At 37.7% G+C, this 144,179-nt stretch overlaps 1 protein-coding gene, 2 long non-coding RNA genes, 6 other non-coding genes and 2 pseudogenes across 20 annotated transcripts in view; 10 read left to right on the forward strand and 1 right to left on the reverse strand.

Annotated features, from left to right (window-relative positions):
• Positions 1-37,982, forward strand: part of LOC106022182 — a 55,113-nt gene extending 17,131 nt beyond the window's left edge. For 2 of the 11 annotated variants that reach the window (XR_005871971.1, XR_005871974.1), the window contains 16 exons: positions 1-51; positions 2,197-2,240; positions 3,952-3,994; positions 5,279-5,381; positions 5,715-5,758; positions 7,042-7,113; positions 7,479-7,522; positions 9,962-10,005; positions 19,822-19,866; positions 21,187-21,231; positions 23,046-23,196; positions 28,709-29,034; positions 33,534-33,649; positions 35,122-35,330; positions 36,182-36,226; positions 37,279-37,632. The exon at positions 1-51 is cut by the window's left edge and continues 21 nt beyond it. This is a non-coding gene — a long non-coding RNA (uncharacterized LOC106022182). Of the gene's footprint in view, positions 52-427; positions 464-2,196; positions 2,241-3,951; positions 3,995-5,278; positions 5,382-5,714; positions 5,759-7,041; positions 7,114-7,478; positions 7,523-9,961; positions 10,006-19,821; positions 19,867-21,186; positions 21,232-23,045; positions 23,197-28,708; positions 29,035-33,533; positions 33,650-35,121; positions 35,331-36,181; positions 36,227-37,278; positions 37,633-37,947 lie in introns of those variants that run through there. The other 9 variants (XR_005871970.1, XR_005871972.1, XR_005871975.1 and 6 more) reach the window with 9 other exon arrangements.
• LOC121134886 lies at positions 107-176 on the forward strand (annotated as a pseudogene).
• On the forward strand, positions 1,874-1,952 carry LOC121134885. The gene has a single exon (XR_005872093.1). It is a non-coding gene; the product is annotated as a small nucleolar RNA SNORD115 (small nucleolar RNA).
• LOC121134928 lies at positions 3,629-3,707 on the forward strand. The gene has a single exon (XR_005872134.1). It is a non-coding gene; the product is annotated as a small nucleolar RNA SNORD115 (small nucleolar RNA).
• LOC121134860 lies at positions 5,407-5,485 on the forward strand. Its single transcript, XR_005872069.1, has one exon. It is a non-coding gene; the product is annotated as a small nucleolar RNA SNORD115 (small nucleolar RNA).
• LOC121134906 lies at positions 7,171-7,249 on the forward strand. Its single transcript, XR_005872113.1, has one exon. It is a non-coding gene; the product is annotated as a small nucleolar RNA SNORD115 (small nucleolar RNA).
• On the forward strand, positions 9,639-9,717 carry LOC121134825. Its single transcript, XR_005872034.1, has one exon. It is a non-coding gene; the product is annotated as a small nucleolar RNA SNORD115 (small nucleolar RNA).
• Positions 10,788-10,866, forward strand: LOC121134834. Its single transcript, XR_005872043.1, has one exon. It is a non-coding gene; the product is annotated as a small nucleolar RNA SNORD115 (small nucleolar RNA).
• LOC121135049 lies at positions 37,346-37,423 on the forward strand (annotated as a pseudogene).
• Positions 37,983-44,039: 6,057 nt separating the features above from the next.
• Ube3a (ubiquitin protein ligase E3A) lies at positions 44,040-112,105 on the reverse strand. Of its 2 annotated transcripts, none has more exons than XM_040733311.1 (11): positions 112,054-112,105; positions 96,791-96,835; positions 75,530-75,828; positions 70,464-71,770; positions 63,192-63,336; positions 61,441-61,646; positions 60,438-60,602; positions 59,018-59,173; positions 58,853-58,926; positions 51,157-51,300; positions 44,040-49,562 (listed from the first exon to the last, which is right to left on the reverse strand). In XM_040733311.1, coding segments are annotated over exons 2-11 (2,619 nt in total). In that variant the 5' UTR covers positions 96,793-96,835; positions 112,054-112,105; the 3' UTR covers positions 44,040-49,441. The 2 variants fall into 2 exon arrangements, with proteins under 2 accessions (XP_040589245.1, XP_040589244.1); XM_040733310.1 differs by lacking the exon at positions 112,054-112,105 and adding an exon at positions 100,625-101,558.
• On the forward strand, positions 77,707-106,164 carry LOC121134747. The gene is made up of 2 exons (XR_005871950.1): positions 77,707-81,693; positions 105,121-106,164. It is a non-coding gene; the product is annotated as an uncharacterized LOC121134747 (long non-coding RNA).
• Positions 112,106-144,179: the final 32,074 nt, after the last annotated feature.

The following is a 144,179-nucleotide window of genomic DNA, read 5'->3' on the forward strand; positions in this document are numbered from 1 at the left end:
TTTGTCTGAAGCTCTCAGGGACATACCTGGTGGATAGTCTTTATCAGACTGGTAAGTAGCACTGTTTGTGTCCACTATCAGGTATAGCTACACATTCTGAGGACACAGGTCTATGATGACAAACCAATGTCAGGCAGAGAGGTGATGACATAAAAATCATGATTACACTGAGGCCCAGGCTAAGGGACAAGGTAGAAATGAAGGCCTAGTCTACTCAGGTCTTAATCATAAGCCAGTACACAGGCCCTCATTCACCCAGCAATGTTTCCCTCTCTGTGAAATCCTGTGAGGTACAGGTGCTCTTCTTTAGGAAAGGACTGAGCCTGCCTCAGAAGGCACTTGTTGGGGCAATCTATGTATGTCAATGGTGGCCGGCATCTGCATTCTGCTCATGTCCATCTCTTCTATCTGTATTTTCGTGATCAAGGATGCAAATTTGGTGCCCCAGTCATTTCAACTTCAGGTAAGTGGAATGATCAGGTTAAGTTCCTCAGTATCTTTTAGATCTCTGCCTTCAAATATTAGAAAGCATGACATTCTAGGAATCCAGTGACACTTAAGACACAAAACGTGTGCTCTCCCTTCCTTTTGGGAATCCCCTAGGCCTAAAATGATTAAAGGGTGCTATTTCAAACTACCTTGTCTTGTGGAATTCAAAGTAGTAGGTATTGGGAAACAGAGCAGTGACTGTTGGGGGAGGTGGGACACAAGGATTGTTTCAGGACATTCAGGCCCTGAACCTTGCACAGCTCAGTGATAGCTGAATGTGAACTTGAAATTCCTGCCTTGGGGTGTCTTTCTACCTCCCTTGCTGATTGCTACTGCAGGGGCAGGATCTTCATGTTCTTTCTGTGTCAGGAGGGTGACATGCTCCAAACTTGCAAAGGGGGGACTTGAGAATATCCACCTTGCAGGACATCAACTACAGGGAATTCAATTGGTTATTCCTCTGGGGCTCATAAAGCAGACCTGAGACTCACAAATTTCTAGTGCACTAATGAACATATCAGTTAGGCAAACTCAGATACCTTTTCCTTTTGTTAAGCTTAATGAAGTTGTTCTGCCATGCAGGCATCAGGACACATGAGAGAATTTGACAGGATGTATCTACCCTGTGATCCCCTTCTTTGCTTAGATGCATAGGCTCATCATCATGTGGAGACCCGTTCAAACACATGAGTGTCATGGAATTTCAACCACATAAATGGCATGCCAAGCAGCAAAGTCTTTCTTTGCTCATTTGATGAAGAATATGCCAAGAGAAAGTGTGTATGCATCCTAAGTCTGCTGTTTTTGGGAAATTAAGAACTTTGAGTGAATCCATCTTACTGTAGTTATTAGGCAATGATTTCAGAAGGAAATGGTATAGTGCTGTGCAAAGAACAGCAGATGACAGGTTGGACCTTATATGACACAGTGCATGATCAGATGCAAAAATGTTTCACCAGACCTAAAATATGCCTTCACAATGATCAGTCAGCTAATGCTATGAATTCAGGCAGTGTGGATGAAGTTGAAACAAGTGAAGGGTTAAACTTGTCTAGGGGTGACAAACAGGTAAACCAACATTTAAATTTTTCATTATCTCTTCCACGACTTTGATTACCAAATGCCCCCAATTATCATGCTCGATTGTTTGGACCTTCAGCAACTGGGAATTGCAATTCCTCTTACATGGATATGATATTTTGGCAATAGAAAATTATCTTTGAACAAGAGTACAGATTCTGCTTGATACCTTGCAGGAGCCTAATGCCACCTGACCATTTGTCTAAAGATCATGAAGACCTAAATCCTACATGGTATTTGTAATCCTAGTAAGCAGCACTATTTGTGTCCAACTATCAGGTATAGTTATGCCTTCTGAGGACCTGGGTCTTTAGTGGCAAAACAATGTTAAAAAGAGAAGTGATGATATAAAAACCATGATTTAAAGGATTATACTGAAGCCCAGGCTAAAGAACTGGGGAGAAATGGGGGCCTTGTCTGTGCAAGCAGTTCTCATAGGCCAGTACACAGACCCTCATTCAACAAGACATGTTTTCCTGTCTGGGGAAAACTGTGATGTCCAGGTGCTCTTCTTTATATGACCACTGAGCCTGCTTAAGAAGGCACTTGTTGGGGCGATCTATGTATGTCGATGCTGGCCTGCATCAGCCCTCTGCTCATGTCCATCTCTTCTCTTCTGCATTTCAGTGATCCAGGATGCAGACTTGGTGCCCCAATCATTTCACCTTCAGGTAAGTGGAAAGACCCGCTTAAGTGCCTCGGTCTCCTCTTTTGGATGTCTGCCTTCAAATATGACAAAGCATGACCTTCTAGGAATCAAGTGACACATGCAACACAAAACTTGTGATCTCTTTGCTTTTGGGAATCCTCTAGGCCTATTGCCATGAGAAAAGGATGGTATTTCAAACTGAATTTTCTTGTAGAATTCCAAATATTAGGTATTGGGAAACAGAGCAGTGACTGATCGGTGAAATGGGAGTCCAGGATTGGTTCAGGATGTACAGGTCCTGTCTCTTACACAGCGCAGTGATAGATAAATATGATCTTGAAATTCGTGGCTTGGGGTGTTTATCTATCTCCCATGCTGATGTTACTGCCACGGCAAAAACTTCATGTTCTTGCTTTGTCTGCAAAGGTGGCACTCATGAATTTCCACTATGCAGGCCGTAAACAGCAAGAGAACACTTGGTTACATTTCTTGGGCTCATAAAGCAAATGGAGACTCACAGTTTTCTAGTGCACAAACATAGATATCAGTTAGGAAAACTCAGATATCTTTTCATTTTGTTAGGATTAGTGAACTTGTCCTGCCATGCAGGTGTCAGGCCACATGAGGCAATTTGACAGGGTGCATCTGGCCAAGCATTCACCCCTTTGGCTAGATGCAGAGGCTCAGCATCATATGGAGACCCACTCACCACACATCAGTGGCATGGAATTTCAACCATATGCATGGCATCCCACGTTGCTATAGCTTCCATTGTATATGTGATAAGGAATGGACCAAGAGTACAAGTGTAGGTATCCTAAGCAAGCAGTGCTTGGGCAGTAAAGAACCTTGAGGATATGCATCTAACAATGGTGACTAGGCAGTGATTTCAGAGGGAAATGGGATAGTGCTGTGCAAAGAACAGCAAATGACAGGTTGTACCTTTTATGACACAGTGCATGATCAGAAGCTAAATTATTTTCACCAGACCTGTAATACGACTTCACAATGGTCTGTCAGCTAATGCTATGAATATGTGAAGTGAGGAAGAGGTTGAAACAAGTGAAGTGTTAAACTTCGCTATGGTTGGCAAACAGGAAAACACCATTAAATTTTCATTATCTCTTTCACGGCTTTGATTATCAAATGCCCCCAATTAGCATACTCGAGTATTTGGGTGTTCAGAAGAAGGGCATCACAATTCTGATGACACAGATATGACAATTTGGCACCCCAAAATTTTCCTTGACTTTGAGACCTGATCCTGCTTGATCCCATGCAGGAGCCAAATCCCAGGTGACCATTTGTCCAAAGGTTGCCGAGACTTACCTTCTAGATGGTCTTTGTCATCCTGGTAAGCAGCACTGTTTGTGACACACTATCAGGTATAGCTATGCCTTCTGTGTACCTGGGTCTATGATGGCAAGCCAATGTCATGAAGAGAGGTGATGACATAAAAATCATGCTCAATAGGATTACTCTGAGGCCCATGCTAAAGGACAGAGGAGAAATGGGTGCCTAGTCTAATCAGGCCATTCTCATAGGTGAGTACACAGGCCCTCATTCACGCATCAGTGTCTCCCTGTCTGGGGAATCCTGTGAGGTCCAGGTGCTCTTCTTTAGGAGGCCACTGAGCCTGCCTCAGAAGGCACTTGTTGGGAAAATATATGTATGTCAGTGCTGGCTGTCATCAGCATTCTGCTCATGTCTATCTCTTCTGTTCTGCATTTCAGTGATCCAGGATGCTTGGCTGGTCCCCAGACATTTCACCTTCAGGTAAGTGGAAAGACCAGCTTAAGTGCCTAAACCTCTTTTGGATATTTTCCTTCAAATATTAAAAAAGAATGACCTCTAGGAATCCAGTGACAGTTGCAGCACAGAACATGTGGTCATCCTTCATTTTAGGAATCCCCTAGGCCTATCCCCATGAGAAAAGGATGGCATCTTAAAATGCCTTTTCTTGTAGAATTCCAAACAGTAGGTATGGGGAAATAGAGCAATGACTGTTCAGGGAAATGGGACACCACATTTGGGTCAGGATATATAGGCCTTGTGCCTTTCACAGCTCAGATATAGTTAAATGTTATCTTGAAATTCCTGGCTTGGGGTGTCAATCTTGCTCCCATGCTGATTACTACAGCAGGGCAAAAAGACTTCTTGTTCTCACTGTGTCCTGATGGTGATATGCTCAAAATTGCAAAGATGGTGCGCAGGAATTTCCACTATGCAGGCTCTCAATGGCAGGGTGATCACAAGTTTGCTTTTCTCAGGCTCATAAAGCAAACGGATGCACACAGTATTCTAGTGCACAATATACATATCAGTTAGGCAAACTCACATAACTTTTCATTTGGTTAGGATTAGTGAACTTGACCTGCCTTGCAGGCATCAGGCTACATAAGGCAATTAGACAGGGTTCAACTGGCCTCGCATTCCACTTTTTGCCTAGAATCACAGGCTCATCATCATGTGGAGACCCACTCACAAATCAACAGTGGCATGGAATTTCAACCCCATGAATCACATCAAAATGTGCAAAGGCTTCCATTGCATATGTGATAAGGAACGGGCCAAGAGTACTGGTGTAGGTATCATAGGCAGGCAGTGCTTGTCAAATAAAGAACCTCGAGGTTACTCATCTTCAAATATTGATTGGGCAGTGATGTCAGAGGGAAATGGGATAGAGCTGTGCAAAGAACTGGAGATGAATGGTCTTGAACCTTGTAAGACACAGTGACTTCTCAGGAGCTAAAATATTTTCATCAGACCTATAATATTCCTTCCCAATGATCTGTCATCTAATGCTATGAATGCAGGCAGTGAAGATGAGGTTATAACATTAGAAGGGTTAAACTTGTATAGGGGTAGAAAACAGGTAACCACTATTAAAATTTTCATTAACTCTTTCACAGCTTTGATGAACAATTGCCCAAAACTATTGTGCTAGAGATTTTGGGTGTCCAAAGCTGGGCATTGCAGTTCGTCTGACAATCTCATGATTTTTTGGCACCGCATACGGTGCCTTGAATAAGGGAACTGATTCTGCTTGATTCCTTGCAGGAGCCTAATGTCGACTGAATATTTGTCCAAAGCTCGAGGAGAACTATCTTCTAGATGGGCTTTGTCGTCCTGGAAAGTAGCACTGTTTGTGACCCACGACCAGGTATAGCTATGCTTTCTGAGGACAAGGGTCTAGGAAGCCAAAACAATGTCAGGAAGAGAGGTGATGACATATAAATCATGCTCAATATAATTATTCTGATGTCCAGGCTAAAGGACAGAGGAGAAATGGGGTCCTAGTCTTCTCATAGGCCAGTACACAGGTCCTAATTTACCCAACAGTGTTTCCTTCTCTTGAGAATCCTGTGAAGTTGAGTTCCTCTTGTTTAGAGGAACACTGAGCCTGTATCAGAAGGGTCTTTTGGCACTGTACATGTGTCAAGATGCCAGGCATCAGCACTCTGCTCATGTCCATCTCTTCTCTTCTGTATTTCAGTGATCCCAGATGCCAACATGGTGCCCCATTCATGAGACCTTCAGGTAAGTGGAAAGATCAGCCTAAGTGCCTGGCTCTATCCTGGAGTTGTGCATTCAAAAATTGAAATGCATGACCATCCAGAAATACAGTGAAACTTGCAGCACTAAAACTGTGCTCTCCCTTCTTTTTGGTAATCACCTACCCATAAACCCATGAGACCAGGATGTTCATTTAAACTGCAATTCTTGTGCAATTCCAAATACTAGGTTTTGAGAAACAGAGCAGTGACTGGACTGGGAGGTGGGTCAAAATGCTTAGGTCAGTATGTTCAGGGCTTCTCACTTGCATAGCTCAGTGATAGGTTATTGTGATCTTGAAATAACAGACTTGGTGTGTCTGTCTAACTTCCATGCTGTATGTTACTGCGGGGGCCAGAGTTTCAAGTTCTTGCTGTGTCAGGAGTGTGACATGCTCCAAAATTGTGAACATGGCACTTAAGAATGTTTACCTTGTAGGCCCTCAAATGCAAGGAGATCATTTGGTTACTTCTCTGGGGCTCATAAGGCAGACAGACGTGCACAGTAATCTAGTGCACAGATGTACATATCAGTTAGACAAACACAGATACGTTTTCCTTTCCTTAGGGTTTATGAACTTGGCCTGCCATGCAAGCTTCAGCCTAATTGAGGCAATTAGATAGGGTTCATCTGGCCAGGCATTCCCTTCTTTGCCTAGATGAAAAGACGCATCACTATGTAGAGACACAATTACCACACATCACTGGCATGGAATTTCTAACACACGAATAACATCCTATGGTGCAAATGCTTCCATTGCAACTGTCATAAGAAATGGGCCAAGAGTACAGGTGTAGGTATCCTAGCAGGTGGTGATTGGCCAATAAAGAACCTTGAGGGTACGCATCTTACAATGGTGATTAGGCAGTGATGTCAGAGTGAAATGGGATAGATCTTTGCAAAGAACTGGACATGAATGGTTTTGGACTTTATAAGAAACATTGCCTGATCAGAATGTAAAATGTTTTCAGCAGACCTATTATATACCTTGTAAATGGTCTGTCAGCTAATGCTATGAATGCAGGCAGTGTGGATGAGGATGAAATATTTGAAGGGTTAAACTTGTCTACGGGTAGCAAACAGGTAAGAAGCATTGAAATATTTCATGATCTCTTCCATGACTTTAATTAACAATTACCTCCAACTTTCGTGTAGAGAGTTTGGGTGTTCAGAAGCTGGGCATTTCAATTCCTCTGACACTACATGACCTTTTGGTGATGCTAAATTTTCCTTGAATAAGAGAACTGATTCTGCTTGATCCAATGCAGGAGCCTAATGCCGGCTGACCATTTGTCCGAAGCTAGCCGAGACTTTCCTTCTAGATGGTCTTTGTCATCCTGGTAAGCAACACTGTTTGTGTCATACTATCAGGTATAGCTATGCCTTTCATAGGACTTGGGTCTATGATGACAAATAAATGTCATGAAGAGAGGTGGTGACATAAAAATCATGCTCAATATGATTACACTGAGGCCCAGGCTAAAGTACAGGGGGAGAATGGGGGCCTAGTCTACTCAGGCCATTCTCATAGGCCAGTGCACAGGCTCTCATTCACCCAGAAGTGGTTCCATGTCTGAGGAATCCTTTGAGGTCCACATGCTCTTCTATAGGAAAGCATGAGTCCTGCCTCAGAAAGCACTACTTGGGGCAATCCATGTATGTCAATGCTGGCTGCTCATGTCCATCTTTCTCTTTTGCATTTCAGTGATCCAATGTGCAGACTTGGTGCCCCAATAATTTCACCTTCAGGTAAGTGGAAAGATCAGCTTAAGTGCCAGGTCTGTTTTGGATAGCTGCCTTCAAACATTAGAAAGCATGACCTTCTAGGAATCCAGTGACATTTAAGCCATAGAACTTGGCCTCTCCCTTCCTTTTGGGAATCCCCTAGGCCTAAGACCATGATAAAAGGATAGTAATTCAAAGTTCCTTGTCTTTTAGAATTCCAAGTAGTAGGTATTGGGTAACTGAGCAGTGACTGTTCGAAGAGGTAGTTCACAAGGAATGGGTCATGACGTTCAGGCCATTTTCCTTGCACAGCTCATTGATAGGTGAATGTGTTCTTCAAATACCTTCCATACTGATTGTTACTGCTGGGACAAGAGCTTCATGTTCTCACTGTGTTAGGAAGTTTTCATGCTCCAAACTTGCATAGATGGTGCTCAGGAGTGTCCAGTGTGCAGGCCCGGGACTGCAGGGAGATCACTAGGTTACCTTTCTGGTGCTCAAAAGGGAGACAGAGACTCACAGTGTTCTAGTGGACTAATGTACATATCAGTTAGCCAAACTCAGATACCTTTTTTGGTTAGGATTAGTGAACTTGTCCTTCTATGCAGGCATTAGGTAACATGAGTAAATTTGACAGTGTGTATCTGGCCAGGCATTCCACTATTGCCTTGATGCACAGGCTCATCACCATGTGGAGACGCACTCACCACACATAAGTGGCATGAAATTTCAAAGACATGAATGACATCCCAAGCTATAAAGGCCTCCATCCTTCATGTGATAAGGAATTAGCCAAGAGAACAGGTGAAGGGATACAATGTATGCGGTGCTTGGGCAATTAAGAAACTAGAGGTTATGCATCCTACAATGGTGAGTAGTCAATGATGTCAGAGGGAAATGCAATAGTGCTGTGCAGAGCAGATGAGATGTCTTGAACCTTGAAAGACACAGTGCATTATCAGATGGTAAAATGTTTTCACCAGGCCTATAATATGCCTTTCCAATGGTCTGTTACCCAATGCAATGAAAGCCTGCAGTGAGGATGAGGGTGAAACATTTGAAGGGTTAAACTTGGCTAGGGGTGGCAAACAGGTAACCACAATTGAAAATTTATCATTATGTACCCCAAAGCACTGATTATCAATGCCCCTAATTATCATAATACAGAATTTGGGCATTAGAAACCTGGGCATTGAAATTCTGCTGACACTGACTTGCAACTTTAGGCACCCAAAATTTTCCTAGACTAAGACAACTCATTCTGCTTGATCCCTTGATGAAGTCTAATGCCAGCTTACCATTTGTTCAAAGCTCGCCAAGACCTACATGCTAGATGGTGTTTGTCATCCTGGGAATCTGCACTGCAAAGGCTTCCATTGCATATGAGATAAGGAATGGGCGAAGAGTACAGGTGTAGGTATCCTAAGCAGGCCATGAATGGGTAACAAAAAGCCTTGAGGTTATGCACCTTATAATGGTTATTAGGCAGTGATGTCAGAGGGAAATGGGATAGCGCTGTGCAAAGAACTGGAGATGAATGGTCTTGGACCTTGTAAGACACAGTGTATGATCAGATGCTATAATGTTTTCACCAGACCTAAAATATGCCTTCCCAATGGTCTGTCAGTTGCATGGAATTTCAAACACATGAATGACATCCCAAGCTGCAAAGGCATTTGATGCTCAGGTGATAAGGAATGTGCCAAGAAATCCTGTGTAGGGAATCTAGGCAGGTAGTGCTTGGGCAATTAAGAACATTGAGTGTAAGCATCATACTCTGCTTATTTGAAAGTGATTTCAGAGGGAGACTGTAAGGTGCTGTGCAAAGAACAGCAGATGACAACTCTTGAACCATGTATGACACAGTGCATGATCAGAAGCTAACATGTTTTCACAAGACCTATAATCTGTCTTGCCAATGGTCTGTCAGCTAATGCTATGAATGCAGGAAGTGAGGTTGAGGGTGAATCCACTGAAGGGTAAAACTTATGATTCTGCTTGATGCCATTCAGGAGCCTAATGCCTGCTGACCATTTGTCCAAAGCTTACCGAGACCTTCATGCTAGATGGTATTTGCCATTCTGTTAAGCATCACAGTTTGTGTCCCACTATCAAGTATAGCTCTGCCTTCTGAGGATCCAGGTCTATGATGGCAAACCAATGTCATGAAGAGAGGTAATGGCATATAAATCATGCTCAGTAGGGTTACGCTGAGGCCCAGGCTAAAGGTCAGGGAAGAAATGGGGCCCTAGTCTACTCAGACCATTCTCATAGGCCAGTGCACAGACCCTCATTCACCCAGCAGTGTTTCCCTCTCTGATGAATCCTGTGAGGTCCAGGTTCTCTTATTTAGGAGAGCATGAGTCCTGCCTCAGAAGACACTTGTTGTGTCACTTTACATGTGTCAAGTCTGCCAGGGTCCAGCACACTGCTCATGCTCTCCTCTTCTCTTCTGACTTTCAGTGATCCAGGATGCTGTCTTGGAATCCCATTCATGAGACCTTCAGGTAAGTGGAAATGTTAGTCCTAGAGCCTAGCTCTCTCTAGGTCCTTGGTCTTCACCTACTTAAATGAAACTCTCTTAGTGACCTCAGATCCATGGGCTCTTTATCATGTCAAGACTGGCTCACCACACATCTGTGGCATGGGATTTCATCTGTATGCATGCTATTCCAAGCTCAACAGATTTCCCTCACTACTGTGATAAGAAATACCCCCAGAGATCAGTGGCAGGCATCCAAAGCAGGCTGTACTTGTGTAAATAAGAACCTTGAGGGTATTCTTCCTATACTGATGATTTGTCATGGATTTTCAGAGGGAAATGTGATAGTGCCATGCAATGTGCAGCACATAACCAGTCTTGGTCCTTGTCAGGAGCAGTCAGGAGTCAGATGCTGAATTGTTTCAAGAGCCCTGTATCATGTCTTCCCAAGAGTCTGGCGTCTAATAATAGGAGGTTAAGCATATATCAACTGATGGCATGAAATCTTCTTGGGTCAGCAGACAAGGATCTACCACTTAAGGTTTTCATACCACCCATGTGCCACTGATTATCAAGTGCCCAAATTTTCCTGCTTGAGAGCATTGGGTGTTTAGACACTGCGCCTGTCGGGCTTCTTTGACCTTCACATGCCCTTTCTGTATCCCCAAATGTTGCCTTGATGAATTGAACTGATTCTGTTTCATCCCTTGCAGGAGGTTAAAGTGGGGTGACCTTTTATCTGCAGCTTGCTGAGGCCTACCCTCTAGGATGTGTTTTTGTCCCACTATCAGCTATAGCTGTGACCTCAGGTCTATGATGGCAAGCCAATGTCACAAAAAGAGGTGATGACATGAAATTCATGCTCAAGAGGATTATGCTGAGGCCCAGGCTAAAGGACAGGGTAGAAATTGGGGCCTAGTCTCCTCGGGCCTTTCTTCTAATTCAAAAAATCTCAATACCAAACCTCTGTGTCCTTATCTGGATTATGCTATGAGGTCCAGGTCAACATCTGTAGTAAAGCATAGATGCTCTATATCTCTACTCATGGTACCTTGTCTTATGGCCAACACACTGCTAATGTACCCATCTTCTCTGGGTCTTCCAGTGATCTACAATGATGAATTCAATTCCAAAACATCAGACCTTTCAAGAAAATGGAAACACCAGCCAAGGGCCTGGGTAAAAGTAAAGTTCCTGGTCCTTTACCTACTGAAATATCTGACAGTTTATGAATCTAATGATTTTTGCCCACAGCATCTGCTATGTGTTTCTTATTGGAATTCCCTAACCATTAGGGCTATATATCCACAATGGAAATCAAAATTGCCCTTCCTTGGAAAATTCCAGAGGACTTTGACATTAAAACCTGAGCAGTAACTGCATGTGAGGACCCAGGGAGTGGTGTCACAATCCTCAGTGTTTCGTGGTTCACAGCACAGGGATAGAGGAACTTTTTTCCATTTTTTTATTTTATTTAAATCAGAAACAAGCTTGACATATCAATCCCAGCTCTTTCATGCTCCCATCCTCCTCCCCCCCCACCAACGCACTAACCCCCGACATCATTCCCCCTCTGCTCCACAGGGAGGGTGAGGCCCTCCATGGGGAATATTCAAAGTCTGTCATATTATCCCAGGAAGGGTCTAGTCCCTCCACCATGAATCCATGCAGAGACAGCATCCCTCCATGTGGAGTGGGCTCCCAAAGTCCATTTGTATGCCAGGGTTAAATATTGGTCTACTATCCAAGGCCCCATAGATTGAGGAGGCCTCCTCACTAACACCCATGTTTAGGAGTTCTGGGTTGGCCCTATTCTGGGTCTCACAGCCACCAATCTAGGGTCCAAGGGTTGCCCCTTGTTCAGGTCAACTGCCTCTGTTGGTTTCACCAGTCAGGTCTTGACTTCTTTGCTCATCACTCCTCCCTCTTTGCAACTGGTTTCCAGGACCTCAGTTCAGTATTTAGCTGTGCGTGTCTGCTTCCATCAGCAACTGGATGGCAGCTCTAGGATGGCATATATGGTAGTCATCAATCTCATTATTGGGGAAGGGCATTTAAGTTAGCATCTCCATTATTGGTTAGTTTGCCAGTTGGTGTCATCCTTGTAGATCTCTGAAAATATCCATAGTGCCGGATTTCTTCTCAAACCTGTAGTAGCTCCTTGAGTCAAACTTCCTGCTCTCCAATATCCTACTCATCTCTCCTTTTCTCCCCCTCTCTTTCACCAAGTTTTCTCTCAGGAAATCCCATCCCATTCCTCTTCTCTGGGGTACCATGCATATCTCTCTTAGGGTCCTCCCTATTTCCCAGACCCTCTGGCTCTGGGGTTGTAGGCTGGCAATCACCTGCTCCATATCTAAAATCTATATATGAGTAAGTACATACCATGTTTCTCTTTTTGTGACTGGGTTACCTCACTCAGGATGGTTTTTTCTAGTACCATCCATTTACCTGCAAAGTTCAAGATTCCATTCTTTTTTTCTGCTGAATAGTACTCCATTGTGGAAATGTACCACATTTTCTCTATTTACTCTTCAGTTGAGGGGCATCTGGGTTGCTTCCAGGTTCTGGCTAATACAAATAATACTGCTATGAACATTGCTGAAAAAAAATGTCCTTATTCTATGAATGTGCATAGTTTAGGTATATGCCTAAGAATGGAATTGCTGGGTATTGTGGTAGGCTGAATTCCATTTTCCCAAAGAATCTCCATACTGATCTCCAAAGTGGCTGTATATGTTGGCACTCCCACCATCAGTGAAGTAGTGTGCCCCTTTCTCCATGTCCTCTCCAGCATAAACTGTCATTGGTGTTTTTTTATTTTAGTCATTCTGACAGGAGTGAGATGGTATCTCAAAGTTGTTTTGATTTGCATTTCCCTGATGTCTAAGGATTTTGAGCACTTTCTTAAGTGTCTCTCATCCATTTTAGACTCCTCTATTGAGAATTCTCTAGTTAGTTCTGTACCCCAACTTTTCAATTGGATCCTTTGGTATTTTGGAGACTTGCTCCTTGAGTTCTTTGCCAATTTTGGAGATAAGCCCTCTGTCAGTTTCTGGGGTGGTGAATATCTTTTCCCTTTCTGTGGGCTGTCATTGTGTCATGTTGACTATGTCCCTTTTGCCTTACAGAAGCTTCTCAGTCTCAGAAGGTCTCATTATTGTCTATTCAGTGTCTGTACTACTAGTGTTATGTTCATGAAGCAGTCTCCTGTACCAATTTGTTCAAGGGTACTTCCTTCTAAGTACCTTCTAAGGGTACTTTCTCTTCTAAGAGGTTTAGTGTGGCTGGATTTATGTTGAGGTCTTTGATCCATTTGGTCTTAAGTTTTGAGCATGATACAGATATGGATCTATCTGCAGTCTTCTACATGCCAGCATCCAGTTATGCCAACACCATTTGTTGAAGATTTTTTTATTTCCATTGCATAGTTTTAGCTTCTTTGTAAAAGATCAAGAGTATAGGTGTGTGGGTTAATATCAGGGTCTTCAATTCAATTCCATTGGTTTACTTGTTTATTTTTGTGCCAGTACCAAGCTGTTTTCATGACTATATCTCTATCGAAGTCAGGGATGGTGATGCCCCCTAAAGTTCCTTTATTGTATAGGGTTGTTTTAGCTATCCTGGGTCTTTTGTTTTTCCATATAAAGTTGAGAATTGTCCTTCCAAGTTCTGTAAAGAATTGTGCTGGAATTTTGATAGGGATTGCATTGAATCTGTAGATAGCTTTTGGTAAGATTGCCATTTTTACTATATTGATCCTGCCTATCCAAGAGCATGGGAGATCTTTCCATTTTCTGTTATCTACTTTAATTCCTTTCTTTAAAGATTCATACAGATCTTTCACCTGTTTGCTTAGAGTTACCCCAAGATATTTTATGTTGTTTGTGGCTATTGAAAAGTGTGATATTTCTCTGATTTCTTTCTCAGCACATTTATTGTCTATATTTAATAAGGCTACTGGTTTTTTAGTTAATCTTGTATCCTGCCACTTTGCTAAAGGTGTTTATCAGCTGTAGAAGTTCCCTGATAGAATTCTTTGGGTTAGTTACATAGACTGTCATATAATCAGCAAATAGTGAAAGTTTGACTTCTTCCTTTCCACTTTGAATCCTCTTGATCTCCTTTTGTTGTCTTATTGCTCTAGCAAGAACTTCAAGTACAATGTTGAAGAGGTACGGAGAGAGTGGACAGCCTTATCTTGTTCCTGATTTTAGAGGAATTGCCTTGAGTTTCTCTCCATTTACTTTGATGTTGGCTGTTGGTTTGTTGCATGTTGTCTTTATTATGTTTAGATAGATGGAGGAACTTGAACTTTACTTCCACGCCTGTTTTTACCTTCTGTTTTCTGTCCTCATTGGGAATTGCAGTAAAAGAGCTTCTATTTTGCTTTGGGGCTTTATGGTTAAATGCTACAATCTTGCCAAAATGGCCTTCAGAAGTGTCTGATGTGCAGGCACTAGACTCCATGGTGATCCACAGGACACTGCTAGTGTTAATTGGGCATAGAAACACCTTGAATGTTCTAGGGCTTAAGGGACACTGACGTCAAGGCATTCTTAACTGTATATTCTTCTGCTGTGATGTAGTAATCTTGTCTCCCCTCCCACAATCAAATAAAATGAGTCAATTTGGGAGGATGTGTCAGGCCTGGGAGCCATGAACTCAGCATTATTTCAAGATATTCTCAACAGATGGCAGTGGGATTTTACTTCAGCTCCATGTGTATGCTACAAAGTTTGAATGGATTTCCTTCACTAGTCTAATAAAGTGTGTTTCCAGAGACTGAGAGGATAAATTCAACACAGGTTGTGGATGTATAAGCAATATTCCCTCATTTCCCCAGGGAGGGTGATGCCCTCCACGGGGGTGTCCATAGTCTGTCATTTCATCCAGGGCAGGGCCTCGACCCTCCCCCAAGATTTCATGGTGAGAGTGCATCTCTCATTGTTGGATGGGAGTCCAAAGTCCATTTGTATACCCGGGATAAACACTGATCAACTACCCAAGGATCAATAGATTATCTAGTCCTCCTCCCTGACACCCACATTCAGGGGGTCTTGATCAGTCTCATGCTGGATTCCCAGGCATCAGACTGGGAATCAAGAGCTAACGCTTGTCAGGTCAGCTGTTTCTGGGGGTTAAACCAGCCCAGTCATAATGCCTTTGATCATCAGTCTCCCTCTCTGTCACTGGATTTCTTGAGTTCAGATCAGTGTTTAGCCATGGGAGTCTGCCTCTTCTTCCATCGGCCACTGAAAGAAGGATCTGTTTCCCAGACTCACTGGCCATGGGATTGTAGGCTGGCACTCCCCAGATCAATGTCTAAAATCCATATATGAGGGAGTACATGACTCTCTTTTTGAGACTGGGTTACCTAGTTCTTTGTAAATTTGGAGATCAGCCCTCTGTCAGATGTGGGGTTAATGAATATTTTTCCCATTCTGTGGGCTGCCTTTTTGTCTTGCTGACTGTGTCCTTTGCCTTACAGAAACTTCTCAGTTTCAGGAAATCCCATTTACTAATTGTTGATCTCAAAGTCTGTGGTACTGGTGTTATGTTCAGGAAGCTGTCTCCTGTACCAATTCATTCAAGAGTACCACCCACTTTCTCTTCTGAGAGGTTCAGTGTGTCTGGATTTAAGTTGAGGTCTTTGATCCATTTGGACTTAAGTTTTGTGCATAGCGATAGACATGGTTTGATACGCATTGTTCTACATGCCATCATCCAGTTATTTCAGCACCATTTGTTGAAGATGCTTTCTTTTTTCCATTGCATATTTTTAGCTTTTTTTCAAAGATCAGATGTTCATACATGTGTGGGTTAATATCAGGGTTTTCAATTTGATTCCATAGGTTTACCAGTCTATTTTTATGCCAACACCAAGCTGTTTTCAGGACTACAGCTCTACAATAGAGATGAGGTTGGGGATGGAGATTTCTCCAGATGTTGCATTGTTGAGTAAGGTTATTTTGCCTATCCTGGGTCTTTTGTTTTTCCATACAAAATTGATTATTGTTCTTTCCCAGTCTATGAAGAATTGTGCTGGTATTTTAATGGGGATGCATTGAATCCGTAGATTGCTTTTGGCAGGATTGCCATTTTTACTACATTGATCCTACCTATCCAAGAGCATGGGAGATCTTTCCATTTTCTGAGAGCTTCTTTAATTTCTTTCATTAAAGACTCAAAGTTCTTGTGATACATGTCTTTCACTTGTTTAGTTAGCGTTACCCCAAGGTATTTTATATTGTTTGTGGCAATTGTAAAGGGAGATGTTTCTCTGATTTCTTTCTCAGCCCTTTTATCATCTGTATATACTAGGGCAACTGATTGTCTTGAGTTGATCTTATAGCCTGCTACTTTGCTGAAGGTGTTAATCAGCTGTAAGAGTCCCCTAGTAGAGTTCTTTGGGTCATTTAGGTAAACTATCATATCATCTGCAAATAATAGAAGTTTGACCTCTTCCTTTCCAATTTATATCCCCTTGATATCCTTTTGTTGCAATATGGCTCTGGCTACAACTTCAAGTACAGTGTTGAAAAGGTATGGAGACAGTGCATAGCCTTATCTTGTTTCTGATTTTAGAGGAATTGCATTGGATTTCTGTCTGTTTAGTTTGAGGATGGCTGTTGGTTTGCTGTATATAGCTTTTACTATGTTTAAGTATGTTCCTGTTATCCCAGATCTCTCCAAGACCTTTATCATGAAGGGGTGTTGGAATTTGTCAAAGCTTTTTCAGCATCTAGTGACATAATCATGTGATTTTGGTTTTTCAGCTTGTTTATATGTTGGATTACATTGATGGATTTTCATATGTTGAACCATCCCTGCATCCATGGGATGAAACCTACTTGATCATGGTGAATGATTGTTTTGATGTGTTCTTGGATCTGATTTGCTAGTATTTATTAAGTATTTTTGCATCAATGTTCATGAACTTCCCCCGTAGCACTGCTTTCAGAGTGTCCCATAGGTTTGGGTATGTTGTGTCTTCATTCTCATTGAATTTTAGGAAGTCTTTCAATTCTTTTTTATTTCTTCTTTGACCCAGGAATGGTGCAGTTGTGCATTACTCAATTTCCATGATTTTGTAGGTTTTCTGCAATTTGTGTTGTTGTTGAATTCTAATTTTAACATATGGTAGTCTGAAAAGATGCATGGGGTTATTCCAATTCTTTGTAGCTGCTGAGGTTTGATATGTTGCCAAGTATGTGGTCGATTTTTGAAAAGGTTCCATATGGTGGTGAGAAGAATGTATATTCTTTTTCATGTGGATGAAATGTTCTATAGATGTCTGTTAATCCCAGTTCGGTCATTACTTCTATTAGACCCTTTGCTTCTTTGTTGAGTTTCTGTCTGGTATTCCTGTCTAGTGGTGAGAGTGGGGTGTTGAAATCTCCCACTGTTAGTATGTGGGGCTTTATATGTGATGTAAGTTTTAGTAATGTTTCTTTTTATGAATGTGGATGACTTTGTATTTGGGGCATAGATGTGGTGGATTTCTACTGTGATGAGTATGCAATGACCTCCTTCATCTCTTTTGATTGATTTTATTTTAAAGTCCAATTTGTTAGATATTAGGATTGCTACCCCTGCTTGTTTCTTGGGTCCCTTTGATTGGAAAATCTTTTCCCAACATTTAACTCTCAGGTAATGTCTGTCTTTGAGGGTGAGGTGTGTTTCTTGTATGCAGCAGAAAGATGGGTTCTGTCTTCAAATCCATTCTGTTAGCCTGTGTCTTTTTATGGGTGAGTTAAGGCCACTAATGTTGAGGGATATTAATGACGACCATTGATTGCTCATTCTTCTTTGATTTGGAATGGTTGGTGGTGGTGGAATTATGTGTGGAATTCCACCCCTTTGTTCTTTTGGCTGTTGGTAAAGTGGGATTATCTAATGCCTATATTTTTCTGGTTGTAGTTAACTTCCTTAGGTTGGAGTTTTTCTTCCAGAACTTACTGTAGAGCTGGGTTTGTGGATACATATTGCTTGAATCTAGTTTTGTCATGGAATATCTTGTTTTCTCCATCTATAGTGATTGAGAGCTTTGCCGGGTATAGTAGTCTTGGCTGGCATCCATGGTCTCTTAGTGTTGGTAGAATATCTATCCAGGACCTTGTGGCTTTCAGAGTTTCCATGGAGAAGTCCAGTGTAATTCTGATAGGTTTGCCTTTATATGTTACTTGGCCTTTTTCCTTAGCTGCTCTTAATATTCTATCTCTATTCTGTATTTTTGGGGTCTTGATTATTATGTGGCAAGTGTACTTTTTCTGTATTCCACTCTATTTGGTGTTCCGTAAACTTCTTGTACCTTTTATTTGCATGTCTTTCTTTAGGATGGGAAAGTTTTCTTCTATGATTTTGTTGAATATGTTTTCTGCCCCTTTGAGGTGGTTTTCTTCACCTTCTTCTATACCTAGGATTCTTAGGTTTAGTCTGTTCATGGTGTCCCATATTTTCTGGATTTTTTGTGTTAAGGATTTGTTGGACTTAAGGTTTTCTTTGGTTGATAAATCCATTTCTCCTAGTGTATCTTCAACACCTGAGATTCTCTCTTCCATCTCTTGTATTCTGTTGGTAATGCTTGTATTGGTAGTACCTGACTGTTTGCCCAGCTTTTCTATTTCCAGCCTCTCTTCAGATTGTGTTTTTTATTGTCTGTATTTTAGTTTTCAACCCTTGCACTTTTTGAATTGTTTCCTTGCAATTTTCGGTTTATCTTTTCATACATTTTTTTGCCTTTTATGAATTTTTTGGTTTGTTCTTTCTTCCATTTCTTGCATTTTTTTTGGTTTGCTTTTTCTTCCCTTTATTGTATTTTTTTTGGTTTGTTTTTTTTTCCATTTCTTTGAGGGATTTTCCTATATCCTCTTTTAGGGCCTCTATCATTTTCATGAAAGTGGTTTTAAGGTCATTCTCTTCTTCTTCATTTGCATTGTAATTGTGGGGTTTTGCTGGTTTGGAGTTTCTCGAATCTGGCGGTGTCATATTTGTTTTTCTGCTGCTGAGTGTGTTTTTGTATTGTCTCTTTTCCATATCTTCTTCTAGTGGGTGCAGAAAGAGCCCCTTCCTGGTCTGGTGGTTAGGGGACCAGAGTTTCCTTTCGGTGGGTGCTAGCAAGTCCAATAATCTGGTAGTTTTGCTATTCCTCGTCCTAGCCCTGGTCCTGTGGGTGGGGAAGAAGACCAGGAATCTGGGGTGCTTAGCCTCCCACATGGTCTCCTGTTCCCGTTGCTGGAAGAGAAGACTTGGGATCTAGGGTGCTCCCACAGGGATATGAAGCTCTACTGCCATCCCCAGTCACTGGAAGGCACACCGGGATGCAGGCATCCATTGGATATTTAAGTGCCTGACTTATTGTGCTCTAGGGCATTAGCCAATCAGCCATTGGTCACATCCCTCCTTGTGACTTTCTTTTGTGCCTATTAACAGAACCTCACCTTTGAGCCCTGTGTACCTTTCTATGGAATCTTATATAGTCAGATAATGCTGAAATATTAAGCTACCCAAAATAAGGATGTCCTATGGTATTTTATTGAGGGAGAAATCACTTACTCAATAAGCCAAGAAATCTGAGAACTGAAGATCTGCAAGCTGCTCTCCAGGCTGCAACCAGAACCCAATGAGGAAGCATCTCCTCCCCATAGCTCTTTTATCCCCTTTACATTCTACATACCTGTGACCACACTCAAATGGACAAGGTCAGCACTATGGGTACATAGAACTCTCCCTACACACATCTGTAGGAGAGCACTGAGTGCCTCCTCAGAAGACACCATACCATGTCTCTAGTGGTCAACACACTGCTCATGTCCCCATCTTCTGTGCTGTCTTTCAGTGATCTGGGATGCCCTCTTAGATCCAAGAGCATCAGACCTTTCAGGTAAGTGGAAAGATCAGTCCAAGAGCATTTGTATCTAAATGTCCTGGTCCTTCACCTAAAATAACTGACAGTCTGTGAACCTAATGAGGTTAGAAGCACAGCATCCATGCTCTAGGCTACTTATGGGACTCTGTTACCTCTTAGGACTGTTTCCCGAATGGCAATCCAAATGCTCTGCCTTGAAAAATTCCAAAGTATTTAGACATGAGAAACTGAGCAGGAACGGCATGGGAAGACCCAGGGAGTAGTGTCATCATGATCAATTCTTCAGTGGTTTACAACGCAGGGATAGAGGAAATTAAACTTTACCTTCTGCCTCCCATCCTGATTAGCATTGGCAGGGCAGGATCTTCCAATTTGCTCTTGGATATAGATTTTAAAGCTACAGCATTGCTAATATGACTTTCTGTAATGGCTATTTGTTGGCTCTAGACTCCATCAGTTCCCTAGTTATTTATAGGAATACCTCTAATGTTTGAATATTGGACAATGGCACCAAAGTTTTTCCTATTGTAATTCCTTCCCCTGGGACTTAATGATATTTATCTGTCTTCCAACCATCAGGCAACACAAGCCAATTCACTAGAGTATATCAGGGAAGGCATTGTCTATCTGGCCCCAGAGCCATGAACTCTGCATCATTTCAAGACCTTCTCTACAGACAGTAGTGGGATTGTATTTCAGCTCCATGTTATCCTACATAGCTGTGACAGAGTTCCTTGACTAATCTGATGAGGAATGTCCCTAGGAACATAGAGCAGGCATCCAACACAGGCTATGGAGGTACAAATACCAACCTTGAGAGAATGGATCCTTCCTTACCTATTTTGTCTCTGGTGCTCAGAAGCTAACCAGATAGTGATGGACCATGAATAGCTGATGACCTGTCTTCGACATTATCAAGGCCAGTGCTGGGATCACATTATGCAAAGAGTTCACAAGGCCCAATATTGTCTTGACAGCTGTCAGCAGTGCAGTGTAATGCTAACAGCCAAAGCAGTGAGGGCAAGTGTGGTTCTACTGAACCACAGAACTTATCATGAGCAGCTAGAAAAGCTACCTATCACTTATGGTGTTCTAGGCCTTTCTGTACTGAGGCCCAAACTACATGACAGGTGAAACAGGGGATGGTCTCTCCTTGTTGCTTTCTTGAGTTCCAGTTTACAGGATCTTATTCCCCAAGCCTTGCTTCCTCGTCTGGGGAATCCTATACTGCCCAGGTGCACATCTGTAAGAGAACCTTTTGTGATACTTTACTCTTGTGCAAGTCTCTAATGGCCAACACACTGCCCATGTCCCTGTCTTCTCTGTGTCTTTCAGTGATCTAAGATGCTGTTCTGGAACCCACACCCTCAGATCTTTAAGGTAAGTGGAAAAATCAGCCTGAATTTTGGATCTGTGACTTCATCATTTAGAAATTCTGACAGTCTATGAATATAACGACTTTAGAAGCACAGTATTTATATTCTTGGCTGTTTCTTGAAATCTTCTATCACTTAGTCCTATGTGTCCAGAATGGCAATCTAATTTGCCCTCTCTTGGAACCTTCTAGAAGACTTGGGCATGAGCCACTGATGAAGGACAGCATGGTAGGACTCATAGGTGGAGTCTCAATTTTAAGTCCTGCTCTTGTTCACACTATGGGGATAGAGGAACTTAAAATTTCCTTCCATGCCTGGTTTTTACCTTTTGTCTCCCATCCTCCTTGGGATTGACATGGCCAGAATTTCAAGTATTATTGCTCGGCATAAACTTACAGCTCATATCTACCTCAGATTATTGACTTGCCAGTGAGAACCTTGAGAGAAAGATTCCTTCTTAAGGGATTTCTGAGGCATTCAGAGGTTGGTAAGATCAGGCTGTGCCATTGAATGCTGATGATAAGTTTCTGTCCTTTTGAAGCCCATTCTGGGTTCATAAGGTGATATGGGCTCTCAAGTCACTGGGTAGGGTACATGCAAATGTCAGCAGGAAAAGGTTGACAGTGATAACAGCAAGGGGAAGGGTGATTTGACTGGCTCTTTGCATTTATTTTGCCCAGTCTAATAATCTAACCATCAATTACTGTATGTTTGTTCTTGTGCTATTTATTATTCAGATGACAGAGGTGTTATCCTACACTGAATTTTGCCTTTCGGCCACTGGTCAAATTTCTATGAGCTTTCCTTTTTATAAAAGTAAAGTCAAACTAGTGCCTTGACAACATGCTCATTTTTGTAGCCAAACTGCAGAACTACCAAATGAGAAAACTGGTTCTCCTTGGCACCTTGAAGGAGTTTTTTTCCCAGCTTATCTTTTTTCTTAAACATGTCAAGGTCTACCTGCAAGGCAGTGTTTGCAGGCCTAGTAAGAAATGCTGTTTGAGGATAAAAAGCAGGTGTAATTTTCTGTGTCCAGGCGTTTGTCACTGATGTCATACAAACATGGGAAGAGGTGATAATATAAAATTCATGATCACACTGGGGCCTTAACAACAGGAAAGGAAAGAACATGGTGTTGCCTTCTCGGGCCCTTTTAGCATTTGGTGAATCCTGTACTGTACAGGAACACATTTGTTGGCAGGCACTGGGATTTCCTTCAACAACCATCTTGTCTTTCTTTCTACGGTTGTGCATGCTTCAAATGTTCATCCCATGACCTTGTGTCCTTTCTTGTCTTTTCCTTTCTCTCATTTCTTTCCTTTTTTACATGAATCTTTGAATTTTAATTATATTTTTATCATTTACTTATATATATGTATTGGAAATGGATTCTTCTCTCATACAATCAATCCTGCCCACAGTTTTCCATCTCTCCTCTCTGCCATCTATACCCTACTTCCCATTTGCCTTGGATCCCTCAAAAAAGGATCAGCATTCAAGAGACAACATCCAAACAGCAAAGCAAAATTGAATAAGACAATGAAAAAAGCCTGCACAGAAGCTTGGCATGGCAACCCAACAGGATGAAAAGCATCAGTGATATGCCCACTTAGTCAGTTAGGAGTCCTACAAAACCCCCAAACTAACAGCCACAATATATAAGCAGAGGACTTTGTGCAGAAACATGCTATCCCCATGCTTGGAACCTCAGTCTCTGTAAGTCCATATGCACCCTGAATAGTTGATTCAGTCAGTAGTCTTCACCTGGTACCCTTATTCCCTCTGACTCCTAAAATCCTTCCACTTCCTCTTTCATAGGATTCCCTGAGCTGTGAGAAGAGAGGCCCAATGGAGACTTCCAATTTAGACTCTCTCTACATAACATCAGGCTGTGTGTCTCTGAATCTTCTCCCATCTGCTACTGGAGGAAGTCTCTCTGATGACAACTTGACATGGCTGTGATCTAAAAGTATAGCAGAATAACTAGAAATTATTTCATTGATTTTTTACACCAGTCATGTTTGGTTTGACCCTATGTCTCTGGGATATTCATTCACCTATTCTTGGTCACCTAAGAGGTGTTGGGCATAATCTACCCACTTCTACAAGTCATGCACCACATTTTCCCCAGCAAGTCAGGACAGATTGTAGGTCAGAGGTCTTGTGACTGTGTTGTGTCAATGTTTCTCTTCTAATATTGTGTGGAGATCTTTCCCACACCAAGGGAATAGACCACAGAGTGAAAGATCCATTCAGACACTGGATCAGCCTCTCAACATTCAGTGAGCTATCTGGAATTTGTTGTTAAAAATGGGGCCCTGCCATCAGTTTGCATAAAGCATCCTTCTGTCCTAACATCAGCTCAGGTTGTTTGGAAATCTCCACTGGACCCCCTCAGTCAAGAACTTAAATAAATGCAACCCAGTCCTATCACTGGGAGCCTTGCCTGACTACAAGAGATAGTCATATTAGACTCCTTATTCACCTTTACTAGGAGTTGTCATTAGGCTCACCCTCAATGATTTCAGAAAGTTCCACTGTACTAGATTTGCACACAGCTTCCCAATGCCCCTCAATCCATGCCCCAGTGCTCAGCCAGCTCCCCCACACTCTCTCCCTCCATCCCATCTCCCCACCACCACCTATCTCCCTATGATTCCCATTCCTTATCCCCATTTATCCTGAGTATATCCACAAAATCTATTCTATTTCCCCTTTCCAAGGTGATCCATGCATCCCCATAGACTGCCCCTCTATACCTAACCTTTCTAGGTCTATGGATTTTACCTTGGTTATCACTTACTTAATGGCTAATATCCATTTATAAGTGAATACATACCACTTTTGTCTTTCTGGGACTTGGTTGGTTACCTCACTCAGGAAGATTTTTTTCTAGTTCCATCCATTAGCCTGATGATGTCAGTTATTTAATAGCTGAGTAATACTCCACTTTATCTATCCATTCTTCAATTGAGGAACATTTAAGTTGTTCTCAGGTTTTGGCTAATCTGAATAATGCTGCAATGAACATAGTTAAGCAAGTGTCCTTATGGTAGCATGGAATGGCTGTTGTGTATATGCTCAAGAGTTAGATCAGTTCCCAATTTTGCGAAGAACTGCCATATTTATTTCCAGAGTGGCATGCCCACCAGCAATGAAGAAGTGTAATCCTTTACCTTCATCCTCACCATTATGAGCTGTCACTTGTGTTGTTGATCTTAGCCATTCTGACAGGGGTAATATAGGCATCAGATTTGCATTTCCTTTAATGGTAAAGATGTTTAAAGTTTAAAGTGTTTTTCAGCCATTTGAAAGTCCTCAATTGAGAATTCTCTGTTTAGAACTGTTTCCCATTTTTAATTGGAGCATTTGAGTTTTTGCTATTTAGTTCCTGGGTACTTTATATATTTTGGATATTAGCCATCTATCAGTTGCAGGTCAATAACAAGCTTTTCACATTGTGCAGGTCACTGCAACGTCAGAATAATGGTGTACTTTGCTGCTCTGTTTCATTAAGTCCTAAAAATTGACTGTTGATCTTAGTGTCTGTGCTATCAGTGTTTGGTTCAGAAAATCCTATCCTGTGCCAATGCTTTTGAGACTAATTCCCACTTTCTCTTCTATCAGGTTCAGTGCATCCAGTTTTATGTTGAGGTCCTTGATCCATTTTGACTTGAGTTTTGTACAGAGTGGTAAATGTGGATCTATTTGAATTCTTCTACAAGTCTACATTCAGTTTGGCAAGCACCATTTGTTGAAGATGCTTTCTTTTTCTAACTGTGTGTTTCTAACCTTTTCAAAAATGAAAAATCAGGTGTCTGTAGGCATGTGGACTTGTATCTGGGTTTTCAGTTTGATTCCATTGACCAACATGTCTGCTTTTTATGTAAATACTATGTAGTTTTGTTACTATAGCTTGATAGTACAACTTGCAATCAGGGATAGTGACACCTTGAGCAGTTTTTTATTACTTAGAATTACTTTAGTTATCTTGAGTTTCTTTTTTGTTTTTTATTTGTTTGTTTTTCCATGTGACATTGAGAATATAATCCTTTTGAGAGTTATCAACAAGATATTTTATATTATTTGGGGCTACGGTTAATGGTGTAGTTTTCTTGATATTCTTCATTCCATTTGACATCTGTACATAAGAGAGCTACTGATTTTTTTATTCTGCAGGGCTGACAGATGGGCCTCCTATTTCTTAATTAATTTATTTTTTATATTCCAATCCCAGTTCCCCATCCATCCTTTCCCCCATTCTCCCCACTCTCCCCGACCCCACCTCCCATCTTTTCCTTGAAGAGGGCAAGGCCTTCCCTAGGAAGTCTACTAACTGCTGTGGAAAACAGTATGGCAATTTCTCAGAAAATTAAGAATCAATCTACCTCAAGACCCTACAATAGCACTTTTGGGCATATACCCAATGAAGGCACATTCACACCAGAAGGACATTTGCTCAACTATATTCATAGCAAAATTACACATAATAGCCAAATCTTGGAAATACCTAGATGCCCCTCAACTAAATGATGGATAGAGAAACTCTAGTATATTTACCCAATGGAGTACTACTCAGTTATAAGAGACAACAATGTCCTAAAATTCACAGGCAAATGTACAAAACTAGAAGAAACATCATCCTGAGTGAGGGAACCCAAAATCAGAAAGACAACTGTAGTAGTAATCACCCATAAGACATCATGCAAAAGACACTCAGCCTATAATTCACAACTCCAGAGAAGCTAGAACCCTCTTTCAGAACCATATGGAAGCAGATGCTGAAATCCACAACTAACCATTAGACCAAACTCCTTAAGTACAATCAAAGTGAAGGAGCAGCAATAATATTAACAAAGTAGTTAAGACCATGATGGGGAAACTCATGGAGACAGCTGACCCGAGCTAGTGAGAGATCACTGACTTTGGTCTGACAAATGGGGAACCTGCATAAGACCTAACTAGACTCCCTTAATATAAGTAAAAATGGTGCAGCTGGAACAATATATAGTTATTTTTAATTAATCTTGCATCTAGCCAATTTGCTGAAAGTGTTTCTCAGCTGTAGGAGTTCCCTAGTAGAATTTTAAGTTTGCTTATATATTCTATTATATCATCTATGAAATAATGATATTTTGACTTCATTCTTTCCAATTCATATCCCCGTGGTCTCCTTCAGTTGTTTTTTCAGTCTAGCTACTACTGCAAGTACAATTTTGAATAGAGATGGTGAGAGTAGACAGCCTTGTCTTGTATTTGATTTTAATAAAATCTCTTTGAGTTTCTCTCCATTTAATTTGGTGTTGGCTATAGGCTTGCTGTAAATTGCCTTTATTATATTTAGGTATGTTTCTTGCATCCCTCATCTCTTCAAAACTTTTATCATGAAGGGCTGTTAGATTTTTGTCAAAGGCTCTTTCAGTATCTAATGAAATGATCACATGCTTTTTTCTTTCAGTTTATTTACATGGTAGATAAATATTAAATTTGGCTGTATACTGTAATTTCATGTCTTCAACAATGGCGATTGAAAGGTGCTGGATATAGTAACCTTTGCTGGAATCTGTGATATCTTAGAGTCTGCCACACAGCTACCCAGGCCTTTCTGTCTTTTAGCGTCTCCTTTGAGCAGGCAGGGGTAATTCTAATCCACCTGCCTTCATCTGTCACTTGGTCTTTTTCCCTTGCAGGTTCTAATATTACTTCTATGTTGTTTATGTCTAGTGTTTTGATTGTTATGTTGCAAGGGTAATTTCTTCTCTCATATAATCTGTTGTTCTATATGCTTCTTTATCTTCAGAGACATGTCCTACTTAATGTTAGGAAATTTTTCTTCTATGATATTGATAAAAACATTTTGCGGGGCATTGAGCTGGGTTTCTTTTCCTCCCTCCCTCTATGGTTATTATTCTTAGGTGTAGCCTCTTCATAGTGTCCAGAATTCCTGGAAGTTTGTATCATGAATTTTTTTTAGATTTAATATTTTGACTGATGTATCTATTTCTTCAATAGTGTCTTCAACACATGAGATTCTCTATTCCATCTTTTATATTCTCTTGGTGAAACTTACCTCTGTAGTTCCTGTTCAAATTCCTAAAGTTTTGTACAATTCCTTCAGTTTGTATTTTATTTATTACTTCTATTTCTATGTTCAGGTCTTGAACAGTTTTATTCATTTCCTTCAACTATTTGTGTATTCTTGGCTTTCTTTAGGGGATTTATTCATTTTCTCCAATTGTTTTTTTTTTCTGTTTTCCTGGGTTTCTTTGGGGAATTTATTCATTTCCACTTTAAGTACCTCTGTTGTCTTTATATTGTTGGTTTTAAGATCTTTTTCTCTAGATTCAGCTATGTTGGAATATTCAGGACCTGATGTGGTAGGATAGCTGGGCTTTAATGGCTGCCGTTAGATTTTTTTTTAATGCTGACATTAAAGCATCTAGGTTTGAAATTACTAAAGGTCTAGGTGCTGATTTTTGGATTTGTCTTTATTGAATGGTTTGTGTTTCCTCTCTGGATTTTCAGAGTCTTATGAATGTATTGCCTCTCTTCCTGGTCTATTCAGCTAATGTTGGAGTTAGAGTAACTGAGATGAGTTGGGAGAAGGAAGGTTGGGGGAGAAGGTATTTATGATTCATTGGGAATGATGTCAGAGAGGAAAGGGAGACCACAGCAGGTTTTTAGCTCCAGATATGGAAATAAGACCTCCTCATCTAGTAGCGCAGCCTATCCTTTCTCCATGGCCACTAGCCAAACATCATTTTATTCATTAACCAATAAGAGAAACATATATACAGAAGGACAACCCCATCAATCAGTTGCAGCACAAGGGATGAGGCTGGGGATTGGGTCTTTTTGAGCAGAGAGAGGGGGAGAAGGTCTGAAATCAGACTACCTCTTGTGTGTGTAGTGGCATCTATCCTTGCCAGTGTATTTGTGCTAGTGACCACACTCCATTGGACATGACTGTAGGTGCAGATGGAACCAGAAGAAGGGAAGAATGGGGCAGTCTCTCACTTGTACTTTCTCTCTTGGTTAATGGGTCAGATCAAAAGGGCAGAGTAAGGCTGCAGAGGTTCTTTATTATCTATCTGTGTAAGTTGTTCCCCCTCAAAACACCCATTTATCATTTATCATTTATCATTTATCATAGGCCTAGTGAATTAATTACATTCCCTGCCTTCAGTTGGCACCAACATGGCTGGATTCCCATGATGAGGCCCTGTTGCTAGCCGAGTGGAATTCTACAAGCCAGAGTCAAGCGCCACCTGTTTTACTGCATTCTGGTGGCCCATATGGCCTGCTGCTTCTGTACTTTATGCCAGCCACTAAATCTGCCACAGAGTTTCTGCAGCCTGGCCTGGGTAAAACCAGCACTTCCCTGAACTCTCTGCATGCTGCAGATTTGCCCATGAATGCATGTGGGAATTAGCCACAAAGCTCCCTGAGCCTTAACTGTTTCCTTTTTCTTTCTCTTGTAGATTTGCTCACAGCTGAAAGGTTCCCTGATCCACAGCAGTGGTAAGGAGCTTCTAGCTGCTGAAATGGCTACTCAACTCAGCTAGATAAGCACCACCAGTGGTTTCAACAGACTGAGTCCCCTCTCTTCTCTCTAACAGAAATTCATTTGGTTTGAGTTTCTTGACCGTTGCTTAGAAATTACAGGTTGTAATACATTAAAAACAAAATCAGACCAGAGTTTCTTTGCTCCTGCACTCAATTTGGTGGTACACCTGCAACACCTGCTGACCATCAACAAGTGAGCCAACGCTCACCCAGACCTCAGTCTTCCAGTATTTTCCTTAAGGTATAGTAACACATCTTTTGAAATTTAAAGCAATAAATAAATAAATAAAATTAACTACTCCACAACAATGGCAGATAATATTACTATACAGGAAGTAAAAAACATTTTTATATGGATAGGATTTTAGAAGAGATTTATGGGCTACTTGGAACATATTGACTATCAGCCACAGTTGCTATTAGCTTGATAATCAATATAATGTCCTTAATGAAATGTTTTGATAATAGAGCAAAGAATTAGGAACTTATAGAAATCATACAGACTTTACAGGCTGGTAATGTGAGCATAGTTGAAAGGATTCACACCATTGAAAACACTTTACAGACTGGTAATGAGAGCTTAGTAGAAAGGATTCATACCATTGAAAATAGCAATAATGATTCAACAAACAGAATGCAAAAATTGAAGCATAATATCGAATTGCTAGCAGGAAAAAATTCCTCCATATCTAATGATTTGACAAACAGAATGCAAAAAAATGGGGCATAATATTGAACTGCTAAAAGAAAAAAATTGTTCCATGTCTGAGATTAATGACAAGATACAACATTGTTTTTGGAAGGCAATCTACATGTCATTCAGATAATCTCTAAGGATGAGAATACTAAATCTCTAGAATCATGTATGAATGTAGAGAACAAGCAACTGACTGATTTAATGAAATTCTTGGAAGGTTATACTGTCTAGGAATTTCACTCTGAGAAACAGTGGTGAATAGATTACATACCATAGAAAACCTTAAAACTGATATCTTTTAGTGAATTTTTGCAAAGATTGACTAAAGTGGTACAAATAGGGCTAGCAGATCCAGAAGCTAGATGAACACTCATTGAATCTCTAGCTTTTGAAAATGCTAATTTAAAATACAAAAAGGTGTTTGGACCCTTAAATTTCAGATCAGCACCAATGGATAAATGGATACTGCACACAGCCAATATTGAATCTTTTGATTATAACACCAAAGTTTGGGTAGAAAAGCAATCTCCAAAGGTATGAAAAGACATCAAAATACCGAATGCTTTAATTGCTGTAGAAGAGAGCATCTGAGAAGTTGTAGACAAGATTTCCCTAGAAATAATGTTTCTTCTAGGAATAACTCAAACAGAAGGCGCCAATCTTCTGAATTATGTAAAAGATGTAGCATAGGCAAACACTGGACCAATGAGTGTAGATTGACTGGAGACAAGCAAGGAAATATTTTATCATTAGAACCCTCCTTGGGGGGGCCCTCTCAAAGGCTCCCATGTCAAACATGGTTTAGTCATGCCCAGTGATTGTGGAGGACGATCCTCCCCAGAACAATTAGAAAATCCAGTGCCTATTGTAGAAAATCATACTGCTGTTGATGGTAGATTAATTTAGGAGGATTAACCAAACATTCACAGAAGAAACAACAAAAATGTACATTTTGGCAGACTTCTAAAAATGACCAAAGACCAAAAATAATAGAACAGATAATGTTATACTTGAGGGTTTGCTGGACACTAAGACAGATGTTACCATTATAAGTCAAGTTGTCCTCTTCAGGAGGTCAACATTCAATTCTTAGGGATTAGAACTCTCTCTCGGGTAAAACAAAGAATAATATGGGTTGAATGTTTAGGGACAGAGGGACAAAGAGGAAGGCTGAGGGTATATGTGGCTAATATAGGAATAAATCTATGGGGTCATGATCTATTGAAGCAATGGAATACCCATATTAACATTCCTCTAGTATCAGATATGAACCATAAACAAATCCATGTTTGTGGAAAAAATATTGTAAGGTACCCTATAAAACAGACACCAACAATCAAGGCTATACAAAAACAGAATACAAGTGCCAAACTAAGAGATGAACCAAAAGCCCTAACATTAAAATAGATAACTAATGAACCTATATAGGTGGGACAATGACTTATGAATTCTGAGAAGCTAGAAACTGTATAAAATCTGGTTCAGGAACAGCTAAATGCTGGACATATTGAAGAATCTACCAGTTCTTGGAATCCTGTATTTAATATTAAATGTAATTCTCCTGTATTTGTTATTAAAAAGCAATCTGGAAAATGGATAATGCTTGCGGACCTGAGAGTCATCAATAAAGTAATTCAGCCAATGGGCTCTCCAAAGCCTAGAATGCCTTTGCATTCTCTGATACCTAATGAATGGCCTATTATAGTTACTGACTTAAAAGACTGTTTATTTTACAAGTGATAAGGAAAAAATTTGCTTTCACAGTGCCTACTTACAATAATTGTCAGGCAGTCAAGATATATCAATGGAAGGTCCTCCAACAGGGAATGTTAAACAGCCCAACCCTGTGTCAATATTTTATGCAAAAAATACTGGAAATAATACATAAACAGTTTCTACAATCTATAGATTACCATTATAGGAATGATATACTATTGGCTGATTCTAAGGTCTTAGAAAAAATGTTTGAGGTAGTAAATAAACTTCTGTCTCTCTGTGGAATTACAAATTGCCCCCAAAAAATACAAAGAGGAGATTCTACCAATTATTTAGGATGCAAAATAGGTATACAGAAAATTAGACCACAAAAATATTTCTGTTGAGTCCATTCCTGTCAGTTGACAAAGTTTTAATTTTCCTTTTAAAATCAAATCAGAAATCTTTTATATATATGCTTTTAATTTTTATTCTGTGTATGTGGTAGAAATATCCATTCTAATATGGTATCTTCTCTGTGCATCAAAATCCTTGAAGAGTATTCCCTAGATGTCGATATAACTAGAATGCATTCAAGTTTTGGATCCACTTGGCCCACATGTGCCTCTAGTATTCTCTTTTCTATCAATTCTAATTCTTTTTCAGTTTGAGCTGACAAAATTATTGGATGATTTAAGTCTTTGTCCCCTTTTAGGGTCTTTTTCAAATATTCTAGATCATGTCTTTCTACTCTAATAATAGTCTGTAGCTGGGAAATCCTAGTAAATTTTGAATTTTGCTAATAGTCTGATATCGATCTCTCCTGATCCCTCATTTTTGTGGTTTAATTCAGGCTTTAACTAATGAGGAGATTTCCTCCTTATGGAAAGAAAATGAATATTGACAAAGAGCTTGCAGTAATTTTGGGGGGGGGGAATGATTACCAACAAGTATCCCTAAAGTGAGAGAATAAAATTCATAAAGAAAACCATCTGAATACTTCCATGCATTGTAAGGAACACATCAATCTCTGGAGTACTACATTCTATACTGATGCAAACAAATCAGGATATCAATCAGGAAATATAAATAAAGTGGTTAAAAACCCTTATAACTCTGCACAAAAGGCAGAATTGTACGCCATTCTCATGGCACTTGGGAATTTTACAGAACCTCTCAATATAGTTACTGACTCTCAATATGCAGAGAGAGTCATATTACATATTGAAATGGCTGAATTTATTCCTGATGATGCAGAGTTAACTTCATTATTTATACAATTACAAGGAATACTCAGGAATATATATATATGTCACACTTCACAGTTCTACCTCTTGATAAGACATTTCAGTTCTACCTCTGAATATATATATATATATATACATATATATATTACATCAGATCCCATCATACAGGTCTGCCAGATCATATAGCACAAGACAATGATAAAATTGATTGATTATTAATAGGAATTGTGCTGGAGGCCCTAGAATTTAATTTAAAAATACCATATAAATAGAAAAGGTTTAAAAATAATTTTTCTGTTAGTTGACATCAAGCTAAGGAAATAGTAAAAAAAATTCTACTTGTTCCTTCTATACCCAAACTTCACCATAAAGGTATACATAGAAATAAAATTTGGCAAATGGATGTGTTTCACTTTGCAGAATTTTGGAAAATTAAAATATGTGCACCATACAATAGACACATTTTCAGGATTTCAATGGGCAACTGCTCTGAGCTCTAAATGGGCTGATTCTGTTATTACACACTATTAGCGGTAATGACTATTATAACTATACCTACAAAAATAAAACCTGACAATGCACCAGTGTATGTCTCCAGTAAATTGAAACACGTTTTCAAATAATATAACTTAAAGCAAATTACTGGCATACACACAAAACTACAGGACAAGCAGTTGTTGAGGGATCTAATCACACTTTAACGGAAATGGTCTATAAAGAGGCAGGGGAACCAAGACCCCCCCAAAACAGATTACATAATACTTTACTAACATTAAACGTTCTTAATGCTAATGAGAAAGGAACACAGCTTTGGAAAAGCACTGGACAATAGAACTTCTGAGTTAAATCAACAGGTATACTTCAAGGATGTATTGACCTCAGTATGGAAACCAAGACATTTGTTACATTGGGGAAGGAGTTTTGCCTTTGTTTTTATAGAAGAAGAAAAGTTGTGGATACCATCAAAGTTGATCAACATCTTACTTGAACAGGAGAAACCTCTTAATGAGGAGAAATGATAGGTCATCCACCAAGGTAAATCCCACAAGTTGTATGGACACCTCACAAAGGTAGGGGAGTATTCTATTTTTGTCTTTACAGGAAAACAGAAAACATCCATCTTCAAGAATCCAAAAGACACTGAACATGCAGATGCCTAAAGAAGAAAGAATAGCTATACAGAAAGAGCCATCAAACAAAGAATACTCTGACTTATGGTAACAATATCTATTTATAGTAAAATCTCTCTACCTGAACACCTGTATTGCCTTACTTTCCAGTACACTAGTAGTCTCAATTCATGTAATACCAATGCTGACTTTGGAGTTGGATTTGGCTCTCCTTCTCTAAATTCAAGCATGTTGCTAAAATAAAATTCAGAGTTTCTGTCTCATATCAAAAATCAATTGGTGTAAAACAAAAGAAAACAAAATCTAGGGACTATTATTGTCAAAAGTGTTATCTCTCAAAAATCCTAATATACTTATTTTCATCCTTATTGTTACCTTTCCCAGTATGCATACCTGTAAAAGTTAATCTTTCTGTGTTGATATTAATATTGAAGTCTTCCACAGTGAACAATAAAATTTCCTAACAGCAATCATTGAAGTCTTTGGAAAGAAGATGGGACCCCACTTTATCAATTCCCCTTGATTCACCTTGGTATCTTTGAACTAGTAAACAACACTCTAGGACCAGTTTGAGAGTTATACTGCTCTAGACAATTAAGATTACCCATCTGAGATGGTGCACCTTCTTATAACACTCTGGCCAGAGCTTCAGATAGAACTTCAGTCAAGCATCACCTGCCACTCAGAGACTAACTACAAATGTTACAGCTAGTCTTCTTGAGACTTAACCATTGCTTTAGATTTTTTCCCCTTACAGGATACCATAGTCACTGTCACCCCATTACTGCAGGAAGTAATTCTAAAAACACAATGCCCCCTTTCCCTACTGTTGGCTTAAAGGGTATTTTGGGGTTTTTATCTCTGTAAAATGGATAATTATCACCTGCTTAGGGTTAGTTTTAAGTTGTATAGGGTTGGGTATGGAAGATGATGGTCAGACTCAGGTATCTTTTTTAGAAAAGTTTAAGGGTATGGATGGGAAGTGTATGGTTGAGATAGGATATAGGTATATTAACATATCTTCTAGTGAACTATTTTTAGCAACTATTAGCTACAGATAACATAAACTTATGTGAAATTAACCTCATATTCCTGTCTTGGATAATTTGTATATTAAATTTGCCATATTGTGTAGGATCTTCTTACTGTTTACAATGTTTTGCACACACATATAAAACTATCTTCATCAAATTCTATGTATATATGATTCTGCTTATGTGTAAGATACTTTATATATACATACAATTTAGGATATTTCATTATGTCGCACTTCACAGTTCTACCTCTTGATAACACATTTCAGTTCTACCTCTGAATATATATATTGAATATACATATATATATATATATGCTTACATATCTATATGTCACTGTCCTTGCTAAATTATTTTGGTAAGCTTCAGCCACTGAGCAATTATATTTCTGAGAATTACAAATTAGTTACCCATGCTTCTTATACTTATGAGGTTAATCAGACATAGATATTTGATATTCAAACACTTCAAAGACCCGCAGAATATGACATTTAAATGTTTTAATAATTTAATACTCTTTGACAGGAGACACAATTGCTTCTGACAGCACTAACCAATTCCTGAAAATATGATGGACACCGATGACACTCCATGTGGAGTTTGTTCTCTCCTTGGTTAGTGTCCTTTCGGGCAAAGAACTGCCCCTACCTTGACCACTGACCTTGGACAAGCTGTCCTAACTGGCCTAGCAGGAGATAAACTTAAAGAATACTGCTGAAGCTCGCAAAGTCATGGTAAGACAGTTTTTCAATTTCCCTGCTTCTGAGATGGTCAGTCAGAAAAATTAGGCCTTCGCCAAAGTTGGTCACCCTCACATTGCTGTGAGACTTTGTGTGATTGTCCAGGGAGACTGCTATTTCTGTCTTCACTTGCACCTTTAGGCGTATGCACACTTATACTTCATGCCTATCCTAGTAATGTTATTTTCCTTCTCAGGCCTTTGATGACATTGAAGACTAGACAGCCAAAGCTATATCCTCTCTTATCTTAGATAGACAAGACTTAGACTTTCCAGATTAGGACTGCTATGGTAATAATCTCTGTCATGCCTTTACCCTGCTTGTAATAAGTTTTAATTTGAGTATGTTTACCTTTCCTTTTCCTGGAATATACTTGATGTTTGTTATCACTGTATACAATTTTGGCATTAGGCTTAAAACCTTCTTCTTTAGACTAAAAGGGGAATTGTAGTGGCATCTATCCTTACCAGTGTATTTGTGTTAGTGGCCACACCCCTTTGGGCATTGCTTCAGGTGCGACAGAATGAGAAGGAGTGAAGCATGGGAGTCTCTCTCTCTCTCTCTCTCTCTCTCTCTCTCTCTCTCTCTCTCTCTTCTCTCTCTCTTTTCTTTCAATAATCTCTTTCTTGGGTTGTGGTTCAGATTAGAAGGATAGAGAAAGGCTGTGGTGGTTCTTTATTATCATCTTTGTAAGTTCTTCCCCAATAAAACACCCATTTATCATTTATCTTGTGTCTAGTGAACTCATTACAATCCATGACTTCATGTGAGACTTTTACTCTTGTGTAAGCCTCAAATGACTAACTGATATTGCTTAGGTCCTTGTCTCCTCTTGTGTCTTTCAGTGATATGAGATGCCCTCTTCAATGCCACAGCATTGCACCTTTCAGGTAAATGGAAAGATAAAGTCTATGGCTTGCACTTAGAAAGGCCAAGGGTGCTTCCCCACATTTTAGAATCTCTGTATAGTTCTAATGACATTAGAATCATACCACCCATGCTAGGGGTGTTTTCTTCATGTCATCTATCACTTCTTAGACCTACATGTCAGGAATTGGAAATCCAAATTATCTTGCTTGCTATATTCCAAGAGACTTGGGCATAAACAACTGATCAGGTACAAAAGGAGATTATGCATAGCTGTAGTCAGGATGACCTTGAGGTGGCCATACTAAAGGGATATAGGACTTTATCATTAACTTTCATGCCTACTCTTTAACATATGTTCCCATCACCCTAGCCATGGAGGGGAACAGCACTTAAAATGCTTAATGTGATAATAGGCTTCTAAGCTACAAACCTGGGAGGATCCCTATAAGGAGTTGCCAAGTTAGCAGTTCTAGAGCACATCAGGGATGTCCATACACTTTTCAGGTTACTTGGACCTATTGATAACTAGAAAGTTCTGGCGCTAGGCTGTGGCTCTGGGTATCCTTGACTGAGTCCTTCAGTTGTGACTTCTTAGTGTTCAGTCTCCAGGCCTTCAGGAAGCATACATGCTGGTAGGAGAATTCATGGTGGCAGGCATTCTCTTTGGGAACTCAATGCCATGAAACAGAATAAAGTTAGAAGAACAAAATGCAAAGTCATTTAAAGACCTTCTTGTACATCAAGTACCAGCTATCTAGAGCCAACAGTGAAATAAGTAAGCATCAGGGTGGGTAGAGTGGTCATTTGTGCTGTCCTTGCCCTTGTTAATGTTTTACCCAAACATGTCAGAGTGTGCTGGGCTTTGTTCAATTCAGGATCCAGGTGCTGAATGTCTTTCTGGTCATTGGCATCCATCATGCATTGATGATTTGATGTATTGCTTACAAAAACCAATCTCAAACTGTCCAGAAATGTTCCTTCCTCCTGGAAATGATTCCCAATGCCAACAGGTACCTTATTCATACAGTAAACAAACTGTCTACTGCACAATCATGTTCTCTTTTCAAAACAGAGTACACAACCTTGCCCAGGTTTTGACTGGTTATTGAAACACTCATTTGTTAAAAGATGACTTGTCTGGATCAATGATGAAAACAACTCTCTGAAGATGGTGAATAACTCATATAAACGAAAATCAGAAGTTGAGAGATAAGTCCCTCAAATAAGGCAAATAAGATTCTCAGAGCCTGCCTTTTCCTAATGAACTTTTGGTGAAGTCCTCTAACCAGAATGTGTTGGTTTTGTCTCCTAACTTTTAAGGTAATATGCACAGTAATTTTTTCTAGTGACTCCAAATTTGTGTCATTTTTCTTTTTTTTATTTAATTTAAATTAGAAACAAGTTTGCTTCACATGTCAATCCCAGATCCCTCTCGCTCCCTTCCTCTCCCCGCTTTAACACTTCCCCAACCCCTCCCCCAATCCCCACTCCACTCTTCAAGTAGGATAAGGCCTTTCATGAGGGCCCTCTGTCATTTGTGGGATTAGAAAATATCTTTTCCCATTCTGTAGGATGCCTTTTTGTCTTACTGACTGTGTCCTTTGCCTTCCAGAAGCTTCTCAGTTTCAGGAGGTCCCATTTATTAATTGTCAATCTCAGTGTCTGTGCTACTGGTGTTACATTCAGGAAGTGGTCTTCTGTACAAATTTGTTCAAGGGTACCTCCCCCTTTCTCTTCTCAGAGGTTCAGTGTGGCTGGATTTATGTTGAGGACTTTGATCCATTTGAACTTAAGTTTTGTTCAAGGTGATCTATTTGCAATCTTCTGCATGCCAGTATCCAGTTGTGCCAGCACCATTCATTGAAGGTACTGTCTTTTTTCCAATGTACAATTTTACATTCTTTGTCAAAAATCAAGTGTTCGTAGGTGTATGGGTAAGTATCAGGGTATTTCATTTATTTCATTAGTCTATATGTCTGTTTTTGTGCCAATAACAAGCTGTTTTCAGAACTAAAACTCTATAATAGAGCTTGAAGTCAGGGATGGTGATGCCTCCAGAAGTTCCTTTATTGTATAGGGTTGTTTTGGCTATTCTGGGTATTTTGTTTTCCATATAAAGTTGAGTATTGTTCTTTCAAGATCTGTGAAATATTGTGATGGTATGTTGATGGGGATTTTGTTGAATCTGTTGTTTACTTTTGGCAAGATGGTCATTTTTACTACGTTGATCCTACCAATCCAAGAGCATGGGAGATCTTTCCATTTTCAGATATCTTCTTTAATTTCTTTCTTTAAAGACTGTACAGGTCTTTGACTTGTTTGGTTAGCATTATCCCCAAATATTTTATGTTGCTTGGAGCTATTGTAAAGGGTGATGCTTCTCTGATTTGGTTCTCAGCCCATTTATCATTTGTATATAATAGGGATACTGATATTTTTTAAAAAAATTAACCTTGTGACCTGCCACTTTGCTTTACCAGCTGTAGGAGCTCCCTTGTAGAGTTTTTTTGGGTCACTTATATGATATGATATAAACTATCATATTATCTGAAAATAGTGAAAGTTTAAATTCTTCCTTTCCAATTTTTATCCCCTTGATGTCCTTTTCTTGTGTTATTGCTCAGGCTAGAACTTCAAGGACAATTGTGAACTGATATGGAGCGAGAGGACAGTCTTGTCTTGTTCCTGATTTTAGAGGAACTGCATTGAGTTTCTCTCCATTTAGTTTGATGTTAGATGTTGGTTTACTACATGTTGCTTTTATCATGTTCAGGTATGTTCCTGTTATCCCTGATATCTCCAGGACCTTTATCATAAAAGGGTGTTGGATTTTGTCAAAGGCTTTTTCCGAATCAAGTGAGATGATCATGTGGTTTTTTCTTTTGCAGTTTATGTGGTGAATTACATTGATAGATTTTCATATGTTGAACCATCCCTGCATCCCTGGGATGAAGCCTACTTGATCACTTGATCATGGTGGATGATTTTTCTGATGTGTTCTTGGATCGATTTGTTAATATTTTATTGAGCATTTTTGCATCAATGTTCATAAGGGAGAACATAGTTCTCTCTCTTAGTTGTGTATTTGTGTGGCTTGGATATAAAGGTAATTGTAGCTTCGTAAAAAGAGTTTGGCAATGAACCTCCTGCTTTGATTGTGTTAAATACTTTGAGGAATATTGGAATTACCTCTTATTTGAATTTCTGGTAGAATTCTGCACTGAAGTCATCTGGGCTTGGGATGTTTTTTTGTTGTTGTTGACTTTTGATGACTACTTCTATTTCATTAGGAGTTTTAGGTCTGTTTAGATTGCCTATCTGCTCTTGATTTAATTTTGGTAAGTGATATCTATCCAGAAAATTGTCCATTTCCTTTAAATTTTTGAATTTTGTGGAGTACAGGTTTTCAAAGTATGACCTGAAGATTCTCTGAATTTCCTCAGTGTCCATTGTTATGTTCCCCTTTCCGTTCCTGATTTTGTTGATTTTTCATGTTCTCCCTGCCTTTTCATTAGTTTGGATAGAGTTTTGTCTATCTTGTTGATTTTCTTGAAGAACCAACTCTTTGTTACATTGATTCTTTGTATTATTTTCTTTTTTTCTACTTTATTGATTTCAGTCCTCAATTTGATTATTTCCTGGTGTCTACTTCTCCTGGGTGAGTTTGCTACTTTTTGTTCTAGAGCTTTCAGTTGTGCTGTTAATTCTCTAGTGTGACTATTCTCCAGGTTCTTCATATGAGCACTTAGTGCTATGAACTTTCCTCTTAGTACTGCCTTCAAAGTGTCCTGGGACATAATATATAGATTAATTCTATACATTTTTGTCCTGTTATAACACTTAGTGATGTTAATTTAACCCAGGGAATTGGGTAAGCAAAACAAATGTGCCAACTTCAAGCTCTTTAATAGTGTCCCACCAATCACACAAGCTTTTTCATTCTTTGTTCATTTTTCCCTTCTCTCTATATATTTTCAGATAATTAATCATCTAGGTAAGATTTTTGTTTTTGACCAACTTGTCATTTCATTGGTGTTATTTTCAGGTTCAATTGTGCTTGCTATTATTTCAATCTTTCATGATTTCAGTCATTTATTATTCCTCATTTTGAATTTCCAATCATTAAGCTTAAATGTCAGTTCAATTTGTAGTTTGGTGACCATCACATAATCTCTCTGATAGTTTACACATTTCCATCACTTCGTGATTAGTCATTTGTTGCTTGTTTTTCCCCATCTTATAATTCTGACATCAATTTTGATTCTTGTAATAAGGTCTTGGCATTTGTAAACTGCCGTAGATACTCATTCCAGGCTTTGCAGTCTTCCCTTTAAAAGTGCCTGTTCAAAGATCCTGGACAGACTGTTGTCACCTCAGGGTGCATACCACCAACACAGCCTTTGAAACACTAGGGAGTTATCTCATTACAACACTGCACTGGCTGGCACATGGAATCTGTGTCTATTGATTAAGACACAGATTTGAGAAAAGCTCAAAACGTACTAAGGCTTAAAAAGCACTAAATTTGTCTGAAGTTCATCACCACTAAGACCCCTGTAGTCAAGCAGTATTGTATAATATAAACAAATGCAGATCTGTTCCATCTGGCTGGCCCTACATGTTCCTGCCCTATTGAAATGAAGCTCAAATCACAGGCGTCTTCTTTCAGAGGCTACAACATTCCCTACAATAAAGAGTTCCATGGTTGGTCCTGGTGAGTATTGGGGTCCTTATTAAAACTCCCTGCTGATTTATCTAATTTTATTCACTGTAATGATGGAATACCATACTATATATATATATATATACATATATATATGTATATATACTGTTTTATTTATACAGTAGTTGATGAATATTTTGATTTTTCTCTACATATTGACTATTTTAAAGAGTGCTGCTTTGAAAATTGGTGGAAAGTTTTTGACTGAACACTTCAGTTCATTTGGTGATATGCTTGTATGTCAAATCAAGTCATATAATAATTCTCTTTAGTTTACTGAGGAACCATGAACTTCTTTCTACCATGTTAGCATAATTTCCCATTCTTATTAATAATAGGTGAAAAAAATCTAATTTCTCTACATACTTACCAATATTTAATTCTCCTCCTTGAAAAGGAAAAGCCATCTCATGGGTGTAATGTAGCATCTGATTTCAATGTAGTTTGCACTTGACTAAGGAAATGTAATGTTGCCACTGTTTTAGGTACATGTAAGTAAGAGTGTATATGATTTAGAAGCTGAAGTATAGATGCCTTTTACTCTGTCCATTATTTAACTTAGTCTACTTGGCTGCAGAATTACTGTATGCATAATTCCTACATATTTCAGAATTTTTCAGTTTGCTGTTACTGATTTATTGGTCCATTCCAATATAATCAAGAAATATGTTTATTTGATGGTTTAAAATTTTATTTTTGTTCTTGCTTTTTAGCTTTAGTTGTTTGAAACAGGGTTATGATACATAGCCCAGGCTTACCTCAGGAACATACACTAACCAACCCTAACTAATAAAGTATAAATTAAACAGAGCATATGCAAGTTACAGTAGACTCAGTACTCGGGGCATTACCAGAGTGACCCTTTCCCTTTATATTATTTATATTGAATATTGCATTAGTTTCCTTAAGACTGCTGTATTACCACACACTAAGTGACATAGTACAAGAGAAATACATTAGGTTAATTTTCGAGTCTAAACAAAAATAACATTCACCTTTAAAGAAAATCATAGTGCCATTAAAGCCATACTTTATCTGAAACCTGTATGGGAGAATTCTTGTCTCTTGTGGGTTTCAGATTATTTTTTATTTGTATTTTTTTTAGTAATCCTTGGCATTCCTTGTCTCACAAAAGCAATTCCTCAATCTCTTGTTCCTTAGTACATACTTATTTCTTCCTGTGTGTGTATGCCCTCCTTATCAAGTAAGGACATCAGTCATACTCAATCAGAACTCACTCTAGAACCATCATCTTCAGTTGACTACAGCTGAAAAGATGCTCTTTCCAAACAAGCTCTCCTAGTAAGAATATTATTAGGGCATCATGTTGGGTAAGGGGACAGCCTATAGTTTCTGTGATTGCATTTTAAATTTCCTGTGTTACCAACTTCAACTGTTTGATCTAGTGGGTGTCTTAGAGCTTACAGCATACATTTTTATCAGTCTACCTTTAGGTCACAACCTTTGTGAACAGCACAAGAAACTTAGAATGGTATTTTCTCATTTTGATATGTATTATTTGCATAATTTGAACTATTGTAGCTCTTAAGAACTGTCAGTTCTTGCAGACTTCATATGTGTGATATTTGTATATATGCATTCCTAATCTACCCTCCTTTGTGCATATGCATTCTGCATCATTTCCTGCTAGCTGAAGTTGTGTGTCAGAGACTTCTCAATACCATTTGGACAGTGGGCCTTGAAAACTGATATAATTTTCTTCATGCTTACCATATGCAGTACTTGTAAATCTGTATGTGTCATTCATTACATTTATATTTGATTGTCTTCAAATATTCCTCATTGCACCTACCTTTCCTCCTGTTATGGAGCTTTGACCTATAGATGTTAGGGCCAAGTTGTTGCTTCTCTTGTTACTGTTATGGTAGTTAGATGTCAGCCCTTGTAAACATTCCCTATGAAATAGGAACCTGCAGTCTAAGAGCAAAACCTAACCAAAAGTTAAATTGAGTTTTAACACCTGTACAGCTCAGCTTAGTTTAAAAAAATTAATGTACCTGCATTTTAGCAGGGAGACTAAATGCTTTTAGCGATTTGTTGACTTTAAGTAGAAGAGACTCTAAGGTTTTGATGGTTATATATTTTCAAAAGTACTATCAAGGATAATTTTAACACAATTGCAAAGATTTACAAGAAGCTATTACCTCAATAGGAAGTCTTCTAACATTCTGCCCTTAGATGCCCCTTTTGAGACCCAAATCCACACCTCTATTCCTATACTGTAACATAAAAGAGCAAAACCTCAGTCTGCAATGAGTCAAGTGAATTGTCTTCTGTCTTTTCACTTTCCCTTCTGATTTTCTAGGATGACATATTTAGAACTAATTAAAAGACAGGGCCAGTGAATGGTCTCAGCAGGTTTGAGTGTACCTGTTGCTAACCCTGGCAGCCTGTGTTTAACCCCCAGAACCCACACAATAGAAACAACTCAGAAAAAGTTTCCTTGTGCATGCACACCCGTAGAATACTGAGGGAAAAAAATGCAAGTCTTATCAAATTACATGCACACAAAATAATGTAATAATTAAAAAACAGACTTTGTCAAATTAAGAATATAATTGATCAGATAAAAGATGCAAGCATTTTTGAAACAACTTCTGAAATGCAGTTAGATAATAGGCTAGCTTCCATTACCCAAGTGTACACTTTCTAGTTACAAACTAGAATCCCTCTGGCACTATCTTATGTTAAAGCACTTCCTGCCACATTTCACTCTCAGTCAGAATCCTTCATTTGAATCAAAATGATGGCTTTTATAACGATGACATATAACTCATGAGAAACACCAACCTTGACCAAAGATTGGTGTTAAGTGCCCTTTATGCAGCTGCCAAAGGCCACTTCAGGCATGTCTTACCGTGGAATCCTTGCAAGAGTCATTTATCACTCCTGGGTAACCCAGTATCTAAATATCACAGATTAAGTCTTAAAGTATATTATTTCAAACGCACATCACTGTGTTTAACAACAGTTGGAAATCTGTGTATTTTGAGACCAGTATTATCAGACAAAGATAAGAAAAAAACTAGAGACCAATATTTTTATGAATATAGATACAAATATGCTAAACAAAATACTAGCAAACCAAATCCAGCAGCATAGAAAATGGTTTATGTAGCATAGACAAGTGGGGTTATTCCAGGAATGCAAGGTTTGTTCAATATACAAAGTCCATCAATGTAATACAACATATCAATAAAGGACAAAAACTACATGACAACCTTGATACAGAAGAAGCATTTGACAAAATTCAATACTTTTTTTGATAAAAACTATTCAATAAAGGAGGAATAGATGGAATTTCCTCAACTTACAGCATCTATGAAAAACCCACAGCTAACATCATATTTAATGGTGAAAGACCTAATACTTTCCCCCTAAAATCAGGAACAAGAAAAAGATGTCCACTCTTGCCACTCCTATTTAATATTATACTGGACATGCTAGCCAGGGTACTTAGGCAGGAAAATCAAATAAAAAGAATCCAGATTGGAAATGAAGCAAAAGTATTTCTATTAACACAAGCACAAACTTGTATACAGAAAAAATAAAATAAAAGCAAAATAAGCTCAGAATAGCTGTAGTATATAAGGTCAATACACAAAATTCAATTTTTTCTAGATGCTAGCAATGAATAATCCAAAAAAGAAAACAATTGTTTGTAATAGCATCAAGAAGAATACCTTTCAAAAACATTTAACCCCCCCAAAAAAATCAAGATGTATACACTAAAATCTATCAAACAGCATTGAAAGAAATTACAGACCTAAATAAATGGAAAGACACTCCATGTTTATGGATTAGAAAATTTAATACTGTTAAAATACCAACATACTTTAATCTGATGTATCGAATCAACACAAAAACTATCAAAATCACAGGTGCTTGTTACGAAGAAATTAACAAATCAAATCGATCCTAAAATCCATGTGTAATGCAAGGGATCCAGAACAGGTAAAATGATCCTGAAGTAGAACAAGGTTGGTGGATTCAAACATCCTAAATTCAAAACTTACTACACAGCTACAATTAAGACAATGTGGTACTAGCTTAATAACACATAGGACAATGGATTCAAGTTGAGGAGTACATTTTCACAGTCACTTGTATGGGGGTGGGGTGGGGATTTGTTTGGTTTTTCACAAGGATGCCAATCCCACTCATCAAGAAATAATTATTAGTCTATGTCACAATGAGTCATTTGTTCTACTAGATATTCACATATTAAAGAATGAAATTGGATCCCTATAGTGCACCACATGCAAAAATGGATCAAGGACTTAAATTTAGGAACTAAAACCATAAGATGCTTACAAGACACGAGAGAAATGAAAATTTAACTTGTACACAAAGTGTTCATAGTTGTAGTATTCATAATATGCAAAAAGCAGAAACAACACAAGTATCCACAACCAAATAGACAAGCAAAAAAATACATTATATCAATACAATGACAATATTCGGTCACAAAAGAAACAGTACCGATACATGCTACAACAAGGATGTACTTTGAACTCATTACTTTGGGGATGGTGGGGGAACAGACAAAAAAGGCCACATAGTATATGACTCTGTTAACATGAAATGTCCAAAATAGGCAAATTCATAGGCATATTTAGATGAGTAGTTGCCAGGGGCTGGGGGTTAAGAACAGGCAGTCACACCTAATGAGTACAGAAAACTTTTTACAGTGATGAAAATGCTCTGGAATTATATATAATGACAACTACACAACTCTGTGAATATACTATAACCACAAATTTTACACTTTTTAAAGGGATGAATTTTACATTATGTGAATTATGTCTCAAACAAATATGAGGGAGAGCACATCTCTTCCATTTAAAGGTGGATGAGAAAAGGTCAACTCTTTCAAAATCAATCTTTATTACAGATTCCAATCTCTTGATGTTTTTCTTTTAGTTAACAAGTAAATGTTGGGAGAATTCCTCTCGGGGTGTCTTTCAAGATGTTATCTAGCATCTGTATGGTAATTTCATTAAAACCACACAACCAGAGATAAGGTAGAATTAGGTATAATCTATGTCAAGGCAATGGCAGGGCCCAAAATAAACTCTGAAGTCCTTTGAGTGAAAGCTGCAATCTCAACCACCCTGTACTATTTTCCATCCACCTTCCACATCATTATCTATGGATTTATGGGGAATGAAAAATAATTAGGATAATGATCCTAAGTCCTATGCATGTCAGTCTAAGAATCTTAATTTGATGGTTGATTTTTTTTTTTTGCAAAAGGAATATGACAATTATTAGGTGGTCATGTGGGCCCACCCATAGCACTAGACATCCTTTTTTTCCTGGCTATATGACTTTTAGTAAGGTGTATAACCTCTCAAGTTACAGTGGCTGACCTAGTTTGTGCAAATGAAGAACCACATGCACAGGTAGGTACTTGACAGTCACTGAGAGTTCCCTTCAGAATTTACAGGAATTTGACTTACAAAGTATAAGAAATGTTAAATATGAATCACATACATCTACAGAGAACAGAATCAGGAGGAATCCTCTGTGAAAACGAGGGACTAGTAATAGCAGAATGATTCAAGGTGCCAGCTGCCATCTTTACTGGGATAAAGGAAAGTGTGTTTGTGGTATAAAGAAGGTAGAATGTAGAGAGTCACCAAAAATTAAAAAAAAAAAAGTCTTCCTTTCAAAGACCTAGTCTTTTCCAACTCTCTCCTTTTCCATGGGCTAATATGATTCAGTGAGTCCAGAATGTATGTGTGTGTGCACGTGTGGGTGAGTGAACGTGTGCGCACGCACACACACACACACACACACACACTCTCACACACACAGACAGACACAAAGAACTATGGTGTTCAATAGAATAAGAGGATAAGAGGAGGAAAGATAAGAGAAGCAGCAAGTGAAAGTTGCTCTTATTATCATATTTTACTCTGGCGGCCCTGGGAAGGGTAGAAAGGATAAAGATAGTCTAAGCAACTAAAGGGAAGAACATCACAAAATGTAGCCTCAGAAAAACACCTCTTTCTCTAGGAGGTTATGTGGATTCTTGAGAAACAATTCCTTAAAAGAGTTTCAGTATAGCCACCTCGTAGAAATAGGGAGTGATGCTGCCCAATTATAAGCACGTGCCACGTGTTAACATGAACAAGTTCTCTGAAGCCTCATTTATAGGCTTCTTTTGATAACATATCTTCCTATACAGGGATGTATCTCCAAATAAAGCTAAGGTAACTGCAACTGGATTTGATCACACAATTAACTATACACCACAATATATACAGACACTCAATTCATTTGCTGCAGCTGCCATGTTTCCAGAAAAGTTTTGCTGCAGGCTGTGCTTTTAAGCAGTAAGTTTGAAATGTTCTACAACACTAAAAGGTATTCTTTTACTCATAAGATACTGCTCCTTGACATTCTAAGAAAGCATAATGGAAAGGCAGCCATAATAACGTGGTAACATGCTAAGGAAAACTGATTATGAAGCAAATGAGAGTTTATTTTTTCTTCTTAAAACTTTTTAGGGTATTTTTTTCCACTTTCTATTAAATATATTGATGTTACTTCTGTCTGATAATCTATATTATCACTTGAAAACTTTCACACAGATATAGTATCACAGCTACTTCAATACTGTAGCAACAATAAAACTTGAGAACTGAAGAACACAAATTCCTTCACAAATTTATTGTATAGTGTACTCACTTGTCTTCTTATCACTTTCTGAATACATAAGAAGCACAGGGGATGAGAGACCCTTTAAGATGACTACAGTCACATTTACGGGTCCTATAATCAAGGTAGCACACATACCATAACAGTGTTCTAAAGGCTAGCCCAGAAAAAAAAAACGAAAAAACCCACATTACCTTATCACAGTACAGAAAGCACTGTGTTCTTTTTCTCCCATTAAGGTATAGTTTTCTTTTTTTAAGCCACTGTTTTATTTAGCATTACAGTAAATAGTTCTGTTTTGATTACTACCAGAATGAAAAAAAAATCCCCATTTCCAATGATTTGAAAGCTACATTTTTCCCCTGCTAATTTTAAAATAAGGTTGATTTGCACTAATTGTTAAAACAATCAAGTCACAAGCTCAACAAATTAGCTGTTGCTTGTAGTAAAATGATATACCAGTATGTCTCTCCTTAGTTAAAAATACATAATTCTTTTATTTTCTTATGCAACAAAAGAAATTAACATCACAGACATAGAAGACTACGAATGGGAGACTACATTAAATATCCAGTAATTTAAGCCTACTTGTACTTTTCTATAGCACATGAATATTTAACACTTTTTGATGTAAAATTCAATTTGGGGGATACAATGTAGTTCTCAGGAGTAATAGTTCCATTCATTTGCAGGCCTGCTTACTGTGTGACTAAGTAACACAAGGCACAGTAGCCATCCTTTCTGTCACGCTGCAACACTGATCGAGTGCCTTGGAAAATAGCTGATTAAAAAGATGATGCCAACAGAAGGGGAGACTTTGGATTGTCTATTTAAAATCAAGGTAATGATAAAGATTCATTTTAAGTGCACTTTTACATGCTTGTTTATACAACAAACTTTCTAATTTTGCTGCAATAGGCTTGACTACCCTATCATTTGGCCAAATGCACTTTCCCCAGTAAACTTAAAACAACAAAAACAAAAACAACAACAACAAAAAAATCCCTGTCCTTTCATATACTAAGAGGATTGGCTACTGAAACAGTTCATTGCAAGACACATGAAGACAACATACTGTGGCATGAGTTGTTTTAATTTGTTGTGCTGTTACTAAAGTAAAGTTCTGAGGGCTGTTGTTCAAACATTCCAAGTTCTCCCTTCCATCTTTATTGATTCTCAAAATTTTGTACAGAAAACTCTTTGGGGGCTAGAACAGCAGTACTTGCACCATACTGTTTCCAAGACTTCAAGTTGCAAAAGCAAACTGATAGGAAAAAAACAGGGGAAAAAAAAAAGAAAAAAGAAAAAAAAAGAAGGTCCTGATTTGAGCTAGATACAGGGACAAAAAAAAAAAAAAAAAAAGAGAAAAAAGAAAAAAGCACATACTTGAAGATTACATGGTCTACAAATGGTGGCAATGTTTTCCTTGCGAGAGTAGTTTTGTTGGTATATATATTTTAAATACTCAAAAAGGCTCAACCTCAAGCAGTAATAAACACAAGCAAAGTGATTTAACCCTTAAAATAAATATTCAGAAAAACCTCTCTGTACATACAAGTGAAAGAATATGTAACACTTTCACGCAAAAAAATAATTATAATAATAATAAAGGATTTGTTCATATATGTAGCTGAAATCTGCTGTTCAGCCCACAATGTCCCCAATGAAGAAGGGAGGCACAGACATAGATGACTACTGTGGTTCACTATCTTACAGCCTTTTTGTACTGGGACACTATCACCACCAAATTATCCCTCTTACTATATTTATTATGTTTTTTTAATGTTTTTCTTTTTTTTTTCTTTTTCCTTTTCTTTTTGTTTCTTTACAGCATGCCAAATCCTTTGGCATATGTGATGGCCTTCAACAATCTCTCTTTAAGTTTTTCTTTGCTTGAGTATTCCGGAAGTAAAAGGACATTAAAGCAAGTATGAGATGTAGGTAACCTAAATAGAGAGAAAAACAGGGAAATCATAAGTCATAACAAATATGCTCAGTGTGAAATGCTATTAGATGTTTACCTAGTTAAAACAGTTTGTAATGAGAAACTGCAGATTAGATGAATCATAAACAGTGTGCTGTATAGCTACAAAGATCAGTTGTCTTTATCCTATGAAATCATGCCAACATGATGATGGTGATGGCAGTAACATTTTTCATTTACTGAGTTTCTATCTATGTTAGCTATTGTTTTAGATACTTAACCCATGTAGTTCATTTACATCTTCACAAATCAAACACACCATGATTAATAAATGCACTTAAAAGCTGAAGTCACTAAATAACTTGAAGTAGAAAACTATACAAAATTATCATTAAAAATTTCAGAGTCTGTGCTCTTTAATACTGAATAGAAATACAATTAGCAGGGCAGAGTTTAGGAGGACAGGCTGCTCTTGCAGAGGTCCTGAGTTCAATTCCCAGCAACCACATGGTGACTCACAGCCATCTATAGTGAGATCTGGTGCCCTGTTCTGACTCTCATACATCCATGAAGGCAGGACACTATATACATAATAAACAAATAAATCTTAAAATACAATCAGCAACTTTGGACTCCCATAGAACAATGTGAGGTGCACTCTCACCCCGAACTCTTGGGGAAGGGTCTAGGCACTGCCCTATATGAAATGACAGACTATGCACACCCCCATGGAGGGCCTCACCCTCCCTGGGGAAATGAAGGGATAACGGGGGGGGAGGGGAGGGGAAGGGCTCGGGAGGAAGGGAGGGAATGGGAGAGACCTGGAACTGACTTGTGAAGCAACCTTGTTTCTTATCCAAATTTAAACTGGAAAATAAAATTAAAAACAAAAATTCAGAGGAAAGCAAAGTATCTGAGGACTGACAAGAACCTTTGAAAAGGAAACTGTCAGGGATTTTCCAAGATTTCCTGTGCATTCCCACAGATAAGAAATTAGAAAAATAAATCTAAGGAATCAACTTTGAAAAAAAAATACAATCAGCAAAATGACAGTGAAAATGATTCGATGGCAAATATAAATTAATTAAAATTAGATCCATAATACATTAAATCATGTAGACTAGACAGTAATGAAAATATATCTGTAGGTGTATACCAAAGTAAACATACTTCTAAGGATATATCATCCGGCCCCACCATAAAATAGTGAAGTATTTAATGGGGAAGGATATAATCATATGTCGAAACTATGTAATTCAGGATTCTAGAATAAACTTAAAGAACAGATAATCAGGAAAATGTCAGTGTAAGCATTCTAAATACACGGTTATATAAAACAGCTTTCTTAATAAACTGCAAAATATAGGGAAGGATAAATCATAACAATTTGACAAATTAATTGCACTCATGTAGCTCCACAATTAGTTTTTAAGTATGCCAATTTTACCACTGAATAACAAAGGCAAAATATTCCTCCACTAACGTTTTTTTTACTTGGAATATTTCTATGTAATATGAGAAGTGAGCACAGAGGCTAAATGTTGCCTCTGCTCACATGTGTGCAACATGAGGTTTAAAGGTTTACAGTAGAGATGGAGTTGCACTTCAATATTTACCTTTCTGAGTCTGGGCCATTTTTGGCTATAATCATCTTCAATTTTCCCAGTCCTCCGACAGGTGCTCTGTCTGTGCCAGTTGTAAATTGCAAGAAGAGTCTTTTCTGTTCATCTGTAAACGAATGAACAACTTCCCAGAACTCCCTAAAGACAAAAGATACAATACTGATTTTAATTTGACATTATTACAAACACAAGCTCATGGTACTACAACATCATTACAGACAGCTAATTAGTTAATATTAAGGATACCAATCACATCAGGAATATATTTTATTTACCATTCCTCCATTATTCTCCTTTTTATTCATCCCTTACTCAATTTTGTGAAGGCAAGGTGGTAATAGATTCAGATTATAAGAAAAACATGAAGTGACATGTTAAAAAAAATAATAGCAGAAATACAAATGTACTTTTCATGTAGTTATTCTGAAAAACTTATATTGATATTAAAGTTATAATATCTGGTTGACTAAAACCTATGAACTAAATTTAATAATGTAATAATCTTATGTTACCCAAAGTTCAAAAAACAACATACAAGCTCCATAATGAACAATTTTGGAATTACTTAAAGTGAATACAGCACTAACTCACAGCTAAGAAAATTAAGATTTTAGAAGAAATTCAAAAGTATTTTTAATTGGCAACAGGGTATATTTCATGTTTTAAATTTCTTTCCACAATAATCTTAGAGGAGGACTAGATGGATTACTCAGCGGGTAACAGCATTTGCCGTGAAATCTGTCAACTACTTAATAATATATATTCTGTTATCTCCACTAGCTCAAAGACACACACACACACACACACACACACACACAAATGAACTTAATAAAAATTATAATCTCAAAAGAGACATTATGCTTTCCAAGTCTTTTAATGAGATTCTATTCTTTGACATTCAGGTATACTATTTTTATTATCCAAATATTGGCATTTTTATTGCTGACATTAAAAACATTATTCCCCAAATTTCAATATCTGAAAGCTTTATCAGATTTCCTGGCTTTCTCCAATCTCTTGTCATGGCTCCTGTAAAACTAATGCGCAACCAGAGAAAATAACAGTACGCAAAGCCAATAGGAGACTGGACAAGAAATTCATGCAAGAATCCCCCAGTTAGAAGGAACGTCCATTTGTAGACTTCATTTTTGTGACTCTGCAGGAGAAAAGTAGACTGCAATCCCAAGACCTCTGCCAGGACTCAAAAGCTACACAGCTAAGCTGGAAGGGAAAAATCAGGTATTCTTTGAAGGTGTGTTCCTGGAGAGGCTGACCAGGCTCCAATGAATGGGTTCACATGCATGCATATTTGTTTTTCTAGGTCTGGACTCAGGGGTCTACTTTTTAAAAATAGGGCCTAGATTGGGGTGGGGGTGTGGGGAGTCAGGTGAATCTGGTAAGACATTGTAAAGGGTGTAAGGGTACACTGCATACATATATGGAATTTCAAAGAATGAATAATTTTAAAATGATTTTGCAAGATGGGTGGTTAAAATAAAAGACTTCTCACACTGTAGGAAGGCTCTGATATTTGACCTAACCAGTCATCTAAGGAGGCATGCCTCCAGCCATTCCTGCAGGTCATGGAGGAAGCGGATAAATCATGGTCACAGTGACCATGCTACTTAAAAGTCATGTTTGCAGTTGTTTTTAAAATAAGAAAAAACAAAACAAAACCCTCAGAGGTCCAGAAATTCTACTTAATGTTTTAATGCTGAAAAGGGTTTCCTTTTCCTGTCATATCTTACAATAAAATCTTTAACTAAAAAAAAATGTGTATTTAGAAAGCTTAGGAGAAGTTATCAAATAGATCATATCCTAGTCACATCTCCAAAATCCATTTAGATCAAATAGAAAAGAAAAAAAGTGTAATAAAAATAGGACATCAAGTAATAAATCCCCAAAGCCAAAAAAAAAAAACCACAACATAAACAGAGTTAAGGACCGTAATAGGACAAAAAGAGGGGGAGGCATAGAAGCTGTGAAGAAAGGGGTGGGAAAGCTCTTAAAAGGGATATACATGCCTACTGAAAGGGATTCTAACTGAAAGAAGATGCAGTTGAAAACCTAGAAGACACTGAATCACACAAAGCAGAACCAAACGTTAATGAAACATTGTACACTGGTAGAAGGAATACCTTTTAACAGGGAAACCTCTTAAAGTGACTGTCCGCTTTGCTTCCCCAAGACATTTATTAACAGCAGGTCCAGAAAAAACAAAAATGAAAGTAAATGAGAAATGAAAACAATGTAATTTTAGGTCCAAATAGAATTATGAAGAGTCTTGAAAAAAATAAACAAAGCTTTCTGGCATTGGAAAGTACATTAAAAAAAACTAAATCATGAATAATAGAAACTCTGACATGAAAAGTTCTGCCACAAATGCCATGGATTAGAAATAAGGAAATGAATAAATTCAGACAGAAATAAAAACACTTGAAAATTCTGAAGCACTATGCACAGGAACTCTGGAATGGATGATTTATGAATGAAGTGAGCAAAAGAGGAGAAAGAAATCATTTCTATTTAACAACCATCCCGCATTTATAGCTGACAACAGTCTAGAAACAAAAATCAAGAAGGGGGAAATTGAGGGGCGGGGGGGTCAAGCAGGGAAAGAGAGAGACAAAATAAGTGAAACCAAAGAAAGCACACCAAAGTATAATAGTGGGAAAAGTTATTAAACACATGTTCAAGATATGATTAAAAAAAAAGAAAGCCTCCTATCAATTACTATTCTCAGTACTGGAAGGTACTCTGTACACTACCAAAGGAGAAGAGGAAACATGAATCAGCTGCAAACCCTTTGGTATAAAGGAGTGAGCCGCCAGCAGGATACACTGGAGCACTGGTGGCAGAAAGCTTGTGAGAGTAACCACCCACTGTGTGATCTGGACTAAGGCAGCATGCACAGAGCCTGTACTGTATGCAGCAGATTCAGTCTCACAGCTCAAAGGAGAAGTGAAAGACACACCCATGCCTAACGTAGAAGCTACTGCCAACTAACTGACAGCCACTTGCAAATGAAAGAGAGACTCAATGGGGGAAACAAACAAACTACTCTTACAGGTGGGCCACATAACCATCAGAAGATGGTGAACACAAAACTAACTCAAGAGCATCTACAGAGGTTCTTCATCCCATAATGCAAAGTCAAGGGATTTCCCTACCTCCCTTAAAGATCCTTTGACTATGTATTATAGCTTTATGTTTTGGGTTTTTATAAGATTCTTGAGTATGCAAACATGTGTCTCTACATCTATATGTGTTCCTTGTGGCTTTTTCCTTTGGCTCTTTTTCTGGGATTTGCCATATTCCAATTTGTTTTCATTTTTCTTAATTGATTAAGAAAAACATGATATTCCAGCATCCAGTTATACCAGCACCATTTGTTGAAGATGCTTTCTTTTTTCCATTGTATACTTTTAGTCAAAAATGAGGTGTTCATAAGTGTGTGAACTAATATCAGGGTCTTCAATTGGATTCCATTGGTCTATCTATCTGTTTTTATGCCAATACCAAGCTGTTTTCATTGCCATTGCTCTATAATAGAACTTGAAGTCAGCAATGGTAATGCCTCCAGAAATTCCTTTATTGTACAGGGTTGTTTTGGCTATCCTGTTTTTTTTGTTGTTGTTGTTGTTTCTGTATAAAGTATTTTTTTTCAAGGTCTGTGAAGAATTATGGTGGGATTCTAATGGGGACTGCGTTGTATCTGTAGATTGCTTTTGGTAAGAAGGATCAAGGCCAAGGAAAAAGAAAGTGAGCAAGAAAAGAATAGAGGGAGCCATTATAGGTTTAAAGAGAAATCTGGCACTAGAGAAATGTCCAGGAATCCACAAGGATGATCTCAATTAAAGCAATAGTGCAGAGGCTACCTTAAATGTCCTTCCTCTATAATGAGATTGATGACTACCTTAAATGCCATCATATAGCCTTTACCCAGTAGCTGATGGAAGCAGAAGCAGAGATCCACAGCTAAACACTGAGCTGAACTCCTGGAATCCAGTTGCAGAGAGAGAGGAGTTAAGAGTAAAGGGGTCAAAACCATGCCAGTGAAACCCATAGAAACAGCTAACCAGAGCAAGTGGAAATGCATGGACACCAGTCTGACAGCTGGGGAACCAGTATAGGTCTGACACCCTGAAAGTAGGTATCAGTTGAGAGACCAGGGCAGTCAATGGGGCCTCTGGGAAAGGAACAAGTATTTATCCCTAGTGCAAGGACTTTGGGAGCCCATTCACTATGGAGGGATACTCTTTCAGCTTAGACACATGGGTGAGGGCCTAGACCTGCCCCAAATTACATGACAGACTTTGATGATCCCCCTTGGGATGATGCACCCTCCCTGGGAGTGAATGGTGGGTGAAATGGGGGGTTGGTGCAGGGCATGGGAGGTCAGGAGGGAGAGGGAACTGGGATCAATATATAAAATAAGATTGTTTTTAATTTAAATTTAAAAAAGTATTTTTTAAAAAAGAAAAGCATCATATTCAAATTTATTCCTTACTAAAGCATACAATATTTTAGCACTAAAATTATGAAATAATGCCGGAAGAAACTAATGTGTAATAAATGGATAGGTCTGTGTCATGCTTGAGGTTTACAGAATCCAAACTGTTAAAAATGACAATGCTCAGATTATTTATTCAAGCAAAGAAATCCATTATCAAAATCTCAAAGGAATGTTACCACATTCATGTAAAATTCAAAGCAGATTTTAATATTTATATGAAAGTAAGACAGTGGAAGCAACTGAAAAGAAGGAAAAAGTAAAGGTGCTCACACCTTCCAATATAAAGATTTGTTCAATATACATAAAGGAATCAACAAAGTGTGACTTTGACCAAAAAACAAATGAGTAGAATGAATTAGTAACTTATTTTCACCAAAAAATAAATTCAGTGGGGAAAAGAAAGAAGAACACATGTATAACATGTTAGTGATGATCTGCTATCAAGAATGTAGTTTAAAAGAAAAACTTCATAACCGATGACAAGAAAAGCAGAGAGGACAATTAACAAAGGGGGAAAAAAATGAAGCCAGCGCAACATCATAAGTAATCAGAGATAGGCAAATTTAAACTACAATGAGATTTTATTTCACATTCCTCCAAGAAGTCTATAGATCAACAAGACCAAAGACTTGAAAGAGATACAGAACTGACCTCTGGATGACTGCTGGTCATCCTAGAGTTCAATGGCACTACCATTTAGCAAAAAAACATTCTTGCAATGCTTCTTAAAGCTTAAAATGTATCTGTTACAAAACTATAAACTTCTACCTCCTATGTTTTACAAGAGAAATGAAAATGCTTTAACAGTAAGACTGGATAACATTACTTGTATTAGCTCTAATCAAGAAAATCCAACTGCCATCAATAGTAGGAAAATGGAAAAGCAAACATCATACATTCAGCTAAAAAATTACTTTTCCGTTAAAAACTACACTGTAAATTAAAAATAGATATCGAAAAGGCTTACTCTATGACTCCATTTATATTTAATTCAAGAGCACCCAAAAAAAGGAAACAAAAGATAAAAAACAAAGCAAAACAAAACCGCTGTTACAGAAATCTATACAGTGACTGCCCATAGGGACAGGAATCAACTGCAAGAACTTGGATAATAGTCTGTATCGTGATGTTATAAAGTGTAATTATCCAAATCTCCAAATTCCACAACACAGCTCTATGTATTTCATTGTACTTAAAAGATACCTCAGACATTGGTATCACAGTTGTCACCAACACCATATTTACAATGTTTAGGCAATGACTGTTTCAGAAGCAATTAAGCTATTATAAGATTTTGGTAAACATAAAAATTATTAATGAGAAAGACTCATTTATCATGAAAGACGTACAATATAATATTCATCCCTACTTCTGAAAAAGCAAAACTTGATGAGCCCTACAAATAATACTTATCAATACTACAGGTAATAAAATGTGAACTAAAAGTAACACTTTCTTCATCTGATAGCATTAATGAATTAAAATACTATATCTTTATCCAGAGCAAAAATTACTAAAAGGCAGAGATTATTAAGCTACAATACCTCTAGATGAAAGTACAAATAAATATTTATTAAGTAGGAAAGAAATCAAATACAAAGCTAAATCAAGTCTTGAAGTAGAAATTATGCATTAAAAGAAAAATTGATGGGGCTGAAGAAATGGCTAAGCAGTAAAGAACATTGACTGCTCTTGCAGAGGACCTGGGTTCAATTCCCAGCACCCACATGACAGCTCACAACCATCTTAACTCCAGGGTCTGACACCCTTGTACATGTATGCATGTAGGCAAAACACTGATATACATGAAACTAAAATTAATTAATCCAAAAATAGTCTCAAGAAGTAAGGGGACAGAGCATTTGAAAAAGTCTCTTAAGTAGAAAAAAAGGAATCAGGTACAACTTTTCCAAATGAAAAATACATGAATAAAACCTTACTTGTGCATTCTGGTTTTATAAATTCTGAATACATGGGATAATTATTAAAAAGATTCCTATATTGTAAGTTTTTCGGAGATGGGAGAATATCAGGTTTATTTTAGTGTTTAATTTCCTATTAACTAAAAATTCCAAAGAATGTTTTCACTGTGTTTATACTAACAAAAATAAAAAGTTGAAGTAATTTCACAAGATTTATGATATTATAAACTGTTAAGTTTGAAGCTTATATTACTGCTGTAATTTTTTTGCCATTAAACCCTGAATTTACAGTTAAACAAGGTATGAATGACAAAAGAATGGTATAGTTACAAAAACACAAAACTTTGATTTATTTCTAATGTAATTTATCCAAAAACAAAAGTTGAGGATACGTTTACTGTTCTAAAATGAAATGTATTGAAATCCTGTTTTGGATCAACATTATTAAGGAGATAATGTTATGATATTCCCATTAAGGCTTTCCTATTAGCATGTTATTTCAACCCTTTGAAACTGAGTATTTAGGAGCAATACAATGGTTGTCATTAATAAACACACTTATGATTGCTGTAGGAAAGGGCAAAGCAATAGTAATCTTCTGCCAATCTAGATAATTAATATAATTATTCTGTAATACAGAACTAACAAATGTATCTATGTATCATTACAAGACATAGTTAATATTCATTCTGCTCTTCACATACTTGAGTCTTACAGCTCTAGGGATCTTCCAAAGAGGTACCCGTTTAAATGTCTAAGACTTCACACAAACAGGGGATACCAACAGAGCCTGTCATTTTCACCAATTATATATACTAGGGGATCGGGAAACTGTCTTTCAGAATTGGATATGAGCATGGTACAGAAAAGTATGAACAATAACCAGGGCATCTGACTAGAGAAGGACAGTATTGGTAATACTGTTCTGAGAATTGTTCAGAAGCACCAGTACATATCATTCTTCCCAAATGTCGTAAAGACATTTGAATCTTAAATACTACAGTGAAGAATGTACCTTTTTATACATTACAAGAAATAAACCAAAAGGAGGAGAAAACATGAGATTAGATAACCATTTAATTAATGAAACAAATCATTAGATTGTATGAATACTGGTAATATTAATACAGGTCTACTTTTACAGATGAGAGCTTGTTAGGGAAGCAGTAACAGCAGATACAGGTCTCAAACACAATACACACAACCTTCTTTGATGAATGAAATCTTCCTTCTTAAGAATTAAACACCTCACCTAATCAAAACAGACTCTCTGGTATAGCCACCGTCATATTCCGTAGTTTCTTCTAGTGCTTGGAAATCAAGATTCTGAAAATTATAGAAAAAAACACACTTTAACATCTATATCATATCATTCGCAAAGTAAATCATGAGGTGTTTTTGCAGATGTCTTTCTTACCCTACTTCCACATATAAGCAATTCAATCTCTTCTGGTCTGAATAAGTACTTTAAGGGAGATTCATTAGTCACCATGTGAAAACCTCTGCGAAACGCCTTGAACTGTTTTTCTACTGATTTATTGAGAATGTAGTCTGAATAAAGACTGACAAATTCCTGTAAAATATTAAAAACAAGATTCACATGTTATACATTCACATACTATATATAGATTAACATGCTATACAAGTGAACACAACTAGCTATTAGGTTGCATAGCCACTTTTAGCCCAACCCAAAAGAAATCCTTCAGGAGTTTTTCTTTTTTTAATAAATTTAAAAAATTAATTTGAAGAGATGGTTCAGTGGTTAAGAACATTATCAACTCTCATAGAGGATGTAACATCAATTCCAGAACTAGCATGGCATCTAACAACCATCTGTAATTCCACTTCCAGGAAGCTAAATGTCCTCATGCCCCCATGGGCAATATATGCAAACAATCCACCAACATATATAGAGGCAAAACACTCATGCATATAAGATAAAAGTAAGTCTCTAAAAAATTAATTAGATGTTGTATGGACAAAGAAAAATACTTTCACAATTTCTCACTTCTAACAGATATTAATTTATAAATAGGTCATATATGAGTTATACATATAGATTATGATTATGAGAGTAAATTAAATAGGAATTAAAGTATAATTTTACAATAGTAAAGATTAATATAAAAACAGAGCCCCAAAACAACATTTCAAAGTCCTTTAAATAAGTATGCAAATATAAATATATAAATACGGACTTTGAGCAAACCAGAACGTCTCATCTTTTCTACTACAGATTTTGGTAAACTACCAAATCTGCAAAAACACTATTTGTTGGTAAGCTAAGTTACTGAATCAAATTACAAATGTGTATTCTGTGTCTTGACATATTTTACCAAAAATATAGTCATATAAGCTTACATATTTTATAAAAATTATACTACTTATTGTAATTTTCTTATTCTGTCCTTATTTCCTGTTCCCAAATGAATACATTTTTAATACAAACCAAACTTAATGAAAAGAATAACTTTCATATGTATAATTAGATTTTAAATGGGAAACATGTATGCACATTAAATAGGATCATAATCACTGGGCTCTGTTTACCTCTAAGGTTTAATAAGGTAATGCCCTGTTTCTGGTGTTACACTACAGTTACATTTATCTATTCATTTTGTGCTAATCTGTGTACTCTTTCCCTAAAGAGAGATTAGCAATTAATGCGTACACTCATATCAGCTCTTATCTAAGAGTTAGCAAAATATACCTTTACTATTTATATGAATTTGTAAACTGTTTCAAACTGTATTAAATAATTCTTTGAAAACTCTTAAGAATACTGCTTTGAAATTATATATTTACAAAAAACAATGGCAGAAGAATTTTATTACCTTCCTGTTTTCATTTGTAATTGGAATTTTATCACCATTTTCCTTTAGATCATACATCATTGGGTTACCAAAAAGATCTGTCTGTGATATCTGGAAAGTAATCATCATATCATCTTCCACATTCCCTTCATACTCCAATAAGTCCTTTAAACTCTGATATAAAACCTAAAACAAGAAAGAGAAGTGAGGTTATCAAATAACTTGTAAAACACATTTAAAAAGACAGGGGTGGAGGGGGGAAGGGAGCTGGTTTCATTCCTTTTAGAAGCAATTTGTCAATAAAAAAGTCAAAATTATTTCCCCATAGTTTAATAGGACATAAAAGACTGTCACTGAGCCAGGAAGTGGTGGCATGTGCCTTTAATCATAGCATCTCGGGGGCAGAGGCAGGCTGATCTCAGTGGGTGTGAGGCCAGCTTGGTCTACAGAGTGAGTTTTGGGACAGTCAGAGTGAACAGGGGAAAAAAAAAAAAAAAAAAAAAAAAAAAAAGGTCACTGACAATACATTAATCTTTGCTTAGAAATTCTTCAAATCATCAATTCAGCAACATATTTCATACTGTGCTCTAGAATATACACAGCATCTGCAGGATGGAGGTTGGATACAGGAATGAAACAAACAAACAAAAAAAAACAAATAACAAAAAAAAAAAAAACACACAAGGAGAAGGCAATGCTCATTCTACCAGGCAGACTTACAAGTTTACATTGAAAAGAAAATGTTTATAACATTTCACTGTATATAGTCAGTCAAAGGTTGCTTGATGCAATCTATAAAACACTACTTTAAAATTTTAAGTGTTCATTATACTTAAAAGAACTTTACCACACTAGGTAGCAGTGGGTACTGAAAAAGACTCCAAACAAAAAGGTATATATATATATATATATATATATATATATATATATATACACATATATGTGTGTGTACATGTGTGTGTGTGTGTATCTCTTTATTTAGATAGCATCTTAGAGACTATTTAAAGAATGACAAAGAACTTACTGGGTGAGAGTCTCCCAAGTCACGAAAAGTTCCTTTTTTCCCCATTAGCTTCCTGTAGACAACCATGGGAAAGTGGACATCCAGTATACAATTATTATAAATAGCCAAACCGAGGACTATGCCAATTAAAGTAAATTGACCCTCGGTTTCAAAAGAAGATGGATTAAACCAAAATAATTTTGTAGCTTCATCATATGTGAACATACCTATAAAAAATAAGTTTTAAAATAAATTTTATTTTTGAAAGTATAAAATTTTAAAAATACTCTTAAACAAAATAAGACAGAAGAATTTTAATATAGTAGATATGTTTTTGCTATTACATGCATGTGAGAAAACAATAACAGTACAAATATAATATCTAATTATCATAAGTGTATTAACTGGTAGTATACAATTCTAAGAAGCAAACAAAAGAAAATAATATGCAATTTAGGTGATATTTCTGGAAAGGTATTTTTTAAAAGTTTTATTAGATTATTCAAGTCTCATCAATTTTCATTGACTAATCTTAATTTACAGTCATATTTTAGCCACTCAGATAACTGAAAAGTACCTAAGAAGCAAACCCATGATCATGTACAAAAATTAGATAAAGATGGTTAACTTTCAGTTACTTAAGATACATAACTAATGTAAGCTAATAGTTTTAAAAAGATTTTGTAATATTTCATCTTTACATGCATGATCATCATTATTCAAAACCAAACTTGAGAGACATTTTTTTCATATCATTATTTCATCTATGGGAGCAGAAATAGAAATGTGTCTTCTCCTTTCACTGAACATTAAAGACAAAAATATTTTATATAAATGCATATCCTTTCAATTTTTCTAAGTTTATTTTCAGTTGTTTCTCAGGAAACACTTGTAAATTAAGATCTAATATGCTGGGGGAGAGGTGATTTCACAACTTAGCCTTTAGCAGAATGAGGCACGTGGGTCATGAGTTTAAGGACAGAAAGCACTAATACAATATATAAAGACTGTCCACAAAAATCACAACCAAGAGCAAAGTAAACAAACCAAAGAACGCTTGGGCAAAGAAACTTTTTTTCTAATGGAACATTATTCAAACCCAAATAAAGCAGCATTAAAATGTGCTTTTAAATTAACTTTGAAAAGATTTAAAAATTTTTATTTTCAATTTTAATGAAAAGAAAAATACAATTTTCTCTTTGACCTGTAGGAGTATAAATGAACTCTACACTTTTTTTGCAACTTAATATTTGTGAAATACTCTTAAAATTATCCAACTCATACTTGAGTTCTGTATTTTGAAATATATATATATATATATATATATATATGCATGGCTATTTATTTGCAAGCCAAGTTATAGATCCACAGAGTATCAAAAACTCTAGTAGGCAAGCAGTAAGTAGGATAGAATGCCACAAATGTATGATTTTGGTCACAAGAACAATAAGCTATAACTTAGCCAGTCTAAAATTTATAAGCCATTATTCTCATGCTTTCAGCAGCCTCCAATCCCCCATATTCCAAGGTTTTCCAAGTTAAATTTACCAAAAAGGTAATTGTCATCTATCAGAATATTTGGCTAAATAATCTAAGAAATAAGGTAAATACACAAGTAGACAGATCAGTTCCTGAAGCATACACATTTGCTATCTATTATTACAGGTAAGCCATATCCAATTCTTTTGCTGTTTATCATAGCTGAGAATCTTCATAAACCAAGTTCATTACTCAAAATACTAACATATCATCATCATATCACTAACACCTACCAATATCTGGATTAAAGATTTCCTCCACAACCAACTGAAAAAATTCTTTGGAAACACCTCCTTCATCCACTCCTTGCTCTCCTTCAAATTCCACATATAACTGCTTCTTCAAGTCTGCAGGATTTTCCATAGCAATCATCTCCAGCTGTTGAATGAAAACATAAAGAAGAGGACCAATGATAATAGGATAAAATATACAGGTATATATATATATATTGTTTAGGATCCTATTTTTTTTCTTAGTAGGGGATGCAGCCAAAAGTTTTTGGAAAAAAACAAATGGTTATCATTACTTCCTGAATATCTTCAACTATGGAAGTCTAGGAAATGTTTCTAAACATCTCTCTTGGTCGTGTTTAACTCATTTGTATGTCTTCATGGGTGTAGTTACACATGGGTGATTACACATCAGATTCTATTCCTCAGGACCTGTCTACCTTGCTTGTCAATGCAGAGTCTCCCATTGGACTGGAGGATTGAAGATCAGAAGAGGCTGCACTGTCAAGGTGCCAATACCTGACTACCAGCAGGATTGCAATGCCCACTCAATTTTCCTTTTCTTTAACAGGGTTTGGGATTCAACTCAGGTCTACTCGGAAGCACTCTACTAACTGATCTATCCTCGTAGCTCACAACACAATTTTCAGGTCAGTGTTTATTGAAAATTTATTTTTGAGGCCATATTTTGTTCCAGAACATCAAAGAAACCAAATATTCTTTTACAGGACCTAACCATCACTAAAGATTAACATTTAAGTTTTAGTAAATCAAGCTAATTTTCTAATGTACAAAGAAAAAAGGAGGTAATACTCTTCATACTGCAAGATGGTAAAAGCTTAGGAATATACAATTTCTGTAAAGCATGCAAAATTGGTAAGAACTAATATTACCCTCTAAAAATATAGTATTATTTCTTAAAATTTATAATTTTATGTCCTCAAAAGATCAAAAGGTAGACTAGTCCTGAAACTCTACAGTCAAAAAATATGTAGATTCGAAATTAACCTTCAGAATGAAAAAGAAACGCATACCAACAGCAGTGCTAATTGAAAACCTGTATCCAGACAGAGTAACTCTGAGTATCTGAATTTCAATGATTCCAAAACATTACTGTTATTACTGTGTAATACATTCTAGGGATTTCTCCCAGTTCTCTCAACTTGCAAAAAATCTAAGAGATTCAGTAAATTTTCATTTGCTTTTCCATCACTAGAGTAAAATTGCTTTGAACAAATATGACTAAATAGGAAAAAAAAAGCCTGATATTATTTATGTATTTGAGTGCAATTTCTATTAAAACATGAAAATTAGTGATTCAAAAGTTTGTTGGTATTCTTAGCCCATTATGATTCTAATAAGACAGCATATGTCTGTCCATTTCTATCAGTCTCTCCTCCTTTTCCCCAAGTACTGGTTAACACAACATTTAATACTGTATGTTTTATTATGATCACTGAAAACAAAATTTTCCATCTTTTTGCTTTGCCTTGAAATGTAAAATAACCATAATATAGAATCAAATAAATTAATATATGAAGTGCTCCAACATTAACTATAAGTTTGTAGTTACAGATCAGTGAGGGCTATATTTTCATTCTTTATCTAAAATAAGATTAACAAATAAATATTTCCAGTTTAGTCAGAATATTTAACCACAAAATTTTAAAGACAAAAATATTCCAGGAATAAGAGCAGTAGAATTACTATATAAAACTTACAAATCACTTTACAAATAAAACCCATCTAGCAAGTAGGCTGCTAAAACCACTTTACAGATGGGTCTTTGAAGTAACAAAATAATAAAAAGGCTGAATAATTTAAAAAATAGTAATTCAGATAAAGAGGGGTTCTAGTCCAGGCAGCAAGCTTTAGAATACAGTTCAACTACCTCTCCACAGAAACTAGAGCTAATGTTTGTTTTTAGATTTTGTGTGTTTTTTTACTTTCTTCTTTGGCTTTCCACATTTTTATTAAAACTCACATAATTGCAGAATCAGGATATATTTGAATGTTATAATTTAAAGGTAGTTGGCAACTTAATTCTGTAGGTGGAAGTGTCTGATTAGCTATTCTCAATGTGCTAAAGTGATTTTCTAGTTACCTATTTGAGGACATTGCACTAGCAGCCTATCTTTCTAAAAACTGTGGTAACAAAAACAAAACATAATATTTAATAACAGCCTTTTACATAAGACATTATCATAAGAAGTCACATTAAAATTTCTTTCTCTTAAAAATAATAATCCTTAAAACCTACCACACACATACCTTAAGCCATTATTTCATCAATCAAAAACTAGTTAGTGTAGGAATTAAAATTATACAGCTATATTACTTAATAGCTTTTATTTAAAACTAAATTAGTAAAACTCATGTTGTTTTATATGTAGCTGGATCTATGAAAATGAAAACTGTTGGAATAATACATCAGACAAGTGTGAAAAACATCTATATGCATCCTTGACCTCATTTATTATACATTAATGGATTTTATATGTATTAAGATTTCTTGAAACATAAAATATAATATTGCCTTAATAGATAGTACTAGAGAAAAATAAAATACACTGGTGTTATTATACTGTATTAAAATGTTGTGGTAACTACCACTTCCTAATTAGGCTTCTTTTTTTTTATTAAGAAATCCCACTCTTGTCGACTGTTAAAATAATTTTAAATTCCTTAACTTTTACTTGGCAAGCCAAAATTCTAAAGATATCATTTTTTACAAGCTGACTTGATATAAAATCATTTTCAGAACTAAGAAAGATGATATATTGACACAAAACATTCTATTTTCATATCTTCAAAGATCTAAACAATTCTTTCAAGTCCATCATTTAAAATATTTATATATCCCCAGGTACTACCTCAAATCCTACGTAGAAAAATAACTATGAATATAATTATTTAAGTAGAAACAGCACTCAGATTTGTTCAACAGTGCTAAGATTTTCCAAGAAAGGTGATTTACACAGCTTGGTAAATAACACTAAATTAATGATTACAAATGAAATTAACTTAATGAATTTAACTTTTTCATGTTATCTGTAAACAAATGAAGACCAGTCTACTGTGCCTTAAAGTTTAAGTGGGTTACAGTTGAGTCAGATGATTACATCTTAGGTTCTAAATGCAATTAAGGCATTCATTTCTGCAACTAAAAATATCTCTAAAGTTCATTTTCCTCACATGGAACACTAAGGAATTTGATAAATTTTATTATTTTAAATTGTTAGATGATGCTGAGCCATTATGATACTGACTACTACTTTATTTTTCATTTTTGTTCTAAGAAATTACTTTGAAGACAAAGTGAAGGTTCCATTCATTTCTATGAGAATAATTTTAAATAATACTAATTACACTAAGTACAATTTAATTAGTGAATGATTGGTAGAATTAAGTATACAGCAGAGAAAAACCCCATTATTAAAGCACTGTAGGCCAACTGATGAAAAAAAATTCAGGCTCATATAGCAATAGGTATTTATACAAACGGTAATTATGGAAGCAGGGTTAGACAATGCTTCTAGACCCCTAATAAAAATGGTTAGGAACTCTGAGAGGAGATTGGGCAGCAGTTCTCACAGGCTTCTCTCCCAGCCAATCTCCCTCATTAGCATAAGTCAGGTCCTGGTTTATGATCTTTTCTTCCCAGTTCTGCATCTTAGCCTTTCCTTCTAGGCTTCAGGTTAACTACGTAAAACTCCAGAACTTACTACATTTAATCAGGTCCCATAACACCATCCACTCCTATTTTAGTCACACTGACTTCATTATTCTTTTTAAATACTGGCAATATTCTAAACATGCAAATTAAAATAGTCAATAACCTAGACAGATAAACTGTACTAAAAACATTTCCCAAATATTGGTGTGCAACACAGATGTCCCAGAATATTTAAAATACAGATTCATATCAGAATTCCTAATCTGAAACCCTAAAAGGCAAGCCTTTGATTTTTTGTTGCTGTTCTTTTGTTTTGCATTTGGGCAACTCTCTAGGCTGTGAGGGCACTCTGAAGCATCTCACATACAACAATGCTGTCTCTTCCTTGATACATATAATCTTGATCTCCACTCTGTTATAAACAACTCTAAAGACTTTATATCTACATCCCTCAAATTGCTCTGTTCAGAAGGGAGAGAGAGCACATGTTACTTGTTTACTGGGGACTAGAGGGACACCTGAGGCACAGCACACATGTGGAGATCAGAGGAAGAGATTTGGGCTTCCATCCTTTCCTAACATGAGCATCTAGAGGATCAAACTCAGTCAATCAGGCCTGGTAGCAAGTAACTTTCCCCACTAACCCATTGCAGTAGCCTAAGAATATGTATATAGCCCAAGAACATACATATGTATGTATGCAAATTATTTATATGTGCATGTATGTACAAATTGTACAAATTCTTTATATATATATTAATATTTGTTAAAGCTTCCACACTAAAATTGTTATCATTCAAATGGAAGAAGGGTGCTCATTAGTATTTATTTCCGCATTATTTTCTAAGCAATAAAAGCCAAAAATAAGTGTTAAAAGAAGGCACAGGAGAAATACTGTGGGTTTTTTTTTCTTTTTAGTAGGAGTAAAATCGTATTTTTACAAAAAAAGCACATTATATTTAATAAAACATTTCAAACATGAGTATTCTCTTGTCAACTAACAGTTCCTCTAAAAGCACTAGTTGGGAAAGAGTTGTTGAAATATTTGAATTTAACAACAGATGAAAGCAATGGACATACTTTGGCTTAAAAATAATTGATCAGAGAGTGTGCACTCATAATTTTAGCACAGGAAGCAGAAATGAGAATCACAAGTGTAAAAAGAACCACAACTAATAATTCTAATTTACTGACCTCTCTACCTTTCAAAGTAACAAGTCTAATTAATTAATAACTGAAAATTAATATTCAGTAGAAAACTTACAAAAACCACATATGTAACCTTTTATAGGCAAAAAAAAAGTTAACTCCTTCTTAGCTCTTAAGTTTAGGGTACTGTAACTGTCATTATTTTACTAATGATGAATTCACAGCAGAACTTATCATTCTTTCTTCTCTATACAACCTTAATATGACTGGGTCATAAGCAAGTGTGATCAACAGGCATTACTGGCATGCTATTTTATAAAGGAAGCACAAGGTTTAAAAACAAAAGGACATGTGGAAAATAAGACACGGGAAAAAAAAAAAGAATGAATAAAGCTTACCCTATCAGTTCATCAGTGAGGATCTTTTTAAATACTGCTTGCTGTGAACCTCCTCCTTTCAGTTACTAAATCTAATGTGACTTGGTGTTAATACTGTTTATAGGGGTCAGCAACTTGATCTCTAAAGCCTGTGTCTTATAGTTACATTTCTAACCCTTTTATACTGGTATGTTAGGAAAAAAAAGAAAGAAATCTGGGGTTGGTAGTTAAAATGGTATAGAAAGATGAAGAAGAGAGCAGGAGGAAAAGTAGTGAAAGGAAATGCAAAAAAGGATAAAGGATAAAAGCAAGGTAGAACCCCTAAGAATCTTCTCAATGAGTACTCGCTCTTTGTAGCTGTGCTGCTTATCCCAGAGACAGGCACACAGAACTGCTGAAGGCAAGGGACTCTGTAAGCTGGCACTAATCACGTACAGATACTATCTAATGCATTATGATTTATAGCATGTCAAAGCATGTAACCAGCTGACATGAGCAAAATTCATGGCAACAATGTTAGCATAAGTACAAGGCTTACTGTAATTTCATTCCAACACCTCTTTAGGAAAAGAACTTTAAGTACAAAAATGGATAATTTTCTCCTAAAAGATAACTTTTAAAAATATATAAGTACTATCTAATTTTTTACTGGGTCTAACAATCACTTTATTATATGAAGAAAGGAGGAAACTAACAAAGAAATCAGGTAGGAAAGGTAGATAATTTTGGTTAAATCTGAATTTAGTTCAGTATTAATGGCATTTCACATTTAGACAGATCTATACTAAAAAAATACATTGTAAAGTAAATATTATTTTATCTGTTACAGGGTCTTATTATTTGTTGGTATTTAATTGTAACAGGTACTAAATTTTACATCACCTTCATAGAAAAAGAACTAGCACTGGCAGGAATAAATAACACCACAGAATAAAGCGCTGAACTTGTTAAATATAATTCTGTAAAAATATGGCCAGCAATTGGCAAAGCAATTTTCTGGCTTAATTGACAGGGACACTGCAATTCTTGTCATCTGTGGAAGAAAGGACCAGACAAGAAGTAGTGTCATCTGAAAAACAATTGGAGTTAGAAGTACCACACTCCCCAGTTAAATATTCTGTATGATTGAAATTTTGATATCATTAATTATCCAAATATGCAGAAGTCTCAAGACTTACATTATTACAGTTAAAAAAAAATCGGACAGTTTCAATATAAGACAGAGTAACTTAATGGCTTAAAACTCCAAAGTCTCACTGACAAAATGGATCAACCTATCCTGGTCATATCATCAAGTTCACAATAATGAGTTTTACGTAATGAAACTAGCCAGGCACCTCATATACATTTAAAATTCAGACTTACTGTATTATTTCTCCCAATTACACCTATATTCATTCTTAACACTGGGTATCACATTTGCCTCTGGCATGTGTTCCACCCTTCCAGTCTGAAAACAGACTTTTCTTCTAAGTGGAAACAGATGGGGCTGGCTTTCAATATTTAGAATATCCACGACATTTTAGTGTTTTCTAAGAGAGATAGAGAGAGTCAAAGAGAGACAGAGATAGAGACAGTAAAAGAGAGACAGACAGAGACAGAGATAGAGGGGAGAGAGAGAATGTTAAATGGAGAAAATGCATGGGCGGAGGTCAGAGCACAGGAAGTATCATTCCTTGCCTTCTACCTTCTAGTTGTTCCCACATAACAAAAGCTACCTGACCCACGAGCTTCTGAGGGTTCTGTCGGAACTTTCCACCTGGCTTTAGGATGTGGTCTTACAAATGGTGCTACCATATCAAGCTTTACACATGTTCAGGGAATCTAAGCTTAGGTCCTCATGTTTGCACAGCTACTTTTACCCACTGAAGTCATCTCCCCAGCAATTGAAAATCTACTCTTCTTCAAAGTGAGAATAATCGTTAGATTACACAAACAATATAACCAGTATTTTTGGTGAGTAGCAAGAAAGGTGTAGTAATATAGATCAGAAATGCCATAGGTAAAATGAATACACTGAAATATGTCACTTTGTAGCTTTTAATTCTGATTTTAAATAACAGTCAAACTTACCCGAACAAGTGCATCATCTATGATATGATCACGTCTGACTTTGAGTCTCAAATATGGATTCAACTGCTGCCCTTGAACTAGGCTGTAGAGAACAGTGATTCTACGTTCACTGTACATGCGAATTCTATTATCATAATACAATCCCAAATTCTTTGTGACCGCATTCAATATAAAGGGACATGTCATAAAAGAGAATTTGTTTTCTGTTTCAACTTTGAAAAAGGTATAATCCTTATCCATTTCTAGAACATCATTCAGTGGTTCATTAATGAATTCTTCAAAGGAGATAAGTGGTTTTCGACAATCTAGAGTCTTAACACCAAGTTCAGTTTCTATTGGGTCCACTCGAGGACCCTTCTTGTTTCTTCTTTCCTCTCCCAAAAGCTCCTGCAGTGTCAATTCACTGGACTCAGGTATGGGCTCTTCATCTTCTTCCTCATTGTGATTGGTGTCTACTTCCCCTCCCACTACATTTGCATAGTAAACCATTTTCAAACACTTTGAAGCAGCAACAATGGCATCATCATCATTCACTAGATTTCGGCTATTAAATTCATTGCTTATGACTTTGTAAGTAATAAGTTGCTGAAATGTTTCCATCATTCTCCGAATCTGGTCTGCACTGTATTTAGACCAAAGTCTGATCAGTTTTCCTTGAGCTGCAAGGGGTAGCTTACACATAGCTTTGCAAAATAATGGCAGGGCCATTTCCAGATATTCAGGACTGTGGAGGTTACTATTCTCCATTACAATAATGAACAAATTGAGATAATTGGGATCTCGGGCATACACACTGTGATATGTCAAGTCACATTCCACGTTAGGTGACAGATATACAAGTGCATTGAGAAAGGCAGTTTCTAACTGTTCGTTAGCGAGCAATCTGACGTAGACCCTTCTAATAGCATCAATATCCACAGTCACTTCATCAGGACCTAATTTTTGCACATTGTTGTCTCCCTGTGAGCTGTCACCCATCCTTGAAGAAGATGCTTCGGAGTCTTCTTCCATAGCGGCAGCAGTGGCAGCAGCGGCAGCAGCGGCGGCGGCAGCAGCGGCAGCAGCTGCAGCGGCAGCGGCAGAACACGCAGCCTTTTCCTTTTCATCTTCATCTTTGTCTTCATCCTTTTCTTGAAGAGATTTCAATTCCTCCTTCGTGTGTTGCTTGACTTTGCGAAAACTTAGAACCAGTGCCTCAGCACTAGAAAAAATTCTTCCAATTACTCGAATTAAAGGGGAGTAGTCATCACTCTCTGTACATACGTCAAGAATTTCATACACTATCTCTTCAGTCAGGTAATTCACATCTAGAAAATGGGAAGAAAAAGAATATTTATTGTTGCAACATGTGTTTATTTTGTCATAAGTCTTAGCAGAAAAAGCAAAATAGCTAAACATTCTGAGCTCGAAGAGTTAGAAATTTTCAAAAATAAATCTAATTTACCCATCAACACACAGCACTTAGCAATTCCTTTTTCATTTAAGTACTACCAATAAACTCAACCATTCTTTGGCATTCATTCAACAACATATAATTATTAAATATGTCATGCTTTGAAATCAAGACATGTATTAGTATGTTTTATAAGTATGAACTAATATATATTTGGTATTTTGTCACTATCCTTTATTACAACCTTCATGAAAAGCTACTACACTAAAATACTAGAAGCATTTTTCCCTTGCATTGTTCTCCAAAGAGTAAGGAGGGAAGATTTTATACGAAGTGTGCCTCAGTTCCATCATATACAAAGCAACTCTTTTTCTACTTCTGTATATATTAAAATATACATGCCTTAGCTCAGTACTTAGGAGGCAGAAGCAGGCAGATCTATGTGAGTTAAGAAGAAGAGTTCTAGGATAGCCAAGGCTGTCACACAGAGAAACCTTGTCAGGAAACCCGCCCCCAAATAAAACTACCAAAAACTGCTTCATTTTATGTATTCCTCATTTCTTCCAGAGTTTCTATTCTGTGACTGAAGAAAAGATACTACTATTCATGCAAACTCTTATGTTAAAACTGCTGCTACTGCTACTATTACCTGTTACCATGATTTAGGTCCTCATAACCCTTAAAAAAAGCAACTGCAAATTATTAGAGGCAAATAAAAACAAGTGGGTGAGAAGCTAATTCTTAGCAAAGACCAAAAGCACCAAACTTTCTGTCTATTTTCTCCCAGGCACATAACTGAGATCATAAACTTTCTAGCTTCCCTCACCTTTACAGTAAATGTCACTTTCACTAAAGGCTTTACCCCTTTTGGTTAACGAAACAAAAGACATTTTATCTTATTGGAAAAAAGTGAATTTTTTAGAAATTAAATATCAAATAATAATGCTGAAACCAAACTTAACCCTTTCATCGCAGAGCACCATACTATACTCATCAAATTAAATATTTAAGGGAGGATAATCTTATATTGACAATCCATCCCTACCTTCACTGTGCCAAGTATTTCCTTATATACATTCACCAAGTAAAAATCCTTTTTTTAAAAGAAATAATTTATTTATTTTACATCTTGGCTGTAGTTTCCCATCCCTCTCTTCTCCCATTCCCTCTCCCTCATTCCCCAACTGTTACTACCCCTGAATCCACTCCTCAGTTTGTTTAGGAAATGACAGGTCTCCCATCAGTATCAACAAAACAATATCATGTTGATACAATCTTTATGATAATTCCTACATATTATTCAAGGTAGCTAACTCAACAATAAGAGACAATATAAAATTCAAGTCATCATCGATGTAATGGTTTCCAAAAGATAAACCATGAAGCACTACACTTTATATTCTGCAAACCTGATCTGTGGCCTGTTTCAAGAAGACCAACACTTGTTTGTTTTTTGATCATGAATTCTTTCTTGAGAAAAATTGTTCTTATGTATATTTATTAGGGGCAAGGGGATGGTATCTATTTACTAGGGTAAGTAGTTGGCAGACGTGGTGGTAGGAGGATAACCGGAAGGAGTTGGTCTTCTCCTTCTACAATATGGGTCCTAGGCATCAAACTCAAGCATGAGGCTTGGCAGTAGGTGCATGTACCTGGACGAGACAGCATGTCTTCAAGAACTAATTCTTCAGCTTCTAAGAATAAGTAAGTATGAAAGCACTAACGTGGAGCTTATTTCTCATTATTCTAACTGAAAAATGTTATGGTATCTTCTTTGACCATTCAATTCTATCTAATTTCTCCGCAATGTTACCAAAACCATGAATAAACACCCTTTTAGGTGATAATATACTTGACCCACAACACACCAATACTTGTTCTAAGTAGTATTTGCTTCAAATGTTTAACTGACAACTCTCTCTCCCCCTCCCTCCGTTGTGTGTGTGTGTGTGTGTGTGTGTGTGTGTGTGTGTGTGTGTGTGTGTGTGTGTAAAAAGCATTGCAATCAGAAATACAAACAGTTATAATTTGGATATCAATGAACTCAAGATGTTCCTTCCTTAGCTTCCTGAGTACCTGGACTACAATGCCACTAGACTCAGCTTAAGAAACAGTCTTAAAACATAATATTTTATACTCTAAAAAGTACAAAACAGTTTCATGTAAGAAAAAAGCTGTTATACACTAATTGATACCTATATCTCTAATTAAACTAAATACAATTACCAAAAGGAAAGCACTAATATGATTATGCATGTATAATTCCTCATAAAAAATATTACAAAAATTGGAGTGATCCGCAAAACAAGAAGTTGCAAAAAAGAACACATGCGCAAAAACAAGACTAATACATCCATTATGTACTAGATTTTCCTACGGTTAGGTGCATGCAACCGTGGTAGCATATTGGACTTCATTTATTATTGTTACTCTGTGATGTCCCTCTATGGTACAAACACAAAATGGAGCCAACACAACTTCCATATTCAACATATTGATAACATTCATCTATTTATCCGTATGTGAGCAAATTTGTGAAAAAAAGACTGGCTATATATTTTGAGTAGCAAAGTTTCTGATTTTTCTATAGGTCTAATGTGGAAATAACAGTATAAAGATGTAACACAATTTTATTTCACTAATTCTTTTAAACATGTTTCAAATGACAGCGGGTCTAAGCTCTTGGCAATATGAAAAATTTAATTACCTCACTGTTAACACTAATTATACTAAGTGAAAGAACAATTGAACACTCATGAGGGAAAAGTGGAAAGTTTTAAGAAGTTTCAAAATATAGGACCATTTAAAAAAAAAAAAACAGCTTGGTTGGGAATATAGCTCAGTTGGTACTGCTTATCTTGAATTTAAGAAGATCTGGCTTCGCCGGGCGGTGGTGGAGCAAGCCTTTAATCCCAACACTCGGGAGGCAGAGGCAGGTGGATCTCTGTGAGTTCGAGACCAAGCCTGGGCTAACGAGCGAGTTACATGACAGGCTCCAAAACAATACAGAGAAGAGAAACCCTGTCTCGAAAAAAAAAAAAAAAAGGAAGACCTGGCTTCCTTCCTCAGTAACACATAAGCCGGGTGTGGTGGTATAATCCTTTATTCACTAAAAGCCCCAAGAGAGTCTCCAGTACCAAACAAAATAAAAAAATTCCAACAAGACCTGAGTCCTTTGTGAGGATATCAAAATACTGTGTTACAGAAGGCAGCATATGGAAAGGAAAAATTCATTTTTTAGATAACCATTGCAAACATTGCCTTGCTCTTTAAAACAGGAAAACAAACAAAGACTGCCTTACATTTTTTTTTAAGTATCTACTTCTTATACCACACTCTCCGGAGTTTCAGATTGAATTCAGGATTTAATGTAAATGCAAACTTTGTAGTAAACTTTGTGGCCTAATAAGCTAGTAGGTACAATGGAAATCATTACAACTTGAGATCAACTCATTAACCTATCAACTTTCAGAGTATATTCTGCTTTTGACTAACAACTACTATATGAATAAAATGTAATACAGTAACGAATCCAAGTGTAGCTGTCCTTCACCACACCTTACCAAGAGTGGCTTTTACTATAATGCAATGTCTTAGGGCACAAAAAGGCAACACTTTTAATCTCTGATACAGCTTTTGATTACTGTTTTCAACTGAAAATACAATCTCTTACCTTTAAAATCAGATTTCGCTCCTTTTCCATCCTTGTTCGTTTTTATCTCTGAATTATTAGTTGCACCTTTTGAGTTCTCAAGGTAGGCTGAACTTGCTCCTTTCTTGGAGGGATGAGGATCACAGAGTTTTGCATTAATTTTATAAAGCTCAAGGGCTTTAATAGCTGCTGCATTGTTATCCATACGAAGGAAAGTTGGACAGGAAGCACAAAACTCATTCGTACAGGCCTCATTTCCACAGCCCTCAGTCAACTGATGGTAGTAGCGTTCTATAAGATGCTTTGCAGCTGCTCGCTTCCTGTACCAGACATTCAAACAATAAGCCCAGTGATTAGTATTGCTCAAAAACAAAGCCCAACAGATAAAAGTTAGCTAAGCAATAAACTATTTAGATGCAGAAACTGGAAATCTACTATTACCCCCAAGTGTTAACTAGTGAAATAGTACTTTCTGTGAAACTGTGATAAAAATATGTCATCTTATACAAAGTACCAATTTAGTATAGTATGCTTTTCTTTGGTTTAAAAAAAGGTAAGATTAATTAGATGGTATATGATCCTTAAACTGTTTAGCACAACAACTAAAAACATAAAATCTTACATGCATCACTATGTTACACCTTGAAGTCAGTTTTCCTTTTCACTATATATAAAATTACTAATTCATTCTAATAACTCTCAAATACTTAATTTGCAGTTAACACCAAATTTCTAGAGTTTAAGAAGAAAAAAATTTCTCAATTAACAATCACGAGAGATTAATGTAAATCTTGTATACCAAGGGAAAGCAGGACCCTGAGCCCAGACTTGTCACTAACCCTCTTCATTAAATTCTTGTCATAGGAAAGACAGAGGTTTTAATTTCCATTAGTGCAAACCAATATTCATCTTACTTCATGAACTTTGAACATAAAGGTTAACATTCGATTATCATTTTTTTCAGGCAAAGTGATCAACAATATTTAAGGAATGAATTATATCACAACCAAGAAGTTGTTCTATATAACCTATCTCTGTACATTGACTAAAATTCTATTCTTTGAGATTACCACAATTTAAATACAATCAAAATCCACAATAATACAATCCAAATTACCCTTTGAATCTAAATTTACAAGCGTGGGAACTGCAAATAGGAAGAATCTACCTACTTCCCTTCTTAAAACTCCATGCCAATAGTTTACTAATGAGCAGAACTAGGTGACCAATGGCACTAGAAGTGAACAAGTAAATAGGGAACTGAGAAGTCTTAGATCTATGACTCCAAACCCAGGCAGATAGCTCAGAACTATAAAACTATCAACCCATTCAGGTGCTTATATTTTAGTAGTTGTTCCTATATATTTGCCACTCATAGTGTGCAAACAGAGAAAGGCCCACAGGCCAAGATGGATGACCTCAGCTTGATGCCTGGATCTCACTTGGTGAAAGGAGAGAACCAATTACCTTGAATTATCTTCTGATCGCTACGCACACAACATAGCATATGTCATATCACACACATCCACAAATATAAATAAATGTAATGAAGCTTACAGTGTATTACATGAGATAGAAATCCCACTTATTTCCCTGTAAACAGTGGAAAATCAGCAAGCCTAAGAACAGTGATCTGCTCCAATAAACTGAAAGCGTTCACCAAATAAAAGACTTGCAGACAGCCTTCCTGCTATATACTCCTAACATAACCAGTGACCAAATAGATGTAGGATGAGCCTGTTTGTATCAAACTATAAAATGATTTTCTGAATGACATGACTTCTTTCTTGCTTTTTATCCTAGCTATATTCTGTAAGTACGTACTTAAATAATAAAAATTACTAAATATGAATGAGGAAGCAGTTCTAAAACTCCATCTACATGATTTGAAGAGGCCCATAGTTAATTTATGTATCCATGATTTTTAATATTAAATTTTGAAGTTCAAAATACTAAAATACAATTTTTCTTAAGAATACTAGGTTTTGTCTAGAAAGAAGCCCAAACATCCCCATCCCTCCCCACCCCCTCGTGTGTGTGTGTGTGTGTGTGTGTGTGTGTGTGTGTGTGTGTGTGTGTGTGTGTGTTGCTTCTCTATGAGGTGAATAAAAACAGAACTGTTAATAGAGCTGGGTGGTGGTGGCACACACCTTTGATCCCAGCAATCAGGAGGCAAAGACAGGTGGGTCTCTGTGCTCAAGGCCAACCTAGTCTACAAAGCTAGTTCTACAGAGGACAGCTAGGCCTGTTACACAGAGAAACCTTGTCTTGAAAAAAGAAAAAAACTGGGAGGAGAAATCAGAATATCCAAGAGTCTATCTCCCATATAATCAATTGAGCTATCTTACGCAACTAATCGTCTAGGCCTCAATTTTAACATCTTGAGTTCTTTGTCTAGCACTCAACATCTAGTAATAAACACCGTGCACTGCCATGTACTCTGATTATCACACAAATTACCTAGAGTCTACAGCCAATAAGAACTGAAAAAGTCAAATCTTGTAATTGAGGCCTTACTCCTATGACCAGAAAAGGAGTCAGCAAGACTTCCACCTTCAGAATCTAACTTATTTCAAAGCACCATTTTACAGATGGTAATTTCAGAACAGTATGTAATTAGAACACAAAACCTTCTCCCCCACAAAAAAAAAAAAATAATCCAATCTTAACTCCACAATGATGAGTACTATCTGGGTATACTTCAGGAATTTCCTGAACAAATAATATCAATCTATTATGTAAGTTAATATATCTGAAATAGTGAAAATTCTCAAATAACTAATAAAATATTCTTTATTAAAAACAAAAATGTTACCTGCTATATACTGGGACATATTGTAAGGATCAGATGCTATTGCAATTGCTGAAATTGCTATCATTTGCACAAGTATATGACTTGGCTAAGAGAACTCTGCACTAAAACTCAGAGGAATGACACACGAAGCCACTCATCATTTGATAAAGGATTAAATAAAGCCTTGACTCCAAATTTTGAACTTTTAGTATTTCTAAGGAGAGATTGCAGAGTAACTGCTTGAACCTGACCTGCTTCTCTGAATACAACTGCGAACAGCAGCTCCATTAATAATAGTACAAATCAAGGTAAATTAAATAAAAAGAAGTCATGATAGAGCCTCCAAGATACTGGCAGAATCAACCATAGTAAGCACTATTCTTTGCTCTTCATCCCTAATGATACCTTAAATTACCTGAATGCCAAATTCAAGGCACATAAAAGACATAGATTTCACTCAGGACATATAAACAGCCTAGTCTAAACTGGAAAACATGCTTTTGATAAATTACCTGTACAATATTACTCTATATAGCTGAAGTCACTCTTGTGCCAAATCTAAATATCACTGCTTTTTTTTTTTCAGTTCAAGTTTAGAATATTTTGCATTTTCTTTTGTGGGGGGTAGGAGTGGTGGTATTCAAGATAGGGTTTCTGTGTGTCACAGAGCCCTGGCTGTCCTAGAACTGTAGACCAGGCTAGGCTGCCCTCCACAGATATCCACCTGCCTCTATTTCCTGAGTGCTGAGATTAATAAAGGTATGAGTCACCATTTTACATTCTTAAATTACTCAAAAGAAACACAGTATTTTGTTTCCCCATGTGAAAATTTGCATGAAATCTACATTTATATTTCCATATTTTCTAATATAACATAGCAAATTTTACTTATTTCTGTATTTTCTACATGGCCTCTATCACTTGGATCTAACCAAAATATAAGACATGTTGACGTAGAAACACTTCCCCCGTGCACTCCAGTGAAACTTTCATCTGTTTCATCTAATCATCTGGCCTCACTTTCTCTTTTTCCTCAGCAGATGAATGGAGTGGGCATCAAAAGAAACAAAGAAAGTGAAGAAGTCAGGAAATGAAGTGAAGCCTTTTCCTGACATTCATAATCAAAACTTGGCAAAGAGGAGCTGCCAATTACTTTTAGCTTCTTCACATTCCACTGACTTTTCTTGTGAATCAAAGAAAAACATGCATTCTTTAGTCCATAATGAGTTTCAAGTGAATCATGCCAGTGAGAGTATTCATTTAAAACAAATCATTCTTTCCACTTGTTTACAGCCTTCTAAAAAGCAACTGGCCATTACAGGAAAAATATTTTTCAATGTCTCGGTAGCACTAATAACATTATTTGCTAACTCCTATTAATTCCAGGTAATTCTGGAACAGTTGGATACTTAGCAATAGAAAATAAATTACAATAAAAATTCGTAAGTGGTAAGTATACACGGCAATGAGGCTATATACTAGGAGAATAAAGAACTACCATATAAGTAGTGAAGCATGGAAATCAAAACCACTGGACAGCTGCGACGAAAACAAGAGACAAAAGCTGAAAACCAAATGACTACGAAGAATGTGAATTAAGAAAATAATTTTTTTGTTTGTTTGTTTGTTTCTCTTTCGAGACAGGGTTTCTCTGTAGCTTTGAATCCTATCCTAGAACTTGCTCTGTAGACTAGACTGGCCTTGAACTCACAAAGTTCCACCTATCCCTGCCTCCCAAGTGCTCGGCCCAGCTAAAAAAAAAGACTTACTATATTTTTATTAGAGGTAAGTAGAATAAAAACATGAAGATTTGAGAAGACAGGAAGAAACACAATGGCCAAACACTTGATTAACCTGTGTATAAACTAGTAAGCACTGCTTAGTATCTTTCAAAGGGGAATGTCCCTTTACTTTTAGAATATGCCCTAGCTGGTCTTCCACAGGAAACATGAGTTTACTTCTCAGCATGCATGTCAAATGGCTCACAAAACTGCCTGTTACTGAATGTCTTCTTCTAGCCTGTCACAGGCACCCACACACATACATACATTACACACACACACACACACACACACACACACACACACACACAGAGCTGATTAAATCTAAATACAATCAAAGCTAATAAAGCTAATGCATAAAACACATTTGACAAAGCAGAATACATGTCCATGCCAAAAACATTAATAAAAGGAAACCAGGTGAAGAAACCAGCAGGCTTTCAGACTCCAGTTTGAGAACATGAATAACCACACCCAGGGATGAAGAGACGGCTCAGTGGTTAACAGATTGCTCTTCCAAAGGATCCAGGCTTGACTCTCAGCACCAACAAACCGGAACACAATCAACTTTAACACCCAGGGGAATCCAACACACTCCTTTGGCCTCTACGGGCACCAAGACATGCTGTAAGTGGTACGCAGACATACATTCAGACAGAACACACATAACTCTGATTTAAAAAATAAAAGGAAAAAGAACACCTACTTTCATCACATCTGAGTGACACAATATGGTCTCCAGACATAGCAATCAGGTAAGAAAAAGATAAAGGGACATCTGGGGAATTGGAAAGACTGGGGAGACGGCTCAATGGTTAAGAAGAGCATTGGTGGTTCTTTTGGAGCACACACATGGCAGCTCACAAGTGTCTGTAACTCCAATTCCGGGGGATCTGATACCTTCACACAGACATACACGCAGGGAAAACACAAACGGGCGAGAAATTAAGATAATTTTTCACACAAAGACACTTGGGGTAAGACGGGAGATAACAAGCTGCTGGCATGCGATAATGGAATAAAGAGAGCCAGGGTAGCAAGGAGTGAATCCAACTCCTTAGAGAGAAAGGGCATGCAATAATGGAATAAAGAGAGCCAGGGTAGCAAGGAGTGAATCCAATTCCTAAGAGAGAAAGGGCATGCGATAGTGGAATAAAGAGAGTCAGGGTAGCAAGGAGTGAATCCAATTCCTAAGAGAGAAAGGGCATGCAATAATGGAATAGAGAGAGCCAGGGTAGCAAGGAGTGAATCCAATTCCTAAGAGAGAAAGAACACTGGAAACCACAAGAGGCTTTACAACAGGCGAGAAACAAAGAAAAGGGCTGCCTGGCAAAACAGCAGCAAGTTGTTCTAGTCAAACAATGGGGTGCTGATAGGGGTCATCTAATCCACAATGGCGCTGATTAAAAAGACACTGTAGTGTTGGTCACAGGACAAGCAACTGTACTCAGAAAGCTTAATTCAACTTGGAGGTTCTGGAATGACACTGAATTATTCTAAGTCATTCTGGAACTGCATTCTGGAGAACTACAGTCAGGTTTCAGGAGAAGGAACCTACATCCGTTTGAGAATGACCTACTGTGGTGGCTGAAAACAAGGAACAATCACAGGTAAGGGGAATGGGGGATGTTCTGCCACACTCACAGCAGAGCAAGGCAGTTGTGGGGTAGAAAACTGAACAGAAAAAGGTGGAGATACTCAAGTAAAAAGACTAGGGTTGAAGGGCGCTGTGTCAATGAACCAGTGTTTCTGGGGCAAGGAACATACCCCATCGTAAGACATGGAGGATAAAGTGTCAAGACTGGACTCATGGGCTGCTCAGCCAGCAAAACTGAGTCACTGCCATGAGGTCTGCTGCCTACAGATGTTGACAACTCTGAAGGTAAGGTCCTATGTGATTACCCCTTGCAGTGTGCTGACTATAGGCAGGATATAAAAGCTCAGAAACAAGTTCTCTAGAATGAAGAGTGCTTTGTTTGTTGGCCTCCCTCATTTTTAAACACTTGGGAAAGGTTAGAATTAGCCAACTAAGAGACAAAAACTGGGATGTCCCTGAAGGAAAGAAAATCTCTAGGCCATGAGCAGCAAAAAGTGCAGCCTACGGAGGTCCTAGTATTCAGAAACACTGAAAATCTCAAAGCAAAGGCTGTTCTCCAAGATCAGATGATCTTTGACTGGTTCCAAATCAGCACCAAGCTGAATAAAACAGGAAATGGAAGACTCCAAAATCACCTGACAAAATGTTACATATAGCAGACTGTAATATTAGGGGATGTAGAAGAAATTACAACAATACATTTTCTTTTACTTGTTATTTCTTTAGAGTATGATTTTTGTTTTCTTTTGATAACCTTTTACGAACAATTTAGATTATTCTCAAAAGAATAGTATGCTCTTATTATTCAATTTGTTATTGTTGTTTGCTTCCTATATTTATTTACCATTTGTTGCTTTCTTCTGTTAACATTCTTTCTTTTCCTTTAAACCCGCTCCCACTTTTTCTTGCATCTTTGTTTTATGTCATTAAGTTACTATTTCTAATTTGACCCTGAATAATTTTAATTTCTTACTACTTTTTAATGGTCATTGGTGCTATTAATGCTGGCACCAATCAATTTAAAGTCTACTTCTGTATCTGGTTTGGCGTTATTATTTCCTGCTACAGAGATTCCTTTGCTCTTCTGAGTAGGATTGAAAACTCACAGTCAGGCCTATTACAAATAAATCTAGAAAACATATTCTTCCTGACAACTGTACAAATTACAAAACAGAAACGAACAAAACATTAAAAAGCAAGGCAACAAAACTATTTCAAAAGATCAGATTCAGTAATTAACACAAAGCTAACTCAACTGATTGGAATGCTGTTCAAAGAATTCCAAACATCAAAGTGCCAATGATCTCAGAAAACACAAAACAAAGAATAAACACAGAAGCAACTTCAATATCTAGATAAGAAAGTCAGCAAAATAATGGCTGAGAAATTCAGCAAAGAATTAAGATTGGGTTGAGAGAATGGTGGAAAAGAAAAACAAATAATCAAATAATTAAAATCACAGTGGAGACCATGAACAATAGACCAGATCAAGTACAAGACAGGACAGCAGGAATTGAAGATAAATACTCTATACAGACACCAATAAAATTAGCAAGTAAACGTAATCGTGATGTTAGGACATAATCAAGAAAAACGGAAGAATCCATGGAGGCAGAAGGAACTGAGATACAAAGTAAAGCATGGAAACCAAATCAATGAACTAACAGCAGAAGATGTCCAAAATCTAGGGGAAGAAATAGATATCTACACAGGAAGATACCTAGAAACTAAATTATCCATGATCAGAAAGAGCCCCATAGCACATTACAGGTCAAATTTTAACACAATAGAAAAAAAAAATTCTGAGCTGAAAAACAAGTATCAACAGAAAGAACTATGAAAGAAACAATAAAATTTAACCAACAGATCTATCTCAATATAAATAATCTTAGCATTCCAATTAGTAACAGATTAACAGGTTGGATTTAAAATAGGGTCAAATTATTTGTCGTCCACAAGAAATACATTTCACCAGAATACATACTAAAAGAGAAAAAAAGATTATGAAAAGTTAATGAAAGTCAAAAACAACTAGAATGGTGACACAAGCATATGGCTATGTACTGTGAAAGGAAACAATCCATGAGGAACATAAAATTATAGATATATTATAAATATAAGTGTTTATATTATTAATATTATAAACACTATAGCATGTGATATGTAGTATATAAAATATGTATTTTATATATACACAATGAGTGGTGGTACACCCAAGCTCATAAAACAAGTAGTAGTGGACAGAAAGCAGCAAATTGAGTTCAATTAAAATTATAATGGTAATTTTCAAAACTAATAGCTCATCTAAAAACAAAAGAAATATCTAAAAATCTAAACTGTACCAAACATCAAATGTACTACCTCAAGACATCTAAAGTACATTTAACCTGCTGTAGAATAAACCTCCTTGGCAGCCCATGGAATTCTCTAGAAGATAAACCACATTTTGGAACTTAGGGTAAATTAACAACAATAGCAACAAAATTACTTTCTTTCATTTATAATGGAATAAAATTAGAAATGCAGAAGCAACTATGTAAGCTATACAAATTCCTAGAGACTAAACAATACAATCTTGAACATCTAAGAGTCGCTGAAGAAATCAGGAAGGAAATCTTTTAAAAGGAGTACATAAAACGAGAAGAAAGCATACTATAACACAGCAAAAGTCATCCTGGGTGAGGAACCGCAAACCCAGAAAGATAAATACGGCATGCATTTCCTTAGCTGTTAAGTGAATGATAAGCAAGCTACAATCCGTAGACCCAGAGAGGTTAGGTTAAGAGGCAGGGTCTAGCAAGAACGCCTGGATCTCCCTGTAAGGGGAAAACAATATATTTCAGACTGACTGGGCATGAGTGGGGACATGAGTAGGGGAAGTATCTGGTATGGGAGGGAGAGATGGGGTGCAGGGAGATAAAGCAGGCAGAGATGGCTGGAATTGGGCGAGCGGGATATTGGGGTGAAACCTAGTGCAGTGGAATTTAGTGGAATCCATAAAAAGAAAAAAGAGAGACTATAGCAAGAATCGACAAATGAGACTGCATCGGTTCAAAGGCAAACAATCAGTAGAGGGGAGAGACAACACACATAATGAGAAAATCTTTGCCAAGTACACACCTAACAGGGAATTAGTGTCTAGAATGTGTAAGAAGCAAAATTTAAACACATACACACACAAAATACCTATCATCAAAATGTTAAAAAATGGATAAATGTACTGGGTAAACCTCTAAAACGGACATACAAGTGGCCAATAAATGCATTTAAAACTTCTACATCAGAAAAAATACAAATTAAAATATTAAGATGACTAACCCTAGTCAGAAGACTGTCAAGACAACATAAGTTTTTTGCAAGAATGCTAGGGGGATGGTCTACATATTCCTGGTAGAAATACAAATTGGCACAGCAAGTAGGAAAATTTAATGCAGAGGGTCCAAAAATAAGAAATAAAAAACCTATCATATAATCCAGGTATACTACTTTCAATTTAAGTAATCTATTCCATAGATTGGAAAGGTATTTAGTATATATCTACTGAGGCACTACTCACAATAGCCAAGGTGTAGAATCATCCTGTAGTCCTCAACAGAAGAATAAATTAACAAAATGTGGTGTATATTCATAAAGAAGTTTAATCCATCCATAAAGAACTAATTATTTCATTTGCAGGAGAACAGACAGGACCAGAGAGTACGTTAAGATAAGCATGCAGGATATCTGATATGTTACCCCTATGGCAGGCATGACCCACAGGCTGAGAACTACTAACCTGGGATCCTGAATGACTATAACTGTCAACACAAAACATTCTATCAGTAAAACTATCCACAAAAATTGTAGCACAGCACACACCTTTTTTTTTTTTCCCTTTCATTTCCTTTAATTTGTGTCTTTGGGGAGGGGATTGAGACAATTTATATTGAGTTATTGAAAGATGTGTATTGATTCCTGTTTTTATGATGAAAAGTTTGTATTCCAAAAAATAGAAAGAAGACATGGAACTTCTTTTCATGATGCCAACATCACCCTGAGACCAAAACGGGGGAGGGGGGAGGGATCTCAAATAAACATAGCCCAAGAAATTCTCAACAAAAATTTTAAAAGTGAATTCAGGAATACATCAGAAAGAATAGTCACTGTGACCAAGTGGAATTCGTCCAAGATGTAGGAACTTTTCAACATACACAAATAAATAAATGTAAGCCACCACACAAAGGTTCAGGAAAACAGGATCACCTAGTTTAGATGCAGAAAAATACACTGAAAAAAAAAAAAATCATTCATTCCTCCATGATGAATGTTCTAGAAAAACCTAGTGCTACAGAAGACACACCATAACAGAATAAACCCAATATATAAAGAGCCAACATCCAACAGCATATGAAGTAGAAAAACTCAAAGCATGTCAACTAGAATAAGAAACAAGATAATATGGTCCACTCTGTCCATTCTTGTTCAACATAACGCTTGAAGACTTATTTGGGGCAACATAGTAAGTGAATGGAAAGAAGGGAGAAAGATTAGAAAGCAAAAAGTCAACGTATTCTTATTTACAAATGAAGTTATTTTATACCTAAAAGATCCTAAAGACTCCATCAGAAAATTCCTAATAGCTGGTAAATATATTCAATAAAGTATAGGACACAAATTTCACACATACACACACCACACACAACACACACCAATAGCCTTCCTATACACCAATGACAAGCAGACATCAGGAAATCAATCCCATTAACAACATCCATGAAAATTTAACAAAACAAAAATAAAATTCCTTTAGAATTGAAGAAAATAATCTCAAATTTCATTTGGAAACACTACAAAAAATGGGATAGAATAAACAATAGTGAAAGATTAAAAAAAACTGCTGGAGAGATCAACATCCTAGTGATTACAAGTTATATGACAAGTACTTTATAGAACAAGACAAGGATGCTCACTCTTGCTATTCCCTTTCAATAATACTTGCAAGTCTTGGCTAAAGTATTAAAATACGGGATGTACATAAAGGGAATACCAACAGGTATTCAAGAAGTCAAATTATCTTTATTTACAATAATATTGTCCTGTTAAAAAAATAAATGGGCAAATATTAGATCATAAGACCACTAGAAAACTCCTACAGCTGATAAATACATTCACCAAAGTAGCAAGACCAAAAAAGGAAAAAAAAAGAAAATCACACAAAACTCAGCGGCCTTTCTATATACAAAAATAAAGAGACAGAAATCAGGGAAACAATCCTGGCTACAATAGTCTGAAAAAATACCTTGGAATAAATCTAACTAAGGAAGTAAGAAACTTATATAATTAAAACTTGAAGAAATTAAAGAAAAGACACTGAAGACACCAAACAAAGGAAGCACCATCCATGCTCAGGGTTGTTATGATAAATGTGAAAAATGGTCACACTACCTAAACCAATTTAGAGACAACAAAATCCACATTAAAATTACAGGTCAATTTTCCATAGGAATTGAAAAATACTAAATTTCATTTGATAATACACACAATAGAAAAACAATACTGAACAGTACAAGAACTGATGGACGAGTCATCACCTATGATTTTAAATTATACTACAAAGCTTTAGTTATAAAACAGCATGGTACTAGTCAAAATACAGAAAAGTAACTGAATGAAATACAAGTGAGGACCCAGATATAAGTCTACAAAGCCAGAGCTACCTGATTTTTGAAAGAAGCCAAAAATACATATTACAGAAGACACCATCTTCAACAAAATGGTGCCAGTCAAACTGGATCGCTCCATGTATAAAAATGAAAATAAATCCTTATCTCTCATCCAAATGAGTCAAGGACCCTGATATAGCCTGAATCTAACAGAGAACTTAGAAAATACACTCAAACTTGTAAGTAAAGAACTCCAATAGCAATGGCAATAAGAACAACAATTAATTACATGGAACTGTAATGAAACTAAAAACATTCCATACAGCAAACAATTCCTGTAAAGACACAGACTTCAAAATGGTTGCAGTTATACATTCAACACAGGGTTGCTTTCAACAAAAACAGAAAGAACTCAAAAAATTAAACATCAAGGAAAAAAAAAACCAATTTAAAAACAGGACATAAATCTAATTAGAATTCTCAAAAGATGAAATATAAAAGTCTGAGAAATATTTTTTGGAGGGCTGAACATCTTTAACCATCAGAAAACAAATTATAACACTGACATTTCTAGTCATTGGCTAAGTTCAAAAAAACAAGATATGTTGGAGTGAAATGTAGGAAAAGGTTCACTACTGGTTGGAGTGCAAATTGATACAGCCACTATAGAAATTATTAAAGGAATTATTAAAGGAGCCAAGAACCTGTGGTTAGATAAGGTCCTAAGATAGAACCCAATACCATTGCCCTGCTAAAAAGGTAGTATTAAAATAACTCTTATGGCTTGTTGCTATATCCATTGACAAAGAGTATCTCTCTCAGCCCTCCATCAGAGAAGTTTTGCTCTGCAAGAAATGGCAACTAGCAGATTCCCCCCAACCCCTAAACACGCAAGCATGGCAAGAAAAGAAAAATTGCAGACTGTTCAATCCCAAATCAAGCATTCATCTCACCTAAAAGCTCAGGGATCTTTTGGAAGAAGGACTGGAAAGATGGTCAGAGTACCAGGTAGTAGACAACCTCGAGAAACTATTTTTCCAAGACACAACAGAGTAGATATACACAATGGCTTACAGTCATTATGACATTATGAGAGCATGCCTAAGCTCCAGGCAGCCAAAATCGCAGCAGAGGGCAGTTAGAGATGTCATTCCACCACTAGCTTACACCCCCAGTAATCTGCCTACAAACTAGAGAAGACCCCAATCCGAAGATTAGGTAGACAATACAAGACTGGATTCAATGGGGAATGAAGGAGAAAACAAAGTACTCTTAAAGACAATTGAAAAGGAATGGGAGGCTTCATAAAGTTGTAAGGAGAGGAGTTGAGGAGGTGATTATTTTCAATTATACACCAGAAACAAGCAAGTTATAAAGCAAAACAAGTTTAAATGAAGTTTAATTAAGTTTAAATAAAGATCCCAGTAAGAGGGGTGGGTCACATCCTTGTAACTAGCCAGTGAGATCCCACAGATTACCATTTTCCAACATTACAAGCTATTTATTGTCATAACTCGATGGTAAGACACTACCGTCGAAAACACATACTTTAGTCAGAAAATGGAAAAATCAAGCTAAACTCACTTGGAAGCTTAATCCCCACTGACCAGCATCTGTAGTACTTGACAGTCTTATGGAGGCTACCAAAGGAGAAGGGGAAGGGGAGTCATCAATCATACCCAGTCCTGAATGCTGAAAGCTACAATAACAACTAGCTTGTCAAGACACAAGCCCCCTGTTGAAACGGTGGCAAAAATGTCATGAGAATAATCAACCACTTTCTGATTGCCTTCAAGGTCTTCAACAAAAAGTGAAGCACATACCTAGTCTACCTAGTACCAGGGTTAAGAATCTGTGGCTATATAGGGCATATGTCCTGGGTCAGAATCTACTGTTATTCTGCTAAATGGCTAAAGAACTAAACTAACTCCTAATAACTTATCACTATCACTCCATCTCTCAACCCTCATAGGAACAGTTTTGTTCTTCATTAAATGATGATTAACACAACTGTGGAGAAATAAGCTGAGGAAAGCCCAGCCCTATGGACTATCTACATCCCATATGTATATATATATATATATATATATATAACCACTCCCATGGCATTTCAAAAGAGGCGGTGGAAAGACTGCAAGAGTTCAAAGTGGTAAATGACTAAAAGGAGTATGTTTGTCAAAGACAGCTGGCCAGGTATAGATTTGAACTCACAGCAGTTGTGACCGCATGCACAAGACCTTTGAGAGCTCAAACCACACAAAATCACCTGGAAGAGGTGAGCATGAAGCCTCACCCCTAGCTGAGGTGCTATTGGCAATTGATAACTGGTGGAAACAGCTGTCGTTCAGGGTAATGGGAGACCACAGACTGAATATTATATGGACAATACAATTTATACTTGATGGGCTAATAAAAAATAAAGATCACACACAAGTGAGGGGATAGGGAGGGGTGGACCTTGGAAGATTTATGGGAAAGGTGAATATCAACAAGATATATTTTGAAAAAGGATCAAATAACTAATAATAATAATACTCCCCCCAAAACCCATATAGGATTGGGAAGGTGAATATAGTGTGCATACACGAAGATGTCACAATAGAACATAGCATTTTGTTTCTCAGGCTTCTGAAACCTCGGAAATCTTCTATGGCTCACTCTCATATGTGTGTGTGTGTGTGTGTGTGTGTGCGCATGCGCACATACACACATATATATCATGTGATGAATAATTTGATATTCGCAGACGGGAATAAACTAACCTGTGTTTGCCTTAGTCAGAGATGTCAAAGAAGGCAGGAATAGCTCACACATTGCTATTACCAAAATAATCACACCTTTTGAATCTGGTGTTAATAGATTCTAACATTGTAGAAACACAAATTTGTTCACTTGTGTTTGTGACATAAAATAAAATCTTAAGAAAAGATTACATAGGTGCATTGCAAACTAAGGATTCCAGAAAAGGGATCTACTCAAAGTCCACATACAAAGTTGAGTGATAAGACTTCCTAATTCTGGAGAGTAGGAATGATGCAAATCCCCAGCCACCTTATCCTGCAATATCTTTAGCCCTTCAATAGCTACTCGTTACCCATTTCTGTATATTACCTAACATCCTAGTATCTACTTGAGTGAAACCCTTTGGGATGTTAATAGATCCTAGCTGCCACCAAGCTAAAAGCTAAGTCATTAGCTAGTACCTGAAACGTATAACTGAGTGTCCTCGATTTTGCTGTAACCCACTTTTGTGACATATCAATGTGTTTGAAAGGTACCAGATTTACTTGAAATGCATAAATATATATGTAATGTAACAACTACATGATAAAAGAGGCCGTAGGGCAATTAAGTGTGTATGGTGTCATTTATAGAGAAAGTAGAAAATGAAGTATTAATATATAATCTCAAAAAATAAAGTAAAAAGTAGAACTTATATATGAAGAAAAATCTGAAGCCCCTGCTCAAAATATGCTTCATTAATAAATAAACAAACAAACAGGGGAAATTGTATTTGGACACAAAACCATCTGTAAAATTCATATTTTTTCATTTCAAATGAAGTTTTCAAGTTTTCAATCAGAGAAATACACAACATGAAATAACAATACTGAACTTAAGTTCTGATACCTGTAAGGTTTTTTTGTTCATTGCTTTGTTAGGTTGTTGTTTTGGAGTAGAATGTGGTAAGTATTTAGATACATTCAATATACACATTATCTACAAAGTTTGTGGAATTTTAAATATTCCCACAACAAAAGAAAAGCAAACAAGTATACTTCATGTTATTTGGGGTGGCTCAGCTCTCAAAAAAAATTAACCATGGAGCACAGAGCAAAGTGACCTGCCAAATGGCAAATATTAGATACATTATTTACCATCCACACAGGGGCTGAGAATGACATAAATAAACTGATATAAGAATCTTTTCATGCTTCTGAGACACTTAAAAATTTCAGACATTTAAATAAAGACTTTTCACTCACACATTAGACATTTATTGACTACGATTATATATACTTCACTAGGTATTCAAAGTAGCTTTAGATGTGAACTTAATACAGGTCAGTGTGACCTAATAAGAGAGTCTTAACTGAGGGATTGCCTAGATCACACTAGCCTACGGGTGTGTGTACCTGGGGGATTGTCTTATATAGGAAGGCCCTGACTAATGTGGGCAACATCATTCCCTAAGTAACTGGTCTTGGACTACATAAAAACGTGGGTCTGCAAGTTGTGTCAACAAACAGCAACATTACTCCATACGTCCAAGTTCTTTAAATGGTGACCTATACCTTGAAAGCTGATATAACCCCTTCCACCCCTTAAGATGCTTTTGGTCAGAATGTTAAATATTATCAGAACACTAGGTTCCCATTCTAGTGAGAGCTTAAAAAACAAAAGTTCAAGATAAATCTTAGAAAGATAAATAGTAAGAACTGAGAAGATGTGACATAATCATTATTAGACAAAGTTACTCAGAAAAGACATCTCTGACAAGACACTAAGAGTTCTGAAGCAAGTAAAGAAGAAAAAGATGTGGTTAACCCAAAAGAAGGAAGAGATGGTAAGTACCAGGTTTAGGAGCTCAAAAGTTGTAGGATACATAAAGCTAATACAGTATGTCACATAGATTAAAGAAGCCCGTTCATACAAGACCATATCACTTTCTGGGTATAGTTCAAGAAATGGGAAGTCTGAAAAGTTTTGATTATAGCAAAGACAGTTCAACTTCAGTATCAAAAACACCCAATTATTGTTTCTAGAATAAAATTACTGAGAAACAATGACAGCCCTCATCAAAACAAAATGGCAATGGTACTATCAATTGTATTTTGAAAATAAATCCAGCATGCCTTACAAATGGTTCCAATATGAGAAAAAGAGAATCTGATGATATTTTCCAGGATTTGGTTTATGGACATGGAAAATAAACTACTGAGATGCAAAGGTCTATTAAAAAAAAAAAAGGTTTGAGGAAATTAAGGGCATACAAATAACAGTCCTACTTTTGGATTACTCAGTTCTGTTTGTATGTGCAGAGGGGGGTATGTGTGCATACATGTGCAGGTATGTATACCCATACATGTGATCTGGTGATCAGAAATCAATTCAGACTTCATCTTCTATTGCTCCACACCTAGCTTTTGAGAGAGTCTCTCAGTAAACCGGAAGTGCACTGAGTCGTCTAGTCTGCATAAACAATGAGTTTCAACAGTTATTCTATTTCTGCCCCTCCACTAAGAGTTTTGCATATGTTCTAAGAATCTGATCCATGGACTTTTAAAGCAGTTACTATGCCAACTGAACAGACTCCTTGGCCTGTTTTCAGCTGCTTTCTGTTGTTGTTGCTGTTATTTAAAGCCAGAGTCTCATGGAGCATAGTTTGGTCTTATTATATGAGTGAAGTTAATCCTATACATCCTCCCAAGTACTAGGATTATAAGAGTGAGTCAATATGCCCAGAAAAATAGATTCTCTTTTTTTAATTTTGAAACAGGATTGTAAAAATCCTAAATGCACAAATTTCTAACATGCAGCTTTCATATAATCTACCTGAAAACCTTCTGGTTTTCCTTCCTGTTCTATTAAGCTCATATGCTAAAGGACATTTTTTTTCTACTCTATTATGTCACCAATAAGGTGACATCAATATCAGTGTGCATGTTATATCCCAGTATAAAAATCCCAAAATTATTTCCAGTTCTTAAAATAAAAGAATTTTAGCATCTCTATTTCCAACAATTACTCCTTTACCTTAAATATATTAAAAACCTATTGAAATTTTATCAATTTGTTAAAAATTTTCATTCATGCAATAATTTTGATATATGAAGACACAGATGTTTTTTCCAAAATTTTTATTTTTGTTGACAAATAACTGCAAAATCACCTCACATACACAGCATTTTTGCGAGAATACTTAAACTTTTACTTTTAGTGATAGTCAATAAAACATACATTAGTAAGTCACCATGTTACACAACAGGTCTTCTGGACTAAATTGTATCCATTTTTGATTTTGTATTCTGTGACTATCATCTAGTCCACTGTAAATAGCAATGGTTTTACATTCTACATACATGTGAGAACATGCAGCACTTGTTTTTATGTGCTTGACTTATTTCATGGAATGTGGATCATCATTTTCATCCATGTTGACACAAACATAAGATTTCAGATAATTTTTAATGGTTAAATATTACAGCACCAAATATACCAAATTTTATTTATTTACCCACTGACAAACAATGGTTTCTTTCTGCATTAATCAACATGGAAATGCAGGTATCTTTTTCAACGCACCACTGTTATTTCCTTTAGCTATATATTTCTATATAGTAACTTACAGTTGTAACGGATATTAACTAAGTACATAATTTCATTCTTCTATTTATGCAAACCAAATTTTCTCAGGATCATCTTTGTTCTTTCTTCTGCAAGAATGGCCAGCTGGTAATTGACTTAGAGTAAGGAAATAGGGTACCTGTAGTTAGACATATTTGGATTTTGTTTTTCGTTGTTTTTGTTGTTTCTTTTTTTTTTTTTTGGTTTTCCAAACAGGGTTTTTATGTGTAGCTCCAGTTGCCTAGGAACTTGCTCTGCAGACCAAGATGGCCTTTATTTTGAGAGATTCATCTGCCTCTGCCCCTTGAGTACTGAGATTAAAAGGATACACCCCTTTACCTGGCTAAGATAAATCCCACTTAATTATGGTGAATAATACTTATGTGTTGTTTAATTCAGCTTGCTATTACTTTCTTAAGAATTTCTGTTACTAGCCTACAGTAGTAGAGTTCTTCTTTTGTTTTCATATCAGAGTAATAATTGACTCATAAAAATAGTTTGGAAACCTTCAAAATTTTTTTGACCAAGCTTGAAAAATATTATTATTAGTTCTTCAAATGTTTAGTGGATTTCAACAATTAAGACATTAGATCTGGGCTTTATCTAAAAAGTGACTGAATTACACTTTAGCATCTTGTGACGGCAAAACATTCTCAACCATCGCCATCAGGAATAGTGAAAGTGTTCTTTACACTTCACTAACCACAGTCTGTCCTATCTATTCTGCTAATACTCACCCTAAAATGCTCTAATGCTAAAAGAGTTCTCTACACATTACTAACCACAGTCTGTGCTATCTATTCTGCTAAAACTCACCCTAAAATATTACTCATTAGAGGCTACAAGAGAAGTCTCTAAAAACTGCAAGCACTATGAGGTTTCTAAACTCAGCTGGCCATGCAGTGTATAAAACTTACAACATTTAATCTGCTTCTTTACCCCAACCCTGTCCAAGCTATCTTAAGGTTTTAGTATACTTAGTCCCAATCCAATTATTCTAATCACAGTATTTCACAAAACACCATTAAAGTGTTTTTCATCAAAAGGTACATGGGGGGCCAGCAATGGTGGTGTACATCTTTAATCCCAGCAGTTGGGAGGCAGAGGCAGGTTAGTCTCTGAGCTTGAAGTCAGCCTGGTCTACAAAGAGAGTAGCAGAACAGCCAGGGCTACCTCAAAAAGAATGAATGAATGAATGCCCAAATAAATAAATAAATGAGAGATAAACGAGGAAGGCAGTTCTTCAGTTTCTGCCATACTGGCAGCTATCTAAGTATATAAAATAAACTTGTTTTCTTTTTAAGAATAAAATCAACAAAAAACGCTACTTGGTTACTAAACTATAATAAATTAAAATACTACTTCACATCCATTAGGATGACTACTATTTTCCAAAGAAATTTTAATACACCAGCCAAGTTGTAGAAAAATGATAATGCTTTTATTACAGGTAATATAAATAAAATGGTATACCTACTGTTTAAAACAGCATGGTATATTCTCAAAATAGTAAACATAATTACCATGATCAAATAATTACAATTCAGATATAGACCCAAAAGAATTTTGGATAAGGTCTCAAAAAATTGACCCATGCTTATAGCAACATAATTCACAATTGCTAACACAGAAATACCCCATTAACAGATGAATAGATGGGCAAAATACAGCATATATAAGCAAGCAAAATTACTCAGCCTAAAAACAAAAGGGCGTTGTAGTATATCGCACACATGAATGAACTTTGAAGATACTGTGTTTAGTAAAATAAGCCAATCAAGTTTAAAAAAAAAAGCTGTTGTGACCACATTTACATGAAGTATTTAGAAGCATCAGAATTCAGACAAAAAGCAGAATTGTAGATGCAGTCATGGTAGGAATAACAAGTCACTATTTAATGCATACAGAGCTTCAGCATTGTAAGATACAAACAGGTCTGATAATAAATGCTAAAAAGCATTAATGACCACAATACCACTGAATTGCATATTCTCAAACAGCAAATAGTAAATTTTCTACATTTTATAATTGTTTTAAAGTTACATGGTCATATAAATTTAAAGAATATACTTCATAGTCATTTCACAGTCATTTCTTGGAATTCACAATGTACATAAGCATTTAAAGTGATGTAATCTGCTTTCAGTAAGGAAAACCTTGGCTATTTCAATCACATCCTTAAACACAACTCCACATATCTATGTTCACCTCCGTCTAATTTCAGAGTGAGTATACTGTGCATTTGCACAGGTACGTTAACACACATGTAGGGGCATATGCAGACATCAAAGGCTGGACATCTAGTGTCTGCATCAACTGCTCTTTATTTACCGAGGCATCCTCTTCACTCTATTCACAGCTTGCCATTTCTGCCAATCTAGCAGCCGCATTGCCCCTACTCCAGTACTCATGCTTGCCAGGCAGGTGCTGTAGTCACCAAGCCACTGCCACAGTCTGGCCTAATCCCTTGTATTATGATTCTTATCGCCATCTTTCATTCCTCAATTCCCCACTCTTCCCTGTTCTCAAGTGTCCTGCTTCAGAATCTTGAGCATGACTGCCTAGAAAACTAGTCAAACTTTCAGCTGCTTAATTCCCAGTAACATTTCAGATGGAACCTAGTTTTATCCAGTTATGCCAATTTTTCTATCTGCACTAGATTTCTATTGCACGGTTTGGCACTCCTCTGTATTCCCACTGTAACCCAACTACAATTCTATCTCGGTAATGAAAACTATCTGTTTGTGCTCTTTCAGAAGGTAGGAACTAAATACAGCAGAGGTTGTATTTAAACAATCTTGTTTTCATTAGTTAAAAATTACTCAATAGTTGGCACTAAGATGGCTGAATCTTGTCATTTTCCTATTCACCCACAACTGCTAAGGACACAAAAACATTAGAATTCAGAATCTCATATGCAATTATCAACTTACCATGAGACATCTAATGGTTTCCAGAGGAAAGAGGGGAGTTCTAGATTTAACTTTACATTTTTCTGTTTATTTTATTGGTTTATTTAGGGTTTGTTTATTTTTTTAATTTTAACCCTGGAAGGTATTGAGAAATAAAGCAGTGTAGGGCAACTTAAAACAAACATAGCCTGCACCAAGTTATACTTACATTCGGCTAGCTTCAATGTCCTCAGACTGGGATTCTCTTGGTGATCTGTAAAACGTAATTAAGGACAAAGGTTAGTGAATTCAACGAGATAGAAATGTTAACTAGGGAAGATAAATTTGAAAGCAAGACTTAAGTTCTCATGAAAGGGTATTTTTAAAAAATTTAAAAATGAGAAAACAAAGTGGTCAGATCAGACTGCCATAACACGTTTAAGGACAAACTTTAAAAATCTTGATGCTTTTTCTAAAAAGAAATTGGAATCATTATACTACTATCAAATCAGCATAAGCCACAATAATTTAAAAAGTGAAACATGTATGAAAACAAAACTGTAACTTTCTGTCGAGTTGGGTTGCCGGCATTAACAAACTGGTATTCAGTCTTGAAATTAAATGAAGTATTACCAAACTGTGACCTGGGCGAACACACCAGGTGTGGAATAATCACCTTATTTTGTAAGTAATGTTTTACTGAGACAGTGACATGTACTGGAACACTATGTATACTGAGAAAGTAAGGTTAAGTACTTTCAGAAAGGACCAGGTTTCCCCCCCAAAACCAAAATACTACACAGGTCCCTTAAAAAGATTCTGGCAGCTTCTGCTCTAGGCAATTCAACTAAAATAGAATAGTATATATAAATCTTAAGATATTTAAATGCTATGTACCATTCTAATCATGATTACTGTGGCCCAACAAGGAAATTAGATTTCCCAAAGAAACATTTCTCTGTCATCAGCCGGTATGTGGATTATTATATTTGCTAGATAACTGTAAACTAGTTTCAGCTTTCACAGCTGGTTATTTTCTTTATTTTTAGTATATTAGCTAATATAGAAAACGCATACCACTACAGAGTCTAGAAGCACCCCGTTTTTTTTTTTTTTTTTTTGGTTTTTTCGAGACAGGGTTTCTCTGTATTGTTTTTGAGGCTGTCGGTCCAGCCTGGCCTCGAACTCACAGAGATCCGCCTGCCTCTGCCTCCCGAGTGCTGGGATTAAAGGCGTGCGCCACCACCGCCCGGCTAAGCATCCCATTTTTATTGGGTTGGAACATAAGGCAATTTTCCCTATTCCTAGCATGGGTAATTCCAGAGCTGAGCACAACAGTACTTTCCTGTAATTCCTGTACTCAGAAAGCCAAACTAAGATCATACCTATTTTGAGGCCAGCCTAGACTGTGAGACACTGCATCACAGAAATGAAATAAAATTTTTTTTAAAAATCAGTTAGTTAATTTTTATAAATCATTAATGTGTGTGAGGATCAGTTTGTGTTGGTTTGGTTTTTTGGTTTCTAGTTTTTGACATGTGGTTTTACTGTGTAGTTCTGGCTGTCCGGGAACTTGTTTTGTACTCCAGGGTGGCCTCGAACTCACAGAGATACCTTCCTCTGCTTCCTGAATGCTGAGGTTAAAGGTGTGTACCACCACTATCCAGCACAAAAGTCAATGTGCTAAAGGGAACTGATTTTAATACCTATTTCTAACACTTCAAGTTCCCAGAATGGGTTAGGAAAAAAAAAAAGATTAAGTTAAATTTTAAAATTGGTAAAGAAGACTTGATTTATGAATTTATCACTGACTTCAGACTTTCCAAATTAAACGAAAAGTTTAGGAAAACGTTAATTTTGGCTCATAGTTATGGAAGTTATTTTTAACAAAGAACCTCAACTTAGGGGCTGGAGAGGTGGCTCACTGGTTAAGAGCACTGGTTGCTCCCAGACAATCAAGGTGTGTCTCCGAGCACCCACACTGTCGCTCACAACCATCTGTAACTCCAGTCCCAGGTCTGATGCCCTCTTCTGGCCTCTGTGGGCACCAGACAGACGTGTGGTACACATACATACATACAAACACATATACACATAAAGTAAAGAAGTAAAATTTAAAATAAAAAAAATCTTTAAAATTACTATATACATTTCTCTAGTGTAAAAAAAAATCACTTCATTTCTTTGCTAGACCTTCAAAATAACACTCTGCAATTCATTTAGACTCCAAGACACACAAGCACATAAAGAGGGGGAAAGGCACCCTTAATTAAAAGCAGACCCCAAAGCTCAAATATTTTAGATTTCCTTGGTAATGTATTTATATTTTCTGTTTAACACAAAATTATGTATGAACTGAAAATCGAGGCTTGGTAGTGATAACAAATTCAACACTTCTCCACCCTCTCCCCACAGTGAAGAAGCAAATCATGAGACATCCTGGTCTCCACCAGCCTTAGATAAGTACCCAAAGATTGTTTCCAAACTTACATCCCACACGAAAGGATTACAAGAACTAAACCACGATGATAACCCACAGATACCAGCTAACTCAGTTTTTAATGTGCCCCTCCAACATCTGACGTTAGACTGTGAGGTAAAGCTGGCTTGAAAAAGAAAAAATAAGTAAAATTGTTAGATATCAGAAAGGCAAATTAGAATTTTTTAGACAGCTATAAAGCAAAATATTCTAAATGAACAGGAAAGGGAAAAATTTTTAAAGATTGGGAAATGATGAGGAAAAAAATATAGAAAAATTTTAAGAGGAAGACAGGGGAATAAAAGGTATCTCAGGAGAATATAAGTTTCAAGATCCTAAAATGTGCTATAGAGCAAATATATTTTCAAATGACCAACTATAGCTATTTTCCCAATTTTTGTTCCCTAAACAGAATATGTGAAAACCAACATCATAATGCCAATAAAGTATTATATATATATATATGCACATATATATATAGTTAGAACTCTAATGTTTACATATATTAGAGTGAACTATTAAACACCATTAAGCCCAATTAATAATTTAAAACAACCCAATCCAGAAAGAACAGAGTAAAAAAGAATTCAAAGATTATTTTCCTAAAATTATTCTCTGTATCTTAGATATAGCATAGGCTGCTTTTATTCGAACTACAGTTTTATTTTAGTAAAAAGTAAAGATACACAACAGAAAAATGCTATTGATAATTGTATACATCTGAATAATATCCACTCTCAGACTACTTCAACAGTATTCTAAGTTACTAAAATATACCCTAAAACTAGAATAAACTCTCAAAACTATGAGCATATACAATGCCTACTAACAGGTCCAAAGCTGTACTTTGGTTCTTAAAAGAGTTTATTGTTTCTTTACTGCCAATGAATTGGAAATAAGAATACAGTAGATGGTTCTTATTTTACCAAATTCAAAATGTAAAACCATCCAAAATTTAAAAAGAAAACTACTGACCCAAGTTATCCTAAAGTTTGCCAGAATTAAAAAATAAATAAATAAATAAAATTGGAAATGGAAAACTGAAGCACAACTAGTAACACTGGTGAGAAAAGTCTTAAAAGTATCAATTTTAGCTACTAATTTGAATTCAGAAAATGATCACAAAACACCCTATAATCTGAACAGTACAACATGAGCTAACAAATCCGCCCTTTTAAGTATGTAAAGGCCCACCTTTAACTCCACTATAACTCGAGGAGAAAGAGTAGACTAGTTTTACTAAAGGCACAGCAGTTCTATAGTCATTTAAACTTCTACCACCAAAAAAAAAAATCCACTGAAAAATATTAATCAAGGCACTTTCCACATATTTTTAAACTGTTCATAATGTAATCTTCAAACATTTTGAGAAAGACTTTCTTATTTATCTATATAGAAGAATAGGTTTTTGGTGACTACTTATCTTCATGAATGGAAAGGCAGGTAAGAAATTCTCTGTAATAAATGCCATAGAAAGAATATTAAATGGAGAAATGGCTCAATTCTTAGATCCTCTATTCTTAGCAATATTTCACTTTACAATGGCAGCCTTTTAAAGACTGTAAAAATAGCATTCAAAATTACCTTTTACAAGCTGTGGCCATTCGGGGACATCAGGGTGATAACAGCTTTGATTCACTGATTAATAACAGGTTGTCACACCAGTCTAGCTGCTAATTTGATCTGAACGTAGGCTTAATAATTCTAATAAATTAAACAAACCTTTAGTTAGAACACTAACATAAACCCAATTCATCGTTCAAATCATAATCTTCAAGGCTTCAAAGAGCTGTCAATATAAAATGTTTAGAAGAATAATTATCATAGGAAAACCTTTATGAACTATTTTCCAGTATACTGTTTTCTTAAAAAAAGATCTCTTTACTTGAGAAAGTAAGATTGCTCCAAAATCTAGAAGATTTTAAATCATCATGTCAACAACTCAAAAAAGGTTTGGATTTATTGGCATTTCAGATTCTGCATTGTCAGATTAGATATGTTTAACCAGTAAAGTCTATGGAAACATACCAAAATCTGAAAAATTATTAAATCTGAAACACATCTGGTTCCAGGCTTTTCTAAAAGATACTTAATCTCTACTTTTCAATGTTTATATGGTTTACACAAAGTACAGTGATCAACAGTACCCTTACATTCCACCGACTTTAGGTCTACATAATCAAAACAGACACTATAAGACTAACAATAATAGCAACAATAATAAAGAAAGCGGAACCTTCACACATGATTAGTAAAATAATTTTTTAACATAGGCACATTGAGAAACATTTAAAGGTGCGTCTACTTTTAAATAATTACTCTATGGCTCAGCTGATTCATGCCTACATATATACTCAAGAGAATAGCGTATGTTCAAAACAAATGTTGTAAACATATATTCACAACACACTAACAACCAAAACTGGAAGCAACTCAATTACCTATCAGCTGACTGAACAGATAATCTCCATAAAAACAAGAATGAATTACTATTATATGCCACAACAGAGCCGGGCAGTGGTGGCACACGCCTTTAATCCCAGCACTTGGGAGGCAGAGGCAGGCGGATCGCTGTGAGTTCGAGGCCAGCCTGGTCTACAGAGCAAGTTCCAGGACAGCCTCCAAAGCCACAGAGAAATCCTGTCTCGAAAAACCAAAAAAAAAAAAAAAAAAAAGAAAAGAAAGAAATAAAGATGCCACACACAAAAGGATATGGTATAACATATCCAAAGGAACTTGATGAACTGGTTTTACAGTATTGTAAAGAAAAAGGTCCAAGAAGAGCCAAGACTCATAGATGTATATGAAGCTATTACAAATAAAACCACTGGTACAAAGAAAGAAAAAAAGTAAGGCAAATCAAATGAAAATAAAACACATGGGAGATGATCCAAGTGACATCTGAAAAAAATTGGGGAAAAATGTAACTCAATGTTAGCACCACTAACTTTTTATATTGTTCATTAAAAAAAGACTCCCAACTCTCTTCAGATGGACCAAAATAAATGTTCTATACCAAAAACCCTTAAATAATAATAGATAATATGAAATGTAAATAGTAGAGAAGCATGACTTCCATATTATAAACTGAGACTGAAGATCTTATACCAAGACAGAATGCTACAGTAGACATAACATTCTATTTTATTCATATTCTGGAAGCATTCCTTGAATGCACTCTAAAACAGAAAGTTTCGATAAGATAGTTCTCAAGGTCCTTGTCAACATGAACCTTGTATACAGTATCTTAACCCCACGTGTCTTTCTGAAAATTATAAGACACAAAGAAAATTACTTAGCAAACATACAGCCGGCCATGGATTTCAATCCCCAGTACCAAAAGGATTTTTAATTTAAATTTGATAAAATGAAATGTGCAAAAAAAAAAAAAATCATGAAACTCATACCATTTTGCCAACCACTCAGAATTAAAGCGAACACAAAACAAGATGGCATTTGATGTCATTATTTAAAATCTGACAATTCCAAATACAGGGAAAAGATGCTACAACAAAAATGTTCATACATTGCTTGCTGATAAAGCATATGCTAGCAAATTCAATTTACATAAGAATTTGGCCACATCTAAACAAGTTCAAGATATACCCGATACTCTAGCAACCTTACTTCTTTAATTTTCCCTGAAGAAAAACCTGTGCAAAAAAAGTATTAAAAGAAAAATCTCTGTGGCATCATTCCTAAGAACAATACAGGAAACAATCCAAAATATTCATAAGCAGTGGGATCCAATACTATTTAGATATCCATATAATGGAATATCACAGAAGAGTAAAAGAAAATATAACAGACCTGAATGCATCTACATATTTATCTCAAAAACATAACAAGAATTAAATCATGTAAACTGATGACAGGCATACACAAAACACATCTATAAAGTCTTAAGCATGATATGCCATTCATATATTCCTGGGTTGTAGCTAAGTAGATTTTTGCTATATTATTTACAAAATGCTTTAAATATTTTATAACATATGGTTTAAAAAGTAAAAGAAATCAAGAGTATACAATGTCCAAGCTAAAAACAAGCCCCCTGGGACCTTGTAGAATTGGGTGACCCAATCTTCCTGTTTTGTGAAAAATATCCAAATAAGATAAAGATGTAGGACTGGTAAGATGGCTTTGTGGGCAAATTGCTTGCCTTATAACCCTAACACCTGAGTTAGATCCCTGGGGCCAAAGTTAACATTGACAGAGAGAACTTACTCTACCAGATTATCCTCTGACCTCCACACACATAGTGTGGCACTCCCATGGCCAAATACATATCATACATAATGATAGTAATAGAAATAATAATAGAAGCTTGCCCTGGGTTTAGTGCCCAGAACCAGTCAGACAGGCAGACAGACAGAGTGAATAAATGAATAAATGAAACTATTACATGACAATATTAAGCACAAAATAAGTGTCTAAATAATTGAACTACTGCATCTTGACCACTAAAAAAAAGAGAAATCAGTCTCAATTTCTCAAAATTTGTCATGAATTAACAAGATGGAAAGCATATATACAACACAGGCACACACTTCCAACTTTCCTAAGAATGCCTTATCAAATTCAGCACAGGCATATCAACAGTTACAGTGAGGCTTCAGAAGGTCTTTAGTAGTTGTCCAGTACTGATCTAGTACTGCCTACATCTGCTTAACTTTGTATCTCCAGCCTAGAGGATTATTCATTATCATACTTACATGTAGCCTGTAGCAAATATCCTAAACCAGACTTGCACAAACTAGAAAGTAGTTCATTTATCAGCCTTTACAAATGACTAGATCTGCAGAAGGAAAAGGAAGAGATGGATGGGGAAATACAAAAGGAAGAGGGAGACAGAGGGTGGAGGAAGGGAGAAAGAGGGGAAAGATGGAGAAACGGAGAAGAAAAACGATACAGAATGCAAAACATGTACACAAGAAAACATTTACTGTTCTCACAGACTCTTAAATATGGGAGTAAACATTTAATTTCAATTGGAAAAGTTACCTACATAGTCCACTGCAAAAATACAACTGTTTTTAAGTTCATGTTTCATTTAGAAAAAAATGAAGAGAAATTTTCAGAATGGGGTCAGAAGATTATCTATACACAGTTAAATCTCAAATTTCAAAACCTCATTTTTGAAATAATAAAAAACATAATGTACCAGGCAGTAATTACACATGATCTGAAGAACAGATACCAAGTTCTATATGTATAAAAGACTAAAATTAGTTCGGTTTTCTTATTATGTTTATGTGTTCTTCAAAAATTATATAGCCCACTCTACAGAATAAGGTGTATTCCTCCTTTAGGTTCCCAAACTTTAATTTCCAATTCCCATCTCCAAACTAAAAAGCTATACAATATGCTACAAGATCAGTGAGAAATACTAACAGAGAGAATGCGAATAAAACAACATTTACAAGTGGAAATTTTCAATTATTAGAAACTCAGGATTTGGATTTTCTTAGTGAATTTTCCATCAGCAACACAAGATACACTGTCAGCTTACTTTGAAAGCAAGATAAATATTATCTTTACCTGAAATAAGATTTATCAATTAGTACACATAATATACAATAGGTACTCTAAAGCATCATTTTTAAAGTCCCAAATAAAAATAAAAATATCCTTATTTTTGGTATATTGTATGGTTAGCAAATAGGGTACATATCCACATTAAGGGGCACACAATAAACAGAAACCTTAAGGAAAAAATACTAATAAGCAGGGGATAACCTGCTTCTCTTTATGACATACTAGCTTTATATAAAAAGCACGAATATGCCTTTCATCTTTTCCCTTCACATCCAATAATAGGTGGAGTGTTAGAACCATAATGAGTAGAAATTCTTAGCGTTACTAAAGGTGTCAACTAAAAAATACAATGAATGGGTTTAAGAAAGGACAATAGAGTGCATGAAAATAACAAAATATGAAGTTTGTTCATACTGAATGGTACATATGTATGTAGCTGGGATGTTATATTATCATCTATATTGTCCATATCACTAGGGGCATCAGAACTTATTTTACATCACAGACTATAAAGCTAAAGGAGTTATGCTTTCATTCCACAGAGACAATTCTAAGACTACTTTCTCACATTTGCAAGAAAGTTCTTTAGAAGTCTCAAGTGGACAAGCCATCATCTCTTTTATACAAGACAGAAGTTGTTACACGAAAAAGACCATTCAACAACACCAACCTCACTCTGGCCATAGCTGTGTAATGTGTGTGCAGAACTACTTGCTTTAAATGCCCACAAGAACATTTTGAGTTGAACATGTATGCACTGGGTATAAATAAGAAACAGTGGTTCACAGCAATAGACCCAGCACTGGAGCAGGGAGGATAAGAAGGATAAGAAGCGAAGATCATCCTCAACTACAAGGAATTGAGACGAGCCTGGGCTATATAAGACATTGTCTTTAAAAAAAAATAAGTAAATAAATAAATCACCAAGAAATAAAGCCTCTTGGGAGGGATAAGCACACAACCAAGAATTCAAGGTAGCCTGGACTATACAATCAGGTACAGTATATCCGGGCTATGTAGCTTGATTCTTTTCAAACAACTACTACTGCTACTACCTCCATCCCATACAACATGTCACCAACTGGAGAAGATCTACAAGGCTCCGCAATACAAAGAACTTAAAATATTTTTTTCAAACTGGGGCTGTAGACCACTGGTAGATATCCTACCTAGCATGTTAAAGGCCCAGCACTCCATCCCCAGCAATGCAAAACCAAATTTGAAGTATTTCGTTTTTGAATGTTTGATTTCTATCAACATAATGAGATCTGTGCTACACTGCTCAAATGATGCTGACAGGTCCAGAAGACCAACTTCTGAAATTGCACTGAGAGGCTAAGATCAGGACATGCAACACAAGGAAGATTTTATCCTGCTCATGTCACAGATGTTCAACATCTATACACTTCTGTGCTTTTACTTCAAACAAAGACGCCAGCTTCGCTAAGACCTACATAGGTCTCTCTTCCATAAATCAAATGCAATTTCTTAATGCAAGCTCCTACTCATATTTGCCACAATGGATCTTCAAGAATGAGTCTATCTAGTGTGGTACTGTCACTCATAAAACTTGTTCATAAAAATGATTTACTTGCCATTCATTTAAGTAATAAAACAGGACAAGTAGAGCAAATTACAGGGATTCAGTTTGGCAACTAAATAGCACTAGCAATTAAAAGTTATTATTCATGTTAAATGTAAGTGCCACATCTGAAATAAATTCACATATTGAAAATGCAACTGGTTAAGGAGGCCCAGCCTGCAATCCCAGCACTCAAAGGGGTAGGAAGGTCACGAGTTCAAAGTTACCCCCTCAGTCAGTTCTATGCCAACCTGGACTGCATAACCTTCGTCTCACACCAAATAAACAAAAAAATAAAAATATCCCCAAATATTATTTCTTTAAAATGCTTAACATGTAGCAAGTTAACAGAAAACCACGTTCCATGACCCTTTCTACTACAAATTTCCTTTATTTCAATAGTCCCAGGTCGTTTTTGTTTCCTGAACCACTGAACCTCCGAGATTCTACTATTTCTTGTGTGACTTTGGGGAAGTAAGACAAAGAGATAATAATAGAGATACATGACATATCCTTGAACCTCTATAAAAATTGTTTTAAAAAAACTAACCTTATTTTATTTGTAGATAGTCCTAATACTAATAATCTTTCCAAATTACTATCCAGTTAGTTTACTTGTGATAGGCAACTGAAATCAAGGAACTATAACTAGTATTTTGAAATTAAATGAAAACATGAGAAGAAATTTGGTATGTATTTACCAACAAGTCACTTTGTTAAGAAGGAATAATGCATCTTCAAGTATTTCAAACACCTGGAGAAAATATCAATATTTCTATTTAATACTATTTTATTTGACATCTATCCCTAGAAAGAATAAAAGCCCTATCTATGCCATCTTCTAAGAGTTACCTTTCATTAATATTATGGAAAATACACACCTCCATAAAAGTAGATGGGCAATTACAAAGTAAATTGAACTATTCTTCTAAACAGACAGGATAGAATCCCTGCCAATAAATGTAGACTCCTGACCTGGGAGCCAGAGACTCCAAACTGATTCTGGCCCTACGTGAATTTAAGAAAACCATCTTAAAAATTAACTCTTTAATTTCCTCATGTTAAGAAAATAAAAATACAGAAGCTGTGACTCTATTATCAGAAGCTAGAATAATCACTCTCCAAAAACTAGTACTAACAGGCCAAGTACCAGAGTAAATATATTTTATTTTACACACAACACACATGTATATATACTATAAATTGGATATTGAATAATGAGCTGGAACCAAGACATGAACACATATATTTGGACTGTATTCCTACCACACTCCCCCAAAAAACCAACAGTATGTCTTTACAATTGGAGCTGAGATGTAAGAGATGCTAACCATACAGAAATGCCTTAAGACTAGAAGGGCAGAGAGAATTAAGTTCCATAACATAACAAGATATCACATTTAAAAAAAAAGTGTTATGCGCTATAAATGATAAACAAGTTTTTGTATTTTTTACCCATATAACCCAGTCCAGTTCAGAGTATTCAAATAAGACTCAGAAATGTTAGCTGACCACTAGTCAATACACTAGTAACTATTTCAGACGTATTCTACACCACGATCTCAATGTTTACATCCCCCTGAAGCTTCTCTAAAAACCTAAAATCTGAGGTGACAAAATTACAAGGTGGGGCTTTTAGGAGGATCTGTCTTCATGTCCTTAGCATTGGGAAGGCAGAGGCAGGCGGCTACCTGAGTTGGAGGCCAGTTTAGTCTCTATAGCTGGTTTCAGAGGCTAGTGAGACCCTGTCCCAAGGAAAAAGGGAAGGGTGGGAGGGGAAGGGAAAGGAGGCTGAAGGGATGGCTCAGTTGTTAAGAGCATTTGCTGCTCTTCCAGAGGACCTGGGTTCAATTCCCAGAACCCCATGGCAACTCACAACTGTCTATCATCCCAGTCATGGCAGGCCAAACACCCTCTTTTGACCTCCACAGGCACCACACACATGTGGTGCAGCCATACATGCAGGCAAAACGCTCATAAAATAAAATCTCAAAGAGAAAAATAATAGAGAGAGAAACAGAAACACAAAGACACAGTCCAACCCAAACATGGTGGCATAGGCCTGCAATCTACCAACTATGGAAGATGAGACAGGAGGGCTTCCAGCTCAGGTCTGCCGAGGCTAGAGCGAGTCTAAGACAGCCTGGCCAGCCTAATGAGAGGATGAAAAGTACAAAGAGGACAAAGAGGTGGGAGAGTACTTGGATAGCGTGTGACAGGCCCTATGCTCAATCCCCATTCCAGTCCAGCTAAACAAATTTTCCTAACACTACTCAAGTCTTCAGTGGAAATTACCTTTGATCTTAGCACTTCTCAATGTCCATAACTATGATACACACTTCTACTTAAGGTGTGTGTGTGGGGGGGGGGTCTTTTAATTTACGTAAACTACACAGTCTTTGATAACAGGCTGAAGAGTAGAAAGGCATCTGGAAAAATATTCTCTAAACAATAGAGGTTCTTACTCTTAAAGATTGAGCTCGCAATGAGACAGAAACAAGTAATAGAACCATTATTGGTTACAGACCACTATATACAAAGTGCTGAAAGATCATTCGGAAACACGGGGTATGAAGGCCGCTAGCATAAAGGTGAAAACCCATTGGGCACTGTAGTCTTTAATCCTCACAGCTGGGGTATCTTCACCACCGTGTTTACAGATAAAACCATGGCGCAGCAAAAATCAAATCAAGCTCTAAGTAAAAAGCTACTTCTCTGTTGGGTGGTGGAGGCACAGGGCTTTATCCCAGAGGCAGAGGCAAGGGGATCTTTGTGAGTTCAAGTCCAGCCTCGCCAACAGAGTTAGTTCCGTGATAGCCAGAGATACAGAAACACTGTCTTGAAAAAGTAAATTTTTAAAAAAGGGAAACTAAAGAAATAAACCGCAAAGTTATTTCCACTACATATTTTAGCACATCTCTAATCATTAACTTTTTTTTATTTGAGACATGCTCTCAACTCACCTCTCAGTCTTGGCTAGCCTAGACCTTGCCACAATCCTGCCTCATTCTCTCAGTTGTTGTTGGGTTTGCAGATGTGAGACACCATGTCTGGCTTAACATTGTCTTTATATTTATCAGTGAGGAAGAAAACTGTCAAAGGCATCCAAAACTCTTATTAAAATAAATCCTAATGAAAAGAATATCAAAGACTTTTTAAAGACTATTTTATATGGCCCCTGTCACATGGTTTTTCGTGCTTGAAAGTATTTAAAAGACCACTTTTGCAAATTCATTTCCACTTTCAAAAATCAGAACACTGATGTTTTTAATAGCTGCATATGCACTTAATATATATAGAATCATTTAAAAGCAATGCTATCATTAATAACAAACATAAACCTACATAGAATAATGCTAAGAATACACTACTAACCATTTAAGGTTTTTAATGACATTTGCAAAAAACTATTCTAAGCTCTTGAGCAGAAAAAAATTAGCTGTGTCCAATTTAGAGGATAATGTTCATAAAAACTGAGAAAAACAAATTACTACAGAAATTATTTGACAGAAGAGATTGACATAAATGTTTTAAATATACAATTGACTTTAATGTTACATGTCAGAGACATTATAGACACCCAGTAAATGCTGTTAAAAGGACTAATCAAGTGGGAAGAGTTTTAGTCTCAGGTAGAAATTACATTTAAAGCCATAAAATGTGACACTACCCAGTGCTGTTGGGGTACACTTTTTAATCCCAGCACCCTGGAGACAGAGCCAGGAGAGTTCCAGGTCGTCCAGAGCTATATCATAAGACCTTTTCTAATAAAACAAACTGAAATAAAAATTTTAAAAAGGTGGTGGGGGGAGTGAATTTCTGGAATAAAAACAAAAGACACCTACAAAATTTGCATGCAAAAGGGATTTTTCTAACCTCATAAAGTTAAACTCCTCAGGTATGGGGGCAATGTCCAAAGGAGTGTGTGTGTGTGTGTGTGTGTGTGTGTGTGTGTGTGTGTGTGTGTGTGTGTACCCTACTCCACACACCGAGGCAAGTTAAATATTGACACAAGTGTTTCACAGCTTACATTCTGATTTTGAAACCAAAGCCACAAGTCACCTTTTTATTATGCGTAGTATCTCTTTCTTACTAAAAAATATAGGCTGCAAATTATTTGTGGAAGCTCTCTTTTGTTACAGATTTTTATGCACAGGCTTTTTGTAATGCTAAGTATCTAAGGATTTACAGTCATCCTTAAGGCTTATAAGCAACATAGATGTGGTATTCATTCCTTACAAACACAGTAAGCAGACTTGATTTAAATGGAGAATCTAATACCAAAGCAATGTCTATCATATATGCCAAGACAAAAATTTTCTATCTCTCCTAAATTCTAAATTTGCATGATTTGCCAAAGATATCTTATGAGTAGCCACTAATGTAAGGTGTGAGGTGAACACTTCCCATGTCACTTTTCCCATGTATTCAACAAGATTTATTTGGTAGTGACGGGTCTTTGGTATGTAGCTTTTTCACAGCTGTATTTCTTAAACTTTAGGTCATCTTTATTTCAAAAGCACTTTGCTCTCCCAAACATCCTGACATATAATCCACTGCTTCTCCCAAAATCATGAGCTATACCCACAGTCCTTCACGACTGAAGACAATCGTGGATCACACACGCCATATACTATTTAGCTTACATGTGCAACAGCACATTAGCTACTTAACACAATCCCAAAGAGATTTTTGTACTGTTCTCCTTTAGCATGCTCATAAGAAGTCATTTTTTAAAAATGGCCAAAGGGGAGGCGGGGAGGTGGGGGAAAAGAGAGAAAAAAATCCTCGAAAAGAATTATAGTCTGAAAAGATGCATTAAAATTATTATTTTTTCTCTCTTTAGGGGGTAATGCATTTAAGCACATCCAATTTCTGACTCTTTCAACAACAACAAAAAAAAGCCTCTGCATCAAGATGGGGGGAAAAAAACGTCCTTTTCCATTTTCTCAACTGAAAAAGGGGGAGGGGGAGGAGGAAGAGAAGGAGAAGGAGGAGGAGGAGGAGGGGGGAGGCCAACTGCTTACAGGTTTGCATTTAAATACCACAGAGCAGTTTCTGGTGGTGGGGGGGAGCCCACTCGACTCACGTTCAACTACGGGACTCTTATCGGGAGCGGCACACGGGGAGAAAACCGGGAAGGGAGGAGGAGGGGAAGATTGGGGAGAGGGGAGGAGGGAGGGAGGGAGGGAGGAAGGGGGGCAACCGCGCAATGCTCGGGGCTCGATGCGCCGCGCTTCACCCATCCGCCGTCCCCTCTCCAATCCACACGCCCCCACCCCCGTCCTAAAACCCCACCGAGCACACGTCTAAATATGTCTTCCCACCCAGAGGCGTCCCTTTGGAGGGGGAGGGAGGGGAGGAGGAGGAGGAAGAGGCCTGGCCCCCTTCGCAAGCCCGAAGCCGCGGCCGCGGCTGGGCCCGTCCGATCCATCAAGATCCAAGATCCAGCCCCACCCCCACCCCACCCCGTCTCTGGGCGAGCAGGCCCCGATGTCCAGACGCCACCCCACCCCGGCTTGACCACCCTCCCCGCCTGCCTGCCTGCCTCCTCCCCGCCGGCCTGCCTGCCTCCTCCCCGCCGGCCTGCCTGCCCGCTGCGCTCGGCCGGCGCTGACAGTTAAAAAGGCGGCCGCAGCAGCCGCAGCCACCGCCCCCCCCGACCCTAGACCATCCCCACCGCACAGCCCTGCTCCGCCACCCAAGCCCTCGGCTCACAGAGGCCCGGGTGGGAGGGCCGTCCCCCGGGGGCCGCCCGGGGAGGAAGAGGAGGAGAGGGAGACCCGCGAGGACGTGGGGGGGTGGGAAGGAGGAGAGAAGGAGGCGAGCGCCCCCCACGGGGGAGGGGGACAACGAGGGACGACGACAAGGGCAAGGCCGCGGCCGCACTGACCTGTCCTCGCCCCCGCCGCCTCCTCCGCCGCCGCCGCCGCCGCCTCCGCCGCCGCCGCCTCCGCCGCCGCCGCCGCCGTCGCCGCCGAGCTTAGGCTGCTGCGGCCGGCTCTCCGCCTCCGTCGTCGTCGGCGGCCTTCGCCTTCGCCTTCGCGGCCGCCTCCGCCGCCGCCGCCGCCCGCCCTCCCCCGCCTGGTTGTCTGTCGCTGGCGGCGCCACCACCGCCGGAGCTCATGCGGGACCCGCGCTTCCTCCGTTCAGAGGAAACCGAGGCCCCGCCGGGACGACCGTGGCCACGCCTGAGGCCAACCGGGGAGTCGCTGCTGCGACTGCTGCCGCGGCGGCTCCGCGACAGCCGCTTGCCGCTGCTGCGCGGCTGCGGGGCTGCTGCTCCCGCGGGCTGCTCCCGCCTGCTGCGGCGGCGGCTGCCGCTGCGGGTCGCGGCGCGCTCGGGTCCGGGCAGGCGTCCGTCCGTCCGTCCGTCCGTCCGTCTGTCTGCTCGGGTCCGTCCGTCCGTCCGTCCGCCCGCCGCGCGCGCGCAAGCGAAGCCAGGCGAGGAAGCAGGGAGAGTGGGGGTGGGGGGGGTGGGGAGGCGGCGCCACCGACGCTGCCTGCCCGCCCGCCCGCCGCCGCTGCCCGTCCGTCCGCCCGCCCGCCCGCCGCCGCCGCCGCCCGTCCGTCCGTCCGCCCGCCCGCCCGCCCGCCGCTGCCCGTCCGCCCGCCTGCCCGCGGCAGGTATGGAGGAAGATAGAGAGGGGAGGAGGAATGGAGGAAGGAGGAGGACGTCACGGGGAGGAGGAGGGGGGAAAAGAAGGCGCGGTGGGACGCAAAGGCTGGAGCGGCCCGGCGCGGTGCGCGGAAACGAGCGCGGGAGGGAGGGAGGGAGGGAGGGAGGGAGGGAGGGAAGGACGGGAAGGGGACCGGCCCCGCCCACCGGCTCCGCCCCGGCCCAGGCCCCGCCCACGCCGCGTCGCCGTCCACCTATAGGATGCCCGGAGAGGAGCGCCTCCATCTTGGGCGACGCTCGCGTAGGCTACGCAGCGCCGCCCAGCGCGGGGACCGGAGGACTCGGTGGGCGGGCCCGGTATCCCGACGGGCAGCGCGCGCCGCCGCCCCTGCAGGGCGTAGGGCTCCGGGGCGGGAGTGGGGGGGGGAGATGGGGGAGCGTGGGGCGGGGCCGCGCGTGCGTGGCAGGGCGGCGCGCTCGGGCCCCGCCCCCCGATCGCCGCTCGCCTAGCTGGGGCCGCGAAGGCGGCGGCGGCGGCGGCGGCCTCTCGGAGGCGGGACCGGCGGGAAGGAGGAGTGGGGAGAAGGGGAGGGACGGGGGCCCATGGGCTCAATGGGAACCCTGCCAGGCGCTGTCGCCATCTTGAGACGACAGGGCTGCTGGGAGGGAGACGCGGTGCTTTTTTTGTTTTTTTTTTTGCGGTGCTTTTTGTTTTTTTTTTTTTTGAGCCGTCCCCCTTGCTCCTCCGACCCACCGTCCGGTGTTGCTCCCGTGCGACTCGGGACAGAGTCCACCCGGGCTAGCCAGCTAGCTAGGCGGGGCTAATCGGTGCGGAAAGCCGCCCGAGGCAGAGGAGGAGGAGGTGGGGGAGCTGAAATGTGCAGTTGCTGGGGCTGACCGTCCCCGAGGCAGGTTTCACCCGAGCTGCCCCGGGTGTGAAGCCTCTGCAGGGGTTGCTCAGAGTGGGCAAGCTTTCGGCGCACCAGGTCGTCACCACCAGCCCGGGCCTCTCTGCCAGCACAGGATATGATGTCACTGTTTTACCATACCAGAAGGTTAAAAAAAAAAAAAAGCGCAGGTCCTTGCTGCCTTCCCAGTGGGTTGTCCCCCTGAGAGGAGTGACCCGCCCGCTGAACCCCACGTGGATCTGTCCTCAGGTTGATGGGTCTATCGAGGGCTGAGCCCTGCGACAAAACAGCGCGCCTTGATGATGGTGCCCGAGTGACCTTTTTTTTACTTAACCAGTTTGGTGGTGGTTGTCGTCGTCGTCGTCGTCAAATGGCTTTCACAATGGCCGCTAAATTATTATAAAAAGGCCGGCTGACCAGTGGTTTATCCCGCTTGTAACATGGTGTTAGATAAGCCTTAATCATTTAGTGCTCAAAATGTAGCAATCGCACGTAGCAATGAATGGCTTAACCTTTTAGGACTCAAAATGTAACAATCCCGCGGAGCAACGAAGCCTTAATCATTCAGTGCTCAAAATGTAACAATCCCACGTAGCAATGAAGCCTTAATCATTTAGTGCTGAAAATGTAACAATCCCACGTAGCAATGTACTTTTTTTCGTTACTTAGACTTTACACAAATTGTGTGTGTGTGTGTGTGTGTATGTGTGTGTGTATAATCTCCCCAATATAAACGCCTATTTATTAAAAAGAAAAAACAAAAAAAAAACAAGGGGGGAGAGAATGCAAACCATTCCGAAATAAATAATAATAAATAGCATTATTGTAATGTCAAATTTTAAGATACTTTAAAAGTATCCAGTCATTTTTTTTTCATCTCTCCCTCCCATTACAGACCTTCATTTGGAAACTACCACTGTATTTTAAGGAAAGAGCCAGTAAAAAATGTAACCTTTTAAGGATTTATCTTGGCAAATCATTAAAATATACAAGCAATAATTAAGATCATTAGACTGTAAAGCACATGACTTGCAGAATGTGAAGATACTTTCAGTTATTCTTGAATAAATAGAAGGTGTCTGAAAAACAAACCTAATTTTATAAGAGTGTGAATTATCAAAATGTAGCCAAAACCCCGGAGTTCTAAAAAGCTTAAAAGTTTAATTTAGGAGATATCAAAATGGCAATCCAGTTCTGTATGGAGAATCCCAATTTCTCCTAGGAATCTGATGAAATTGTCTTTTTAAAGTTAAACATGTATTCTTATATATAGCCGCTGATGTCTGAACTCATGTATTTTGGATTATTGTTTTTAAAATTTAGAAACATGTATTACTGCTAGACATGTAGGAGGCAGAGGCCTGAAAATCTGGAATTCCATGACAGACCTCTCACTATGATGAGAGATTATCTCAAAGTGGCCCGGAGAAAACAATGTCTATGGTAAAAAATTGCCACTGTGAATAATTCCTGACAACATATCCACATACTTTTTATAAAAGTTTTTTTTTCCATAACAGGCTTATATTGTTTTCAGACAATTTTTTTTTGGGGGGGGAATAACTTAGTATCTAGGTGTGCAATAAGTTCTTTAGACTACTTTAGTCTAAATGAGACTCAATGTTTTCTAATATTTTCTCATTTCTAATGTAAAAGAACCATGTAATTGTATAAGTAAATTAATTCACGCTATGAGCAAACTTAGTGTCTTCTATGTACCCAGAACTACCCGGGTCTTGTGAAACAGCAAACTATAATCCCTGTGCCTATCTTCAGTAAATCCTTTCAAGAGGAAAGTTTAGGCCTGTAAAAGTGTTAGCAGTTTTAGAGCAATCCAATGATTGTGTGGTTATGAGAGTATCCACTAATTATTTATCTGCTATTCCTTCTGAGCTGGAATAAAACCAACAAAAAAGGAAATAAATCCCCAGCATCCAGAAAAATGCTAGCCCATATTTCACCATTGAATGTCCAGATCATGCACATTTTTTCAATGATCACAGATTTTCTATTTATAACAACAGTGGTTCACCGTGGGTCCCTAATTTGAGCCTAAACTCTGAGAACAAGATCTACTTGACATGGGCCCTACTTTGCTTCCACACTTATCTTCCCAGACCCCACATAAAACGATTGCTTAAGGAGTATTTAAGTATTTGCCAGTTATTTAGAACCGTTTTGAATGTAGTTCCTTCTTCATTGTAGACAACTCCAAGCATCTCTCTGAGCATGCTTTCTGATCTTCCCAAGGCTTTTTGCTTCTGTCTATGCCGTATTTCTTTCCATTCTGCCTTGGTCATTTTGATGCTTGTGTTAATCAAACTGGTGGGTAAGTGGAAAGGAGAAGTATTTGACTAAATATTACCTGATGCTGCAGCCACCACTACTGTTACATTAATAATCTTTATTATGAGTGAAACAGTTCCATTCAAATCAATAAATCAACCTTTAGGAATTTTCCTTCTAAGTACATCATTTGAGTTCTTAAATCATTGATATGCTTAATACTATCTTAAATATATTTACTATTTTTAAATCTGAATAAGCACATTGATTAAATAAAATCTTAGTATTAAAGATGGTGGACTTAACTGTGTTTCTTTGTGATCTCTCAAGAAAGCATCTAGTCAATAATCATGAATATTTTTGATTTAAAAGTAATGTTTAAATCTTAAGTCTTACTTGACATTGTTATATGCCGAATGCAAAACCATTACTGAAATGATGTTTTCTCTGTAATCTCGTTGCTTCAGAATTCTACTATTAAAGTTTACCTTTTTGTTTTCTAATAACCTAGCCAGTTAGTATACAAAGACCAAGCTTTTTAATGGTAGTAGGTTATATATCATTCATAGCAATATATTCCTGTTGATTTTTTGTAGGATTCTGATAACCATAGTCCTGATCACATCTATATTAATTTGGGTAGTTAATGACAAGTTTCTGGTAGTGGCTTGCCACAGGTTAAACCTATGTGCTTAATAAGTGGCAGTTGCTTAAACTAATCTGATTAACTTTACAAGACTTAGTATTTTATATATTTTACACATTAGAAAATTGAATTTATAATAGGTGAACAACTGACCCATATTCCACGCTAAAGACTAGTAGAATTGCGAGTTAAACCAAGGAATGTATATATATATATATATATATATATATGTGTGTGTGTGTGTGTGTGTGTGTGTGTATGCACATGTACATGTGTTTTTATTTGATGTTTTATTTGTTTTTCTTAATATAAAAATACTTCACTGGTTTTCTTTTCTGGCAATGATAGATCTAACCAAGGGCCTGACTCATACTAGGTTAAGGGCTCTTCCACGTTAACCACAACCCAAACCTCACCAGATATCTTCTTAACCATACAATAATACCCATTTCTTCTATGCAGTTCAGTTCTGCATATAGCCATATAGGAGCCACAGCCAGCCTGGTTCTGGAACTGGAATTAGCATGCTGTACAGGCTCAGATCCAGGCTGCCAAGGCATGTACTATGTAAGCAAGTGAGTGGACAAGGCACACTCGTTATATGTACCTCAGTCTGGAGCTAGCCCTCAGGATTACAGACTTACAAACATGTTTTCATCCAGCCCGTCACCAAACTCACCCTAAGCTCGAGCCACAGAGTTACGAATCAGAGCACAGGTTTGTTGATTTAAATTGAAAATTAACTGTCATGAGGACTGGGATACTGGAAAGGGCTGGAGTCCATGTGACCAGGAAATTCTTAGTCTATAAGAAATGATATGCAAGACACTCAATACCACATTGCTTAGGTTTGGGATCTACAAAAAGGCAACTAGAAGTACTGTTGTCTTCATTTTTGTTTTTTATGAACTTAACCTAGAATACCTGATTGATCAAATTTTATTAAGAATTGTCTTCAAAGAAATGAAAACCTTTGATGCTTTTTGGCTCTTTTATTTAGAACTGTCTGTCATGTTTTAAACATACCTGGCAAGCCTAAAATTCAATTTTCTCTTTTCAAAGTGATTTATGACAACTTCTGTGTAGTCAATTAGACAGTTATTCTGAAATTTTAACACTCAGAAGGTGATCTTTTCTTTTTCTCTGTTTTTCAGTAATAACCATTCTAGGTGCCAAGTTCTGATAATATTTTATTGACAGAGTGATTGTAATTCTCACTCAGAAGACTCTTTCTATTGTAAGAATCTGAACGTTTTTGGACTTTTCAAGTCTATGAAATTTACTAACTGTCCCTCAATTTTTATTCATATTTCTTTTTCAAAATAAATACTTGTTATATGCTATATGCCTAATTTGTGTTACCTTCCCATTTTTTAACCTTTTCACCCAAAAGTTCAAAAGCTCATATTGACTTCTTTTTTAATTTAAATTAGAAACAATCTTATTTTACATATCAATTCCAATTCCTTCTCCCTCCCATCCTTCTTTGCCCCCCCAACCAACTCCCATCCCACCTTCCCCCCATTTACTCCCTAGGGAGAGTAAGGCCATCCATGGGGGGGATCAGCAAAGTCTGTCACATCATTTCGGGCAGGGCCTAATCACCACCACCCACGCCCACCCCGACTCCCCCATGTATCTAGGCTGAGAGAGTATCCCTCCATGGGGGAATGGGCTCCCAAAGTCCATTCATGCACTAGGGATAAATACTGGTTCCACCACCAAAGGCCCCATAGACTGCCCAGGCCTCCCAGCTGACACCCACGTTCAGAGAGCTTGGTTCCATCCTATGCTGGTTTCCCAGCTGTTCAGCTGGGGTCCGAGAGCTCCCACTTGCTCAAGTCAGCTGTTTCTGTGGGTTTCCCCAGGGTAGTATTGACCCCTTTGTTCATCACTCCTCCCTCTCTACAACTGGATTCCTGGAGTTCAGCTCAGTGCTTAGCTGTGGGTGTCAGCCTCTGCTTCCATCAGCTACTGGACAAAGGCTCTAGGATGGCATATAAGGCAGTCATCAATCTCATTATCGGAGAAGGGCATTGAAGGGAGCCTCTCCACTATTGCTTAGATTCTTAGTTGGGGTCATCCTTGTGGATCCCTGGACATTTCCCTAGTGTCATATTCACTTCTCCCGTTACCTTCTCCTGTTCCCATTGTTTCCCTTCTTCTCTCCAGATACCCCCATTCTGTTTTCATGTGACGTATGAGATAAAGCACACAATACTTGCCTCTCTGAATCTGACTTGTTTTATTTAACATGATGACCTCCAGTTCCATTCTTCTGAAAAATACATAAGTCGTTTTTCTGTTTGATGATTACAGAGCTCCATTGTGCATATTTATTTACCACACTTTCTTTATCCATCCGTCTGTTCATGGATAACTAGGCTGGTTACATAATTTGGCTATTGTGAACAGTTCAGCAATAAACACAGATGTGCAAGTCTCTCTGATATATGCTAATGTATACTCCTTCAGTTATAGCTGGATCATGTAGCAGTTCTACTTTTAGTTTTCTGCAGGATCCTCCATACTGATTTCCATAATATCTATACTAATCTATATTGCAGTATATGAGGACACTCTATACACATTTCCTCTAGCATTTGTTTCCTATTTTCAGCTATTCTGGCTCGATAGAGATAGACTCTATGTGCTCATCTATATTTCTCTGATGGCCAAAACTAGGTGATTTATATTTCTTCTGATAACTGTCTTTTTAATTCACTAACCCATTTATTTGAGGTTTTATTGGTGCTCAGTTTTTTGAGTTCATACTTCCTGGTTATTAATCCCATGTTTGTCAGTGTGTAGCTGCCAAAGATTTTCTCCTCCGTAGTTATCTTTTCACTCTGTTTCCTTTGCTGTGCAGATGCTTCTAAAATTGATGCTGTACCATTTGTCAGTTCTTGCCGGCATTTCCTGGACTACTGAACCCATCTCCAGAAAGTCCTTCTCTGTGCTTGTGTTTCAAGTGTTCTCTAGGGCTAGCATGCAGGGTAGGCTTAGATTTAGGCTGCCAAGACGTATACTAAGTAAGTAAATGAATGGACAAGGCACACTCGGTATATGTACCTCAGTCTGAACCCAGCCCTCAGGATTGCAGGTCTACAAACATGCTTTCATCCAGCCCATCACCAAACTTACCCTAAGCAAGCTCGAGACAGTTGGCAGGACAGAGTAAAGGCAATATAGCCACAAGGCAGAAACTAAATTAAAAGAAGTCAGTTAATTTAAATTATAAGTGCTAGTTAGCAACAAGTCTAAGCTATTGGCCAAGATTTCATAATTAATAAGAAGCCTCCATGTAGCTATTTGAGAGCTGGTTGGTGGGACAGAAGAATCCAACTGCAGGACTTAAAACATCTTCAAAGAGCTCCCACTCACTCACCCTCATCAAAAGCACCAATGGACCCTGCCAGAGCCAGAGAGAACTAAGAATTTCAGCTCTCAACTCAGCACGGCTATGCCTGTGCTTCATCCCATAATTATTCTCTTTATTTTATATCTTTTGTTTTTTACCATCACTTTTGCATATATATATATGTATATATATATATATCGTGATGGTTTGCATTTTGTTTAAATATTAATTAGGTTTTAGAATTGCTGTGTATGTTTCTTCATGGGCCATTTCTTACTACACATCTAAACATCAATTTCTCTTGTTCCAATGTTTTTTTTCTATTTCTCTTATCCTTAACTCTCTCTCTCTCTCTGTCTGTCTGTCTGTCTCTCTCTCTCTCTCACACACACACATACACACACACACTAATTCTTAACTATAGTTTTCTACAGTTTTTATAGTCTCTAAGATCTATGGATTCCAACTTTTCCCTCTCAGTTATTTTCCATACCTAAATTTATTTTTCTTTTCAAAGTGGATCTAGTACTTTCCCCTGTCCTCCTCACACTCTGCTTACCTCCTAATCCTAACCATATCAACTAGAACCCCAGTACACTCTGTACAGTCCTTGGTTCCTTAGTTTACGTGACTTAAGTCAAAGGGCATGTTGCTTTTAATTGGTTAGTATGCTGTTTGTGCAATGGTAACAACCAAATACTGGGGTGATTTTTGCAGTTCATATTCTACCTAGAAAATAAAAGAGAGACTGTACCAGACAGCTAAACTCCTGGATTGAGTACTGTTTTCTGATAATTCTACTACATCCAAGTCCCACCTTGAATATTGTAAATAATTCAACTAAAAGAATATAGCTATTTAAAGCAATCCTGATCAATGAAATGGTATCAGATGCATAAATCTCAATGCAGTGATATAATAAACAAAAAACAAAGCAGCATAACTGTCCAAACATTACTGATTATACAGTAATGACATTCAGTGAGAGTGATGTGTGTGTTCAGGAAAAGGAAAGGGAACTCAATAAAGAGAAATACAAAGAATCTGAAATGCTGGGAATAAAAAAAAATAGAAATCAAACATCTCTGGAAAGTTTCACTAGTAGAGTGGAACAGTGAAAACAAGATATCTAAACTTGATAACAAAGATACTCATGGACAATGATAGTAAAATGATATCAGTGAGAATTCTAAGATATATGTAACACCCTCAAGAGAGGGAATCTCTGGGTTACTAGCATAGAAGAATAATCTCTTTCTAGCGGCATAGAAAATGTTTTCAAAAGAGCATAAAAAAATTTCAGAGTTTGGGAAATATGCCAATCCAGATACAAGAACATCTAGGACACCAAACAGACAAGACCAGAAAAGAACCTCCCTGTGTGATACTACAAACAAACACTAATACTCTAGAGGAATAAAGTGTATTGAAACTAGCAATAGAGAAACACCAAGTATTATGTAAAAGCAAGCTCAAAAGAATAACAGCAGACGGGGCAGTACAAACTAGACCTGATGAGTTTTCTTTAAAGGAACACATAGTCAGATTGGTATGGAACAGGGTAGTTGATCTTGGAAGAACTGGGGGAGGGGGAGTGAAAACGATAAAAGCAGATAAAGTTCTCAATGAACTAATAATTTTTTGAATTTCATTTTACATCCCAACCCTCCTCCTGTCTCCACCCCCATCTCTTCCCAATTCTACCCCCCATCCACTTCTCCTAATGGGTATGGGCTCCTATAGGGAGTCAACAAAGTCTGGCACATTAAGTTGGGGCAAGACCAAGCCCCTCCCCCTGCATTAAGACTGAGCATTGTATTCCATCCTAGGGACTAGGCTCCAACAAGCTAGCTCATGTACCAGGGATAGATTCTGGTCCTACTGCCAGAGGCCCCCCAGATAGCTAGTCCAAGCTTAGTTTAGTCACATGAAGGCTCAACAGCTGTCAGTCTAGAGTTCATGAGTTTCCACAAGCTCGGCTCAACTGTCTCTGTAGAATTCTCCATCATTATCTTGACCTTGCTTACCATCCCCCGCCCCCCCCCCCCCCCCCCGGCTTTTTGACTGGATTGCTGAAGCTCTGCCTCGTACTTGGTTGTGAATATCTGCATCTGGCTCCATCTGTTACTGAAGGCTCTATGGTAGTATTTGGGGGTATTCATTGATCTGCTTAAAGGGGAAAGCCAGTTCAGGCACCCTCTCCACTACTTCTAGGAGTCTTTGCTGGAGTCAACCTTGTGGATTCTTGGGAAATTCCCAAGCACCAGGATTCTCTCCTTCTATCAAGTTATCTCTTTCATTGCTCTCCCACTCCATCCCTCCCCCACCTCAACCATCCCATTTCCTCATGGTACCCCCATGCCCTTTCCTTTAGTGTCCCCAGCTTCCCCAGGAGATCTCATCTAATTCCCCTTCCCAGAGTGACCCATGTGTCCCTCTTAGGGTCCTCCATGTTACTTAGCTTCTCTGGGACTGTGGATTATAGTCTGGTTATCCTCTACTTTCCGGCTAACATCCACTTATGACTGAGTACATACTAGGTTTTTTTCCTCAGTATTTTATTTTCATTAACTATCATGAATGGGAGTGTGTCCGTGAACTTTCTTTTATGTCTGTTGTTGGGATATAGAAAAACTATTGATATGGGCAAATTGATTCTGTATCCTCCCAAATTGCTGAATTTTTTTGCCATGTTTAGTAGAAATTTTCTGGCAGAAGTTTTGGCATTGCTTATGTATGATATCTCATCATCCTCAAATCGGGATATTTTTGCTTCTTGGTTTCCTATTTGTATACTTTTAATTTCCTGCTCTTGCTTTATTCCAGCACAATATGGTCTGCATAAAACTCAAGTTCAAGTGGATCAAAGACCTCAACAGAAATCCAGTTACACTGAACCTGATAGAAGAGAGAATGGGGGAGTAGCCTAGAACACAATGTCACAGGAGACAACTTCCTAAATAGAACACCAGTAGCACAGACACTTGTGAAGATATCTTACTTGAACAACAACAAAAAAGCGCCTGTCTGGGGGCCAGAGAATGTTGCTTGCTTCTAGTTAACCATAGAGGTTTGGGGGTCTGTTCAGACAGACAGAAAGTGAGGTGGTTGGGCAGAAAAAGGATATAATCAGGGAGAAACAGGAAATAGCTCTCTTCTCTGCTGAGACGCTTAGGAGGTAATGTGTGCTGTGGTTTGCTCCTTCTCTCTGATCTCTCAGCATTGCCCTCTATATCTTTTTATTATCTAGACCAATTAAGAACTCCACTTACAGACACTAAGATACCAGTTTTACTATATTAATCTTACCTGTTCATGAGCATGGGAAATCTTGACATTTTGTGTTATCGTCTCCAATTTCTTTCTTCAAAGACTTGAAGCTCTTGTCACGCAGGCTTTTACCTGCCAGGTTAGAGTTACCCAAAGATATATTGTTTGTGTCTATTGTGAAGGTTGTTTTTTCCCTGATTTCTTCCTCAACACTTTCATCTTTTATATATAGGGCTACCAATGGCATGTTTTGTTTGTTTTTGTTTTGTTTTTTGCTAATCTTGTATCTAGCTACTTTACTGAATGTGTTTATCAACTGTAGGAGTTCCCTGGTAGAATTGTGGGGCTTGCTTATGTATACTTCCATGTTATCTGCAAATGATCTCCTTTTGTTGTCTTATTGCTTTAGCTATAATTTTGAGTACTGCCTTGAATACATATGGCAACAGTAGACAGCCATGTCTTGTTCCTGATTTTAGTGGAATTGCTTTGAGTCTCTCTCCATTTAATTTGATGTTGGCTGTCTGCTTGCTATATTGCTTTTATTATGTTTAAGTATGTTCGTTTTATCCCTAATCTCTTCAATACTTATAGCATGAAAGGGTGTTGGATTTTGTCAAAGGCTTTTTTAGCATCTAATGAGATGATCATGTTTGTTTTTGTTTTCTTTCAGTTTGTTTATATGGTAGATTACATGGCTATCCTGGAACTCACTTTGTAGACCAGGCTGGCCTCGAACGCACAGAGATTTGCCTGCCTTTACCTCTCAAGTACTGGGACTACAGGTATGCACCACCACCACCTGGCTGATAGATTACCTTTTTTATCTGTTCTTTCATTCAGTTTGCCAGTATTTTATTGAGATTTTTGCATCAATGTTAATAAGGTTAATTGGTATGTATTTCTTTTTCTTTGTGTGGCTTGGGCATCATTAACTGTGGCCTCATTAAAAAAAATTGCAATGTTCCTTCTGTTTCTATTGTGTGGAACAATTTAAGGAGGAGTACTAGTATTAGCTCTTGTTTAAAAGCCAGGTAGCATTCTATAGTGAAACCATCTTGTCCTGGACATTTTTTGGTTGGGAGACTGTTAATGGCCACTTCTATTTCCTTAGGGGATACAGATCTATTTAAATTGATTATCTGGTCTTGATGTAATTTTTGAATGTGGAATCTATCAAGAAATTTATTTATTTCAATTTTGTGAAACACATGTTTTCGAATTATGATCTAATGAGTGTCTGGATTTCCTCTTTGTCTGTTGTTATGACCCACTTTTCATTTCCGATTTTGTTAACTTGGGTAGTCTCTCTGCCTTTTAGTTAGTTTGTAGAAGAGTTTGTCTGTCTTGGTGATTTTTCTCAAAGAACCAACTCTTCATTTCATTGATTCTTTGTATTGTTCTCTTTATGTCTATTTTATTGATTTCAGCCCTCTACTCCTGTTGGGTGTGCTTGCTTCTTTGATGAATATAAAATGTCTTCCATATCTTTAGATTTATTTTGGTTTGAAGACTATTTTGTTAGGTATTAGGATACGTACACCAGCATGCTTCTTAGCTCGATTTGACTGAAAACAAAATTTTCAACACTTTGTTCTGAGATAATGTCTGTATTGATGCAGTATTGATGTCTTGTATGCAGTAAAAGGATGGATCCCGTTTTCATAACCATTTTGTTAGCCTGTGTCTTTTTATTGGTGAATTGAGTTCATTGTTATTGAGAGATAGTAATAACTGGTGATTGTTAATTCCTCTTTATTGTTTTGTTAGTGGTGGTGGTGGTCATGGTGGTGGCAGTAAATACAATCCAGCCTTTTGAAGATGCCTCAAATGATGATGATTAAGCAGAACTTTTAACAAACTTGCACACATAGGAGACAAAATTACCCAGATTATCAGAGAGAGAGTTTCTCACAACGCTCCATGATTTGAGATGAGACTCTAAGGAGTTAACCCTTATAAATAAGGAAATCAAGGTGTTCTTCAAAATTACAAAAAATGAAAGCTAAATGACAAAAGACAGTGCAAAGCCACATGAGAAAGTCAAATATAATGTAAAAATGAAAATAAAGTATGAACAAGTAGAGCAGTCCTATTTTGGTAGAGTTCTAAAAATATAATATGAGTTAAAATACAAGATAATAGTTACCTGTGACTTTGGAAAAGGATAATATAATTAATATAGTCCATAATGCTCATAGCATCCAAGAGAATTAAAGTGATTTATCAAAGTTACAGGGCAAATATTCAAGATAATTTTACTACAACAATAAAATAATTAAAAAATATGTCAACTGTGTAGAATGAAAACTACAACCATCAAATTAATAAATTCAGCAAAATACAAGAAATCACAAGACAGAAGCAGAAAATATAGTAAAAAGAATGAGCATAATAAGAACAAAAATAATTTAATTAATAAACACAATAAACAAAAATGAACTAAATGCTATGAAAAGGAAAAATATTCAGAAAGTAAACTAATATTCAACCATATGCTATTAAGAGAAAACAGGAAGGTAGACAGGACAAAAAGTTAAAGACTGAAAACCTGTATATCAATCAAAAGGAAGACAGTATTAACATATTAATAGAAGTCACCATATCCTTACTATCTTAGCCAGGGTTACTATTGTTGTGATGTATTAATTCCATGACCAAAGCAATTTGAGGAGGAAAGGATTTCTTTGGCTTATGCTTTCACAGCTCAGTTCATCATCATCAATGGAAGTCAGGACAGGACTCAAAGAGGGCCAGAAGCTGCAGGCAGGAGCTGATGCAGAAGCCATGGAGGAGTGCTGCTTACTGGCTTGCTTTGCTTCTTCTGGCTTTAGCCAGCTGCTTTCTTATAGAACCCAGGGCTACCAGCCCACGGTTGGCACCACCCACAATGGGATGGGTCCACCCCCATCAATTACTAATTAAGAAAATGCCCTCACAGGCTTGCCTACAGCCTGATCTGGTTTTTATTGTTGTGGTGTTGTTTGGGGCTTGGGGGTGAGGGGAATAAGGTGGCATTGAAACAAAGTTTCTCTGTGTAACAGCACTGGCTGTCCTAGAACTCACTTTATAAACCAGGCTGGCCTTGAACTCACAGAGATACACCTGTCTCTTCCTCCCCATCATGTCAGGATTACAGGCATGTGCAACCAACCTGGTTATAAGCCTATAACCTGATTTTATGGAGACATTTCCATCCTTCCTTCCTTCCTTCCTTTCTTTTTTCTGTCCTTTTTATTTTTCGTTTCTTGTTTGTTTGTTTTGAGGAGACAGAGTTTCTTTTTGTAACAGGCCTGGCTGTTGTGGAACTTGATTTGTGAACCAGGCTGGCCTGGAACTCAGGGATCCACCTTGGAGGCAATTTCTTAACTGAGGTTCCTTCTTCCCGTGTGACACTAGCTTGTGTCAAGTTGACATAAACTATCCAGTTTGCTTACATATTAATGGCATGTAGTTGCATATATCACACAAAGTTTTCAGAGTAAATTCCGAGACAAAATCTTAAGTAGAGATAGAGAAATACATATTGACATCAAAAGTTTCAGTTCAGTGAGGAGATGAAATTACTCTAAATTCACATGCATCTATAATGTACTTTCAAAAGCAAAACTGGACAAAACTAAAAAAGAAACCAAAACCATAATAACATTGAGATGAGATGTGTTTATTATTCTGTCAGCAATTAATAACATTGGATTGACAAAAGCATAAAATATTTAAATAACATAATTTAAGGTCTAGGGTTATAGGTCTACTTTCTCTAGATAATATAAGTTCTGAGGAAATGTATGAGTCTTAAAACCTGGGCCTAAAAGACAGAGTAAAGTACTAAATTCCAGTTAAATAAAAAGGACTGCATGGCCAGATACATGATTTCCTCTTAAGATATTAGCTACATTTTGAATTTGCATAGAGTAGATAATAAATTCAAAACTGAGAGGAATATCTATCAAAAATATGTTTTAGGGCTGGAGAGATGGCTCCCCAGTTAAGAGCAATGGCTGCACTTCCAGAGGACCCAGGGCAGCTCACAACTGTCTGTAAGTCCAGTTCCAGGGTATCAACACCCACACACAGACATGCATGCAGAGAAAACGACAGGGCACATAAAATAAATAAATGTTTTTAAAAAAGAGTATGTTTTAAAGATGGGCAAAAACAATTATATGCATTGAGATAGCTATTCTTGGTTGTCAATTTGGCTACATCTGGAATTTTGAATTAACTAAAATCAAGAAGCTGTGTATACCTGTGTAGGATTCATCTTGATTAAATTATTTGAAATGAGAAGACCCACCATAAGTCCAGATCTTCTGAGGTGGGATGATACACCTAAATCTGGATCATTAGAGGTGTTCAAACGCTCCTAAAATTTGGACCACACCTCTGGTAGCAGTCTATATAAAGGACACAGGAGAAGGGAAGTTTTGCTCTTGGCCCTCACACACTTCACTGGCATCTTCAAGATCTCTGGTACGTACTGAAGACATCCAACCTCATAGACTGAACAACTACTGAATTCTTGAACATTCTGTGGTTAGACAGCCCATGTTAGACTAGCTAGACAACAGCCTGTTCAGCCACTCTAATAATGCCCCAGTGTGTGTGTGTGTGTGTGTGTGTGTCTGTCTGTCTGTCTGTCTGTACTGTTTCCCTAGAGAATCTGATTGATACATGCATGGACAGTTGGCAGTTGTACACACACACACACACACACACACACACAGAGAGAGAGAGAGAGAAACTTTAAACTATATTTCAACAGAAATCTGAAACTACAATACAATTAGTTGGGTTCTGTAGAAGTAAAACTCCCATGCCTAAATTAAGAATTATTTGGATTTAACTGATCAGTATAAAACATAAGGAAAGAATGAAAATACAAATGGTATGCAAAATAAATAATCAAATAATCTAACACTTATGTAAGTTCCAGTAGAAAGTCTCAGAAAATGGGGCAGGAGAAATATTGTGAAATGCTATGACAACAATGTCCCACAACTGGTGAAAACCATCTAATTACAAACTAAAGAGTAGCAAACATCAGGGGGGAAAAATGTAAATAGAATCCCACCTAAGTGCTGTTAAAGCCCCAGAAAGAATTAGATGCCTCTAGAAATAGCACCATGAAAATGGCACGCATCAACTTTAAATTAATCACAATAAGAACTAGAGGTGACATTTTACTAGAAACTGAGATTACCAAAAGACAGTAGAATGACATGTTTGAGAACAGGGGCAAGTAAAAGCAGCCATTCTCTGATTTTATTTTCTGTATCTGGGTGTTTTGTGTGTGTTTGTCTGTGCATCACGTGTGTGCTCAGAGCCCTCAAAAGCCAGAAGCGGGCACTTGCCCTGGAATAGGAATTATAGATGATTGTGTGCCACCATGTGGGTGCTGTGAACTGAACCTAGTCCTTTGGAAGAGCTTCAGTTGCTCTTAATCACTGAGTCATCTCACCATCCCTGAAACACACACACACACACACACACACACACACACACACACACACACACACACACACATATATTGGTTTTTCAAGACAGGGTTTCTCTATATTGTTTTGGAGGCTGTAGACCAGGCTGGCCTGGAACTCACAGAGATCCTCCTGCCTCTACCTCCCAAGTGCTGAGATTAAAGGCATGCGCCACCAATGCCTGGCTTTATATTCTTTTTTATAAGCATTTTATAAGATTTATTTATTATGTATACAGTGTTCAGCCTGCATGTATGTCTGCACGCCAGAAGAGGGTACTAGATCTCATTACAGATAGCAGTAAGCCATCATATGGTTGCTGGGAATTAAACTCAGGAACCCAAGAAGAACAGCCAGTGCTTTTAATCACTAAGCCATATCTCCAGCCCGGGGAAAATATGTTCTTAATAAATAAATAAATGTAAAATAAGAATGCCTTAGAGCATAAAGCTTACAAAATCCATGTGGGCATGTCTTTCCCGAAACAAATTCTTTATACTGCAAGAAAATAATTCCAGATGAAAACATAATACTCTGAAGAGAAAGAAAAAAAAAAAAACACTGTGTGGAAAACTGTGAATGGTAACTTTGTAAAAAGTATAACCAAATAACAACTGTTAGAAATAATTGTACTGTAAGGATTATGATAGAAAATTGAAGTATGTACCAGCAAAGGTCAAAAATATAAAGCCATTAAGTGAATCAAATAGGTTTTAATACATTGCTGAGGTAACAATAAATAAGGTAATTTACAAGTGATAAATTTACACTGAGCATTTAATTAAGAGTATATTAAAGAATAGGTAAGGGGTTGAAAAGATAGCTCATCAGTTAAAAACATGCATTGCTTTTCCAGAGAACCAGATTAGATTCCCACCCAGGAGTCTCACCCACATCAGGCAGCTCACAACCATCTGTAATTCCAATTCCAGGATATCTGACACCTTTGACCTCAACAGGAACCTCTTGTATGTACATATATCCAAACACTGACACACATATATACACCTGGGCAAAACTGTAGCTGGGGGTGTCGAAGGCCATCTGGAAGAACTTACTACGGATATCAACAAATATGGACCCAAGCTACATTATAAATACTTGCGTATTTCACTCAGTCTAATACCACTCTCCACCTTCACCACAGATGCTTCTTTTTGCAGTGGGCAACAGTTAATACAGGCATCAGTAAGTGCAAAAGTGCTACAAATAAATGACTTTGAGTGTTCATTCCTAAACAGACATCTGTAACACACCCTGCATGGCCCATATAGTACATGATCAGAAGGGGCATGAAAACATTATAAAAGCTGGATGAGGAGGAATCATATGAAATACTGTCTTCTGGAAATGATGTAATAATCATGAATATATAGCAGGTTTGGCTACCTGTATGAGAGATGAATGGGGAAAAAAGACACAAGGGGCCATTTGGTGAAAAGAGATTCACTGTGTGTGTGTGTGTGTGTGTGTGTGTGTGTGTGTGTGTGTGTGTGTGTAAATGAAGACATCATGGTAGGAGGCTAGGTATTTGGGGAGAATACACACACACACACTATATGTATATATATATATATATTTGAGATTCTCTAGCGAAAACAGAACTGATAAGATGTATGGGATTCATCAAAGTGGCTTAATTTTCCAACAACAGCTGTCCCCTGACAGAAAGTTCATGAACCCAATAGTTGTTCAGTATATGAGTCTAGATATCACAACTGGTTTTCAGAATATATGTCAAAATCCAGAAAAAGTAGACTCTAATATCAGTGAGGTGCTGAGAAGAAGGCACATTCTTTTGTGTTTTGGTGAATTTTTTTGTAAATATTTGTTAAATCCCTTTGGTTTATATTTTTCAGGCCTTTGAGTCGGGATTTTTCTCCTTCTATTCCTATTATTCTTGGATATGGTCTTTTCATTGTGTCCAACATTTCTTGAGTGTTTTACATCAGAATATTTTTTGCTTTAGCATTTTCTTTGACCAGTGAATCTTTCTCTTCCATCATGTCTTCAACACTTGAGATTCTCTCTCTGTCTTATATTCTGTTGGTGATGCTAGACTCTATAATTCCTGTCTGCTTCCCTAGATTTTCCATTTCCAGAATTCCCTCAGTTTGTGGTTTTGTTTTTATTGCTTCTGTTGCTATTTTCAGGTCTTGAACAGTTGTATTCATTTCCTTCAACTTTTGGGGATGTTATGGTTTGGTTTGTTTTTCTTGGTTTTCTTAACATTCTTTGAGAGATTTATTGATTTCCTCCATTATTTTAATTGTCTTTTCCTCAATTTCTTTAAGGGATTTATTCATTTCTCCTTGCAGGACCTCTAGCATCTTCTTAAAGTTGGTTTTAAGGTCATTTTCTAATGCTGCAGCTGTGTTGGACTATTCAGGGCTTGCTGTAGTGGGATGGCTAGGTTCTGCTGATGGCATAATACTTTAGCTGCTGTTTATTTGGTGTTCTTACGCTAATGTTTAGGCATCTGGATTTAGAGTAATTATATGTCTGGATTTGTCTTTGTTGGATGGGTGTTTTCTTCTTTGGCTTCTGTTTTCTCGTTGGTCTTATGACTGTAATGACTTGTGGTTGAGTAGAGGGTCTCTGACCAAGTTGGAGCTGGACTTCTGATGCCCTAGATGGCCTCTGGTCCATCAAGCGGTTTGCTATCCAAGTTTGGTGATAGAATTCTGACTATGTGCCTGGCTTCTGATCGGGCCAGGAGTCATCTATGCTCAGGATGCTTACCTGGCTTCTGATGGGGTAATAGACTTCTGCCTGGCTTTCAAGGAGCTGGTCTGGTCTCTGGGGTTCAGTATTCTTCTCTGGCTGACCTCTGGGGTTCAGGATGCTGACCTCACCTCTGATGAATTAGCAGGCTTCTGCAGAGGTGTGGGTTGGGATATGGTGACAAGGAAAGGAGGGACTGTTGGAGTTATTCTGGGAAGGTGAAAGGTTTACAGGACAGTCTTACCTGGGTTCAGGACTCTGACCTGACCTCTGGACAGCAAGGAGGCATATGCCAGAGGTGTGGGCCAGGATATAATGGTAAGGAGAGGAGGGACCTTTGGGGTTTGCTGGGTTGGCATGGGTCCATTGAGGGAGCATCCTTACCTTGGGTTCAGGGAGCTGCCCTGGGCTCTGTAAGAGTAGAAGACTTCCACCACTGGTGTGTTCCAGGATATGCTATTGATTGTGGTTTTACATTGACATCTAAACAACTAGGTTGGGAAGATTGTAGTTGTAGCTGCTAATATCTGGAGTGGCCTGTCAGATGCCTGTTTTTTTTTTAATGAGAGACAGAATGGATATGGATTTTGATGGTTGGCAAAGTTAGGAAGGATCTGGGTGGTATGTGGGGGAGGGGAGCCACAATTAGAACATGTATGAAAAATATATTATACTAGAAAGGAAATAGAAGGAAAATAATGCAGGCTATTCAAATGGATTAAGAAACAAAATCCATCTTTGTTGTCTACAAGGAACTCAGATTTAAAGATAAGCACAATATTTGAATAAAGCAATTATAAAAATGTATTACAAGCAAGTGGAACAAGAAAGTAAGCATACATTGCTATCCTAATATCTGATAAAAGTGACTTCAAACTAAAACTCATCCAGAAAAATAAGGGACACTTCATTCTATTCAAGATAAAAATTAACAAAGAAGACATTACTATCCTAAACATATATACAGCAAACTCTAGTGTACCCAATTTAATAAAAAGCATTCAATCAGACTTAAGGACACAGATTAACATCAAGTCAATAATAGCAGGTCATTTCAGTACCCAATAATCCCCAATAGAAAAGCTATCTAAATAAAACAGTAGACATCCAATTAATTGACACCGTATGCCAACTATACCTAACAGATGTTTATAGAATATTCAACCCAAATATCAAAGAATATACATTCTATTCAGGACCACATTTGGAGCACAAAACAACTCTCAACAAATTTAGAAAAAGTGAAATAATTGCATATATCCTTTCTGACCATAAAAATCATAAAAGTAAACATCAGCATCAAACAAATCAATAGTAAATATGCCGACTCAGATTAAACAATTCATTACTGTAGGATAAATGAGTTAAAGAAGAAACCAAGAAAGAAATATAAAATATCTAGAACTAAATGCAAAAAAAAAAACCACAATAATACCTCTGGGATGCATTAAAAGCAACTTAAGAAGGAAATTTATAACTCTGAAAGTACAAACGATCTGATACTAGAATGGGAAAGGGAGAGGGCTCTAATTAGGGAGGGAAATAATAAGAGGGAGCAGGGCAAAATAAAACTACAGATGCCTAGGAATGTCTCAAAGAACCATACATACTATTAACTCTCTTCCTTTAAAAGTATAATATATTCAACTCTGTGTACAAATATACATACATACCTTAAATGAAATGTTCCCCTCTTTGCCTAAAATGTTATGTCAAAGAGGCAAGGGTCACCTAACAAAACCCTCAACATCAGGTATGAAGTCCTCTTTTGAGGTGTTGGTCAGGGTTGTCCAAGAGACCACCAAAACATTTAGGCTATTGCTATTGCCCTTGGTTGTACCGTCTCCCCCAGAGGTGAAAGGTGAAGAACTTACTAATATGCACACCATGCAATTCAGAAACAAGTCTCAGAGGCCCCTGAGCTGGGACTAACCTAGAAACCTCATTCTTGAGGACTAGCTTTCATGGAAAGAGAGAAGGCACTATTTAAGCTAACAAATGAGGGCAGAAACCAATAGTCCTTCCTACGAATGACATATATGAACCACAAAAAGGCTAGTATGGCATGATACTCCCTAAGGATGCAATCCTGGCACACGTACTCAGCAGTAACTAATAGCTCTCCAATTGGACCGAAGACCTGCTAAACAAAAGGGAAAATCATATATAGTCCCAAACACCTAGACAACTACCCGGAGCTAGTCAAATCATGGATCTTGGAGGAGAATCTGCATCTAGTAATAACTAAACCAGTATAATCCGTAACCAAACCCTAAATAGTTGTTCTTAAACCCACAGGTTAGCGTAGTCCTCACATCCCATTAAGGACATTTTTCTTTGTATCATATGGAGACACTTAAAGGAAACCATAGTCAAAACGCAGAGTTGTGGGACCCGATCCCAATGGGTGCGCCTACAAAACAGCTCCAACAGCTAAGGCTCGGGGAACATTGTGAAAGAGGAAATGAGAATACTGTAAGAGTCAGAGGCTCAGACAATATTCCGTGAGATTGTATCTCCTAGTAGTACAGAAGCTGCACTCAAGTCCTGCCAATATGACTGCCTAGACATGAGCCTAATAAGGACAAGCTATGGACGTGTCAAAGGGGATGTGGGAAAGACCACAGCCCTTAACACTATTGCAATGGTTTGAATAGGAACGGCCCCATAGACTCGTGTGTTTGAATGTTTGGTCCATAGCAAGTGTTACTACTAGGAGGTGTTTCCTTTGAGTAAGTGTGGCTTTGATGGAGGAAGTCAGTCCCTAGAGGATGCATGCACTTTTTAGTCTCAGAAGCCCAAGCCAGTTCTCTGCCTGCTACCTGCAGATCCAAATGAAAAGCTCCCACCTCCTTCGTTACCATGCCTGCCTGCATAACAATAATGGACTAAACCTCTAAAACTGTAAGCCATCTGCAATTAAATATTTTCCTTGCCATGGCAGTCATGATGTCTCTTCCCAGGAGTGAAACCCCTACTAAGATATGTATGTCAAGAACAGAGCAGGATAGCCTTCCTTTTAACTAAAAAAAAAAAAAAAAAACCCAGGCCCAGATAAATTCACAGCCGAATTTTCAATCCATACTTCTTAAATTATTTAAAAATTACTAACAGAAGCAGTGTTCACACACTCCTTGTATGAAGTTAATAAAACTAATTCTAAAATCAAACCAAGATACAACAAAATTACAAGCCAATATCCCTGATGAGCATAAACGCAAAAATCTTAGTAAAATATTTCCAAACTCAATATAGCCACATATCAAAAGATCCTTGACCATGACCAAGTTAACTTTATCCCCGAAGTTCAGGGGTACAAGTCAATGAATGTAATAAATTACATAAACGAATTTAATGGCCAAAATTATGGAAGTGTCTCAACACATGTATACAAAGCATATGACAAATTTCACCATGGAATAAGTGATAAAAGTCTTTGAGTGAGAATAACTGGAGGGAATGTATCACAACATAAAAAAGGCTGTATTTGACAAAGCCACCTTTAACATCATCCTAAATGGAGAAAATAATCTAAGCAATCCCACTAGAATAAAAAATGAGACAGGGCTGTACACTGTCCCCACTCTTTATCCACGTGGTAGTCAAAGAAGTAGTTACATGAATAAAACAAAGGCAGAAAATTAAAGGAAGACAAATAGGAAAAGAAGAAATCAAAGTATACCTGTTTGCAGATGATGTGATTTATACATAAGAGATCCAAAAATTCTGACAGAAACAACAATCTAAGCAAAGTACAAGATACAAAACTGACTCAGTAATGTCTTTTATAAACCAACAGCAAATATTCTGAAAAAGAGATCATGAACCCACTTCTATTCCCAACAGCTTCAAAGAAAATAAAAATTTTAGGACTAAACCTAGCCAAGAAGGAAGAAAAAAAAAGTAGATCGATTAGTAAGCCAGCTTCTCAAAAACTTGTATGCTCAAGAGTGTAAAACTGATTTCAGTTGTGAAAAGGACTTTGAGATGCATGACTTAGACAATTCTCTCAGCTATTCTCTAAGATAGAGCTCACACAGTTGCTTGTAATACCATTAGCTGACTTTTGTAATATATGTGAAGCATAATAGCTTTTGCTATAATTTCATCTATCTTCATTCAAGGTAATGCCGTTGTCACCAAAAATCAGCATCCTTCCACCAAAAGAAACTAACACAGGAAACAAACCAGATAAATTCAGTGTTCTGTCTCAAGCTGAAAGCCCACCTGTCCCATCTGAAGAGTATACGGTAATGAGTGTCATTCATGGAGTGTGAGGGGCAGAAGGTTACTCAGGAGGTTAAAAATGAGATCTCCAACAAGTACTGGAACAGAGATTCATGGATATTTTTCAAATTTTAGCATTTAACTACCTTTTCTATTTCCACTTAATTTGTTACTAAATGATAACTTTATTTAACATTGTCTTTATATCGTATTTTCTGAGTTTTCCTGTGATATGCATATTACCTCAATATCTACCTTTCTAATCATGTTTTTTTTATTCAGTGAAGAAAGCATAATGTTCTGCAAACACATTTTACCCTAGTAAATTGGGGAATCTCAGGAAAGTCAGGTAGACCTACATGAAAATGTTTAAGGTGAAATGGTGCCCGCAAGAGTGGGAGGCTAATCTTCTCTGAGTATGATGGAGATACTAAGTTGTAAGTTATAATTACTCCTGGAACCTGGCATTAAATCATGTTTGTTTTCTTCCTCTTCTAAGACGAGAAGAATATCTCCTAAGAAAATGTTAGCATTTTGCTTAATTTCTTAAGAAGAAATTTGTATCTAGCTCAGAACCTAGAAATGTAAATTAAAAGTAACATCCACATTTCTCTAACATTCCTCTAAAAGACTGAGCCCCAGATGTTCATTTGAGTCTGTAGCTTTGCATAAAAGACTCCATTCTAGCACTGGACATAGACCTTGCTCAGACAAGGGGGCAGGCACTTAATACGAATTCCTGCCATTAGAAATGGACTGGGTTCAGATGCTCTTACTTTTCATCAAAGACTTGACCCATGAACAACAGGAAATCAGAAATTGCAAAAGAGTTTAAGAAAAATCCTTGGGTAACTGTAGTGTAGGCAGAGCTTCTGGGGAGTCTCAGGATCTAAAGTACATAATAGTAGGGAGCAGCACATTCTACTACTTGCCACATAGAAACAATAAGTTCACTAACACCAGGAGCATCCACAAGCTGCAGCCATTGTGTAAGCATCATTGCCACATTATGGGCAGGGATGGTGTGTAAATGTGTCTGTGAGGTGTAGACAGATATTTTCCTCCATCTCACCCAGTCCTACTGGACTGGTTTTTCTCTGCCCACTGGTCCCTGCAGCTGCTTATAAGGTATCCACTCAGAGACTTAATATCAGTTACAATTGTTTGGCCAGTGACTCAGGCTTCTTACAGTCTAGCTTTCACAATTAATTTAACCCATTTCTACTGATTTGTGTATCGCCATGTGGATGCGGCTTACCATTGATGCTCTGGCAGCGTACCCCTTCTGAGGCTACGTGGCATCTCCCTGTCTCTTTCTTCATTCTCCATGCATCTTTGTTTGGAACTCCTACCTAGCTATATTTTTCCTGGCCCTTGGCTGAAAAAAGACTTTATTCATCAACCAGTAAAAGCAATGAATATTCTCAGCATTCAGAAGGACATCCCACATCAGTGGGGGCTCTTGCACAAGTGGCTGTTTGATCAGGCATCTTGGGAACTAAGTCTGAAGATCAGAGACTGTGATCATTTCATCTTAAGTGGTGAACGCTGACCATGTTTTATGATCAAAGGCAGATATGGTGTCAGGGTGAGGTTGATAGTACTAGAATCAGAAAAAAGATGCATGTATTAATAACTACTATCCTTTACAAGTTCAGGCATGATAACACATGCCTTTAATCATAGTGCTGAAGAAGCAGAGACAGGTGGATATCTGAGTTTGAGGCTAACCTGGTCTACGTAGTGAGCTCTGAGATGACCAATGCTTCACATAGAGATCCTTTCTCAAACAAATAAAACATAACAAAAATCAACCATTTTTTCAAACACTGGGATTTGGTTCAAATTTTGGAATAGCTAACTTGGTTTTGTGATCACAGCAAGCCATTGAAAACAGATAGAAGTTGCTATGGTCTGGAGAAAGGATAGTGGCAGGCGTGATGATTGTCACATAGGTACCAGTCCTATGAGGACTTAAGAAAGGGGGGGGGCTATATTAGTCATGGTTCTCAAAGAGATTGATGGCCTTGATCAACACTCCTTCCTGGGTTGGGGGATGACACCAATATCTGATGCAGCTCAAGTAAATAAAGATCACATTACAAAAAAAAATGAAAGGATAGTTGATTGACTTAAATACTTGGTCATATGAGTAAGAACTTCCCCCACATGATTTGTGAAGCCCAAATGTACTTGAACATAAACTGAGACAGAGGTCTGTAAGAAACTAATAGATTTGATGTGAGTCATACATTGTCATTATGTGCCCACAGACAAAATAAATTCTTTTTTTATTATTTACTCAAGATACACCCCAAAGTCAATGGAAAAAACAATATCAAGACCCGTGATAAAAGGCCAGTCTTCATGCTCTTCAGCACTTACAAGATCCAGGCAAGAGGATTAAGAGTTCATGACCCAGTTTGAAGCCAGCCTTGACTTATAAAAAAAGAAGAAAAAGGAAAAAGGAAGGAGGGAGGAAGAGAGGGAGGGAGGGAGAAAGGGAGGGAAGCAGCGAGGGAAGGAGGGAGGGAATGAGGGAGGAAAAAGAAAAGGAAAGCCTGCAAACAAAATACCCCTGCTAGCAACTATTGAATTTACTGAGAGAGCTATTTTCAGTTCAGCAGAGGTTGAATACAATATTTCTGAAAGCGTTTCAACCAGTGTTTTCATAAATGATCTGTCATTATGTTATTTCTGGATTAAGGAAAGAAGTATAAAGATTAACTCTCCAAAAAAGTGTTACATGCTTTTTGTTAGATGCTGTGTGGATGAAATATACCTACACTTCACAAAGCGATTTGTTAGGTAACTCAATTTAAACTACCTGAGGACAATGCTCCGCCCAGACCTAATAGACTATGAAATAAAAAGCCCATTGCCATGTACAGATCATCACTTTTTAAGTTACTGACCAATGGGGCTCTGTAGACCCCCTCAAATGTCACTGGTTATTGCCATTGGTGTTGGCTATCCTCCAGAATTTTACAGTAAGACCCTATTGCTGTAGATGCCACATACTTAAGTCATAGAACATGGAGAAAAAAGCTGGTACTAACATGGAAACTTGAACCCTACTGATTAGCTTCCATAGTGCTCAAAAGTTCTATTTGTGCTATCAGGTTGGGGGAGAAAAGTATTTATTAATATCACATACCTGTGACATTAAAAGCTACAAAAACTACTGGCCTGCAAGATATGCAGATTAGTGCATAACTTCTATGGGGACAAGCAACCACTTCCTATTGGCATTAAAGCCAGGCTCCCTGTGACAGAACTCATGGTTGGTACTGTTAACTTTACCAAAATCCTGTGGCTGGCTAAGTCTTCCGTCATAGGGGAGAACCTAATAATAATATTCTGCTAAATGGACATAGAATTAAACTATCTCCTCACTTATTATCATTATACACACAGATTGGCATATCTTTAATCCCTCACTAGAGAAACTTCTTTAACAGATGATGGTTAATACAGAAACCCACAATTGGTCGACGCGCAGATAATAAGAGATCCAGCAATAAATGTGACATCTGTACCACATGAAGTGCTCAGCTATCGATGGGACATCTGCATCCCATTTCCTCTTCTGAAATCACAAGGAATTGTCCCATAAAGGGTTTGGAAAGATTGCGAGAGGCAGAATGAGTGGAAATCTGAAAGAAACAGTATTGTCTGGACTCGACACTCATGAACTCACAGTTGCTGTGGTGGCACACATGAAAACTGCGCAAGATTAAGCCAGCCATAACTGAAGCATGAGGAGGTAGGGGGCTCATGAAATCCCCACCCTTACACTGAGAAGCTATTGGCAATGGATCCCTACTGTAAGGGAGGGATAATATGTTTTCTTCAGCGATGCATCCTCTAAAGGGATACCTATGCTGTAGCAGATGACTGTGACGGCTAATCTTCATTGTCAACTTTACCGAATCTGGAATAAATCAAATGTAAGTGGCTGGGCACTTCTACGCGATATTTTCCTGATCAGAGTATTTGAAACTGAACCACCCTAAATCTTGGTGGCACCTTCTAGTGGCTGACCAGTGAAAGGACACGGAAGAAGGAAGACTTTGCTTTATGCCTGCTTACTCTCTCAGTCTCCCTGGCAACTCCATCTCTCCTATTGCTATGGCATTTCTTCTCAGATATCAGAACTAGTTTCTTTGAGCTTCTAATGTAGATTGAAGACTACCAGCTCACCAGGAATCCTCCAGGCTTTCAGCACCAGATAGGGACGGCTGAGACATCCAGCCTTGTGAACTGTGCAACTAGCAGATTCTCAGCCTTTCCAGTGTGAGATAGTCATTATTGAACTATGTGGACATGACCCTACAAACCAATATAATTCTCTCTCTCTCTCTCTCTCTCTCTCTCTCTCTCTCTCTCTCTCTCTCTCTCTCTCTCTCTCTCTCTCTCTCCATATATATATGTGTGTGTGTGTGTGTGTGTGTGTGCGTGTGTGTGTGTACATGTGTGTGCATGTTCTAATTCTGTTCATTTAAAAGATTTAGAGAACTCTGACTAATACAATGACCCTAATACAAACACCCATGCACATACCAGTGTCACTACATAGCCTTAGTAGATGGACAGCGGCATGAAGTTGGGAGGGGAAATTGGTAAGAGGATAGTGAAGGAATTGGAAGTGAGTAATGGAGGGTGTATCTGAACAAAATTATATATATATATATACACATATAAATTTATATACATATATAAATTTCTCAAACAATAAACAATGTTAGAAAATAAAGTGGTCATAGGCAATAAGAATAAAATCTTGTTGCTCAGGAAAAAAAATAAGTGACTTACTAGCCTAGTAAGATGGTTCAGCAGGTAAAAGCACTTGCTGCCTGGAAATGCAAGTCTAACAACCTGAGTTTTATCCATAAAACCCATGTAAAGATAGAAGGCGAGAACTTATCTCCCCATGAGTGTTGTGGCACATGTGCCCACCCAATTGCCCCCTATACACTAATAATAAATAAAAGTGGAAAGTGATTTATCATTTATAAGTGAAGGTAGATTTCTCGGGGATCTTTAACTTGTCCATCTCTTAGACTGTGTGTCACGGTTTGAAAATAGACTCAATGTACCCTCAAAAAGGTTCACTGTGTCCTCCAAGTGTGTTGTTTGTTGCCACAGTTCTAGAGAGTGCTGTCATCAAATAGCTATGAGGGTAGTGGTATCTGCTGTTCTCCTTGGACATTCATAGCATACCTGGGCCCATGAAGCCAAGGAATGTCTGCTAAGTTATTTAACAAGAGATGCTCAAAGTTTTTCAGTCATTCACAGAGTTTTACCCTTGCACTACCCTCATAATAGGAAGCACTGCTTAATCTGGATTAGGTTCTAGGTGGCTCTCTTCCTTCTTTGAGTCAAACCCCTTGGTATTTCTTTCTTGAACATACCATATGAGTGTTTTTTTCCTGACTTTATATCTTCTAGGAAAAAGACTAGAACTAGTTGATCATCTTATTATCATAGCTTCTCAGTCCATATCAGCAAATGACTGCCACAACATAAAAATGGACACCCAATGTATAGAAAAATGCTCAATATTATTAGTCCTTGAAGCGAAAACCAAAAAGCACAATGAGTTATCACCCCACCCCTTATAGGCTTGGTCATTGGCAAGAAATCACCAGTGTTGGTGAGAACATGGAATAAAATGTGTTCATATACTGTTGGTAGGAATATAAATTAATATAGCTATTACAGAGATGTAACCATGTGATCCAACTTTCCCATTTGTGGACATATCACCAAAAGAAATGTAGTAAACATACCTAAGAGACACATCCCCCTGTTTTTTTTTTGTGGTACTATTAGAAATATCTAGGTATGAATCAGATTAGGTGTCCAGTGTTAGGTGAATGAAGAAAGAAAACAAACAAACAAAGAAACAAAGCCCCGTGTCTCAGATTCTAGTCCCAACTGCTGTGGAGGCTTAGTAGGCAGGAGGATCACAAATTCACAGCATTTCGGTCTAGAGCCATTTCAAAGCATGCTGGGACAACTTTGTAAGACTCTGCCTCAAAATAACAAGTAAAATGTAGGTCAGAGATATAGCTCAGGGGTAGAGTGCTTGCCTCCTATGTATGAAGTCTGGGGTTTAAGAAAAAAATGGAAAAATAATATATATAAACATCGAAATATTCACTAACCAAATAGATAAAACGTTGTCATCTCCACCCAAATAAATGGTAGTAAGCCAGACACATACAAACAAGTATCACAACATTCCCACACATATGAGCAGGCTAAAATGAAGCACTGAAGGGTAGGAAGGAGTGAGGTACAGGAGACTGGGTAACAGGTACCAAAATAGAGTTAGATGGAATAGATGCTTCTACTGTTCTGCAGAACACCGGGTGACAATCATTCACAAGACACTACTACATATTTTATGATGATTTAGGAAAAAGAGTTTGGAGATCCCAGACACAAAAGAAATTATAAGAAAATGGAAATATCAACCTTTTTGGTCTAGGAACCATGTAAACATACATTTAATCATAACACTGTCTCCCATATGTATGGATAATTATTATATGCTGGTAAAAAGAAACAAAAGCTAGTAGGGTGGTCCATGCCCACTGTCCAAACACTGCAGAGACAAAGGCAGGATGATTGCTGATAAATTCAGTGTGGGGAGGGCTACAGAGTAAGGTCCTGCCTCAAAAAAAAAAAAAAAAAAGAAAGAAAAAGAAAAAAGAAAGCAAAATCCCAAATCAGAGAAACAAAGCCCACCTGGTCCTCGGGCTGGCTCGCTCAGAGGATGATTGCAGCTCTCCTTCCAGCACACGACCTACCTCACGATCTCCTGTAATCATATTTTAGAAGACTGTGTCAGGGGATAGGGCATCTTCTCTGAGAATACCTTTCTATTGCACAGAGCTGGCTACCAAATATATGGAAAATCGGGTTCTTTAGGCCCTGAATTAACGCTTTTCCCTCTCCTGTTGGTGACAGAGAATGGCATGGCTGGCAAAACAAAGCCAACATAATGAATAATTCTTAGGAAGTACTTGGAGAATGGAAATCAAACATGAAAGGCAACATGCGTGTATGAACATTTGGTGGCTTCATGCAAAGAAATCAATGGCAAACATGACCTCAACAAGAGGGAGCCCTTGGACCCCAGACTGATGGCTGTGTGGAAAGCATGGGACTGACCCAGACCCCGTGAATGCGGGTGTCAGTGAGGAGGCCTAGGTAATCTATGGGGCCTTGGGTAGTATTTTTCCCTGGCGTACAAATAGACTTTGAGTGTCCATGCCACAATATGGGAGGCTCTCTCAGCCTGGACTCTTGGGGGAGGGCCTAGGCCCTGCCCTGGATGAAATGACAGACTCTGGGGATGCACCATGGAGGGCCTCACCCTCCCTGGGGATCGGAGTGGAGATTGGGTGGGGGACTGGGGGACCTGGTGGGGACGGCGGGGGAGGAGGGAAGGGAGAGGGAGCTGGGATTGGCAAGCTTGTTTCTAACTTAAATTTTTAAAAAAAAGGAAGAGAAAAAATGGAAAAGTATTCATTGTTACCTCCTGCATCAATTTTCAGCTCTCGGAATCATTTTTTCAGACAGGCCTGTCCAAGTCCTAAGAAAACCTACACTCATATCCTATGCCAAAATAAACAAGCTTTTCACCAGTTAGCTATGTCTGAAACCAGATTGTTGATCCAGAAGCCTATGCGGGCAGGTGAGAAGAGAGTTCCCCGAGTTTAGACCCTGATTGCATAGCTTTCTTCTGCTATATATAGCATGTCCAGTTACCCAAGCGATAGATCCATCAAACTCCAGAGGAGCGGCTGCTATATAAATACTGACATGCTGTCAGCCGTACATCAAATGACGCACTCAGAAGGGCCTGAGAGGATCAGATTGTGTGATGCCGAGCTGTAAGAGGGCCCAGAATCAGTGTGCTGGAGGGAACGTGGCCTTTTTACCTTCTGAGTATTGTTGTCATGATCTCCTTCCTGCCTCTGCTCCATGCTGACAGATGTGCCATTTCCTGTACTGCCAGCTCTCATTATTCTTAAGACTCAAAAGCCCAAAGTGCTCTCCTCCCACGCTGTTCTCTGGGACCATCTGAGCACCGGTGGCTCCCAACCTTTCCATTAAGGACTTCATATACACTCGAGTATTCTTTTAAAAAAGGGTGTGTGTTTGTGTGTGTGTGTGTGTGTGTGTGGTGTCATTGTTGGTTCACAGTTTCATTAATTTTGCCAGGCAGGGTGAGACATTCCCTAATCTCCATGTAGAAGTGAGAGAACAATTTACAGAAGAAGGATCTCTCTTGCTGCCATGCTGGTTCTAAGAAATTAGGACTGTGGCAAATGCCTTTACCTGCTGAGTCTTCTTGTCAGCCCCGGTAACAGAAAATCCTTGAGTCTTACTTCCATCATATGGGTGCTATGTGTTACCTATGGACTTTAATTTTAAAAATGGGACATCTATAAATTTAAAAATGAATAAAAATAAAAATTCCAAAT

This window comes from Mesocricetus auratus, unplaced genomic scaffold, assembly GCF_017639785.1.
Source record: "Mesocricetus auratus isolate SY011 unplaced genomic scaffold, BCM_Maur_2.0 Super-Scaffold_100030, whole genome shotgun sequence".
Lineage (NCBI taxonomy): Eukaryota > Metazoa > Chordata > Mammalia > Rodentia > Cricetidae > Mesocricetus > Mesocricetus auratus.

Excerpts from the sequence above, each read along its gene's own strand:
- Ube3a (XM_040733310.1), bottom strand. The coding sequence starts at position 100,644 with ATGGCCACAGCTTGTAAAAG. Across the intron at positions 59,174-60,437 it reads TTACAAATGAAAACAGGAAG|GAATTTGTCAGTCTTTATTC; the intron begins GTAATAAAATTC and ends AATATTTTACAG. Across the intron at positions 49,563-51,156 it reads AATGGCCCAGACTCAGAAAG|GTTACCTACATCTCATACTT; the intron begins GTAAATATTGAA and ends CTCTCTATTTAG.